Below are 123,187 nucleotides of genomic sequence, written 5' to 3' on the forward strand. Positions count from 1 at the left end.
AAGAATCCCATGAACCATTCAAAAGAATAATGCTCTACATAATTGCCTCAACCGAAAAAGGAACGAGTTCATAGCTTTGGGGTGATAATTTATATAAAATAAAGTCATTTCATGAGCCACATTATGAATTTTTGTGTTACTTTTTCCTAACTGTTGTGCTGGGGAAGCCATGATATATATTAGAACGCCATGATGTCGATCACAGTGGATTCTTTGCGCTTGTGAGAGCTCATGGGGTGCATGAATCTGCTAGCTCTTGAGTTGTTCAGTCGACGTTGGAGGCCAAGTTGCTGATTAATGTCCCACAGGCTTTTGAAAGTGATGCATGTGAAATCATCCCCATCCTCTGCCCCCCAACTTGCAAAAGTCAAGGCATCATGCACTTTCTAGGCACAATCAGATTGGACTGGGCATCCAATTGATGCATTATACTGAAGTTGTTCCATAAACAACATAACAAACTCTATTCTCAGAGAGAGAGAGAGAGAGAGAGAGAGATGCATGCATCCATCACTGTCACAGTTGCCTGAAAATTTCGGTTTCTCTTTATATATATAAACTGGCTCCTTCTCTTGAAGCATGGCTCCTTCAAAGCATCACGAGGTTCATGATGCTACCAACTTTTAAAACTCTCCAGCCAATTCAACATAATTCGGATAAGGGCGGGAGTTGAACCCAGGTCGATGATACGCAACTTGTGAAGACTTCATCCACTAAACTAGTTAGCACTCTCGGGAAGGATCCATTTGTTATATCCTTCAGTACATTTTATCTACATTTGAACTTTTAGAGGATTATTTACGCTTAAACTGCGCCAACTAGAACATGATGGAAACATTGTATCGAGAATAGAATTACTTCAATGCCCTATGCTATCTTAACCAAATGGATTAGAAGCTTCACTCTATACACATAAAAGTATTAACAAGAAAAAAAAAACTTCCTTATCTTTATCCTTCCACAAAGTAGGAAGTTTGCAGAAAGAAATTTTTTTTTTCATTAAGTTATCCTTGCTATTATTTATCCTTTCTACAGCACAAACAATATACCGTAAAGTGTTATGCAGCATTTGATAACCGCACCAAAAAGAACATTATTTTTTCAGCTTGTTACGACAGACCGTCCCTTTGTGTGGCACGAATGCTAGAAATTTGGTCGTAAACTTACACAATAGATTAGATATTTCTAACTAACAATTTAGCATAGAAAGTTAATCTTTCTAATGACTTCTAGATAGTCACTTACTTTGAATTGAGATATCGAGATCAATCGTAAGGCAAAGAGATGTCAAAATAAATAAATAAATAAATAAATAAATAAATAAATACATGGATGAGTGTCTCTTTTTTGAAGGAAAATAGAGGAAGCACGAAGCTTCCCCTTTCTTTATTGAGAAGGGCAAACCAGAAAAATATTTTTAAGTGGGGTTCAATGAGAAGAGAAGAAAATAATACTAGTCAAGTAGTAGTAAAACAAGGGAAGCTTCACATAGATATACATATTCCAATATCACCTGTTGAGTCTCTCCCAGGTTTCTTCGCAGTTCCATCGTTGACCAACAGTTTCTACTAATACGGCAAACTTTTCCAACGTTTTATTGTTGACCAAAACAAAGCAAAAAAATTTCTTGGTGGTCCTAAGAAATTTTCCAACGTCACCCGGCGTCACAATGCGCGTCTCTCTTTCCAATGCATCTAAAATTCCACACATTCTTCGCAAAAGCTTTGACCAGCAGCTAATGCCGGTCCGAAGAAGTCCAGTACACGTTTTCTGAACTGACCTTAAAAAAATAAAACATATCCCACTAAAAATAGCAGCCATGCCCTCCAGATCAGAGAAGAAGAGAACAAAATTTGGACGGTTTGAAGTGTCCCAACTCCCAAGTCCCCCACCAGGCCGGCAACAATCTGGGCACGGATACGAGAAGATGACACCACGGGATGGACGGCCGGCAGTGACGTGTGCCTTCGGGGACCATGCTTCCTTCGTTCCGGTCATGAGAGGTCCAAAAATTCGATGTATAAAACGAATCGCGCGTGTTGCATATATAATATTCTTGTGGGACACGTTTGAATCATAATCGGTGTTATGTGGATAAATTTTGGCCATTAATATTAAATACTATAAATATGCATTGTTGTCAGATTCTTTGCCTCCCATGTTTCCTAAGATTGATTTGCCAAAGAAGGAATTTCTTTATCCATTAGTCTGTGGCGAGGACAAGTGGCTGCCACCGTGGACTTGCATCATCGTGGTGGCCGGGAGCGCACGTGACTTCGAGGACGACCAATGCGCCAATGAGGTGCATCATTGAGGAGGCTTTGCAAAAGGTGTTCAAAGTATCAATGGTGGCCATTTGGCCTTCAGCAGTGGCATTGAATTGGTGGTCTAAATATTCGAGAAGCAGGCTGATTGCGCCAGCTGGTTCGACCTAGATGCTGGGTGGTTGGGCCCAACTTAACGGCTACACTTGGATCTAAGCAAGTATCTATCAACCATCAATTTCGTCAACCATGACTATTCCGCCCTGACAAGGATTTACGGGTTGGATTTGGATTCGAATATGGGACCAAAGAGCATGAGGTTCTAGTAGAACTAAAATCAAACCAGATATAGATTGGATATCGGTATATTCAAATTAATATTTATTTTATTTAATGAATACAGATATAGATATGGATGTTAGTCAGATATAAAAAATATTATTCATAAATATTTTAAATATATATAGATATAAATTGGATAGTTGAAGTATGGAGATAAATATGAATATAAGTTGGATAATTAAATATTATGACTACAGAACCAAAGGTATTACTAAGTAGAAGATTAATCAAAATAATAGTATATCTGTCACGCCCCTGATCCGAGATTATGAATCGAGAGTCATGGCAACCGTCGCATACTCATAGAAAACTCTTCCCATAAGCATGCAAAGCATCTTATCATGCTATCCTAAAACAACAGCAGAATAATTAGTCAATAATTTAAATCCAAAACATAACGATCTAATTTTTTTTTTTAATATCTCAATAAATTCAACAATGATTTATAGGTCTTACATCAAATTCAATAAGACTTTCAACCTAAAATAAAAGTATGGAGATTCTGCTTCTGATCACTCTTCCATTCATATCTTGTATCATCTTAATTTCTCAACATCTGTAAAAATAGTAAAATAGGAGGTAATGAGCTAGACAGTCCAGTAAACAATGATCACTTTCAACAGATTTCATCAGGCATTCAAGTAAATAATAATTTATAGAAAATAAGCATATCGAGTTTATCAATTTGAAATTAATTTCGATTATGCAATATAGTTCATGCCAAATTTATTTCTTTTTTAAAATTCGAGTTTCTTTTGAGATTTCAATTTCTTTCATTCTTAAATTTTTTTTGTCAACCATGAGCTATAACCATATTTTTTCTATAGCAGGGTCATAACACCGCGTATCTTCTTGCGGTGAGTTACGAATCATCTGGCAGCAAAGTCCTTCGGAACTGCTGGTCTCTCTGGCAGTTTGTCCTAGTCTCTCTAACGACATATCGCTGGTCTTGTTGGCGACATAAACCCTCAGGATAAATCAATTACCAACGTATATGCCCCTATTGGCGGAGTCCTTTACATAGTCAGGTTGTCAATTTATATTGTTCTTATATCAGAATTCTTCATAAATCATGTTTCATATTCTAATTTTAATAAGAAAACATATAATCATGTAGTATCGAAATCAATCAATATAATGCATCATGAAATCAATCAATATAATGCATCATGAAATCAATATGTTCAATCATGCTTCATCATAACATTTCAAATAAGATATTTTCATAACAAAATATCATTTTATCCAATTCATGCATCGTTTCTCAAATCATGTCAGAAAAATATATTATAATTTACTAATAAATCTAGAAAAAATAAAATATTACTTACCTCGAACGTATTTCAATAAATCTACATAATTCTATAAATTTTCTTTCAAAATTCTTCAGTTCATAAACCATATCATAATATCCAATTATCAGGTGTCAATGATATCTATACGAGATCAAATTTAATAATTAGAAAGAATACGAATATCATATTTCAATGGTTTAGATTGGGTCCGATCATCTAATTTTATCTAATCAAAATCTAATTAGGATATAAACGATCCAAAGTTTGACTATCGAATCAAATCGGATTCGAAGTGATAGGATCGAGATTTCTTCATTGGTTTCATAAAAATCAAGTGGAGAGAGAAAATCAGAGGAGAGAGAATTTATGAGGTACAATTCGAATTGATCAGGTGACAATCCAACATTACGATTGGTCCAATATCTCGATTGATGAAATCAACATGATCAAATCAAGTCATGGCTAGATCGGGATCATGGATGATCAAATCTAAAGATTTATGGTCTGATCAAGGTGAGTGCCAACACACTGCCCAATAATCATGGATCAAGATTCTTCATCAGATCAAAAATATTAAAAAAAATTTTCATTGATAAATCGATCAAGAAAGAAAAATTGATCGAGAGAGAAATGACTTTAGAGAGAGAAAATTCTAGAGAGAAAAATTTTAGAGAGAGAAAATTCATTTTGGACTCCTCAGATGATATGATTCAACAAATCTGATCGATCAGATCAAATTATGCTAAGATTATCATGTGGATAATTCAATAAAATTATGAAAAATAGAATCTTAAAAATATTTAATCTGATCAAAGTGGATGTCGGTATACCGTCCAACGATCGCAAATCAAAAATCCATCATTATGATCATTTAAATTCATCATCATTCTTCTCAAAATTCTAAAAAATCTTAGGAGAGAGAAATAACCTAGAGAGAAAAAGTAGAGAGAGAAAGTCCAACTCTAGAGAGAGAAAATACTAGTTCAGGCTGAAGGGAGAGAGGGAAGAGAGAAAAACTCTCTTTCTCATATTTTATTATTTATATCATTATTTATTTATTTATTTATTTAATTTTTTTTTCTTCTTTTTTTTTTCTTCACGAGAGAGAGAAAGGAGAGAGTCCTATTATTTTATATAAATTTTTTTATTTTTTTAATTTTCTATTTTTTACTTCTCTTTTCTTCTTCTTCTTTTTTTTCTTTTTCTTTTTCTTTTTTTTTTCTTTTTTTCTTTTTTTTCCTTTCTTCTTCTTCCCGTGGGTTGCCTTGGGCTGAAACAGGGGATCTCCAATCCCTTCGTTGGCTGGCCGACCGGTGGTGCAACCAGCATGGGGCGGTAGTCGGCATGAGGAGGGTGACCTGACGACAAGAGGAGGGCCCAGTCGGTGGCCGACGGCGACCATCGCACCTACACATTCAAAAGGGATCAAATCCCTTTCTCAAAGAAATCTGGCGACTCTGGTCCCCGGCGAGCATGCACACCGGCATGGGAAGAAAAGGGGAGAAGAGAGGAAGGAGGAAAAGGCTCACCTTTGATGCTGGCGAGGCTTTCCAACGAGAAAATTGGACGAGCACAGATCGATCTTTCGTGATGATTTTTCGACGATTGCCACTGATAGACTTCGGGATCTCCGGTGAGAGGGAGAGAGGAGGGTTCTCCTCCTTAAATAGAGCCGGAGGGGGCTCTTTCCGACTTCGGTTGGAAGACGGTGAGAGGAGGAAGAAGACTCCCTTCGAGAGTCTTCTCCTCCTCCCTTCGGGAGTCTTCTCCTCTATTTTTTCTTTCTCTTTTTTTTTTTGTTTGGGCTGGGCCATCACATTCTTCCCCTCTAAAAGAAATTTCATCCTCAAAATTTTTCTTGCTTGAGTCTTCATAGTTTCTTACTTGAATATCATCCACAAATATTTCAATATTCTAATTCTGGATATAAATTTATTCTTAAATTATTTCATAAGAAAAAAGTCGGTACATCAAATATCGGTCTGAAACGGACTCATTCATTTTTTTAGTTATCAAGACCAACATCTCAAAATTTTTTTAATATTTCAAGATTTCAAAATTATGCTCTCATTCCCTATAAAATAATGTTCAATACCTTATGACTAGATCAAAATCAAATCTATCTCTTGTGAATAGAAAAAAATTAATATCTTAATTTCTGAATAAAAATTTTATTTTTCATCATTATTTATTTATTTATTATTATTTTTTAAATATTAATCATTCTTAATTTCAACCCATCATAAGATAGGAAAACATACTTCTATGAATCATTTGATGACATCCTAATCAATCAAAATTCAAAAATATTTTCTCTTATTCGTACTTTCAAAGGTTGAAGATTTATCATTTCAATCTCATTCTCGAACTTTTGATATTTTGATTCTCGATGCAACTTCATCGTTAAGTCATTTCATAAAGGTCAATATCATCAATGTCGATTAAAATCAATATCACTATTTCTAGTCATCAAAATTTTCTTACTCAAGCCCTCAAACTCTTAAATATTCTAATTCTTGAAGCAAATTTTATCATTAAGTCATTCCATAATAAAAAATCAATAACTCAAAAATTGATCTAAATCAAAATTATTTTTTTTTATAATCAAAATCAATGTCTCTATTCTAAATAAGTATATCAATTTTTTTATTTAAATATTAACTACTCTTAATTAATCGATTCATTATTAAATTAAATTATAAATAACTCCAATCCATCTTTTGTAGAACAATCATTAATATCAATAGATAACCTTAATCTTTTCTATTCAGTCAGAAAAATAATAATGATTAAAAGAGTTCAAACTTCAAATTTTATTATACCCTGGAGATAAATATTTGAGTATAATAATTTAAAATTAAAATTATTATTCGATAAACAATCTCAAATTCTTCCTAATAAATAGAAAATTATAAAATTTAATTCTAGGATAGAGAAAATTTATCTCTAAATATTTTAAATCTAAAAAAAAATCAAGGGTCCACTCATCCTAGAATTAGAATGCTAAATATTTTTTTTTTAGCATAGTAGACGGAAGTGCTACTTTTGAAAATCACATTAGGGATATCCAAAAATTATTCTTTCCAATATCAATGAATTTTTTGTATCAAATAATATCATCTATCATAATTCTTTAACTCAAAGAGTCAACATTTCTGACTTACTCAAAGTAATCCAGATTACTATGCTTCCGTTGCGCACTCTGTTATAACAATCAAAATTTCTTTGGTTCACCAAAAAAAATTTTGATCAAATTATTTCTTTATCTTATCAATAGAAAGGATCTAAAATTTTAAATTTTAATTGAAGTCAAAGATTAACTTTCGATTCTCATTCATACTTTTACTGGTGTACAATAATCTTGATTAACCCTTGAGTCCAATATCATATTTAAAACCATCATATAGATTTACTATAATCAATATGAATGAAATCTTAATTCTCATATCAATTCAATTTAATAATTTTCAAATCAAAATTCTTATAAGTCAAATCAACGAAAAAAAATTTTCGATGCTCCACAAAATTTGGACATAATCCGAATATATAAAAATTTCAAATCATTATTTTTTCTAAAATTTCTATTATCAAGATCCTTAATATCTATCAAGTATCCTTTCACAACAATCATACAAGCCTCAAAAATCAAATCTCCATTTAATAGTAGATTCAATTAAGGACCTCGTTAACAAAAGCAAAGGAACTCCATATCAATTTCTAAATCCAAAATTTCTAAATTGTAAATTCACATGGATCCCATAATCTCAAATAAATATAAATCATATCTTTTATCTTAATCTAAAGATATCAATCTTTTATTAACAACCTCAACAATAATATCAGAAAATCTCTTGATCAACTTATATACGAAATCTTTAAATTGAAATTTCATACATATCATGTAGTCTCCAAAAGACATAATAGGATCCATTATTTAGATCTAAAGATGATGATTAAAGATTTCAGTACGATGAATATCCTACAATCTCAAAATTAATTTCATCAATAAGAAATAGACTTCTTTGCAATATCTTCAAATATTCATTCATCCTAATATGCCACCTCATATATATGATCCATATATCAAGTTCAATTTCGATAAATATTCCAATCAAGCATCATAAAAGACTTTCTTAATCCATCCTGGAATAATATTTTATCATCAAATTTTTATCCTGCCAATAATAGTCAACTTCTCAACTAAAAGTAATATCATAGTATTATTCTCACATCGAATTTGAGCTTACGATTCACTTGAATAATCAATGATCAAATTAATAACCACAATGCACAATAAAATTTCATGTCAATCCTTTTGCAATTACTTTCGATCAAAATCTAAGTAATCATATCATGATCAATAGATCATCCATCATATTTCAAATTCTATATGTCATAATCTCTTGTGATTCTTTCATACATAATCTCAATATTTAACCAAAAATTATAAAGATTTTTTTCCACTACAATCATCAAAGATCTACACCATAATGTCCCTAGTATCTATCCACTGACACCTATACTATACACATCTTAGTTCATCCACTAATGCTCTGATACCACTTTAATTGTCACGCTCCCGATCCGAGATTGTGAATCGAGGGTCATGGCAACTGCCGCATACTCATAGAAAACTCTTCCCATAAGCATGCAAGATATCTTATCATGCTATCTTAAAACAACAGCAGAATAATTAGTCAATAATTTAAATCCAAAATATAACGATCTAAATTTTTTTTAATATCTTAATAAATTCAACAATGATTTATAGATCTTATATCAAATTCAATAAAATTTTGAATCTAAAATAAAAATATGGAGATTCTGCTTTTGATCACTCTTCCATTCATATATTGTATCATCTTAATTCCTCAACATCTGTAAAAATAATAAAATAGGAAGTAATGGGCTAGACAGAGCAGTAAGCAATGATCACTTTCAATAGATTTTATCAGGCATTTAAGTAAATAATAATTTATAAAAAATAAGCATATCGAGTTCATCAATTTGAAATCAATTTCGATTATGCAATATAGTTCATGCCAAATTTATTTTTTTTTTTAAATTTGAGTTTCTTTTGAGATTTCAATTTCTTTCATTCTTAAATTTTTTTCGTCAACCATGAGCTATGACCATATTTTTTCTGTGGTAGGGTCATAACACCGTGTATCTTCTTATGGCGAGCTACGAATCATCTGACAGCAAAGTCCTTCGGAACCACTGGTCTCTCTGACAGTTTGTCGCTGGTCTCTCTGACGACATATCACTGATCTTGCTAGCGACATAAACCCTCAAGACAAATCAATTGCCAACGTATATGCCTCCATTGGCGGGATCCTTTACATAGTCAGGTTGTCAATCATATTGTTCTTATATCAGAACTCTTCATAAATCATGTTTCATATTCTAATTTCAATAAGAAAGTATATAATCATGTAGTATCGAAATCAATCAATATAATGCATCATGAAATCAATATGTTCAATCATGCTTCATCATAACATTTCAAATAAGATATTTTCATAACAAAATATCATTTCATCCAATTCATGCATCGTTTCTCAAATCATGTCAGAAAAATATATTATAATTTACTGATAAATCTAGAAAAAATGAAATATTATTTACCTTGAATGTATTTCAATAAATCCACATAACTCTATAAATTTTCTTCCAAAATTCTTCAGTTCATAAATCATATCACAATATTCGATTATCAGGTGTCAATGATACCTATACGAGATCAAATTCAATAATCAGAAAGAATACGAATATCATATTTCAACGGTTTAGATTGGGTCTGATCATATAATTTCATCTAATCAAAATCTAACTAGGACATAAACGATTCAAAGTTTGACAATCGAATCAAATCAGATTCGAAGTGATAGGATCGAGATTTCTTCATTGGTTTCATAAAAATCAAGTGGAGAGAAAAAATCAGAGGAGAGAGAATTCATGAGGTACAATTCGAATTGATCAGGTGACAATCCAATATTACGATTAGTCCAATATCTCAATTGGTGAAATCAACATGATCAAATCAAGTCATGGCTTGATCGAGATCATGGATGATCAAATCTAAGGATTCATGGTCTGATCAAGATGAGTGCCAACACACTGCCCAACAATCATGGATCAAGATTCTTCATTAGATCAAAAATATTAAAAAAAATTCTTCATTGATAAATCGATCAAGAGAGAAAAATCGATCGAGAGAGAAATGGCTTTAGAGAGAAAAAATTTTAGAGAGAGAAATTTTAGAGAGAGAAAATTCATCTTGGACTCCTCAGACGATATGATTCAATAAATTCGATCGATCAGATCAAATCATGCTAAGATTATCATGTGGATAATTCAATAAAATCATAAAAAATAGAATCTTAAAAATACCTAATCTGATCAAAGTGGGTGTCGGTGTACCGTCCGACGATCGCAGATCAAAAATCTATCACTAGGATCATTTAAATTCATCATCATTCTTCTCAAAATTTTAAAAAATCTTAGGAGAGAGAAATAATCAAGAGAGAGAAAGTAGAGAGAGAAAGTTCAACTCTAGAGAGAAAAAATACTAGTTCAGATTGAAAGGAGAGAGAGAAGAGAGAGAAATTCTCTTTCTCATATTTTATTATTTATATCATTATTTATTTATTTATTTATTTATTTATTTAATTTTTTTTTCTTCTTTTTTTTTTCACAAGAGAGAGAGGAGAGAGAGTCCTATTATTTTATATATATTTTTTTAATTTTTTTTATTTTCTATTTTTCTACTTCTCTTTTCTTCTTCTTCTTCTTCTTTTCTTTTTCTTTTCCTTCTTCTTTTCTTTTTTTCTTTTTTTTTCTTTCTTCTTCTTCCCGTGGGTTGCCTTGGGCCGAAACAGGAGATCTCCAATCTCTTTGTTGGTTGGCCGACCGGCGGCGCAACCGGCATGGGGTGGTAGTCGGCACGAGGAGGGTGACCTGACGGCAAGAGGAGGGTCCAGTCGGTGGCCGGCAGCGACCACCGCACCTACACATTCAAAAGGGACCGAATCCCTTTCTCAAAGAAATTCGACGACTCCGATCGCCAGCAAGCATGCACACCGGCATGGGAAGGAAAGGGGAGAAGAGAGGAAGGAGGAGAAGGCTCACCTTCGACGTCGGCGAGGCTTTCCGGCAAGAAAATTGGATGGGCACAAGTCGATCTTTCACGATGATTTTCCGGCGATTGCCACCAATGGACTTCGGAATCTTCGATGAGAGGGAGAGAAGAGGATTCTTCTCCTTAAATAGAGCCGGAGGGGACTCTTTTTGACTCCGGTTGGGAGACGGTGAGAGGAGGAAGAAGACTCTAGAAGGAAGTCTTCTCCTCTGTTTTTTCTTTCTTTTTTTTTTTTATTTGGGCTGGGTTTGTTACATGGGCTGGGCCATCATAATATTAATATAATCATTTATTTTTCATAAAAGTTCATAAGTACTATATAAAATTAAATAAAGTACAAATTAAATTAGATAGTCATATATGAACTGGATAGTTGTTTATTAATATTCATATTTATTTTTTTTAATAAATATGAATATAAATATAGATATTAATTAGATATTAAAATTTTTATTTATATTTAAATATATTTAAATATAAAAATTGATTTAAATAAATATTATCTAATTTAATTTTATCTTTGAGCTTGAATAGACGTTGGATATAGAAAAGGAAGTAGGGTAACAGAGAAGAAGAGGATAGGGGGATTGGTGATGGAGGGGAGGGGTCATATTTGTTGGAATCGCGATCGGTTGGGACTCACAAGCATGATGGATTTTTTCCTTACGAAGTGATCAGAATATGAAACATAAAATAATATAGATGAGTCAAAGCTCTAAAAAAAATATAGGATATTATTATTAACGTTGTTGTCAAATAGAATTTGAAAAGATTTTATCAAAAAAAAAAAAAAAAATTGTTGGACAAAAATCTCCAACAAAATTGAGAAATAATTTATTAAGGTATGATTTTTTTAAAAAAAATAAAAATATATTTTTAATTTTAGAAACGATAATTATTTTTAAACTTATTTAATAGGTTAGGGATAAGAGATAGAGATGGAAAGGCTTGGATTTCCATCGTAGATCACACGTCACTCACCATCTATGAAGTAAAATGATACGGCACCTCCCTTATAAAACAGCCTCGCTGCCGGTCCCCGTTCGCGTTGCTCAAAGTAGGAAGAAGGCCGGGCTTTCGACACCTCTCCTTCCTCTTCAGCGTTCTTTACGCGTTTGCGAATTTTCCACGTCGTCGCGTCAACACATCATCCCCACCCCACCCCCCACCTCCCCTCTCCTACTTCCTCCCGTTTCCCTCCCCGATATTTCCCCATCTTCCACTCTCCCACCCATCCCCTTGAAGAATTCAAGGTCGAGGCGAAAGAAGAAGACTCCAAAAACCCGAATTCCGGCTCTTGGCGTGGAGAAGACGAGCGAAGTTTCGGCTTTTGAGATCCCGAGATCGTCCGACGACGGTGGCAATGCTGCGTTCGTGCTTCCGGCCGCTGGAGCGGTGCTTTGGGAGGCTCGGCGGCGGGGATGGGCTCTTGTGGCACCTGGACCTCAAGCCCCACGCCACTGGCGACTTCTCCATCGCCGTCGTCCAGGCAAACAACTCCCTCGAGGACCAGGGCCAGGTGTTCACCTCCCCATCCGCTACCTATGTGGGCGTCTACGATGGCCATGGCGGCCCCGAGGCCTCCCGTTTCGTCAGCAGCCACCTCTTCCCCTACCTCCACAGTACCGTCTCCCTCCCTCTTTCTCTCTATCCCATCATCAAAATCCCTTTTTGATGCGTTAATCGACCCTTATCCACTCTTCCTCTCTCGATTCGATCGTCAAAATCGCTTCTTTATCTGATGTAATCTCGTATTTTGTTTCGAATTTGGAAACAGAGTTCGCGATGGAGCAAGGGGGAATGTCGGCGGACGTGATAAAGAAGGCGTTCCACGCGACGGAGGAGGAATTCTTGCATCTGGTGAAGCGGTCGTGGGTGTCGCGGCCCCAGATCGCGTCGGTGGGGTCGTGCTGCCTCGTGGGGGCGATCACGGACGACACGATCTACGTGGCGAACCTGGGAGACTCCCGCGCGGTGCTCGGCCGCCGGAGCACCGACAGGAGGGCCGTGGTGGCGGAGAGGCTGTCCACCGACCACAACGTCGCCGTGGAGGAGGTCAGGAAGGAGCTCGCTGCGCTCCACCCGGACGACTCCCACATCGTGGTACATAACCGAGGAGTCTGGCGGATTAAGGGGATCATTCAGGTGAGAAAACCTTAGTCCTCTTCTTTGCCGTTTCTAATCATTTTCTCTTAATTTCTTGTATTTTTGTAATTATCAGGTTCTGTTTTTTGACTGGAGCTTATCAACACAAGCTGCCAAATAGTGATTATTAGATTTGTTAACTGCATCTCAATTTTTTCTAGAAAAAAGGAACAATTTTCAGATTTTTCTAAATTTCGAGGTATGTTATGCATAGTGATTTTTTTTTTTTTTTTTTTGTATAATGAGTTTTTGTGCGTACATTTATTGTGTAATGTTAGTGGATGATGAATTAATGAAGAGCAGATGTTATCATCTTCTGACATGCTAGATGGATGGTTCTGGAAATGAACCAGCATATGATCCAAATAATGATTTTGATTAGTTTAGCTGTTTGTTGTTCTGCATCCCTTGCAGAGCACAGTGTAAGCAGCTGAAATTTTTCTTTTCTTTTTTCTCCAATTTATTTCTCATTTCTATTTGCATTTATTCGGGAGATGTTATGCTTGGATGGTCTGTGATTATATACAGTGAATTCTTGAGTCCGAGGTGTTCATTTCCATGTCTGATGGCTGTTCAACCGCTGCAGCATGAATTTTGACTGTCTCCATCACGATATGCCATGTTGGTATCGGTGCCATTTTGTTACTATGTCGGTATGGCCGGTATAAAAACCAATTCAGCGTAGCGAATGTCGATATACCTCCTATATCATATATCAGTATCGAACTAGTATAGTAAGCCGCATACCATCCGATACAGTATGGTATAGATCTCCAGCATATGTATTATTCTGGAGGTGCTTTTAATTTCATTATATCGGCAGCTTCTTTAATCTGTGTTTCTTGACCTATATGTCAGTTGAATGTAGTGGTTGAGCTTATTTAAGAATTCTTCATCATTATGTTTTCTAGCCCTGTTAGTATTTCATTTAATTTCTCTAGTCATCATTTAGTACGGTTGGTAAACTTCTGCCTGCCATGAAACTAGCTGAGCATCAGTTTTCCTTTGCTTAGATCATGTCGTATGATTATTAGGTCCAATAGATTGGGGTCTCAAACCATGTGATTCACCTTTTGAGGACAGACCTGCTTAAATTTATGGGTCTTGTAGAAGCTTACACTTTCTCATTGAATGAACGGCAGAATTTAAGATGGATACTCAAAGCAGATCAAGCTTTATGTTTAGAATCATCCTACTCGTGGATCGGATAATTGCAAATAGATCTGAGATGATCGAATAACATAGCTTATTCTGTAACTCTTTAATAATCTTTTTTTCCCCCTTTCCAGATCTTGTAATCTTGTCCTCCTTTCTGAGTTCCAATATCTATTTTCCTCACTTATGACCATATATTATTTTTGAAACATCATCTACTGCAATCAGTGCGTCTTATTTAATTGCTGGTTAGCTTCTATTGCAGTGATACTTCTCTAGTGCCTATTGTTGACATAAGGACAATCTTCTCAAACAGTATCTAATATTGTGTCAGGTCTGTGTGCTTTGTGTCAAGATGCTCTGGTTTGGGTCATTATAAAAAGCAATGTACCATTTCCAAGACAAAATTCCCATACCTCTGCGAATTCTATGTGCTGTACTTGGACACATCTACACTGTGATCTTTGTAATCATCACTCAGAATGAAATTCTCTTCCTTTTTTTTTTTTTTAAAGCAATTATGGTATGAGTAACTTACTTTGAAGATTATATTCTTCATAAAGTGAATAGGTTGAACAAGTCGAGACATACCATATTTTATGGTAGTATGTATCTTAAGCTGATTGTTGCAACAGACTCTAGTGTATAAACATCCAATCTTTGACATGGATATCCTTCTGGTGTCATGGATAAGACAATGACTTATTTGTTGGATCCTATGGACATTATTCTTTCAACTTCAAGCTTCCACTTTGCTATCTACATCTTCATGCAACACCATCATTGCATAGGCAAATGTAGTTATGTGCCTTGGGTCATTGTATATAACCTGCTATTTCGTTGTGATCTTTTTCCCCTTAGAAAAATTGTTAATAGAGATTTTGAATTCAATTGCATTAATTTTGTAAGCAAACTTTATCTTATTCACTCTTTCTAATTTATGGGCTTCATTGGTGGGTGGGGGTGAGATTGTTTCCAGTGCTGGCACCATGTAAGACTCTGATAGCTCAAAGTGCAAAGATGATTTTATTGATCTTTTAACTGGTACTGTTGGCATTTTCCATGGTTTCCAAGTTGTTTTGGTTTGACAAAATGCCCTATGTGCATGCATGTATGTGGACTATTGGTCCTTAATAAAATAAATTATTGGTCACTCACCCTGCTATTTGCTCTGCTTAGGTATCAAGGTCTATCGGAGACGTCTACCTGAAGAAGCCTGAGTTCAGTTGCGAGCCAGCATTCCAGCAGTCTTTTTTTCCTGTTCCATTGAAGCGAGCGGTTATCACTGCAGAGCCGTCGATCCGGACTCATAAGCTCAAACCAAATGACTTGTTTTTGATATTTGCATCAGATGGGCTGTGGGAGCAATTAAGTGATGAAGCTGCAGTTGAGATAGTCTTCAAGAACCCAAGAGCAGTAAGCTCTCTTTCTTCCTTTTCTTGATTCTGACATGCTTCAGTTACCAGCTTTTCATGTTTAACCATTCCTTCTCATAGAAATCTAAACATTCCACATTAATGTTGAACTTTCTGCAGGGAATAGCAAAGAGATTAGTGAGAGCTGCCCTTGATGAGGCCGCAAAAAAAAGGGAAATGAGATATAATGATATAAAACAGATCGAGAAGGGAATAAGGCGCCATTTTCATGATGACATCACTGTTATAGTGATCTATCTTGATCACCAGCGGCAAGGAGGTCAGTATAGATTTAATGGGAGCACTTACAACTGCACTAGTGCACCTGTTGACATATACTCTCTAAACTCGGATGAATCAGAAGACCCTCTTCGGCCTGTTCGTTCAGAGTTTGATGTCCATGATTCATACATACATAATTTTAGGAAATGAAATGAGTTGGCGTTGCGTGTCACTTGGCCTTATAGCTGACTTGACAAAAGTGGTGGATAGGAGTTTCGAATAAGAATTTGGGATATGGTGTACATAATGAAATTGAGTTTGTTGACATGGTCTTTTTTTTTTTTTTTTTTTTTTTTTTTTTTTTTTTTTTTGCCATCATTTTTCTGCTGAAGTTGTAGAAAGAGTTATGCCGTGGAACATGGTTGGTTATTGGAAGTTGTTAGTTGTCATCATCTGCCATGGAGCACTTTAGGACTTCTGATGCAGTTCAATATAAGCTCAACCAAGATATGCCATACCGTATTGAATTGGACAATACGGGACATATACCGTATTGATTCGGTACCGGCATATGATACAGGAGCGTACTCGGAATGCTAACCAGACTGTACTAAATATACCTTATTACAATGATAGGGTGGGATCTGGTACTGTGACAGTATACTTTGAGCTCAACCAACCCAGCTCTAGTATTTCTTTTGCTGTTAGCCTTAGTTTTCACCATCAATGTGGTATTGCCTCTGCAGGTGGTCCCTTGTACATCGATGCTCTTGTTGTCCATTGTTACCATGAATTACCATAATGATCAGAGATGGAGCCAAGCTTTTCAACTAGGGGAGCATTGTAGTACCTTGACAAATAATTACCGAGCTAATTACAAAATTTCCTTCTATAATATATAAAGATACAAATTTTAAAAGAGATGATATACGGTTACATGGGCATGTCCGGCAAAATTAGCTTTCTTTCTCTCTTTTTAAGTCAGATTTTTTATCTGAAAATTTTCATCATAAATAATTTCTTTACTGGTTACGAACTTAAAAAAAAAAAATCCTGACATTTTCAAAAGCAAGCTTATTTATCAAGGACATAACGTATTAAAGGATTTCTTGAACTTCTACCGCAACCGATGTTTACCTTCCCTCAGAAAAATGTGATCACTTAACCACGTTATAAAAATTTAAAAAAAAAAATAGAGACCAATATAAGAAATTTGCTGTGCAAGAAAAAGAATAATTGACCATCAGTACAAACATAATAGACTTGACAGCTCCCATACACAACCATCATGGACTCGCTCTCCGCAATTGAGAGCTTGAGAGAGACCCATATTTATCTGTGAAGCTGATGGCATTGTTAGAAAGTTTTCAAAGCCATATTTATGGGAAGAATGTAACCACAACTATCATCGATGAGAAAAACATACAAGTGCTATCGCAGATGAAGGTGACATAGTCAAAAACTTCCATTGCAAACGAATCGTGGGACATTTTTATTCACCAATGCAAAAAGCAATCTATGATTGCAAATTACTTTCTTGCAGTAGAAAACTAACAAATTCTATTGGTAGTAAAGGTAATTTTTCTCTGTTGTCATTTGCAAAGAGATGTATTATGTTGATGAATCGATTGTTGTTTGTTTAGAAGGGTTTATTTTTTATTTATTGCTCCCCGTCATAATTATTAAGAAACATAGCATTCGTTTTGCTATTTCAGGTAAGCTTTAAAAATTATTATTTTTTCTTTTTCTTTTTCTTTATCACTCAAAAATGATAAATGTTAACAAAGCACAGCAATGACATTTGTTTTTTTTTTTTTTTTTCCCTTCTTTTCCCAACCATTGATATACAATGCCATTGGCTGTATTAAATCCTAAGGGGACCATGCTGGCTTGTTGGTCTTGAAGGGGATATGGGAAAGAGCTGCGTTCTGCGAAGGATTTTTCATATATCCACTTTTACCGTTTGCTACCATGATTTCATACAGCTAGCCAGTTTGCTATTCCATGTGCCTACTTATCTTTCAAAATACGGATGAAAGCGAAAATCCTTTCCATTGGCGGTGACCATACTTTGGCTTGTGCCCCAGTTGTGCAGCCAAGGCTAGACCACTTGAGGGTGGTTACTTTTCGGACCAACACTAACTTGAAGATCAAATTGTTAAAATTTAATATTTCGAGATTCGATTCACATTAAGTCCACAATGAGATCCGTAACGACGAATGAAGTCCAATGAATCCAAGATCAGCCCAAACAAAATCCGAATGAAGAAGATACATTCGATAAAAGATAGTACGAAAATCAAAATAACGGACCGACGAAGACCTTGTATGGTTGTGGTCGTGAGCACACTGCATGAACATGCAGGTGCATGTGCGAGGACCGACGTAAACCGAACAGATATTTTTCCTTGATTTCTCACGATCCACGATGAACCGACGAACGTTTTCGTATGATTTCTCACAATTTATGATGATTTTTGTGGACCTATTGCACGATCGGACGGCTTAGAGCATTATCGATCTTGATCTGATGGGTCTAGAAGCTATTTGGTGCTGTTAAAAAGCCTGATTCATTTTGGATTCAAGATTGAGCTCATTTAGAAGCGTATAAAATCTCCTATTGACAGAATAGAGGAGCGCACCGTTGGTTGTTTGACAGAGAATCCAAAATAGCAGCAGAAGCGAGGCACCGACAGAAAACAGAAGTAAGATATTTCAGACAGACTTTAGACAACGAACAATGATGGCTTCAAGAGTATCTTCCTAAAAAGAGAACTCTTGTGAGGGAGAACTTTTTGTAAATGAGAGATTGGATATCCGAAGATTGAGAATGCAATATCTTTCTATAATTTTTCTCTTTTTTCATAGTAAAACTTGTATGCCTTGTGAAGATAAATCTTTTTTGACTAATCTACGTATTTGATTATTTTTATTTTATTTCTTCTTTCTTTCTGCTGCGATGTATGATATCGAAAAAATCTTCTAGAGGTGATGTCCCGACCAGACATCCCCAACACAAATAAGCTTTGGCTAGTATCAATATCATATAAATAAATTTACAGACTAAAGCTCTGCTATACTTTGCATTTTATTTAATAACAACACCTACAATCTACTAAAGTGCATTTGGTTCACCATCGAAATTAGAATCAAAATAAATTAGAATGAAAATCAAATGATCATATCTCCTAATATATTTGGTTCTGACTAGAATCAGAATTAAAATTTGAATTAAATTTAATTAAATTTTGAGAGATTAAAATATTTTTATTTTCCTCTAAAATCGAAATGAAAATAAGACTCTTCCAACTAATCAGCTGGGAGCCTCTCATTCATATTTCCATTCTACTCCTCCCCCCGAAACAACAAACCAAACATGCTCCAGGCCACTAGCTCCATCTCATTAAGTTTCATCAACCCTTGATGGACCACATCAAATATGGTAGTCATACAAGCTCCCTGCCAAACTTTCTTTATCATCAATATTGCTAATGACATCACACATAGACATCCAAACCATGAAAATAGAAATAAATCATCTCAAGAAAAAAGAATCTAAGTGAGCAAATGCACCTACAACGAGGCCCCATCAATGAGAAAAACAAGGCAAATAGATACCTACTAGGGGGACCAGATCAAAAATAAGAGGGAGATACAAAATATGACAAGGGCAGCTATCTCGAGAATTTATACTCCATTAATAATATAGTAGTTTAGATCACCAATATACCAGTGGCAAGGAGCAGCCCCGAGGTCAGTCCCATCATCTTCCTCACTCTCTCTGCTCCACTCTGCACAAAAATAAGCGAACCGCTAGTGAAAAATATATTCCAAGACCAGTATGCAATCAAAAAAATAGAATAAAATAAATCTGGAGTCCATGGCAATTCCGAAGGCTCCAATTATCTTAAATATTCCTAGGACCACACCATAGTTATAACAATTGTGACAAATCATGTGACAGAATCATAACCACATTAGTAAAATAAGTGCAACGCACATGAAGACATGGCAAAAGCTACACATGTGGCACTTTGTTATATGCCATTTCCTTGATTAATACTAACCCCATTAATATTAATATTTTGAAATTAATGCTTATGTGGTTTGTTTTTTTTTTTTTAAAAAAAAAAAAGCTACACAGCTGACTTTTACAGCTGGCACTGTACACGCTGCAGCATTACAGGAAAAAGACATAAATGGAATATGTTACTTTAGCCAAAGTTTTAAATAACACGATATCTCATTATAAAAGCACCCACCGAAACTGTTATCGACCATTATAAACAACCGCCAAAATAACGACAGTTATAACGACAGACGATGGGCCTGAACGGAGACATAACGACGTTCTGTATTTTTTTGTTTGAAAAATAAACCATATTTGTCCGTGAAACCACGGGGAAGTTCTCTAATTTACACCCCCCGCCCCCTCAAAAAAAAAAAAAAAATACAAGTAACTGCCATTATTTATGTTTTAACGGTCTACTATAACCAGAAATAACGAAAAATGACCACGTGATTCATCTCGTTAAGTAACAGACGGTGGCCGAAGACGTTATAACTGCCGTTGCAACTGCTTATTTAACCCGTAGGATAATCGTGTCACGAAAGCAATTAAAAAGTGTGTTACCAAAAAAAAAAAAAGCAATTAAAAAGTGACGCCGTTATGTTACAGATACCATCCATCACAACAACAAAAGCAACATCTGTTAGAGCCGTTATAACGGCAATGCTGAAACCTCTTTTCTAAGAGGTCACAGCGAGGATTAAAGTATCAGGTACGTTGGATGATCAGCGTGGACACGTTTTCAGTAACAGGACAAGTCCGCAGACTCGTGACAGACGTCCTCGGAGACCGGGAATCCCACTCGATCTCCAGATCCTTCGCTTTGCGTCCACCCTATCGGCTAAATACAAGATCTCGAAGTTTTGGACGGATCGCGCGGCCTTGAACGTACCAACGGTCACGATTTGGACACTCATGGCTCGAAGTACGCTTCATTGCGTGAAGACTCACGGAGACCCGAAAAAAACATCAGAGAGCTCGGTTCGAGCAACCGAGCGGAACTCAAAATTCACATTCTTCCGGATACTAGTGTGAAGTTTGAGTTCCGGCTGGAGGGAACAGTTGGTGTACGAACTCGTGCTCACCAGTGTAGGTTAGCCTTCGTCTGCCGGGTTACCGCTAAGATGCGCGTCCCCGCACCGAGTTCGGACGGTTACTAAAACGGGAATGGAAGACAGGGCACGCGACCGGATCCGAACCAACGGCTCAGATCTCCCGGCACGCTCAGCCTGTACCGCCCCGCTATCGTGAGCCGGTGAGGCGTGAGCTCTCCGAAGAGGGGGGGGGGGGAGATAAGGGCGTACCGTATCTTCGGAGGCTTCGCCGCTAGGTCCGGCAGCCTCGGGAGCCGCGGCCGGCGAGGGGGCGGAGGCGGCGCCCCTCTTCTTCTTCTTATTCTTGCTCGGAGCCGGCGCCAGGATCTCCGTGGGCTTCGGCGGGGCAGCTGCCAGCGTCGGAGGGGCCGCTACCGGGACAGGCGCTGGGGGAGACAATGCGGGTGGAAGCGTCGTCGGGGGGGAGCTCACTGGCACCGACGCCGGGGGAGAAGATACCGGGGCCGGAGTCGGCGGGGTCTTGGTGGGGGGCGCGGTGGCCGGCGCCTTAACTGGAGCAGTGGCGGGAGGGGTCATCACCGGGTTGGCCGGAGGGGCGGAGGTGGGCGCCGTGGAGGGGACAGGGCTGGTGGACTGGGCAGTGGGGGTGGCAGCAGGGGCGGGGGTGGTGGGAGCAGCGGCAGGGGACGGGGTGGTCGGCGTGGTGGTGGGAGCGGAGGCGGTGGGGGAGGAGGCGGCGGGAGTGGTGGAGGGGCCGCCCGCGGGGGCCTGGGCGCCGGCGGAGGCGAGGGCGAGGCAGCTTAGCGCGACGGCAAAGGCGGTGCGCCGATCCATGATCCCGAGAGAGAGAGTGGAGTCGCGAGGGGTGGGGTGGTGGGAGTGAGTAGAAATAGGCGGTATGATTGTGGAGAGGGAACAGAGGTGGGGCCCGCAGGGCATGTGAGGGTGGGGTAGGGCGCGGTAGAGAGCGAAGATTGATGGTTCCCGTGAGTCGGGGTTGGGCCGGGTATCTGGTACGTGGCTATCCGTGCCTTGTAAAGAATAACTCTTTCTTTTATAAGGCGTACTAGAGTTCTTTTTGGCCATTTCTTTATCTCTCGTCGACTTGGTTTCCTGTAGCTCGTTAGATTCGCGGAAAATTTTTTTTTTGTTTAAAAATTAATTTTTTAAAAAATTATTTTTTAAAAATAAATTTTTGATATATTTAATTAATCATAATTTATTATAAAATAATTTATATTTAAATAAATATTTAATTTTTTAAAAAAATTATATAAAATACCTATTATACCTTTGATAGATATAAAATCTTACATTTTTACTCATAAATTTTATATAAATATTAATATTATATTTATATTAATATAAATATAATATAAATATATTATAATATAACATTAAATTATAATAATTTATTATATTAATATAATAATATAATATTAATATTAATATAATATTAATATTTTAATATAATAAATTTATTAATATAGATATAAATATTATATTAATATTAATAAAAATATTATATTAATATAAATATTAAAATATAATAAATATTAATATTATATTATATAAATATTAAGATAGTATTAATATAATATTACATTGCTATTCAGTATTTCATTGTAATCATTCATTAATATTTTACTAAATTTTAGTAATGAATGTTAAAAAAATATTTAAAAAAAAAATATTATTACTATTTATATCGCGGGAAATATCAAAATCTATTCTTCTCATAAATTTTTTTTATTTTTTATAAAATATAAAAAATATTTTTTTATAAAAAATATTTTTTTATTTTTAAAAAAAATTAATTAAATAAAAGATCCTCTCTCTGCTTCCACAAAAATAAAAGCTATGAGACTGGAGACTATAATATATGCACCCACAAGACTTCCAACGTCAGATAAAATAGATTTATCGGATGTGTATTTTGGGGTTATCAGACTACGTATGTCGTATAGACAAATCAAGGTAATTCATAAATATATCTGGACGTTTATTACGCAATTTAGACTATGTACAGAATTTTCCTCCATAATCTAGTAAATCAAGGTAATCTCTGTATCAGTACCGAAGCTAATATACTTTCCAGAATGCTTAATCTAATGGATGTTCGACCATTCGGAATCATCAGCGATCGCTAAATGCCGTGTCCCTTAATGCTAATGAGTTTGTGAAATAATTTCTTCTAGTTAGTCAATATAATTGAATTTAGGTGGCTTTACAACAAAGAGTTGTAAAGGATGATTAGTCAAAAGATCTATATACTTGTGCAGCTGCATTTTTTGCTTGTTATATTATGAGATTGCTAGTAGCAACATAAATATCAACAAAATAAACTACACTATAACTAAGAAAATAGATATAAATTGTAAAATCTAGAAGCAAAAGATATCTCAATAAATTAAGGACTATTTAGGGATAAACTCTGGCAACTTGCCTAGCCATCAAGTGCGGTCGCCCTCATCCAAAATCCACCAAAGTGCCCTTACAACATATCATAGCTCACCAAACTCTACCATTAATATTCAATCGCCCATCTCGGAATCCTCGAGGATCTGCTCCCGAATCTGCCAAGAGAGCAACCACAAGTTTATGTATGTGTGCTCGAGAGAGAAGTTCTCATTGTGTGAAAAGAAAAAAAAAATTGTATGTACGGGGGAGTATTCATAGATTATACGTTATAGAGCTCCTTACATGGATAAAGATAAGTAGGTGCCTATAGAGTTCGATTATGATCCAAATAACTTGCAAGCTAAGAATTTTGAAATAAATTCATGGCCTTAGAGGTTTTTTGAACACTAAAAAAATTTGACAGTGGATTCAATTTGTGGCACATTGTCTCTGGACATCTTTGAACTTGACAAAGACTCGAATTGTGATGATTTCGAAGCTTTTAGATCTCTATTTAGATTTTAGGAATGTTACTGTCATTAGAAATAGGTTTGATAGTATAGATATTGCCGTCGAATATTTGATGGCACAGAACTCATAATCATATTTTGAGTATTGAATTCTGATATGGCATCTAAATCATCTTTCTATCATTAATTGTCACGTGGCAAGCAATTTTATAAAGATTTGAATTTTGAACAGTTACATTTTTGCCATTAATTAAGAAAAATTCAAAAACGAAAGGATTGTTATTGCAGATTTAATCCAAAATAAAGAAAGAAATTAGTTGCTCATAAAAAAAAAACTTATGTCTCAATCCTTGATTTCTACAATGGATCCTTCTTCAATACGCATATAAACAGGGCCTCGGGATTCTAAAAAGAAGAGACTTTGAGAGAGAAAGACTCCCACAATTCAAGTCTCTCACGGTGAGAGGCTCACAAGCCCTCATCCATCATACTCTCTTCTTCTCCTAGTGCAGGTCTACAGGTCATTAGAAATTTGAGGAGGCTGAAAAGGCTGAGAAAGAAAAAGCCGATAAAAACAAGACTGAGAAGAAAGACTAAGAAGAAAATTCGAGAAAGTTGACAAGGTCGAGAAAGAAGGTCGAGGAGAAAATCCAAAAAAACTGACAAGGCCGAGAAAGAAGGCCAAGGAGAAATTTTTAGAAGACTGACTAGGTCGAAAAAGTTGAAAAGACCGAGGAAGATAAGTCTGAGAAGACTGAGAAGGCCAAAAAGACTGACAAGACCAAATAAGAAAGTCAAATAAGTCAACCTCATCAGAAGATCGAATAAAGTTAATCTTATTAGAAAGCCGAGTAAGTCGACCTTGTTAGATTCTGAAAAGGCCAAATAAGCCGATCAGAATAGGATAATATTGTGTATTATAATGCTTTATTATATTTTCTTTATTCCTGTTCTTTTCAAGTCCGATCTAACTTAAGCATTGAAGGGCCTGGTCGGAGCCAATCCGACAACCTTTTTTATTCTTTTGGTGTGCAAATCTACAACTCTAAGGTAGATCGTATTTCACCATCGTGGATCAAATAACACCTTCCAGATGATACTAATTAGATCAGATTTTGACAACAACAGATTGGCGTGCAAGATAGAGGGGTTGAACTTTCAATCCTCCAACTTCAGATATATGTTCCATTCTCTTTCTGTCTTTCTATTATGGAAATGACATTCAATATAAAACAACAAAAAATCCATCTTGAACCACATCAAGTTACAACAACTAAAGTCAATCTCAACCAATTGAGAAAGACCTCTATGAATCACTATTCAACTTGATCAGACGAGAACCGACCTATGATACATATGAGCTCCAGCTCAAATGATTCGACTTGGTTGGCTGAACACCGACCTAATGAAAGATATAAGTTCCGGCTCAGAATGATCCAATTTGGTCAAATGAGACTCGATCTAATAAAAGGTGTGAGCTCTGGTTCTGGCTCTAGCCAACCAACTACAAAAAGGCTAATCTTTTGGAGATCCTACATGGCCGCATGGCGAGCCAAAAATAATGATAATATTGACTTGGCAAGATTTGTAGCTGAGGTTCAACTTATGATCGACTTTGGATATTTCGACTTCGGATACTTCGATTTTTGATCTACTTTGCATATTTCGATTTCGGATATATCGACTTCTAATCTACTTCGAATATTCTGGATACTTTGACTTCTAACCTACTTAGGATATTTTTCGGATACTTTGACTTTTGATCTACTCTTTATATATATTTTGGATATCTCGACTTCTTATTGACTACATCCTTCATCCAAAGTAGTGAAATTGCTACAGACTCGGAAGTAGGGGGCATATGATATGGCATATAAATCACCTCTTTATCATTGATTGACATGTGACAAGCCATTCTATAAAGATTAAAACTCTAGGCAGTTATATCTTTGCTATTAAGAGAAATCCAGAAGCAGAAGGATTGTTATGGTAGATTTAATCCAAAATAAAGAAAAAAATTGATTGCTCATAAGAGAAAAGTCATGTCTCAATCCTTGATTTTTACAATAGATCCTTCCTCCATATCTATATAAATAGGGCCAAGAAACTCTAAAAGGGAGAGACGTTGAAAGGGAAAGACTTCCATAACTCAAGGCTCTCCTGGTAAGAGGTTCACAAGCCCTCATCTATTATACTATCTTTTTCTCTTAGTGTAGGTCCACAGGTCAACAAAAATCCAAGGAGGTTGAAATGGCCAAGGAAGAAAAGGTCGAGGAAGACAAGATCGAGAAGGAAGGTCGAGGAGAAATTTCGAGAAGACTGACAAGACCGAGAAAGAAGGTCGAGGAGGAAATCCAAAAAGACAGACAATGTCAAGAAGGAAATTTGAGAAGGTTGACAAAGCTGAAGAGAAAATCTGAGAAGGATGACAAGACCGAGAAGGAAGACTGAGAAAAAAATTCGAGAAGGCTGACAAAGCCAATGAGAAAATCTGAGAAAGCTAACAAAATCGAGAAGAAAGATCGAGGAGGAAATCTAAGAAGACTGACAAGACCAAAAAGAAAGGCTGAGGAGGCTTAAAAGGTCGAGGAAGGCAAGTCCGAGAAGGCTGAGAATAGGACTGGCAATTCATGTTCACGGGTTGTAAACGGATCGTATCGATCTATGGGTATAACACAGGTTAGCTCAACCTGAACACAATCCGTTTAATTAAACGGATCGACTTGTAGAACACGAATACGATATGAATATATATGGATTGACATGGTACGATCCGTCTAACATGATTAATAACCGTGTTGGTGGGTCAAACGAGTACACGATCCGCCTAATGATTCGTTTAACTATTTGACTTATTTATAAATTTTTAACTAAAATAATAAAAATTTAGTTAAAAAATTAGAGTAATATAAAAATAATTTAGTTAGCTGCTATGCTAATTCACAGCTCCGAATTCCATCGTTGTTTATTTTAGGTTAGGATTATAATTTTTTGATTTTTCTCATTTGCCCTTAAGTAATCTTGAAATAAATATGTTAAATATGTTTAAACATATCGTGTAACCCATTTACCTGTTTTAACCTATTTAGTTAAATGAGTCAAAATGGGTTACACAGGTCAACCTGCTTGAGACATGAATTTAATGTGTCATAAATAGATCAATCCATTTATTATTCGAATCCATTTATTCCAAATCTGAACCCGCCTAAGTATGTGTCATGTCGTATCCGTGTCAATGGATCGTATCAAAAATTGTCAGTCCTAGTTGAGAAGGTCAAGAAGGCTGACAATGCCAAGTAAGAAGGCCGAGTAAGTCAACCTCATCAAAAGACTGAGTAAAGTTGACCTTATTAGAAAGTCGAGTAAGTCGACCTCATTAGACTCCGAAAAGGCTCAAATGAGCCAACTAAAATAAGATAATATTATATATTATAATATTTTATTATATTTTTTTTATTTTTTTTTCAAAGCTTGATCTGACTTAAACATCGGAAAGTCTGATCGGAGCCAATTTGACGAACTTTTTTATTCTTTTGGTGTGCAGATCCATGACTCTAAGACAGATCATGTTTCACCATCGTAGATCAAACAATGCCCTCTAGATGGTCCTAACCGGATCAGATTTTGGTAGCAACAAACTTACTTTGATATTTTTGTCCCCATCTTCTTCATTTGACTTCTAACCAAGATAATTTCATTGGCTGTAGATGGATTATGCAATGAATCAAACTTTCAATTGAATATGAATAGATAAAAATGAAGTTATTTTTTAAACTAATACATTGGAAGCAACTTGACTTAATTTTACATAATATTTAGTTTTTTGGATACATATTTGTCAAGATGCTTGATTCTCCCCTTAGTTGGCTTATGGATTATGGATGTTCCAGCGGTCTCTGGTGTCTTCAAATCATGAGAATTGTGATTTTTGACTTGCATCAATTGTATTTAGTTTATTAATATATTTTTTAATATATCAAATATTATTAGAGAGCATTACCACCTCGAAATGAAGTGGGGAGTCCCTAAAATGCTATCGGAGTTATATAAAAAATGAAACACTCTTAACAACAACCATCTTAGAGCGAAGGTTGCATCACTAACTAATTGCAATTAAAATGGAAAGTCAAGTTTTTAAGACCTAAGCTGCAAGCAATTCTACCTATATGTCAACTGCAACTAATTAAGCTTGATTAGTGGCTGGACCAAAATAACTTGAGGGAACTGCAATAAATCAAGAAGAGTTTTGCTACGGTAGTTCAAAGGATATTTTAGTTATTTTACTTTTAATATATTTTTGATTGTTAGATTAAACATGAATCACTCAGATTTTAAATAGCTGAAGTGCTAATATGTATGGTTGGTGCGGTAAATATTTCAAAAATTAGAATTATTTCAATATTGAAATTAATGGTAGTTCCATAAATAAATCAAACTCTTTTTTTTTCTCTCAAAAATAGCCTTCTCTGTCACGAAAGGTGGAGGAGCCGCTGCGCATGACGGGGGGGGGGTGGTATTGGCACGAAGAATCTGCAGGCATCGCAGGAGGGTGGAACAAGAGTAGAGCCACGGGTGCCGGGGGAAGAAGTATAGAACCGCCTGCAATCGAGGGCGAGAGGAGCTGTAGGTGCCAGGGTGAGGATGGCACAGAGAAACTGCCAGCAAAAGGAGGGAGATGGAGGAGCAGGCGGGGGGCCCGAAGGAGTGGCCACGAGGGGGCATGAAGAACCTGCTGGCAAAAAGATACAAAATAATAATAATAATAAAATATTATTTTTTAAAAAATAATAAAATATATAAAAAATAATAATATATAATATCTTAAATATCTTTCATAATATATATTATAAAGGAGTACTATAGCAACATCTTATCAAGAATTTTTTTTTCAAAAAAAGCTTTCTGTTAGGATCTCCTATAGTGCATCTTTTACATGGTTTAGGCCTTCTGTATTTTTTTTTTTTTTTAAAGGCCAAAGTGAAGGAAGAACGGGGTGAAAAGAAAACCGAAAGCAAAAGAAAAATAAAATAAAAATAAAAATGATAAAACAAAAACAAAAACATAAAAGTGTGAAAGACAAAATTAAGATCCATGTAGGTGGGGGAGACACATGGAATCCCACTGCAGTAATATGGCAAGCTCTGCTGGCATGGTGTCGTAGTTGTGAGAATCTATATTTGAGTGAGTTGACGCTAACCAATCCGAAGCAAAATTTACTTCTCCATGCACATGCACTGTCTTGAAGCACTGCATTCATAAAATAAATAGCTGAATGTCCCTGAGAAGTGGGATAACTGCCGAAGAGAATGAAAGGGCGCTTATCCACCAACCATCTTGCTCGAATCCCATTTTAAGATTACCTTCCTGCAATTTAAAAGAGACCTAGCTGTTGAAAGACCTTTCCTAGCAGCTTTAAGCTCAACCATAGGAACAAAGTTGGTATGAGACCTTCTGGCATCGGCTAAAGGAACCCATGCATGATGATCTCTGATTAAAAATTAAACCAGCTCTATCTTGACTCTCTGTGAAGGAGCCATCAAAATTAATTTTCAACAGTCCAAGAGGAGGAGGCACCTAGCACATCTGCAAATAGAGATTCAAGAAGAAAAACATCTAGATCTAAAGATATTCCAGTACCTCGAACCATTGTCTCAGCAAATTGTATAGCTCGATTAATTAATTGACCTGCAATTACTTTAGGTTTATTGAATATCTTGTTATTCTTGCTAGATCATCTTCCACAATCTAAACTGTTGGGTTGCATTTTGCATAATTTTCAAAGCATGATGGATCATTCTCTTCCATCGACAACATGAAGCTGAAGTTACACTTTGAAAATCATATAAAATACAATCTAATGATTAAGATCATGAAAGGAGATTGACTATTTTTTTCGTCCGAAAGATACATAAATAGAATATCTTGTTATTCTTACTAAATTTTTTTTTACTATCTTATTATCGAATTGCATTTTGCATAATTTTTAAAGTATGATAGACCATTTTTTTTTTTATCTACAGCATAAATTACAAATCTGATAGTATATTTTAAAATTTATATAAAATACGATCTAATGATTGGGATTATGAAAGAAAATCGATTATTCTCTCATGATCGTCATCATCGGAAGGATGCAATCCGAACCCGCATCCACCCACAATGAGCAGCAATAGACAGCTGTATCGGTCAGATGATGTGGCAGCAATCTGCGCAGCCTTTTGCGAGGATCCCGCTGCAGCCGGCGGTGGCTTCCAACCACGCCCTACGTTTGGACTACTTGCAGGGGAGGCCTTTCCATCGGCGCCGGGGACAGCTCACGGAAAATTCTACACCGCGCGCGGTGCACAAAGAATTCCTCGACAGCTCACACAAAGCGGGTGCGGAGTGTACCGCACGGGACGAGAAAGCCAGTGAGGAAATGTAGAAATCCGTGACACGCGCCGGAGTCCTCGCAAGTTGGTCCAACGGTCAACGTTCCGGAACGCGGTTGGGTTCATCGTACCATAGGCGCGTCCTCCCACCTCCTACCCGTAGGCCGTAGCCGTTAAACGAACCTTTTTTTGTCCATATCTCTTCTCTATCGCCTCGTTCCGTTGATGTTTTGGACGTCATAGCTTCTCTCTCTCCCAAACCATAGAAAAAAAAAATCATTTTGTTGAGATGCGTTTGGACAGTTTCAGCACAGGAATAGATTTTAAATCCTGCCATAAATTGAAAAAAAAAAACTACCACGCAAATTTCTAGCACTGTACAATTCAAATAAAAATCCAAACAATATTTTGTACCGATATTTGAATTGTGAATGAAATTAAACGAATGATTGTAATAAACATGACATTTTCATGACTGACTTGATGATTACCAGAGAGTTCCCCAATTGTTGCTCAGCTTTTTGACCTGCTGCCAATGAGGAGCAAGCTTGAGGAGTTAATAATGAAAGGCAGCACATATTGATGTGAACTCTTGTTCTAGATTGTGTTAGCCATCAAAAGTTTACATACTAATTTTGCGTGGGCATGGGCTGGATCCCAACCTTTGCCACTCCTTGGTGTTGCACCAAGAGCTCATCCATCATCAATTGTTTCAACGTGATTATATTAAATTTGTTTGTGTAGAAGCTGGAGGCCACATCTGTGTGTGGATGCAAAGCAACACAAAATGTATGCTTCCAAAGCACTAAATGGCCTTTTCACAAAGCATCCTTGGACAATAAATCATCCACGGGTTGGGATCCACTTCAAGTCTCAAGTATGGGTTGAATCAAAGAGGTTTAGTCCAACTTCCAAATTACTAGCTGTTTATGCATTGCAGAACAGCTCATGATTAACTGGATCTTTTTGTTTATGATGTGGGCTTTACTCAATCATAAGCCCTTCATAATAGGACCTATCTAGTTCGGACAAGGTGTTGTATCTTTCACGTAAAAGAAGGATTCAATCCACCATTGGATCACACAATGGCCACTCTGAGATCTGTGCAGACTGATGAATAAAAGAGTTTGGAGTGCTTTGAACTCTGTGCTAACATGAGATGATCTGATCTTCCAAAAAAGGATGTAGAAAGTCGAAAGTCTTTATATATGGATCTCAACCATACTTGTAATGTCAAAATAAAATGCCTTTATGCCTTGTGGTCTTGTAACGTATTTTTATTCTCCTATGCTTTCTTTCTTGTATCAAGAAAGAAGACAATTGACACTTTCCAAGAAAGTTGGTCCCTTTGTTTGCCTTTAACAAGCTGAAAGAACTAGTAGTTTGTCTTGGGAATGGACTCGCATAGATCTTGTGATTTGCCAACATATTACTCCTAAAACTAATCAGCTTGTCCTTTTGTTTTTTCTTTATACTAGAAGCCTACAGAAAAGATCTCACTTTTGTGAGGCTCCTTTTTTGCGCTTCTAACCACAATTGTGCTTATGCATTGGAATGAATAAATACAAAGGCATATCTGTATATCTGTTTCTTATTCATGGAAGATTGTTCATACAGTTTGCCATACAAAAGAAACCTGAAACTAGCTAGAGTTTTGTACTGGAAGTCAAGAATGAATTAGATATAATATCTGTTAGATGATTCCGAATTGTTCTACCTGCACCTGATCAAAGTGGAAATGATGCTAGATCAGATCTTGTTTCCCACCTGTGCATTTTAAACTTGTTTGGTTCGAGTTCATATTGCTTTTCAGTTCACCTACAATTAGATTAATATATCGCACTTTTCTTTGTTGTTTGTATCGGGATCAATTGAAATGGATCCTTTGTGCAATTTGGTTGAAGGCATTTTTTTTGAATATTCGTGTTAACTAAATCCAAATGGAGCATGAGTTTGATGTGAGTGTCATAGGCATATGTACTTGAAGGTTTTGGATAGTGTAAACACATTACATCATGTATATATTTTAACCTAAAAAACAAATAGACTAGCAACTTCAGTTTCTATTGGGTGATATCAAAAACAATTGTAAAATCCTAAATGTGTATCAAGAATTAACCCTAGTCAATTCCTAACTAGCCTAGAAACCTAATGACTTGAGGGCCATGGCTTAGGCATACATGTGTGAAACAATTCTTTCAGTCTGATATTTCACAAGTTCAATGGGTGGATGGCTGAGGAAATATTGATAGGATACAGATATCTCAGTACATTAGCTAACATGGTGTGTCTTGTATGTAGACAATAGATCGCTAAAAGGCCGGGCCTTCTTGCTCAGGCCCTTAGCTCTCACCCTCGTATTGGACTAAGCGCTGGATCAGAAAGGCCCAAACAATGCTATTGCCATGTCTCATGATTGGCCCATTTATTAGCCCAATTAGTGAGGTCCCCATACATGTACATCAAAGCATCATGTGATAGAGTACATATGAGATTGAATACGGTTCAATTAGTGATAAAAATATTTAATAATTTAATGATTACAAGAATTTAAAAAGATAGTAGAAAGAGATTGATACATCTTAAGCAAAGTTTACTGTATCGATTCATGTTGTGATGTACTAAGCAATATTGTGGTGCCCTGGTACCCAATTAATACTCAATACCCAAGATGCACCAAGTGCCATTATGCCCAAACAGTATCTCATACTGAGCACATCGACACCTTGCCAATATGGTACCAATATGGAGTCTGGTACCAAATTTGTGGACCTATATAAACATATCAATACAATTATGGTGATATATTCTATTGATTTTTTAATATTTTAAATAACAAAAATTTAAGAATATAGTAAGAACAAATTGAAGTGTATTAAATTTAAATCTTCTCCTGTTAATTAAGTAGTTCGCATCTAAGCAGAAGATCAAGTCTATTAAGATATATATTTTTCTACTGGATACGGAATTCAAATTTAGATCTGCAAAACTTCATATGTATCTGGATCCAATCAGACCCTTATTCAGGTGGTGTTGTATGGGCACAGCATTGGGGTGGCTCTGGTTTCCCCTAATTCAGGGGAAAAAAGGGAGAAAAAAACATTTTAGGATGTATTGGAGCAACTTGGGTTCTTGGTTAACTCAGGGTGGAGAAGAAATCCTCAAGCCCAAGATTTTAGTACTCGTAAATATCTGACTTCATCATCCATACAATGTCCTGAGCATCATTAGAAAACACTAAAGAAGTTTCAAAAATAAAATCTATCCTCTAAAGACTTTCAAGATTTATAATACCTGACTATATTATCATATGATGGTAACTGATTGGAGAAAATAAGAAGAAACCTCTCAATTTGGCTAAGAAAATGGAGTAGGAAGCATTAGAGATGCCATCAATAGTGCAATTTGAAGATCTTTTAAGTGAAACACAAATCGACTTTTAAATGGATTGTGGTTTAGCTGTTTTTCCTATCCAGATTTGGATATTCTTCAAATGTTATAGCTGGCATCCTCGTGTCTTGGGATAATAAACTTGTTGTTCTAATTAAACAGAGAAGAGCATGCTCTCATAGATGATAGATGTCAATAAACATGTCTCAACGAACACAGCAATCTACTTGAAGAAACCGCACAAAGGCCAAAAGCTAGTCTTAAATCCAAGCTCTTAGGATCCCAAAGGTTGGTGCCATTAGTTTATTCTCATGCTTACAATTTAGTAAGAGAAAATTAAGAGCATGCTGCATGCTATGATTGATTGCTACTAGTGTGGGACCTAGAACAGCTTTTTCTTGTACTGTTATCCTTCCATGGATAAAGTTGGAAGCTGGCTCCATTATCCTTTGGCAAAGACATTGACTCTGAAAGAAAGTGATATGTCACAATAACCAAGCATGTGGTTTGCTCAATTGTCATCATTCATGGGAGACAGAGAAGTGCAGTTGTTCTTGAACAATCATCAGCTAAATCCGGAACATCCTCCTGATCTTCCATCAGATTTTACTTTTCTCTTCATTTCATACTGAGGGCAATAGAGGCAATTACATGGAACCTATTAGGACTGGAGGACAACCAACAATGGGTTCTGGTTCCAGAAATTTAAGCCAGTCCGGTTTCGGCTGACTCGAAACTGAATCAGGATCAGGTTGAGACCAGGCTAATCCACCACATTGCTCATCCACGTCAGCCGGTGGTTGTGCAAGAGTTGGCATGTTGTTACAGGGATAAGCCCCAGGTAACTAAGCCCATTCTCATATCTTTGCAATACTTTGAAGCCGGAAGGCTCATTCTAGATATGTGGAGAATGAATTCAAATATGGGAGAAAGACAAACCAAGATATTGGTTTATCATGATATGTTGAATTTCTAATAGGACTAAGATGTTCAGATATCTTTGGCTGACATGGTACTAGGATATCGAAATTATCCACCAATATAGTAATTATAAGATTTATGATAGTCTCTCATATTTTTCCTATCATTCAGTGAATGCCAAGAGATTAAAGATGTAGAAATATATCAATATTGTCATACTGATATCTCAGAATAAATCATTTTATATCTACCAGATAGTAAAAGACCTTATTTGCTTCCCTGTAAGTGCTTGGCAGTGAACGTTGGGCAACCTAAAATGACCATTTACAGAGTGGGCTCTCCCTGCCACTCAAATCCAGCTGGACTCTTTTTTATCAGAAACATTGCGTCCACTTTCAAAGTTGACACCCTCCTTTCTTTAGGGGTGTTAAAAAGCCTTTTGGCAAGAGGAGGGGAAGCATAGGACTACTTTAAAATTCATGTTTGGGCCACTGGGTTCCCAAGGACAGAGACCCTACAAAAGGAGTGCACAATGTCTTTGGAGCAACATCATGATGTAGAAGCCTCTGAGAGCCATGAGCTTGCATTTAAGAGGCCTTCCGGCATGACAATGAAGGAATAAGCACTGTTTGCGAAAGCAGGTAGAAATATCAACTTCTCCCACACTACCTGAATTAAAGAGGGGAACAAGGCAATGAATGAGATGGGAGAACCCCATGGGGATCTTTGAGCTTCCCATGCATTTGCTGTAATGATACCACCACTGATCCTGCACCCAGTACAATGTCGGCCGGGTCCCATCCATCAAAAATCAGTAAAGGCAAATTAAAATGGTCCAACAAGAGACCACAGCTCGCTCCTAAACATAATTTCATCTGTCGATGGGCTGCGGACCCTATTTCACTGGCAAATTGTAAGTTGTCATTCAGCAACCACAAAAAAAAATGATGAAGAAACTTTGAAAGATGATATCAGCATCCATGAATTCATATAATGCCATATAGGATAAAAAAAGAACACATATTAACCATTCAACATCTGATTTAGGACACAGTTTGGTTGGTTTACATCAACTAGCTTAGCAAGACTAATAACAGGCTGTAGGAGGCAAGGAAGAATTAGATTCCAAGCCCCAAAAGTAATCCAATGTTATCACCTTTCACTTCCTACACCTCGAACAGTTTAGACACCAATCAACAAACAAAACACTAAAAAACACTCAATCTGAAAACCGATCTGAGCAATCGCATAACAGCAACAAAGTTCTTGTTGCCACCAGCATAATCTCGATCCTCTCCTTTGGGCATGAAAGGCAGCACCCTGCGGAAAAAAGAAACCCCCACTCCACCCACAAATAAACCAAATTAACCAAAAGGCTCCACCTACCAGCAACTCTGTATTCAGAGTATAAGAATTCAACAAGACCAGCAATATGTGAGGCCTGTGAACGATTATGATCTTATTTACAGAGGACATTGCAATCACCAATTTACAATCCCCTGGAATTTGTGTCCGCTACCTATATTTCATGGTCTGTTAGTCAACTAAAAGACGAGCTAAAAGTATGAACATTTTGATCAACTTCTGATACTAAGTAGTCCTAGCATTAGACTTCCATTTTCCACACAATATTATCATCATTGTCATGCGGCCTCTCCAGAGCTGCAACTTTAGCTCGATAATTCCCTGCCGAGCTGTTCTTCCCTCTCTCTCCTTGGGGAAGCTCACAGGCTTCACTAACTTGCCCACATTTTATATCAGCCGGAGGGATGAAACAGTCCAATGAAAGTCCAGGAACGTTGAAGGCCACCTCCTCAATGGTCCAAACCTCCTCCATCCTGGACTTGGTGTGGCTCATGGCAACCTCACCAAACCTAAAAAGCGTCACAACCGAGCGACCAGAATGGGCAATCATCAGACCATCAACTGGGCGGTAATCTTCAATGAAGGAATTAATGGTGGTCTCCCAGTACACAGCATCTCCACCAGAATTTGACTGGATCCGAGTTAGGTGGGAGTCCTCCATTTGGACGAGAAGTCCAGTTTTCTGGCTGAAATACCCAAATAAGACATGCCTAATTATCTCAGCAGGGCCTTCACTTCTAGCTTTCAGTGTTCCAGGATCGGCACAGAGCTTCAGTATGAAGCAATCCTCCCCATTGACCTTCTTCTCTCCAATGCACTGTGCCTCAGCAAACATACTAGCCGTGGTCAACGGATCAAGACCCTAATGAAAGTTAACCCAAATCAGTCAGTGCCAGTTTCTTTAGCAAGCAAATCAAGCAATAAGGGTTGATTCAAGTATCTAAATGGATTCTATCTTGTGTTGTTTGGACTGATCATAGACCTGGAGAGCCCGGCGGAGGGGTCGGACAGGGCCTTTGGCGGCATGGGCGCCCAGCCAGGGGGTGTGGCGCCAGACAAGCTTGCCATTGCAGCCAGCATGGACCTTGCTACTGCCGACGGCAAGTTCAATGTACCACATATCAGGGGCCATCTGCCAGAGGATGAAACCTCCAGCCTCGGTGGAACGGGAGGCATTCCGGTTCTTTATGACCCGGCTTGCCGTCTCGAACTCCACCGCCACCATTCGCACCTTCCCTGTGGCATACAAGTTACGAATGGAGCTCAGCAGCTTCAACCCTCCTGAAGCCGCTGTATACTGCTGCAGTATGTACTGCGCTGATGATGTCTCCTACCACAGGAAATCATAAAAATAACCAAAACGTTAACTAAAAATCCATCTTTCACTAAACCAAGATCCAAAATGAGGATTTGACGCAACTATAGTATCATTATTTAATGCACCAGGATGAACACAAGATGGATTTATCGAGAGGAAGAATACATTCCATCTTCCAATTAAACCTTGGAAACATGGAGGAAATCCTCTGGTTTGAGATGGATTACAATCAAAACTGCATATAATCACGAATTAAATGCATACATTTAATTAAGGTCATTCATGCATTTAATCAAATAGGGAAACTACAACCATAATAACTACTCAATATTCCTGAAAATAAATAAAAGCAATGATACTTCCGCCAACCAACCAAAAACAAGCAGGTTAAATTAATAAAAAGGTGAGGGGGTGAAAATATCAAGAACCAAGAACAATGAAGAGGGAGAGAGAACGCTTACAATAGGGGTGTCCTTGATGCTGAGATGAGGCAGGGGATCCATAGAGCAGACGTGGATAGGGGCGAGCGGGGTGCCCATGACGCCGAGGAGGAGGCGGAGGTCGGAATGGCGGCAGGAGGTGGAGGCGGCGGAAACGGACGGCACACGGGAGAGCTGGCCCTTCACCCACTGTCCCCACCCCCCGCCTTCCTTCCTTGGGTCCCCGCAGTCACCGGCACCCGGATCAGGGCCCTCCATGAGCGGCGCGAGCGCCTCCCCGACGGGCCTCAGGCTCCCCGATCTCGACACCGCCAGGTCCGCCACCGCCTGCTGTCGGTGCAGCCCCCTCCAACGCCGCGGCAGCAGTAGTTCCACCACCGCCGCCGACGCATTCCACCCGGGGCTCTCCGACCTCGTCCTCCCCGGCGGCAGCCCCCTCGATATCTCCTCCCGCAGCGCCGAGAAGAACCCTTGCTTCTTCTCCATTTGCTCCTCCAAACCCTCGCCGCAGCAAAAAAAAAAACACAAAAAAGAAAAAACCGAAACCCTAAGACAGAGAAGAAGGCGAAGTAGAAGAAGAGGACTTCATGGACGGATCTGGTAAGTATTTGTAGCGCCGGAGAAGGATGAAGGGGGTAGGTAGACAGGGACTGGAATGTGATTCTTACTCTTTCAAGGGGGTTAGAGAGAGAGAATGGCGGACGAAGAGAAGGAGAAGAGGAGCACTGACTACTGAGAGACCGACCAGTGACCACCGCTCGCTCCGCATGTGCTTCTTTTGGAGGGAGAGGAAGGAAAAGATACCGGGCCCAGAGGAATAAACAATGGAAGTTTTCGGACGTGGAACGAGGATGAGATGGGAATAAAAGGCAGTGCTGGGGGAACTTTAGTAAAAGGACCGAAGGATCGAAACGGAAAAGGAGCCCCACCGATTCGGTTAGAAGGCGCGAGGCGCGGTCGAGGTCCCGTCACCTCCCACTAACCTTACCTCTCAGGCGCTTTGCCATCTCTCATCCTTTCTAATCTGGGAACAGGAAAATATCAAGAATCAAGTTCGGAGGTGTAGCTACAAGAGAGGACTGTACCCACAACTGATGGCGCCGTTAGGGAACGGCCTTTTGCCGTTTCGGCTGTTACGTACTGAGGTGAGATTTTTGGTGTAATTAATTAATTTAATTACCATTAATTAATGCTCCAGGTTCCATTTGTCTCGGCGACGAATCTAACGGTCCTGCGGGCTCCGGCTCAAGCTTTAAGGAGAGCGCAAGGACGAGGAACTTTTAGGGTTTTTTTCGATAACGATGGTCCAATGTCGTCCCATCTCCATCATGGCGGTCCAATCGTGATTGAATGGCTAGTGATATTAATTCCACTGACCATATAATTGTGGGCCAATCCATGCACCCATGCACAGGTGCGCATGCCGCGATCCGTCTTAATCATGAAGTCAAAGTTCAATCAGAACCGTCCAAACGGTGTCTTTGTTGACATGTGAGGAGACAGTCGTACACCCGAGAGAGAAACATGGAAGGTTGATGGTTTTGTGAAGGCTGCGAGTCCCCCGGATGCTAAAACTCTGTGCACCAAAGTTTGCCAGCATTACTATTACTCTGATCCTAGAGCAGCATCCCTTTCTTCTCTCCTTTTAAATATTTTAGGACTATTTATTGTTTATTTGTTCACATCATGATATCATAAGCCAACAAAGATCATAAGCCCTGAAAGCAAAATGAGGTTTGCCATGAGCTATAGATGCCATGTGGTGATGGCAGCCCATGGATGAGCTAACTGTAAGTTGCAAGGCTTTGTGTTTGCTTTTATGACACTCATTTTATGAGACCTCCATGATTTAGTTAACAGGATATCTGAGTTTCTCAAATTATGAATTAGACCGAAGACAATGCATTTGTAATGTTACTTGTTAGACTTAAATTTTGAGTTAATGTTGACATGTACAATGCATTCAGAATATTTGATCTTTTTTCAATTATTACAGATATGTAAGGCATTGCAATATCCCGATAAGTATGAATTTTCTCAATTAGTCCTGCTTTGAAGTGCCACGCAAAACAATTTGCACATTGCACTAGACAAATTATTTATTAAAAATTTTATATCCATTAATGAGTTCGTTTGGTTGGGATACGTCGGATTAGGAATAATTGGATGAATCTTGAAAGATAAATGATTATGGAAGAAAATAAAATTCATGATATTTAGCCCATGGAAAGTGATATGGGAAAAAGATTGTAATATTTGATTTGAGATATTTTTATATGAAAATATTATCAAATTTTTAATAATATTTTTGAATAAACAAAATTCTTGAAACTCAACAAAATATAATTGTTTTTATTAATAGAAAAATGAGTTTTGTAATATAAATTTGCTATGAGAAATACTTCACGATCACTAGATCAATAATATTTTCTCCAAATTTGACTAAAATTCTCTCTTATGAGGGTAAAACCGAAAGGAGACATGTTGATTCACAATCTTAGATTAGCAAATATATATATATATATATATATATATATATATATATATATGCTGGTGAAAATTAGCTGAATCACATTCACCATAAATAGGTTTTGTGGGGACTCCAAATCTAGTGCTTTTGAAATCTCTCTTTTTTATGCGGGCATACACATGGTTTGTACAAGCACAACATTTAATATATATTTGTCCTACGACTTCTCAGATAACATTCGTTGAGAAGGTGCCATCAATAATCACAGAGAGCCAGCATACACGCTCGTGCAACACCATATAAGGAGGTAATAGCAGATGGTCCCAATTGATATCATCTCAGGAAAAGAAAAAAAAAAAAAGGGAAAAGAAAAGGAGCAGGAAAAGAAAGGGAAAAAGAGAGCTGTACCCTCTTTATTTTCTCACTGTTTAATTTCTATGGTGATAGCCAGCTCGCCACTATACCTAGAGGATTTGGCAGTGTCACACCATGGTTTCCGGAGTTTCTTCTGCCATTGTTCTCTTACCATATAGTTTCTATTTGAGCACTGCTAGATATATATAATGCGCACCCCAAATGAGGTGTGCGCAAGGCCATTATACCATTAACTGCTCATGAAAAAACTGGATCAGGAAAGATGCTGGATACGTACTTGGGTACACTAAGCATTATTTTTTCTGTCTTATTTAACCAAAATCGATGCAATAGCTGTACTTAAGGCCATCTCCTGAATAGGTGCCTATGGATTCCTTTGCTAAAGTAGACAAATGATATGCGTTTGATATAGGTAACAAATAAAATTTGAAGTTGGCACAGAAATTTCTGCGCACTCAAATATTTGGTAACCATTTTGAAGTTGTGATAAAGTTTCCACTTGCAAGGATGTCTTGGACTTCATTTTTAATCATCTTTAACATAGTCTTGGACTTCAGTATTCATCTATATTACCTACACTACTTCATATATCTGGGACTGGGTAACCTTTTTTTCTTCTTTTTGAGAACAGTTAAGGGACTGGATAATATTTGTTGGGATGTTCAACATATCCTGTTTGCTTACCTGATGTTGCATGGTTGGATAAAGGAGTAAGCGTATACAAGAGCATTTGAAGATTTGGCAAAAAAAAGTGATTAGAAAGATTGCCGGAACCCTAGTGTGTAAAGGATTTGGAAGGAATAAAATAAGCGAATACTTTGAGCCGGGGCATGGAGGCCAATATTTTGAACATTATCTATCAATGAATTAGTTAGGTGTAGAATAGCAAGCTACATGAAATAGATAGATCATACTAGCTCAAGATTCAAAACAAACATCAAATTAAAAAAAAAAATCATGAAAAAAAATAATTATGGAAGAAAAAAATGAAAAATAAAAATAAATTTATTGAAAAAAGAATAAAGACTAAAATCTCACAAAGACACGTCACGAAAAAATCTCCACATCCATAAATAATCTTTTCTCTTTTTTTGTTTCTTCATTTTTTCCACTGTCTTCTATATGGTTTTATATACGAAGGAGACACCAAAAGCCTCTTTAAATAGAGCACTATATGGATGAGAGTTTGATTCTTACCTTGACTCAAATAAACTAAAAATCCAGTGGAACACAAGTTTTAATAACCTTCAGAAGAAAATAATCAAATAAAGTAACATGAGGAATAGAATTCTAAAGTCATTAAAACTAATGACTAACTAAAAATGAAATCTTAATTGGATTAAGACTTAGTAATGAATTTCAATACTCTCTATCATTGCAAAATCATGCTGAAATTATCAATGTCGTAAAGCACCGTTATAGCTATCACCATCATTACCACACAGTGATAACAATATATAACAATTTGTCGAACCAATGATTAAATACTAGAACTTCTTTATTGGTTTAAACAATAATTTTTTCATTGGCTCATCCTCTTCAATGTATATGTCAAAATTGATGATGTCAATCAAAATCTCAAAAAGACGTCTCATGAAAGAGTCTCTACACGCACAAAGTCTTTCTTCTCTCTTCTTTCTTATATTTTTTCCACCATCTTATACATGGTTCCATATACAAAGGAGATACCAAAGGTCCTTTTAAAAAGAGTACAATATTGGTTGGAGTTTGAATCCTATCTTAACTCAAAAAATCAGAAATCCACTAAAACATAAATTTTAACAACCTTTATAAGAAAATAACCAAATAGAGTAATATTAAAAATAAAATTATAAAGTCATTAAAACTAATAACTAACTAAAAATAGAATCCTAATTAGATTGAAACTTGGCAATAAATCTCAACAATTAGATTCTTCTTATTATGTTGGGCTCTCTAAGTAGGAGCAAGATATTTGTCTTATTAAATGCTTTGTTTGATTGACTTATAGTTGGTGCATTCATTTCAGTTACTCTCAAAATGAATTGATAAGCGGCCCAATCATTAAAAAAAAAAAAATCATAGAAAAAGTCTTTTAAAAAGTAAAATTCATGGGTATGAGAGTCCACGTAGTTGGTTAGCTAACTCATGTGCATTGGGCGTGCTTATAACTAGTGTTGAAAATTATATGATTTCATGTTTTTGTTGAAATTTGAAACTCATAACACAGTTCTTATATTAACATTTTCTTCTTCATTTCAAAGCTAGCTAGTTCCTGCCTTTTTCTTGTTCTATTTAATACTAATGCTAAATTCATGTGTAGACACGACTACATACAAGAATGGAGGTTGTAACTGGCGCTGCCCTAAAGTGTTATTAAGTGATCAAACAAAATTATGCTTTGTAATAAATCTTCCTAGAGTAGTATTCAATACAAGTTTCATGGTCCAAAAGATGTTGCAAAAATTGCTTCCAATCAATCATGCCACATTAGTGACTACATGATAAATTTATAAACTTGCACAGACAACTCCATAACATTTCAACAAAAACTTATAGGTTTCTTCCTAGTTTGTTCAGCCCTTTCAAGCTCACTATATGTTGAAAGACCGAAAGTAACTGGCTATGCTACGCACTCGAGTGGGATTCATGTCCCACAGTTCTAGGATTCCCACCGCTTTGTATTAATAATGGGTTAGGATAGCAAAACACAAGGGTGGCCATTGGGCCCATGACATGACACATGACGATCAGCATGGGCATGCCCCTTTAAAGCACATGCATGGCATGTAAAAGGTTTGCAGCTGGGATCAGATACTAGCTGTTAGCTATCTCCTATAAGACTACCCTGTGCACCCCTCCTTTTCTCCTTTTTTTTTTTTTTTTTGGTTTTAACCCCTCCTGCTCCTCTTGGTCTAAATTCTATCCAAGGGCAGTGGCTTTAGGAAAGAAAGAGGAGGTAAAGCAAAAGGAGCATGGTGGTAAAACAGATGGGTTGCCGGGCATGTGCTTTTGTTTACACACGTACTGTTGGCGGTGCATGGAGTACTTGGAAGTCATGGAAAGATGAACAAGACTCGAGACTGTATTGAGTTTCACTTTCTTTTGGAGTGGAGCGTCAGTAAGATCACAGGAAGGCACCACTTCTGGTAAAACTTTAACATGGTGGGGTGAAAAAGAATGAAAGAAAGAGTACCATGCATGTGAGAGCGTGTGAGAACTGTGACTCTTTTTCTATTGATTAGATGGTCTAAAGTGGTACAGCTAGGGAAAATGCTTTGTGATGAATGGAATATGAGCAGCGGGCAAAGGCAAGGAAAGCGTTTGAATAATGGAAATGGAGTTCGGGTGAACTTGGGTCTTTTATAGAAGCACAGGTTTGTTTTTTTTTTTGTGGATGTTGGAGAAGCACAGGCTTGTGTACGTACTTGAAAGCTTATAAGGTATTGTGGGCCAGCTAATGAAGTTATTTATTGCACCAAACCAGAGTCCAATGAGTTTGGGCCAGCTACAAATGGCGCTAATCTAGTACTGACTGAGTAGCTTGCAGGCTAGCCTGAATTTTGTTTTATATAACTTTCAAGTCATGTGATGCACTCCCATAAAAAAGAGCTCCTCTTCACACATTTGCCAAAAAATATTATACCTACTGTAATTTAGCCCACTGGTTGGCACCTTTCCTCTCTCTGGAAGAGCTTCAAGTGCTGCTAGGTGTAGTCTGCAAATCATCCAAGACTCCCTGGAAGCAACTTTTCATCCTAGAGATTTGACTCCATTTCTGATAATCCCAAAAAGTCCTAAAATGTTAGGACTCTCCTTCTTTAACAACCTTCCAAAATATCTCACGCCGATAGCATGCATCCAACACTAGTGGGGAAAGAAACTAATGAAAACCTCTTACCATGCATCCTCCCTTTTGTTATATGTTTTCGTTTTACCTCAATAACTCTCGTTGTCAAACCCTACTCAAGTATACCCGTCCGCGTGCTACTCATGTAGTCTATTGATCTAATCTTAACCATAACTCTTATCATAGGTCAAATCCAAGCTTGAGCTATAAAATCAGAGTACAAAAAATCCCGCAGGATTGGCAGGCAATTCTCATCTTGATGCTCGGCCTAATCTCCGAAGTACTCTGCTATATATGATGCGATCCATTCTATGATGTTGTTTATCTCTCGATAAATATGCTAAACTGACATCACAATAAAAAGATGAAAAGTAGTCCAGATATCATAGAGGGGCGAATGAGCCTCCAGCTGCTTCACACTATCTTGGATCCATCCGATGACGGTGGTCGATCTCCCGTAATAAAAATCCTCTTTATCCTCAATTTTTGTTTGATAAAGATAACATCCGTCCAGATGGTATAAAGTTGAAAAAATTATCTATAAGTTCCTCGATTGATCTGAACTTATTTTTAAGTTCCTGAACCTCTCAAGTAGAATAAAATCTCTTTGAACTGTATAAGGAATTTGTAGGTTCCTACCATCCACTCAAATCACCTGCTATCATTTAAGTCTACAGAAATGACAAAAGTATCCTTGAATGATTTTGGAGAAAAAGGTTAACCCTTATAATCAAACTATGTATCCATGTAATCAAAAATTTATTATGTGTAACCAGAAATAAAAAATTGGATAATCGGACCAAACGATCGTATAACTAAGACATATATCTGTGTAACCTGAATATAAACCTGCGTAATCAATTATCAAAATCACGTAACTTGAACATAAACCTGCAGGATTAATCTTTTCCTTCAAAACCATCCAAGGGCACTTTTATTATTTCTATGGATTTAAACGGCAGCAGGTGATTTGAGTGGACGGCAGAAACCTACGAACAACTCTTTATGCAGTTTAGAGAGATTTTATTCCATCTGAAAGATCCAGAGATTTAAAAGTAAGTCCGGATCAACCGAGAGACCTATAGATAATTTTTTTTATGAAGTTTAATTTTTGAGATCAAAAATTTAATGAGATGGAAATCTGCCATCATCAATTTATCATCCAAATTTTGGATGACAAAGTCTACACTACCTCTATCAGAAAGGTCAGCCCCATCTCTTAACTTTGTGCCAAGTTTAAACTTTAAACCGCTGAGATATAAAACTGCATATGGACACGTTCACCAATTCTCGAATGCCTTGCTCAGAATCTTTGGCCATTTCAAGGACATTTTATCACCCCACTGCCTTTGGGAGAGGGGCTGCGTTGGGAATGTTTGAGCTGAGCTGTGTGGTCTTCGTTCTCTCGGTCCTGCAAGCGGCCACGTGCTACCGGACAGGGCTCGGACGCCGAGCTCAGCTCGGGGGCGCTGCTGCCTCCGATCACTTGGGTATCCCCCAACCGCGATCATTTCGCGTCCACGCCTTTGAGCCGGTCAGAGCCAGCCGTTTCCTGGTCTCCCAGGGATCTGCAATCGGGGCCCAAGAGAACACCCGGCCGTTGGCTGGTGGGTACTTGCTGCCTCCTCTGGCACCGGCCACCCGGAGTCAAAAGCACCGTATCGGACCCGAACACCATGGGACTCGGCTTTGAGGTCCGTGCCAAAACAAATGGTGCCAACATTCATGAACGAGTTCACTAGCTAGATGACAGGTCCTGCTGTTAGTTGTTACCGGCCATATGTGAGCAAGTCATAATTAAGGATGGTTGGTTGTCAGCAGGGAGTCCAGCTTCTCTCTACAGATGGTGCATGATTTGATTTAAGTGCCGAGTATTTGATGGAAAAATGAGCTTGGAAGGCAGTTATAAGGCTACGGTTTAGCATTGGTTTGCTTCTCAGGAAAGGCACTCTCTCAAAGTATAAATGGAAGTCCCATCGGTTCACTTTACGATCTTCTAGTTGGCCAGATCATTGGAGCATCTATGTTATCCAAGGTGTTATTATAGAAACCATGAATAGGAGATATATTTGCAAATCACACTATGCATGACCAGATGGACGTGGATGGACGTCCTAGGAGATTTTGCTGTCATGCTTAGATCAGTATGATATTGGGCACAGAGCACGTTAGCACAGGCCTCTTTGTTTCCATGAATCTTGTTTGCCTCCAGGCATTTTGACAGTAAGTAGTGATACACCCAAAGGCAACTTGTCCACCGTGGCGCTGGCGACTCAACAACAACCCAATACATGTTTTCGAGAGGAAGTGACTGTCTAGCCTCTGTTACCTAGATTTTTACGATCGTACTAAGAAGTTTCAGAGTCTTCTATATACTAAAAAATAAGTAGCAGACCATTCCACCACTCTGCATCTTTTACTTAGTAAGATTCGTAATCTCAAAAATCTTCGCAACATGCAAATCATTATCCTCAAACAACTAGAGCATGTTACGTCTCTACGATGCTCAAGGAAAAAAATGGCATACATTTTCTCGGACAATGGGTACCTTCTTAGTCTATAAAACCTAACTCCTCGGAATCCCCTAAGTAGGTGAAGAGAAAACAAGTGAATACTTGCTCCACCTACCTCCTCCCTAAGCTAGATTCCATACGAACTAGAACCTAGCTCCTCCACAAGACTGGGCAGTTTTGATTTCACCTCTGAACTCAATCTCCCACAAGATCTTTTCTAAACTATCACTTTCCTCTCTCTTATAACAGAATCTATTCCACCTCATACTCGACTCTAAAAATCTTTAAGAAAGCTCAAACATCTTCCGTTTACTTTTGTAAAAGACCGACTTAAGCATCGAAGGATCCATCATTATGAATCCCCACAGCATGATAATTTTTCTGTCTTTGATGGTGTTGCAAGATCTAATTTGAAGGATCGATTGCGAATTCAGAGCAAACATCCAATCCAAAGATCTCGATCAGCCGTCTTGCAACCATCTCTTCCCCTTTCTTGGCTCCATCTTGTCCACTTGAGCCAGATCGCTTTCGACGGCAACAAGTTAAATATGTGGACTGTCTGGAGCGAAATGACTGGAGTTGCTAGAACAAATTGCATTGCAATAACTGGAGTTGCTGTAGTAGTAACCATATAATTTCTCTAATTATTGGCACACGAGCACGGGCATCTCCTGATGCTAATCTTAGATGATTTTAGAGTGAGAAACTAATTCTAGTGGTACATCAAAGTAAGTGATTCTAGTGTTGCATAAGAGATGCATTGATCCTACTGCTCTATCAATATGCTTGCGATTCTCATTTACGTCTTTCCAAACAAAACAAGGTAAGATGCAGCAACTACACTAAATATGCCCAGGTTATCATAGTGCGTAATGGGCCGGGTTTAGATTGCGGAAATCGAAAATACAATCCTACCAGGTTATCTGTGTCGGTAAATTTGGCTCACACTGGCCCATCAGTAGGCCTACCCATGACGGCCCAGAATCACCTTGGACTCCACCCAGATGCTACCCATGACGGACGGGCATGATGTTCAAATGGATATATTTTGCATACAAATAATTTCCTGGTCGTGCAATATCCGTTGCAAAGATCCATTTCATTGTAAAGATCCATATTGCAAAATGCTAGTAAAAGTATGACCAGAATGAGAGAGAGAGAGAGAGAAGATATTTGCGCAGTCTCTTATATTCAATGTTACAACAATATATATACATTAATAATATAGTCTAACAATGTGGCTAATAAAGAAAGTGCATCAATAGTTATAAAAAAATATCAATTATATTTAGACTAATACAGTACCATGATGATAAATATATACTTAATAGTTTCAGAGCAAGGTGTTTGCACATCCATCATGCGTTTGTTGTGTAATCATTTACATGAGAATTATATGCCCCATTTTACATTTATGTTTTGAATTAGTTCCAAACCCCATAATTATTGTGATGGCATTCATTATGCCCTAAAACCTTCCTGACAAAATCATTCATTATTGTTCAGAAACAAAACTATCAAATTGATATAATATTGTTTTATATTTTTCTGTGATTGCTAAATTTTGTCCCAAACAAACTTTAGTTGCCAACAACTCTGGCATTGCAAGAAAAACTAGTTTGTGGGGCTCAAATATGTATTACTTGATGTGACTAACTTTTATTTTTTCATCAAGAAAGAGGTACCTAAATTTCTTGGAAAAGGATAATGATAGGAGTCTGTGGAAATAAGAGTTACGGAGATAAACCGAATGGTCGTTATGATTGAATAACCTCCTGATATATGCGACCCAATTTAAAAAAATTGTGTCTTTGTGCCTCGTGACATACGTGATGTATCGAGTGGGATAGGGTGCTGAAGCGTCTCAATAGCATCCTTCCTTGTTGCCGATATGAGCCACAAATAAAACAGAAGCTTACCTCCCATCCGGTACCAATAGTATTGTGGTTTTTTTTTTTTGGTAAGAAATAGTATTGTGGTTAAAACAAGACTATGTATAGGTAAATTGATTACCCACAAAAAATATATATATAGGTAAAATGAAATGTTATCAATACATTGTGATATGTTGTAACAAGCACTAGGACACTTCAAATCATCTAAATTATTCTCAAGATTCTTTTAACAATTTGGATGATTTTGTTCCTGATATTATGATGCAATGCTTTGTAAGCCACTCATACCCTTTTTCTTTTCTTTTTTTTTTTTTTGAAAAAAACACTCTTCTACACCATTCTTTAATGTCTACTTTATACTGTATCTTGATAAATTATGCATATGGGTTCACCAAAAAAGAGCATATGATCCGGTCTACATACTTCTAATTTATATAGTGTTTTATAACCACTGCCATCCGAGGATAAGGAAAAATGTACCATAGAAGGATGGAATGCAAATGATTTGCTTAAAATATGGATTTTACGGGTGGCTTTTAATTCACAATTGAAATTGAAGTTGGAATGGATCCAAATAAAAATCAAAATTATCATATTTTTAGATATATTTGATCAATGATGAAATAAAAATTATAATAGAATTTTAATATCGGAGAGAATAATAAAGATTGAATTTTAGAATATTAAAATATTTTTATTTTTTATAAAATTAAAATAAAAATAAAATTTTTTGAAATTAAATGGATGGAATGAAAGTGACTCTTTTTTTTTTTTTTTTTTTTTTTTATTGAAGGGATCAACTCTTCGTAATCAAATATGCCCAATATACATTTGTTTTGGGATGTTGAAAAAGTCAATCTAAAAAAAATTATCTATCAAATCCTTGGGAAAATCAGTCCTAATCGACGTACCACCGATAACTATTAAAAAATATAAATTGATGAGTCAAGATTTCACAAAAATATTAATATAATTAGCTTAATAAGCAAGTCTACTTTGAGCCTCATCGATAACCCGCGGACACCTCACATGCATCCTTCCACCCACATCAAAGTTCAAAAAAAAAGGAGAAAGCAAGATGCTGAGCGGGGGAGTTGGACCCCATGAATGCCCCGCGAACGAATGCCGGAATGCCACCACGTGCACGCACAGCCTTTCCTCCGTCCACGCCAGGCTCCGTCCGGTGGAGGTCCCTCAGTGGAGGTGCCATCCAGAACCTTCCAGGCTTCTCCCGCAATACGATCGAAAGCTGGCTGCAACGCAGCATTAATTCCAGTCTAGTAAGGATACCGGGTCCCACGCCACGCTGACCAAACCAAAAGGAAAAAGAGAGAGGGATAATTGAAAGGGTTGTTCGCTTAACTGAATCACATCTTTATTTTAAAAATTAAAATAATTTAATTTAATTTATAATTTTTGTATAAAATAATTTAACAATCTAATATAATTTTATAAAAATATTAAATAGATTAAAATATAAATCATAATATATGTATATATATTAATTTGTAAATTTTAAAATAAAATTTAATTTTTAATTGGCTATAGATGTAATCTTTATTTTAATAACTTCAAAAATTAAAATTATATATTAATTTATAAATTATTTTAATAATTTTAATTTTTATTTAATTAATTTTTTTTTAAACTTTTTTTATATTTTATGTTGTAATATATCAAATTGTTAATCCATTCAGATCAAACCGTTATTTGCTTATCTGATCTGATCTAATACGGTTTGGTTGATGAAATAATCTAATTTAATTTATAAAATTAATAAATTATAATTTATTTTTAATAATTAATTAAACTCGCATGGGGATAGAGAGTGGGAGAGGACCCCAGGCTACGCCTCCTCGCAGGGGCAATGAATGCTAGATTGGAGGCCAAGAAAAGACGCGTGACCCCACGCATGCTGTCGCGGGGCCCCCCTCGTCCGGTCCATCGTCTCATGATTAATGGTAATAGTCCCGTCCATGGTCCCATCCATACCATGGTTCCTTCCCTTGACGCTAGGGAATGGACCTTCTTTTAACCCGCTGCCTTCCACTAAAACAAAAGTACAAGTTGGTATCGGTTTAATTTAAGTCATTTTGAATTCTTCTAAAATTAAAATACGAAAATGTTATCTACTATTATAGTTATTATTAATGAACATTATAATTAAAAAATAATGAATAATAATGAGAATATAATTATATTTTTTGCTCATTGATGTTGGTCAATTAAAATTTATTTTTTAGGTTAGCATGGAATCATGATCATTGTAACATAGATGAGATAGTAAATATGGATTTTTTTTTAAAATTTTAGATAAAGATAAAGGATGGTATCCAAAAGGACATTATATACATAGGTAAAAATTCAGTGTTTGAAATTTGATAGACTTTCAGAAATTTATTAAAATATTTAAAAATTTTAATGATTAAAATTATAAATAATAAAAATAATAAAAGAATTTAAGATTATTGAAATATGTAATATCTGTATTTAAATCAATTGCGAAAAAAAAAATCTGCAAACAAAATATAATTCTATAAATTATCTTAAAAATCAATAATTTTTGATATTTGCATCATAGTTCATCAAGGGGAAGAGAAGAAAATAATTTATATTTTTATATTTTTAAGAGCGAGGGTACTATAATTATATATGTGATATCATGGACCTTCGAAAGTGCTGCAACCGCCACCAGTTTCATCAACGCGTCACTTTCCTCCCCTCGGATGCCAGCTTGCAGGTCATCACTATTGGCCAAAATCTCTCACCAAACCTCCCACCTCAAACCTTCTCTCTTTCTCTCTCCTTTATAAATACCCACCCAGGATGCCCACAGGCCCTATCACCTCAAGCTCCACTACCATACACCTAGGAGCTCCATAAACCAAGTGAAAAAAACGCCATGAAGGCCCTCTACACCACCCTGGCCCTTCTGGTCCTCCTCTTGGCCTCTTCCTATCTTCAAGCCACCATGGCCGGCTCACGTAAACACAAACTAAGCTCAGAGCTATTGTTTCTCTTTAAATTCTTTTTCTCAAGGGGTACTGATGAGGTCATTACTCTCTTGGTTTTTTTGTTTCTTTGGTGCTAGCTTTTTGCGATTCCAAGTGCAAAGTGAGGTGCTCCAAGGCAGGCGTTCAGGACCGGTGCCTCAAGTACTGCGGGATATGCTGCGAGGAGTGCCACTGCGTGCCTTCGGGGACCTATGGCCACAAGGATGAGTGCCCTTGTTACAGGGACAAGTACACTGGCTCTGGCAAGAGGAGAAGGCCTAAGTGCCCTTGAGACTCGTTCCGAGCCTAAGTACCTTCTATATAGCCTCTTTTATTCCCCACTGGGCAGTGGTAACTGGTGGGTAATCATGTTATTGTGTCTATATATAAGAGTTGATAAGCAGTGGGATAAATAAAGGAAGTTGTTTTTGGAGTGCCATATATATTGCTGTATTTCTTCGTATAGATGTGAGAGTAGTGATGGTGAGGGTTCGGAGAAAATAAGAGAGAGGTCTGTTGTTATTTTTGACGTTGTATTTTCCCATATATATGTATACCACCATGTTCTTATATTTGTTTTATTTATATGCTTGCACTGAACCTTTTGTTACCCTTTTCCTACTTGCCATTGAGATTTGCTACAAAACTGTGAAAGTAAATTATTTAGATGTATAATATCTATTCAAATGTGCGCATCATGATGGCGATTTTTCCTTTTTCTCTTTTTAAAGTTTCACGGAACCTCTCCGAAGGACAACCGGCACAACATGCATTGAGGGGTGGGTAGTGAACTTTCTTTTTTTGTTTTCTTATCCTGTCGATGTGCAACCGATATTTAATAAAATGGGTGGCTCTGACCTCTCTCTTTACATCAAGAGAAAAAAAAAACATGAGCACTACTATATAATTCACAAAATTCTGTCTTATAGACAGTGACACGCTGTCATGAAAAATGTTCATCAACCTGCTACGCTTAATTAGTAGCTAACCCGTTAGAATGCATGTAAACACTCATCTTGTCAGCTTTTGGCCAGGACTACTCAGCCAGTTTAATGTTCCCCAGGTTAGACATCTTAATTAGTAGATGGACCCTTCTCCTTTCATGAGTGAGCTGTTAGAATGGATCCTTCTTCTAGACGGCCTTCGCCCGTTAAATGCCAATCTTGGAGTAACTGGTTCTTAACATCAGGGTACAGTGTGGCTGACACGGTCATTGAAGTTTTGTTGACCACCTGGTTGGTTCAGCCTTTTTCGGTTTTCTCGTACAAGCGTGGGGCAACTGGGTAGCACTTGACATGGTTTTAGCATTGTTTTCTTAAAGCATATGACCTCTTGCAATTGCAATAATTTGAATAATTAAGTGCATGATGTTGAGTGCAAGTATTTGCTTGCAAGAGAACACATATTGACGTTGATCTAACCTTGTTATATTAGATGCGGATTATGTCGTCGTCGTCGTCGTCATCATTATTATTATTATTATTATTATTTTTGGTAAAGGATTATGTCATTATTTAAGCACTTGATTTGAAACTGATGCTGATGTGTGATTCATAGATACATGTAGCAGCCATTCAGTACATCCAAATCAGCAAATGTAGATAGATATAACTTTTTCAGCGATGGGGCGCATCACGTTGCTTCCGTTTGTGAAATGGAGTTATATCAACATTTAATCATCAAAGCTTCTGGATCTTGAGTTGAGTTTGTGGACCATGTCAACAATCAGAGGCCATGCAGGAGTAGATGGTAATGCTTTACGTGGTTGTATTTAAAACTCATTCTCAACACCTAATATAACTCAACATTGAAATACTCTCTTGACTTTACCTAAAAAAAAACTCTCTTGCTTTAATTCTTAATTATTTAGAGGCAAAAGAAAATCGAAGTGGCAATGTGAATAATCAAAGAAGAGAGAAATAATGTGTTGAAATATATTATTGTTGAAGTATAATATTAAATTATATATGCAATATTTTGTATACTAGTTAAAAATTAAAATTAGCATATCTAACGGAATCACATAATACCCAAAAGCAAATATTAGTAAACCATCTAAAGTGAACTAAGCTTTAGCTCAGTGGTAGCACTTTTTCACTAACGTTCAACTGATTACAAGGATCAACCTTAGTTCTTGATCTAAAAAAGACCTGAGTCATAAAATCCCCTTCAATAAGATGGGTGAGGCTTGGATCAAATGGGGCGGATCGAATCGGATTACGAGTGACCTCAATTCGATCTAGTTTCTTGATCGGATTTGAATATTAGATCCAAATCCAATCCAATAAAAAATTGGATTAGATAGGATCAGATCCAAGATTAAATTTCTTAATTCAATAGATCATTTGAATTGGGTCAGATCTATGTATAATCCAGTCCCGATCCATGAAATACAAGTTCGTTCGGATCCAGATCCAGATCGATTTAGGTCTGGATTATAAATAACAAGATCAATAAGTATCAAATAAGAGCCATCATGATACTATTTTGTGCAGCAACACTGCCTGAGGACTTATTTTTCTTTAGGGTGTGCTCTTTATTGTTGGTTTATGTACTAATTTTCAAATTGTTAAGCAAATGCTGAATCTATTGCTTGTTCTTAATTTATATCTAGTTCTATTAATGTTCTTATTCTTGTTGATGTTTCTAATAAAGTCTATGAATTGCTAAAATGAGTATCAAGATCCAATTAATTAGAGTATGTAAAAATGAGTACCAAAATATTTCATATAATTTAAAAAGTTAGTGATGACAGCCAACAACTTTTGATCAATAGAATCTTAATTTTTTTCCAACCTGTGTGTAAAGTTTGGATGAATGAATGTAGGCAGAAGTCAGGGAGTTCTATTTTTCATTTTTAAATTAGTATGCTTCTATCACTTCTGTAATATTATATGAATAGATATTCTAATTCTATTTCTATCATGCTTTTTTTTATATATACATTTAAAACCTTGAATGAGGTTGATGAAGCAGCAGAAATATGAGTTTAAAAGAACCATCTTCCAAAGAATCGAAGAATTGTAATTACAAAAACAAGTGAAGAAATAACAGAAACAAAAAGGAGTAGAGCTTTGAACTTCAACAAATAAAGAAGAGAACCAAAGAAGATAATCATAGCCTGATCATGTATTGGGTTAATTTGGGTCTTGTATTAGGTTACAATCGAGTCGAGGCAGATAATTTATCTCAAGATCCAAATCAACTCAAAAGTCTCCATGAATTGGATCGGATTGGGTCGGATCAAAATTCAGTAAATTCATATCCGATCCAAAAAATAAAACAGGTTTAATTTTAAAATCCGATCTAGATCTATGGGTCCTATAAAATGGTTCGAATCAGATCAAATTACAGATCAATCCAATCTATTTACAGCCTTAATAGCACTCTCCCATTAACATTCAACTGATTTCAAGATCCAACTGCTCAACCTTAGTTCTTGACCTGAAAATGGCCCGAGTCAGTAAAACCCCTTCAATGGGATGGGCAAAGCTTGGATCAGTCGCTTCCAAATGCAAATCGAAGACTGCCTAAGTGGTCGGATCACTAGGTCACTATTTCCAACCATCGGATCAATAGAATGGACTAGTTTTTTATATTAAAATTATATTTAAATTTCTAAAATATATAAAAAATAGAATCTATATATATATATATATATATATATATATATATATATATATATATATATATATATATATATATAAACTATTGATAAGTTTTCTATTTTTTACACTACTTTATCAGTTACATGGATCCACATTCTATGCTTCTTTAATTGTAGCATATATGAAAAATATTAATAAATCATTCATTTTTTAAAATTATATATAATATAAAAAAATATATACAGAAATTTATATATCTTTAATATTATAAAGAGCAAAAAATTTGGTAGATGCCCACAAAATAAAATGTGAAGTATTGCGGCCAACTCCCCGTCGCCTATCGTCGGAAACGAACACCTGCAAAACAGCATCCGCATAGACCAGATTTGTGTCCGACGGAGATCCTCCGATGCCTAAGTCAAAGAGGGAACTTGGTGAACAGGAGTTGAATGTAAGCAGTAGCAGAATTTCGGCCCAGAATTGGCTTACCAGCCTCATTTTTCTTATCTCCTTTTATAAATGAGATTTTCGTAACCGTCGGACGTGATCCCATATTTTATGATGCTAAATCGTTGGGTCATAATCACATAGTAGATCGTTAATTCCCACTGATTACATCGTAATATGTGATTGATAACTGTTCATGATGGTTATGGTATATCTGAGCTGACTGACCGACCATATATCGGTAGAACCGATCATATGTCGATAGAATCCATGAGCGACCATCGGCTAGTAGTTCTGTTATGCCGATGGTCTAAGTCATCCGCTGTCGATCGATAGTAGTCGGATCATTAGTCGATCAGTCGGTAATAGGTCGATGCGATTCGTTCAGTTGGTCGATGAAGAGTCGGAACTATATATTCAGCCGATGCAGAGTCAGAGTTGTATGTCCGATCGGTCGGCTATTATTGAGTCAGAGTCGATAGTCGGTTGACCTGAGTCGGGGGTCGATTGACTTACCCCAACAGTTTTTCCCCACTCCCAAGTCCAAGGTGAGCTGACGTGTAATATTATCATGTGGTTTGTCACGTTGGACGAAGGGAGTTATTTCTTGTCATATCGAGCTCCGATTCTGTAGCCACTTTCTCTGGAATACAGACGATCGGCTGCTTTGTCATTTTGGCAAGCACAGAGTCATCTTTAAACTGCCATATTGACAGGATGATTCGGTATCCGTCATCAGTATTAGACGTCATTTTGGAAAATCGATTCGGCGTTGGATAATATGATTTTGACAAGTAAATTTTTGTCACGTATCTAAATGTTGTTGGGTCATGGTCGTTCACGCGGTTGAGGGTGACGTGGCTTAATCTGGTGCATCGAACCGTCAGATCGATGGTTAGTTCAGATATTGCCACGTGTCTGCTTCTGACACGATCTCGATTTGGTTGCTTCAATCCTGGCTGTTGAACGATCATCTATATATAGGACCGCTCTCAATCAAACTTCTACTTTTCATTGTCTTTTCTGGTGCTGGGACTGTGCCAGGAGATTGCCCTAGTGTCTGAGGACTGTTCTTTCATCTTTTTCAGATGTTGCTGTCTTTTCTTGAGTTCTTCCTTTAGTTTTTATTTCCTTGATGGGTAGGACTTTTTCTTCTCAGGATGGTCGGTCGAAGAGTCCAGTGGACAAATTCTAGTCGGGTCTGAAGGTGGAGGCTTCTTCACTTTCGGAGCTAAATATCGAGCGACGATATTCGTCAGCATACTGCCAAGAAAAGGAGAGCATCCGAAACTGAACTTTTTCGACCGAAGAAGAATTGGGCAGCTGCTTCATCTGTGCCAAGGGAATCTGACTTATCATCAGCCTCGGTTCCTAAGCCAAGGATGCTAATGACAGTGGATGAAAATCTGAAGCCCCTCTGTTCTCGTACGAGTGGGTCAGGCTGTTGGCCAGATGAGATCCTCTCTATTCCTATACCAATGGGTCAGGCTGTTGATGTGGTTGGCCAGATAAGGAGGTTGGAAAGTCGTATCCAGATTTTGACTTTGAGTAGTATCGTCCCTTCAAGGTTGGTAGATAGGATCATTGAAGAAGAAGCTGCGTCGACTCAAGATGGAATATTGATCGTGCTTGATCGGTGTATTTTGCTTTTCTTGTTTTTTGTAATCAAATCTGTAATCCGACTTCGGTCCAACTTTGTAATTTTTTTTTGACAATGAATAGAAAAATTTTTCTTCCAAGTCCAAATATTTGTCTTGCTTGTGTGCAATGTCGAATTTGCCATGTAGAGCGGCTACCGAACATTGATCGATGGTTCAAGTGTTCAGTAGAACTTGTAGAATCATCCGTTAATTGTAGCATTGACGTACTTGATTAGAGTTAGGATAACGATGGTAAGTTGAATATCCCGTACCAGATGCTTGATCGGATTTGTACGTCTGATTATTTGATAATCGGTGGCAAGCCGAATATCCTTCGTCTGGCCATGGCCAAGTCGGTATAGTTCCAATCTGATCTTGGTCGTATTGGCATAACATTCCGATAAGTTAGGACTAAGTCAGCATAATCGACTTTTATAGTGGAAAGTCGAAATATATTTGGCATTGAGACATAGTCGATAGTTTGACTTTTTCAATGAAAATCGAAATATAGTCAGTGTTGAGATAAAGTCGATCCTCTGACTTTTATGGTGAAAGTCGAAATATGTTCTATACTAAGATGAAGTCGATCCTCTAGCTTTTATAGTGAAAGCCGAAATATGTTCTGTACTAAGATGAAGTCGATCCTCTGGCTTTTATAATGAAAGCAGTGATATGGTCTGTACACCGATTTTTATAGAAAAAATCGAGATATAGTCGATTGACCGTCCTTCTGTCGGTTCATTACGACTCCGTAATTGATTGAAATTTATGATTCTGGAATTCAATATTGCATAGTCGAGTAGAATAAAATATCCGCTGTACTTTTATTAGCTAATTATTGGAACAATAATAGCATTATCATAAGGAGTTCGAATTTTTCGAACATCTTCCGAAAAAGTTGTTACATTGTTTAGTCGTCGTCGTTTCGCTGACTCTTCTTCGGAAGTTGTCCCCCAGTTCGATCGTCCGAAGATCATATTGATCATCCCTGTAGTCAGCTGATTATTTATAGCTTCTCCAGTTTGTGGCTGAGGTTCTCGATCGGCAGGTGGTTAAGTCGACAGATCTCTCCGAAACTTCTCGAAGTAGCCTCATCGAATCAGGATCTCTATCTCATCCCTAAGTTGAATGTATTGTTCGGTATCGTGATCGTGATTATGATGGAACCAATAATACTTCTTCCGATTGTGGCTCCTCGATGGTGCTTTCATCAGCGGAGGGTATCGCAAATATTTTGCTCCTTCGATTTTCATTAGGATCTGCGCACGGAGAGCAGAAAGGAGAGTATAGGAGTCATACCTGTCATAAGTCGGTCTTGGACTCCATCGTCAGGTGAAGCTCGCTTGTTAGAAGGCAGCCAACTTGATTCGGCCGGAGCTCCGTTCTTCTTTTGTTTCTTTTTCTTCTGACTTTTGTCTTCTGTTTGGCGACGATTAGAAGCTCTTTTGTCTACACGCATATACTTGTATGCACGCTCCAAAAGTTCAACATAAGTCTGAGGGAGAGTTTTATGCAAAGAATATATGAATCGAGATCCCCTCAGACCTCTTTTCATGGTCGAGATAGTCATGTTTTTATTGAGGTCTTTGATCTCAAGCATGGCCGTATTAAAACGAGTTACGAAATCCCGAAGTATTTCAGTCTCTTCTTGCTTAATCGAGAAGAGATTATCAGAAGTTCGTGGCGGCCTTCGATTAGTGCTGAAGTGAGCCATGAAAGAATATTCTAGCTGTCAAAAAGAATATATGCTTCCTGATTGAAGCCCGGAGTACCAGGCTCGAGCAGTTCTTCGAAGAGTTGCTGGAAAATCGATGCATAAGAGGGTGTCGGTTGCCCCCTGAATCATCATGAGAGCTTTGTAGCTCTCAAGATAGTCGATCGGATCGGTGGATCCATCGTATGGCTCCACCTAAGGCATCTTGAACTGAGATGGGATTGGTTGGTCCAAGACGTACCGAGAAAGCGACTGGGCGGTGTGGAAGTCGTAGTCATTGGAGAACTTCCGACCTTCCACTTGAAGCTGAGTGAGTTGGTGATTGATTTTCTAGAATTTACGTTCATAATCATCAAATCGCTGTTAGAAAACTCTGGAGGGAGAACCACCCGACGAGTTAGAGGGAGAAGCAGACGGTATTCGCGGTCGCTTTCTTTCCCTTGCTCAATCCAACTGAGAAGGAGAGGGACACCGTGAACGATGGATGGTACATCGAGAGCACCGCGAGTGCCACTGCATCCCGATGAGAGAGCTGAGACGGCCACTCTGGTGAAGGAGACTGCCGTGGATGACGGCGGCTGTGCCGGGATGGCACCGAACACGCCTTCGGTTGCTCTGTCGGTGGCTGTGGTGGCTGGATCTGCTGCTGCTGGAGGCTTTTGACTGCCTCTGTAAGAATATTCATTTGCTGCATGATTGCAGTAATCTGGACGTCCGTGGTAACCATGAAACGTGAGGAACTAGGCTCTGCTACTGGAGGAGGGGGAGGAACCTCTTTTCGATGGGAAGAGTACCTCGCTGATCCGATTGCAGTCGAGCGTTGGACTCTGATTTTCGTCATTGTAAGTTGTCTTCCCCCTACCTAGCGCGCCAATCTGTTGTGGCTAACTCTCCGTCGCCTGTCGTCGGAAACGAACACTTGCAAAACAGCATCCGCACAGACCGAATTTGTGTCCGACGGAAACTCTTCGATGCCTAAGTCAGAGAGGAAAGTTGGTGAACAGGGATTAAATGTAAGCAGTAGCAGAGTTTCAGCCCAGAGTTAGCTTACCAGCCCCATTTTTCTTACCCCTTTTATAGATGAGATTTTCGTAACCGTCAGACGTGGTCCCGTGTTTTATGGCGCTAAATCATCGGGCCATAATTACGTAGTGGATCGTTAATTCTCACTGATTGTACTGTGATATGCGGCCGGTAATCGTTCATGACGGTTATCATATATCGGTAAAACCGACCATATATCGGTAAAACCGATCATATATTGGTAGAATCCATGAGCGACCGTCAGCTAGTAGTTCTGTTATGCCGATGGTCTAAGTCATTTGCTGCCGATCGATAGTAGTCGGATCATTAGTCGGTCAGCCGGCAATAGATCGGTGTAGTTCGTTCAGTTGATCGATGAAGAGTCAGAACCGCATATTCAGTCGATGTAGAGTCGGAGTTGTATGTCCGGTCAGTCGGCTGTTGTTAAGTCGGAGTCGGTAGTCGGTTGATCTGAGTCGGGAGTCGAATGATTTACCCCAACATGAAGTGTGTGCATCTCATAAAGAAATATATATATTTCCTTATCTACCTGATAAAAAATAAAAAAAAATGGCCGTATATTTGTAGAAACAATAGATTACCGCAAGCTTCCTCATCCAAGTTTGATCATGTGATTTGCTCCCTCGCGATCCGACCACTTGGAAAGCCACCGAACAAGTATAGCTTTACAAAGAAATTTTGGTAGGGACATGGAGGGAAACTTATGTGAGCTTCACAAGCTCTGTTCCCAACTTTAAGAGGCAATAGATTACTAGGATCATGTGGCTTCGCTTTGGTAGCAATATGTGGCGGAATGGAGGAGTTGTTCTCACGTTTGTATGCGCCACGGCTCGCATTTAGGACAAAATCTTGGAACCTTATCTGAAAAGAAAGGCATGCTGTGCCGTTTTGAGAAAGGCATGCTGTGCCGTGCAAAACGAAAGGCATCATTTGCTTTGGCTGGCTGTGAAGCAAGATTGCTAGTTTGGTATTAAAAGCCGAAACTAGATCCACATGCCTGCTGCCATCTCTCCTATATCATATCTGTTGTAGTATTGTCTGTTCTAATTCATAGATCTTATAATTTTGTCCTTCAAAAGATGTCTTATATGAGATAGATGATCTCTTCCTATATAAGACAGAGCCTCTTTTGACTCATAACTAATGTGTAACTAATGATGCCCTCTTTTCTACATCACAATAATCTTCATCTATAATTGATTATATCGAATCATTAATTATTGTAGATTATTCTAAATTATTTGACGTAGTTTGTTTTAGTAATTCTCTCTCTCTCTCTCATGCAAATCAATTGGAATTTTAATATTCATATCAACCATGGTATATTATCATGTATGGCATAGATGACGTAAAGAGGAACAAGGACTTCAACTTGCTTGTACAGCAATCAATACCCAAACCCTCACTTTTTAAAAGCACATCAATGCCCAATATCCTCTCGATACCAAAAAATAATGCCCACTATCCTCTCTCTATTTCTTTTGTAAGCCTTTGCATTCTTCTTCAATCGTTGCATGCACAATTTCATTTATATATCCATATACTTCAATGAATTGATGATCAAGTGATGACAAAGCTTATCTCTTGCTTCTCTCTAGTATGATATTTAGTGAAATAACTTGAATTGTTCTCCACTAATATTACGATCAGCTTAGATACATGAAACAACCTAAAGGATAAATTGAATATTGGCAAGAAAGCTAATTAAATATAAGAATGCACTTTTCAATGAAAAAGTAATTATGTTTTTCAATATAACTACATGAGATAAATACATATTACTTATTTGGAACATGCTATGTGTATCCCTTAGCTTACCTCTTAGCGACCTACCATGGGTTAAAAAGGAACCACCAATCTAGTATATGGTGCACAAGAAAACCCAAATTAGCTATCATTTTGATACCCCAAGAGGTAAAAAATGCCAAGCACTGCTCTGATTTGTTTGGTTAAAGAGGATGGAATGTTTGTTGAATAATTGCGGCTTCATATCATAAGTGAAAAAGGATGGATGATAGGGATGCCATCGAGATAGGTCTGCCCTAGGCCCAAACTTTAGCTCAGCATTGGAGATTCAAGTTTAAAACTAGCATGATGGTACCATGTCCGAGCTTGGATCAATCTCTGGGAGGTAGTTGGCACTTCTCTTCTAAGACCTTGCTTTTGGAGGAGGTTCAAAATCTAAAATGTATGTTCTGAACATCATAATAGATGAACAGAAGGACCTAATAAGATGATTGATATCCAAAAGACTTGGTAACATGGGTCCAAGATTTCAATTGAGTTGATTTAGAACTTAAAATGAGGTTGGAAATATTAGAGTAAATCCAAAGATCCTAAAGGTTTTGTCCAAATATGAGTAATTTGCAAAATAAAAGTTTTACATGCTGGAAATATTGAAACATTTACAGCGTTAGCGATGCAATTGATTGTAAGCGCCGCTCTATTCCAATAGAATACATACATCGTAGAGAATACCTGAAGAACGTTGATCACAAAAGCTTGAGGTTGCAGAAATTTTTTAAGGATTTTAGAGATGTGGGGGAGAAGAGTGAAGTGAAAGAAGAGAGACATGGATCGAATTCTCTTGACCGCTGCTCACCAACAGAGAAGGTGGTCTAACCGAATCATGTAAACTGGTTTAAACCAGTTTACTGAAAATGTTAGTCCAATCAAACTACAGGATGTTTGGGGTATTAGGTTTATCGTCAATTGAACATTCTATTTGTAAGAGTTTTAACTCATGGACGGCTCTCGATACTTTCTTGAAAATATAGTGACCATCATACACTAAAGATAAAGAAAGGGACTGACTTCCAACTTCAGAAAGGAATGGGAATGTCCTGCCAAAAAAAAGAAAACTGAAGGGAAAAGAAAGAGAAGAAGATTAACATTCTACTGCATTCATGACAGCATATGGAATTGGAAACCCGGCCATTCTTCCTTTTTAGAACATGTTTCAGGGTCAGACCTTCAGTAACTCTCCCTTCTGTGCAATCATTTCAATATATCTATTTCATCTAAGATATACCGGCTTAAGATCACCATGGCAGCCTAATTTTTTGGCATTGCATTGACGGTCCAGCATTACATAATTCAGTGGATTAATAGATCTTCACCGATTCATCCATCTGAAGCTGCTTCTCTTCTGAATTCCAATCACACACTTGCCTGCCCCAAGTTGCTACCAGCTAGTTCTCTGTATGTTCCTTTGCACTGACTATAATGATGCAGGGATCAGAGAAATAAGCCCCACCTTGGATAAGCCTCCTGACATGGTAAACCTGGGCAAAATCATATTTCTTCCACATTTAGCTAACGGTGCTGCTCGAGCCTGCAAGATATTGAGAAACAGACACAATGTCTGTCACAAGCAAACCCTGCTCGATTCATACAACTAAAAAATCTTAAGAAGTCTAGGAAGAGTCATCAAAGGCTAAAAGTGGGGAAAAAAGAGAGGGGAAAAAGGTAATACATTTGGGTTATCCTTTAATCTGCGTTTGTGGTTTGGACAAAACCATGGCTGATACAAGATTCAGTCTGCTTATTTCTAGTACTGAAATGGGCAAATACTTCAACATAACAATGAATTCACCTGTGAAGTTATTACTTGTCATCTCCTGCATTGTAACAGGGAGAAAATTTGCTAGAGATAACTATATCATAGAGGCTTTCATCAAAAAGCTATACTCAAGAGGCTTCTGCGAATAGCCCAGAATAGCCGACCTTGTGAAATCAACATACTCTATATCAGCACTGGCCTCTTCAACAGAGTACGGTAAACCTATTGCAAACACAACCATGCTGCAGAACACTTTACTGATTTGCATGAGCAGGAAAGACCAATTGAACAATATAACCCTGGAGCTCCTGCAGCTTCACTGTACAACATTATGTCCATTCTTCTCGTCCGAAAATGTGGGACTCGCTTTCTGTATCTTCCAAACATGTTAAAGCAAAATCAATTATCTTTTGAGTTCAAATCCTCATGAGAATCTCTTGCGGATTGCTGATGCAAGCCAAGTGGATAATTCACCACCGTGCAAGATCAGATAAATTATAAATGTCACATATACAGCTATGGCTACGCACACCATAGAACCAAGCAACAGACCATGTATTTCAGAGGAGAAGAATTCCAGCAAGAGGTAGCCATTGATTATTATTAGCAGAGCAGCGACAGTCCAGGTTACCATCTACAGCAAAACAATCCAAATAACATATAAGAAATTAATTGTTAATAATTTTGTTATGAATGCAAACAAACACAGTTTTATAAGGCATCAAAGCTATAGTGCAATAGCAGTAAATTACCTATTTAAGGATGAGAGCAATATCATGATCTAATTCAGTTATAAGAGAAAAGACCCATCTAACTCACTTTGACACCACTTGCATAGGGACCAACCTAGTCAATTCAATGTCCAAATAGTACACCCAGAGCAAGGATTGGGTTTCTAGACCGCAACCAAAATATAACCCGGCACATCACCATCTAATCTTTGTTTCACCTTGTTAGATATGTCGCATGAGTCACCTAGAAAAATTATGTCTCATGCACATCACCATTACTTTAATATATCCTAGTAGAGAAGTACTTTCTCTAATATTCGGTCAGTTACTTAAGATTCTAAGAAATGCCAAATATAATAGTTGGCCGAGCCAACTTGGTTTATTAACACAAATTTATAAGTCCTACCACCATGCACTTTTACATGGTTTTAGCATTCATTAATTTGCTTTGCAAGTCAAGACTTGTATATATTATTCCTGCATAAGCACTTCCTCATCTAGAGACAGCAAGCTTTAGCCATTTTATTGTAAAAAAGCCAGGAATGCTAAAATTTACTTCAGACTTCATCAGTACATAACACCTAATTGTACTAATTTACTAGAAACGAGTATATAGCATGCAATACAATTAGAAACAGAAACAAGGAATCAGCATAATGGCAAGTTGTCTTCCACTGATTAATGGGAATCACCCATATTTGTGCTCTCTTTCTCTCTCCCAAGGCAAACTGAGGAGTCCCCCAAGTACAAGCACTAAGAAGAAGGGTGCCAACCATCTGAGATAGGTCCAGTTGGAAATTTTTACATGTACCCATCATAAAGGCATTGGAAACATAGAGACCCCACAAACAGAAAAAACACATGCTGAATAAAAAACAATAAATCATCCTTCCCTTCACAGCCAATCATTTCCAAGATAGCAACAAAAATAGAAATACGCGAGAGAGAGAGAGAGCCAAAAGCAGTTGTCTAATCACCTTTAGATCAGACACTTTGTTGGAACATAAAATTGGAAATGAACTTTCGAATAAAATTAAGAATAGTACATGCAAATAAAAACTTTTTGACCCATTTGCCATGATTTTTTTGCTTCATCATGCAAAAGAATTGAAATAATATGTATTCTAAATATATGTCGACTTTCGTTGAACCAAGTGTATGTAATAGTTTGAAATATTAGGATATGATTTTTTTCAAGAAACATCAATTAGTCAGAGACTGATATCACCCCATCTCTCCATCTGGACTAAATGAGATTTGATGCTTAACAAATTTTTGAAATATTAGGAAATGAATTTTTTTCAAGAAACACCAATTAATCAAAGACTGATATCACCATATCTAGCCCTCTGAACTAAATGATGCTTAACAACTTGAAATTATTAACCATCACTTCCTGCTTCTAAGTGCAAACAAATCAAAATAACCAGTTCTTTAACTAGTTAGTGGTGAAATTCAGTATAAAAAAAAAAAAATCAGGGGAACAATTACGGTTTGTTGAAGGTGTAGATCATTATTTTTTTTATTTGAGATAGCGAAGAACTCTGTTATTTCTCTTTATTGTCCCACCATCACTGGATACCACTTGAAAAAACTGATCTTCAAACTAATAATGGTGAAATCTTATTAAAAGAATATAAAGGGCTGAAGGTCTACAGTGATTTCCTCTTTTGTGAGGCAGCAGAAAATTTCTTTCATCAGAGAACACACATGAGAGAATAGCTCTTCTATCATGTAACAAGAATTGAAGAGGTAGAATAAAGAGGCAATTTCTTTTATGCAATAAAACATACAACGGTGAGGGGAGAGGAGGAAGACAAAAGACACCCTGATAAACCAGTAGCAAGAAGAAAATGTAATGTTCCTTAAAACTCATGAGAAGTATGAAGAAGAATCCTGAATGGCACATCTTTGTCTTTCTTTCCTTACTTCCAACCATAATATATCCAATAATCCACCAGCTTCTAGAAAATGGTGACTTTGAACAGACAACTTATAATAGATTGAGAATTTAAAGTGTCAGAACGCGGAAGAAATGTTCTATATCTCATCCTCCATGGACATAATAACCATTTCGGAGATACCACCTTTGATAAGATCTTTAATTTAACTATAAGACACTTCCTAAATCACCTAGTGATAAAATAGCTTGAAATTATGTGGTACCACAAGTTTCATGCTATCTAAAATTATGAGTACAAAAAGGAGCATACACAATTATTGGTTCAGCTTATGTACTGCACAGCATAGCGCACAAAGATGCATGGATGCAGAGCATTATTAAAAGATAAGACATTTATATTTGATACTGAAACAGTCCATTCGAGATAAAAATTTGATTCCTGACTCTGTTGTACAAAACAACACTCACTAAATAGACTTGTGTCTAGAGCAGATATGCGCAAACATAGTTAACCTAGATGGAGTTTCCATGGTTTACAAAACATTCCATTACATAAGAGTTCTTCCAACACAGACCTATAAAATTAGCAATTTTTATGTGTTCATGTAGATCATATTTCAGCTGTACCCATATTCCAAAAACAAAGTTACAGGTGTACATAAACCTTCTTTAGATATAGAAATTCCTGTTACTTCTGTAACAGTTTTACAAGTCTCCGCATGTAGCAAGAAAAAGATGACAATCAGTCAGTATGGTATATCCAACATGGTTACAGACAATCTGGAAATTCAGCAAAGAAATAACTAATATATATATATATATATATATATATATATATATATATATATATATATATATATATATATAACATATCATGCCGGTTGTACTCAAGGGGTGACACGATAGACACACCACATTACAAATGCCAAAACTATGGACTCACTAGCATGGAAAGATAGGGGATACTGCTGAATGATATAACTAATGCAACGTAAGATCTGCATAAGAAATCACACATTATATATATATATATATATATATAACATATCATGCCGGTTGTACTCGAGGGGTGACACGATAGACACACCACATTACAAATGCCAAAACTATGGACTCACTAGCATGGAAAGATAGGGGATACTGCTGAATGATATAACTCATGCAACGTAAGATCTGCATAAGAAATCACACAGTTTTAATTCTAGATTTAATTTTATAAGCAAACATTTTTTTATAAAAAAAGAAATGTGAGCCTTTTAAACAAAACTAGGATAAAAAGTTCCATTTTACTTGCAACATTCTGGCTAATTAACAAGTTCTGAAAATATCTGCCACAACTTCCATAAAGATTTAACAACCAAGTTTATGTGAATCAACAAGACACGGGATTAAATAATACAAAAAAAAGGAAAAATGCATGAAAGGGGAGATTTTAGGAGAGGAAAAGATTAGCATGATTGATTTTGCTACTTTGAGAAAATCTGGAAATTAATGAAAATAGTCTGTGATAACTACCCTTACTTTTAGACCAGATAAATAGCTCTCTTTTAAGAGCTAAAACTGCATATTGTAAAGATGAAACTCTGTTCAAGAAGATTAAGTAAAACTTGAAATCAGTGGCTATCAACGAAATAAGAAGCAAGGAGCTAGCAAAAAACAAGTTATGGCATAAATGAACATGTACGTAGCAAAAACGCATACTTAGGTTACATTTGAATAAAAGTATTATGTTAATTACTTACTTGAACAGTAGAGCCAATTTTAAAAGCTCCCATAAGATGCTCCTTTGATACCAATGTTAGAAGTGGAATAAGGGCAAATGGGATTTGAACAGATTGCAGCACATTGAGCCACTCATTTAAAATATCCAAAGCAGAATCAGATGTGTTAAAAAACAAAGCAACAATTATAGTTGGCACAATTGCAAAGCTCCTAGTAATCAATGCTCTGATCCATTTCTTCAAGCGAAGATTCAGAAATCCACCCATGATAAATTGTCCAGCATAGGTGCCTGTAATCGTACTACTCTGCCCAGCTGCTAATAACCCGATTCCCCAGATGTAAAGAATGGGAAATAGCCCTCCCCCATACTTGTCTTGTAGAAACTGCCCAGCATTTTCAAGACCTATACCATTAGCTTCTTTAGTACCATAAAATCCTTTTGCAAAAACTGTTGTAACGAACAGATTTATTGTGAAGGAGACAATCAGGGCCAAAGTAGACTCTATGGAATAATAATTTAGTGCTTCTTGAACACAGATTTCTTTGCTAGGATCAATCTCTCTTGACTGTACAAGAGCAGAATGCAGGAATACATTGTGGGGCATAATGACACAGCCCACAACCCCAACAGCCTGCCTTATGGTTTTTGAACTTAGTTTTGGAACCAATAAACCTGCAAAGAGACAAGGAATAAACTGTAATTTGAAGAACCTGGATGAAGTAAAAAAGGGAACCAGAAAAGAAACAAAGAGTCCTTTTCATGAAATAAAGTATCTACCAGTCAGAAGCTCCTTCCCACTGGGCTTGGTTTCACCAAACATCCAAGCAAAGGAAAAGGCCATTGTTGCAATGAGAAATGCAAAAACAGCTTCTAATTTTCTCACACCGTAGTTCTCGAGGAATAGAAACATGAAGCTGCCAACAGAAAGATGGGTATAAAATCTCCATTCACAGTGTCATAATATACCTTAAATTCTGAAGACAGAGAAGTGGGGCTACCTACCAGACCAGAAAACAGAGATGGTTTCCATACTGACCATAAACCTATAGTTGACTTTATTTTGCAGGACAAATTATCAAAAGATAAAAAATCAATCCAAACCTTCTTTCAAAAAGCTCCTTTGCTTTGGCAGAGCCTATGGTTTAGCTAACAAAATAGTGGAGGGCTTTATCAAAAATATTCTTCAACTTAAAACTCCTTTCAGAAGCTGTCGACTCTTTGAATTATATCTCATTTACCCCTTTTTACAAATATGAAGATTAGAAGTGTCTCTAACAACATGGGCTGGGATTATAACTGGCACTGGCTTAGAGTTTTTGCACTTTTAATAGCTAATCTACATTGTGTCGTAAAGTTGGTTAATCCCAAAGAACATTAATTTAGCCCCGGGAAGCTATGAAAATGAAATCTATTAAATAGATATAAGTTTCTGTCCAGGGTATAGCTGGGATTGAACATAAAAGATGAAACTTCAGAACAGATAAAGCTTAAATAACAATGCATGATTTTGAGAAGCAAAGTCAACTCTATTAAACATAATAGATCGGACTATTTCATGTGTAATCTTAGTTCCAGAAGTGAAAATGGGCACGCACAGAGAGGGCATATCATGAAGCATACTTTGAAAAAAGTCTCTATCCTTTTAACAGGGGGAAATAGACGGAACAAATTCGTAATTGGGAGAGAAAGAGAAAAAAAAAAGGGACAAATGAAGATAGAAGGACATAAAACATGAACGTAGTTTCTTCAATCTCACTTAACAAACCAGAATTTCAAAAGAAAGCTAGAATTTTGTCACCCAATACAATAAGAACTGGCACGGATCTCAATCAGGATAGATAAAGTACCCAGATCCTCACCAATCCATGGCGGTGATAACAACTCCAGCCCAAAGCGGCAGCACCCCGCGACTAAGAATCTTGATAGCAATAGCGCTCCCGATCACCTCCTGGATATCCGCCCCAATCATCGCCACCTCCGCCATGAACCACAGCGCCAGCCGCGCCCAACCGGGATACTCCTCCCGGCAGAGCTCCGCCAGATGTTTTCCTGTAGCAACCCCAAGCCTGGCCGACAGCATCTGGATCAGAAGCCCCATGGCCGTGGCCCAGAACAGCAACCACAGCAGCGAGTACCCGGCGATGGCGCCGGCCTGGAGGTCCCCCTCCAGATTCCCGGGATCCAGGAAGGCAATACTCATCAGGAATCCGGGGCCGGTGAAGAGCCAGAGCTTGCGCCAAGAAAAGGGGGGGACACCAGCGGCGAAGTCAGCGTCGTCAGCGGAGATCCCGACAACGATCTTCTCGCGGGCGTCATAGGCGCGCTCCTCGGTATCGTCTTCTTCGCCATAATGGGAATCAGGGCCAGGGGAGGGGGAGGTGGAGGGAAGGAGGGAGCTCTCCTCCTCGTCGCCGGGTTGGGAGGAGTCCATGTGGGAGAGGACGCGGAGGGGGAAAAAGGAAGGCTTTTTATTGTTATTGGGATCGGGTTTGGGAGCGGAAGAGAGGGTGGACGCGACGGAGAGGACGGAATCGACCGGTCGGAGATCCATTTGCGCGTTTGGTCGGATGGTCGGAGCAGCAGCCCTAAACGTCCCATATTTCGTTCCGTCTATTTGAGACAAAAAGGAGGGGGTTGGGGGAGAAACCGGGAGCCGGCCAGGGGTTGAAAAATTAAGGTTGTACGTTCCACGTGTCGTTCTGTGGTTGCTAGTTTAGAGTCGCTGTGTGCTGTGCGGACCTAGATAGCCTAATGTTCCTCAATATGACAAAGGAGAGCTGTCTGCCGGCGTTCACGCTGCTCGCGCGAAACGTACAGATCCGATGTGGATGGTTGTTTCTTTAAGCCTGCTTGCAGGTTGCATGGGCTACTGCTGTACTGCTGGAGAGAGCTGTATTCCTATGAAATTTCTTGCTACCGAACTGAATACATGTATGATATACTGCTTGTGGACAAAAAACACAAGTGACTGTAGTTTTTATAAAATATTTTTTATTTTTATTTTTTCAGAGATAAAAAAAAAAAAATTATATATACCGAACTATATGTGCGGTGATTGTATTTAACTTTAAAAATTATTTGTAAGTTTTTAAAATTTTTAAAAGCAAAATTTATTTTTAAAAAAAATAAAAATAAAGAATAGCAAAAGTTTTATGAAAATGTTGCTTTCGATGTCCACCTTTATGCAATATTTAACTAATACAGAGAGAAACTAAAACACAAAAATAATAGTGGTGTCCAACAAATTTTTAAGTGTTTGAAATTTTGTATTAAAATCAATAATATTTTTACTTGCACTTCTCATGAGTGTCCAAATTTTTTAATAAAAAATTTGAAGCAATTATAACAAAGAGTCTTGGGCAAAGACGTCTTTAGTTAAGCTTCTTATATTTTAGTATTTACTTTATTTTATAGAGAATTTTTAATTTTTGTTGTTACAATATGAATTATAGTGTCCTTTTTTTTTTCTCCTTGAAAATAATGCTTAATCACATCCTTTCTTTCTAATCATAGAGGGCCATCATTTTCTTTTTAACTTCTTGAGTATATCATTCCCTTGCTATAATTATTGGTTGGATCTGAAACGAGACAATGTGGTTGGAAGTTCACCCGCTGCTCCATAATATCTAAGAGTCTCTCTGTTACTTCTCTACGATGGCTATTCAATATATCTATCGAGAGGTGAATAGTATCATGGATTGGATTACTTTATTGTCGATCATACTGGAGATAATCCTGATGCCAAGGAGATGACTGTCCAGGAGCACTGTATGATATTTGTGATCTAACTTTTTAGACTGTACTTGCATCAGAGTGGTATGATCATCAACTTGTAATAAAAAAAAAAAAGTATGTTCTTCTATTGTATGCAGGATCTCAAGTTCACGGCAATACTATAGATAAGTCAAATTAATGATTATCATATTTGAACTTTTTATTTCTTATACAACTCAATTAACCTGCAATGGAAGAGTGTGCACACGAGGGTGTTGAGAAATGAGAACAAAATATTTTGTGAATAACAAATAAAAAGAAAGGACATTAAAAAGGTTGCAAGGTGGAAGTAGGGAGTGGACATAGAGAAATTTAAGAGAGATTGGTTGATGGACAAATAGAGAAAGTGAGATTATATTTTTTATATGAAAGAATAATTGATCTTTTCTCGCAATGCAATCATTGGGCCATATCTTACATAGATTTCAAAATATTTCGAACTCTTCCGTTCATTTGTCTCATAAATCTCAATTCAACTATGGCATGGTCCAACAGTGGATACAGGCAAAAGGAGATTAATCATTTTTTGGTGGGAAGGATGTAACCCGAACTTTTGAAGAAGTGAAGGCTGATGGGATATCATTACATATCATACTCCCCCACAACCTTTATCATGGTTCCCTTGTGGTCCCAAAAGGAACCACATTCCCCATTAGAAATCTATAAAAAGTTCTCTCTTTTCTTCCGTCTTTCATAAAAAAGATTGCCATAGAAAGAAAGTTTTGCAATCTTTGCATGGTTGGACGGATAATATGGCACTTCAGCCACAACGGTGGGGCGACATTGAAACGAGATGCGACATGAGCCCATGGAAGGTAGTGCTTTGAGGGTCGCAGCAAACCGCTTGGTCGGAAGAACAGATCCTGTCCGGTGTAAAATACTAAACAGCAAATTTCTCAAATCTTTTCAGATTTGAGAACAGAAATTCTACTCTGGATTCCCACAAAATATTTTGCTGTTCTAAAGTGGTTTAAACTCTGATTTTAGTAATGTTTGGTGAGGCGAAGTAATGTGATGAGAAGCATGAATCACGTTTGGAAGAATATTTTGCAAGCATTGGTGGCTCCAAAGTGTTGGACAAATCCATTGGAATCCAATTCTCATGATGGAGAGAAGAAGCACCTAGCTTTATGGGTGTACGCTTGTTTCATGCTCATCTCCAGTTTATTAGGTTTTTAGGATATTGATGTCTAGCACATGTGTAATTTTGCAAGTACAATTGATTTAGATGATGCCAGGTTTGAGTCGGAAGTTGCCAGCCAAATCTAACTAGAAAACCAAATTGGTCAAATTATACGAGACTAATACTTGATTTATTTATACTATAATAAATATTTGACTCAATATCCACACATAATAACCCAGTAGTCCCCTCTCCTTTTCCTTCTTCTTCTCAAGTTAGCCTGCATGTTCATGTAGCATCAATGCTTTCTGGCTCATATCCATCTCCTGTTCCTGAATCTGTGTAGGCCAAATTGAATTCTGATCAAGAGTTAGGTAATGAATAGTCCATATCATTCTGTTCTATTGGAGTTGACATGTCAAATCCTACCATATCTTATCCTATGCATGCCCGAGGTTGAGGCATAGTAGGCTCAGGGCATAAGCAGTTTGGATCTAGATCATATGACCGAATTGCTGACATGTCTTTCTAGGTAAATGGGTGATGTTATTGAGTTGATCTAGATTGAATTGGTTGACTACCTAGTCCAAATGCTTGAGAAAATATCTCAAAACTTAAATAAGATTAAGATATAATTTGTTTATAGGAGAATCTAGACACTGCACTATGGCCATATACGCCCAAATTTGTCGATAATGCATATGCATTCCATCTCCATATGCATACAAACATACCTCCGTATACATACACACATAATATATATGTGTGTGCATGATCATTGTGGATGGATTACGTATGATCTTTTATTTCTTTTTTTTTGTCCATGATTAAAGAGTTAACAATATGATTGTGCATCGGCATGCTAAATCTAGTCAATTTATGAACTGAGAATTTGGTTTCGAAATTTGGTCTTTCGATGATGCTTAATTTTTTCTATTAGAAGTACGTCTATGGATTAGATGGTTTATGATTCTGTCTATTATTCTGCTCTATAGTATTTCTCATGTGATATGATAATGTATGTATGTGTGTGTACGTACTATGTATGTATCACTGTGGGTGGATAGGTGGTCGTTGGCCACTTGACTGATTATTAAAAGATAATCACCAGAAGAAGAAGAAGAAGAAGAAGAAGAAGCCCTGGATACATGATGTGGTCGGCATTAATTTTTTTTAAGTGCAAAGTAAAAGATGGATCTGAAGCATTTCTCCTCAACATAATATGTTCTATTTCGATAAATTAAGTGTTTAAAAATGAAGTGCAAATAACTTCTATTATCTTGGAAGTGGAGAATTTTTCCTTTCTTTCCTTTCTTCCATGGGAAAGATATGTAATTAACTTGGAGCCTGTCTAGGAGAATCCAGAGGATTCGTTGGAGAGAGAGCATTATGGAGGGGATGCGTGTGCGCGCGCGCGAGAGAGAGAGAGTGGAAGATGAAAATTGCGAGCTTGATCCCCATGGGTAAAGGGAAAAAACCTCTGTAGGTATAACCATCTAGCTGAATGATTGGAAAGTACTTCCAATAAGATTTAAAATGATGGATGCTACGATGAAGCCATTGTTTAGAAACTTGAGTGTGCAACCGTTGGGGGAACAAGTCATTTTCCTTATTAGAACAGCTTGGTTACTCGACGAGGATACAAGTAGAAATATGACTTCGGATGACTTCCAACCTTCAAATCGGATACCAGCCGACCTTAGAATTGGCTGATGAATAATCAACTGACTTCGGGCATGGTTGAAGCACCTCTTATGTGTACCAAGTCACCAAACCCTCCCCACCCTTTCGACGATGAGGTCCGGATCCTTAGGGACGGGTCACAAAGGGTGGCATTGCCAATAGCACCTCACTTCCTCTGCATGATGACCCAGGTTCATCTGGCACAATGCCGCATCAAAGAGCTGACTCAATCAATAGTACATCACTAACCCTCTTTGAAAGGTGATGGTAACTAATATGCTCGGTGATCAACCGAAGCCAATTGTCTATCCATAGGATTTAAAGAAGTTTCTACTAATCACACGCACAAGGGTTTAATAATGCGCGTAATTCTACCCATGGCTGACACGCAAAACAAACATCCCATTATTTTGAGTGGATGCGGATTTTGTCGGAACCATTATCGAGCTCAGTGATAACGGATAGATACTCTCCCTCTATATGTATAGGAGGCAAAAAGGCCTTCGAATAAGTAATTTTTTTCATAAAATAGAGCCAAAAACTCTATCATTCTCTCACTCTCTACTTGACTGTTTGCTGAAAGCTCCAGCTAACTAAAGCATCGCAGGTTCTCCTATCGAAAATCTCTAGTGAGTGGATTTCTTTATAGGTATCTTTGAAGAAGGAGCATGTCTACTCCAGTGAAAGCTAACTCCATCTCGATAGGTGACTGACCTCTACCTTAATAGGAGATCGAGCATGCCATAGATCGGAGATAGTCGACAACAACAACTATGGCGTTAATAATTTTCTTCACTTTCTCTCAATGCTAATACTTAAGGTTCATTCTTGAAATTAAACAATCTTCTTAATTTCTAAGGCGAGTGATTAAGATGACAAATCATTAGAGATTCTGTAGGAGATATGTAAACATTATTTGATTTGAAAAACTTTGGTCCATTGTATTTTGATACTTAGTGAAAGTAAGACAATATTTCACTGAATGACAAGTAATAGCTAACGAGGACAGTCATGCTAATAAAATTGGACATTTTTTTTCAGAGCAATAGTTTATCCCCATATGAAATACTATTAATTTTATAACTATTCTGATACACCTCAGAATCGATCATGGTCGATGTGAGAAATAGATGAATAAAAGCTCGCCTAGGCCCAAGCTAACCATTCAGAGCTTGTCGCTTGACCAATCCAAAAGGCATGAAGTTCATATTTCAAACTCTCCTCCTAGTTGGTAAGAGCTCATCATGGTCACAAATTATTTTCCAAACAAATGTGATATGCAAGCAATCCACACGATCGAGAAGTATTGGCATGATTCACAACCAAGATATATGGGTTGCTACCATATCAATTAGTGCATTCATCCAAACTACTCGGCGATGGGCTTTCACTATTGCTTATATATAGCATTCCCAAAAGCTCTCTAGGTAAGTTCTTTTTTGACTTTCTTAAGCTACTTCTCAGCCACTTTCAGACCTCTTATTCTCTAATAGTTGTTTCTGACTTAGGCTCAAAAAATCCCCTATTAGATATGCTTCAGCAGGTTGACTTCATTGTCTTTATTGTTTTAGGTCGGATTTAGCATAAAATAATGGTCCAAGCGAAACCTCTATGATCTAATTAAACTTGGAGATGCACAACATCACAGTCATCATCATTCGAGCATGGTAGCTATCGGATCATCACCGTGGAGGTGTGCATCGCTTCTAGCTGATATTTTCAGTTTGGATGGTAGACAAGCCGAATACTTTAATAGTCTCATCAACTCGGTGTCTAGAGTGACTAGCCTTCCAATGGCAACACACTAATGGAAAGGCAACTTCCCTTCAAAAAGATTTAAACACTGATCTAGTAATTAAAATACATAAATCATGATTTATAGAAGCTATAATAGTTCACATGTATCTTGACGCACTTCCTTTTAGATGCCACATTGAAAGTGGTGAATTATTGTTTATAAGTAGGTTATTTTTTTGATCAAAATTCATGATGCCAATTTCTAATTTGAATTATCTAATTTAAGGCTTTAACCCTTTTATTTCTCTCTCCATTTTATGCATAAAATCTTCTTATGAGGCTAACGTTGCCTCTGAGTCTACACTGCTAGATTTTAAACATGGTTAAAACTGACTTTGATCTTATGGTGATTTGTTCGGAAACCACTTCTCACAGTATCGATTGTCGAATCCAATGCTCGATTAACCAAATTTAAACCCTTCTGCATATTTGGAGCTCTTTTTGTGTCAGTATCTGACAACAAAAGATAGAGATCTCATATAAACCTCATCTTAGAGTGCACAACGCCCTTGTCCCCCTCTTTTTTCGATCACTACAACGTCTCTCTCTTCTTGTTCTCGTCCTAGCGGAGGATTAGGAGGAAGGAGGGGGAGTCATGGCGGGCAAGGTGAACATCGCCCCCCACCTCACCTGTGTGGTGGCCTCCGCTTATGCGGCCCAATCTCAACCCCAGAACCAGCCCCCGTGCAAGAAGAAGCGCGTCGCACTGAGCAAGCTCCCAACCCTATCCAATGCTATCATCCGCTCTTCCCCTGAACTCAATGCTGGCCCTTCCAAGCCCAAGCTTAGGTCCAAGAAGGAGGAGGCCGAAATCCCTGAGATCAATCTATCCACCGTCGCCGCCGCCGCCGCCGCCGCTGCCGACGTTGATCCGGAGGTGGAGGACCCGTAGATGTGCGGGCACTATGTTAAGGATATATATCGATACCTTCGATCCATGGAGGTTTGTTTCCTCGCTGGAGATTCTCAAAAGTTAGGATTTTTTTTGATCGAAAGGTATGGTTTTATCTAGGGTTGTGTTGATTTGTTGGATATAGATGGAGCAGAAGAGAAGTCCGTTGGCGAACTATATTGAGATGATCCAAACCGATGTCACAACGGATATGAGGGAGATTCTGATGGATTTGCTAGTCCAGATGGCGGAGGAGTACAAGCTTATTTTCGATACTCATTATCTCACTGTTTCTGTTAGGATTTGACGCCTCGAGATTCAGCCCACATTGAGCCCACAACGAGGTTCGCGGTGAAAAACGGAGTCCAACGAGATCAAGATCATCCGAAACGGAGCTCGGATGGAGGAGATACGAGCTTTTGAAGTCGGCACGAGAATCGAGATGGCGGAGGACCGCCGGCGACCGGCGGCGGGCGGCAGTGACGCGGCCGCAGGCGGCGGCGTGCGGGACGCGCGACCCAGGCCCGCGCGGGACGCGCGACCCAGGCCCGTGGCCCAGGCGGGCGCGCTGCCCAGCGGGGTGCGCGGCCCAGCCGAGCGCGCAGCCCAGGCGTGCGCAGGTGCGGCCCAGGCCCGCGCGCGCGGGCCGGCCCAGGCCAGCGGCCTGCTGGCCCCTTTGCCCCGGTGGACCGGAGCACGATCGGACGGTCCAGGGAGATTGCGGTGACGATCCGACGGTTGAGGAGGTTGATTTGGATTGTTTAGGAGATCTAAACCTAATCTTATTAGGTTTTAAACCATCTTTAAGGTCTATAAAAGGCCCTGATCCTGAAACAGAGGTGTGGGTGGTTCGGGTTTCTCGCCGTACAGAGCCGTACGAACCCGAGAAGAGAGAGAGAGGCGAGAGTGCTGAGAGAAAAGGAGCAGGAGGCTCCTGGACAGCGGTCGCCAGGCTCTTCAGGGGTTCAGGGGGATCTTCAAGAAAGAGAGCTTTTGTGAGGGGAACTTCAGGTGAGAGAGAATTGGGTGTACAAGGGTTGAGGGTGAGGTCTCCTCTTGTAAAATTTTCTTTTCATAGTGAAGTTTGCATGCCCCGTGGAAGCGAGCCCTTTTGTGGCTGATCCACGTATTTTGATTGTTTTTCCTTTTATTTTGTTTCTTCTTTCTTCCTGCTGCATCGCGTGGTATTGAAAAGATCTTGGGAGGTGGTGTTCTGGCCAGACATCCATCCAACAGTTTCGCATATCGATAGGTTTCTCTCAATCAATGTGCTCAGTAGGCAAAAGCTACAGCTTCTCAAGGTGTCATCGATGCTCATTGCCTGATATGCTTTGATGATTTTTATTCTTTTTCTTGGCTAAAGATTGGCTTTTCTCTTGCTCTATCTGATCGCTTTGGAAATTTAATAAAGCAGGAAGTATGAAGAGATCAGCCCTCCTCATGTGGATGACTAATAACACAAAGCAAGAGGTAATGTTGTGTGTGTTTTTTTTTTCTCGCTTACTCCATTACTTTTCCTTTGCTGGATCAAGGGAGTTGGTAAACTGTGTACTTGCCTTCTCTGCGAGTTCAGGTGGTGAAGATGGAGAGTGACATGCTAACATATCTCAAGTTGGAGATGAAAAATCCTACCATTAAAACTTTTCTCAGGTATGGGCTTTCTGACTTTTCTTGAGCAATTTGATTCAACTTTTTCTTCACCGATGAATTTTCTTCAGAATTTCTTATTTACAGATCCATGTTTCATAGAGGCTTGAATGCAATATTGTTAGGTTCATTGATTCATATAATTATCTTGTTCTTTAGCATTCCTTTAGGCTAATTGGGGTTATTATTTGGTCTTCTGTAGGCGATTCAAAGGGCTGGTCAAGAGGAATGCAAAATAAGTACTTTATGCCTTTATGGATTAGGATTATTTGACAACATGTCAGCCTTGGAGGTTGCATTTTTTTTTTTTGGTTCATTTATTCATGGTGACTTTTTACCTTCTATTACAGTATCCTCCTTTGCTGTTGGAGTTCTTAGGTAATTACCTTATAGAGTTGAGCTTACTAGACTATGGCTGTGTTTGGTTCTTACCATCACTAGTTGTTGCTTCAATTGTTTTTATTGCAAGATTGACCATTAATCCAAAATCTCACCCTTGGTTAAGAGCATGTTACTGCAAATGTTTATGGTTTTAGTTACAGGACTTCTTGGCATATATATTGCTTGTCTTTCTTGGATGTGCTAAATTTTGATGCATTCTTCTAGAACAAAATACTTCAACACTACACTAATTATAGGCCATCTAAGCTTAAGGAGTGCATTCACGCCATACATGATTTGCAATTGAACAAGAAAGGATCCTCTTTGGTCGCTATTAGAGAGAAGTAGAAGCAGCATGGAGTGGGTTCTTGTTTTCTACCTAGCCATTAGTTTTATTTAGTAGCTAGAAGATTCAGAATCTTAAGTTCAATTCATTAGGCTAACCAGCACTTCTTTTTGTTGAACAGTTTAAGTGTGTATTTGCATTGCTTCCTCCTTTAGAGATCCCTGCATCCTATTTTGAAGACCTCAAAGAATAATGTTCATGAGGAGAATCGTGATGTATGACTGCAAGAATTGATGCTCCAAGATTAGATAGCCTGGATCTGGGAAATGGATGATTCATGTGAGATATCTGAAGCTTCTACAATATCTTTGAAACTTTTTAATTTATCTTATTTTTGTTTATGCTAATGTCCAGGGTTGACTAATGATTGTTTCTCCCAATGCTATAATCCAGTAATGCAACCTGAAGTTCCTAGAATGCATTCTCCTTTTCCAATGCCCAACAAATAATTCTCCTCTCATGGCTGTAAGTACCATTAGGAAGAAAAGGGTCTCTGGGATAGATTGTGTTAAATGCCAAAGCCAATGGTGGCCACAGTTATTATCTTTATTCTTGTTTAGCGATGGACTTGAAGAATAAGTTTTCAGCTGGATTATCTTGGCAGTCTTTATATCCTTAAAGTCAATGATGAATCAATAGTCAATGGTGGATATCTAGCCTAATTAAATAGTTAGAGAATAACATATTTTCAGTTCTGAACTGAAGCTTGAGACCTGAAAGGGCAAGTCGGCACACTACTGACATGGGGAAACTATAGTTTTTGACTGTTGATGGTGAACATGGTTAACTTATGAGAAATATAGTGGCAATGAACTGTTTGATGAAATTAAGTCCAGCCTATGGCAAATTCTAGATATTTCATCATAGCTTCTGACGTGGTTTTGCTGAAAATTTCAGGATTGTGCAGAACAGACTGATGCTTAGGGATTGTATTGCAACTGCTGTAAGTAGCTATGGTATGAATATTGAAGCCAAGGATCATTTAAATGAAAGCAATGGTAAAGCCTTTATTTCAGTTAGCATGGAGCACTCTTACAAGCAATGTATAGGTAACAGGAATACTGATGGACTTCTCTAGAGCCTCCTTGGGCTGATTAAATGGTGTTTGGGTTGGACGTTCAAGTCAGCCCTGTTTTTTTGATTAAGCCCTATACCAGTTCATTCATATCTTACTAGATGGATTAGCTTGTAATGTTACACCACTTGCATTAAGAAATGAAAAAATATGTATTTTCATTTGACTTTATGGATGGTATATGAACCTGAATAATTTATATTAATGTAAATTTACTTAGTAATGAAGGTTGGAACTCTCTTTCAGATCTCTTAGACTTAAGCCATCCATAATATATAACTTTCATATGTGCCTTCCTAAATCTGCACCCATCATAGTATCAATTAAAATAAGCTAGGATTTATCGGGTCTTCTTTATTTTTGATAAAGAAATAACTACAATATTAGAAGGAACCAATGTACATTGCAACATATTGTAGTCATAATTAATAGTTGATGAGATAGATGAGGCAAGAGTTAGATTTATGATTGTAATAGATCAAAGATTGCTCGAATTAAGCTTAGGTCCAAAAATAGGATTTGAATACATTTTAGGCTGGCTTGGCCCTAGCTTGAAGTCCGATCTCAACAATATGTCTAGTCACTCCAAAAAATTAGCTCTCCTCATCTTCTTCTCTCCCTCTCAATCTCTCTCTTCCCTCTCTCCTCTCTCATACATGATCTCTCTTCCCTCTCTACACTATCTCTCTTTCAATCTTTATACGCTCTCCTCTTGCCTACTCAATCTATCTCTCTCTCCCATCTGCTCTCTCTCTTCCCTCCCGTCCCTCTCATATCTCACCCTCCTCTCTGTTGTCTCATCTATTTGTGCTCCCCTTTCCAATCTCTCTTCCTACCCTTCTCTCTCTCTCTCCCCCTATCTCAATCTCTCCTCTTCTCCTCTCTTCTTAGCTTCCCCCCTCTCTCCCCCTCCCACCCACTCCCTTTTTTGATCTCCTCTCTCCCTTCTAGTCTCTCTCTCTCTCCCTCTCTCTCTTGATCTATCTCTCCTTTCTCTTCTTCTTGCATGTTTTTTCTTCTCCTCTCTCTTATTTTTCTTTGGAGCTTAAAGAAGATGCTTGAGCATATAACTAGCCAACACAATCAAACTTTAAATCAAGCTCGATTTTAACCTTGAGCTGAATTTTAAAAGAAATTTCTAACTTGGTTTAAAGCTTGAGATTTTTTTGAGCTAAGATCGAGCTGCATAGAAACCCACTCAACTTAGCCCGAACCAAATCTTAATGAGATTTGATGCAACCTCCAATTTTCATTATTTCTTATATGTGACTTGAAAAATGATGCAATATATAGATTTTATTGGATCTTATTCTATACCCTCCATCCACATTAATTTCTCTAACAATTGTAATGTGTGCTAAACCAAAGCAATGCCCTCCCTCTAGTTGCTAAAACTTGTCTCATGACAACATCATTTATCAAACAAGATGCAATAATTATATAATGATGACATTTGATATAATAAGGCAAGTATTTTTAGGAGCCAATATAGTAAACCAAATGCTACATGTCAAGCTCCACCAGCCAATTAACATATGCAAGTATAGAACTGAATAATTATATTTTATTTATGTATATTAGATTGATATGAGATAGAGAGCATTCCACTTTCTAAGTTAGCAGAATTATAAAAAAAATCAAGGAAAAATAGGCTGACACTATCCATTGTTTTAATATGTTCTTCGATGTAGTAGCCCTAGTTGATATTTAGTTAGAGAAACTAGTTACAAAAAAGCTTACTACATTATCAAATATAATTTTAGGTGATGCTTATCTTATAGAGAGATATCTCAGTTTAGCTTTGTTGGGGTAATTCAATCTGCTTCCCTGATTCACAGTCGGCCAACCGACTATCTATCGGTTAGGACAATGGACCATCAAAGCTACATTGTAGGATGAGTTCTGGCTCAATTACAACACATCATCCGACTTTCAATCAGTCTAATAAGTACAGATCATCGACTATCAATCAGTAAGCCAACCGACAGTCGATAATTCTCAATCAACTTTTTTGACGAATATCATTCAACTATAGCGACTCAACCGACTTCATAACCGATGGTCAGTTGGTATATCAGAATCATCAATTGATGGTCATTCAAATTTTTACAATCACCAACATATAGCCGACACATTCAAACTATTGACATAAAGTCGGCATATCAGAAATCGTCAGTACAGAAAGTGCATAACGGTCACATAACATGATCATCAGAGAGCTTTAACCATTCATTCCACGATCACATAATGCCGGAATAATCGGGATCTACGTGTCTAACCATTACAAATGGTTACTAGTAGACTATTTATAAAAGGGAGGTAAACGAACAGTGTGGATAAGATACTTTTGGATCGATACTCTATCACTTTTTATTTTTTACTTTCTGTTCGATCACTCTTCATTGACTTAAGCATCGAAGGATCTCCGTCGGACACAACTCTGATCAGTGTGGATGTTATTTTGTAGGTGCTCTTCACCGATGAAAGATACAACAGGAGATTGACCACAACAAATTGGTATGTCAGGTAGGGGGTGAGATTAACAAAATAAAATTATGGTAAAAACAAGAGCTCAAAATAACTCTATCGGCTCCGTCAGGCAATCTTTTCGTCGAGGAGATCTTCCTCCATCTCAAATGGCAGAGTCCAGTTCTTCGCATCTCGTTATCACTACGGACATCCAACTCATTACTTTAATGCAATAAATAAAAGTACTGATGGAAGCAGTGCATAGCCTCCAACAGTAGCAGCAGTAAATACAGCCAACAATCAAACGGTGATGCAGCCTCGATGATAGCTTTATCGACGGGATGGGCCATACCATTCAATCTTTCACTCTCAACGCACTGATCGTCACCTATTTCCTCCCATAAAGCTGATGAGGGGAAATGATGATGTGCTTTTTCTCCTCATCCAATGAAAGTTTTACTCCTGGGTGCTCTTTTGGAGAGGATTTTCAGCACGTGGACAACTACGAGTAAAAGTTTCAGGAACTAGATCACCAATTAAAAGATTACTAAATGACTAAACGATGAGACTTTGGGGGTAGACAATCGTAATCTACAATCTGAAAAGTTTTTTCAAATAATAAATCGATCGTGATCTACGATTCGAAAAGCTCTCCCCAAACGACGATAGTTTCTCTATAACGAAATGACCTACGATAATGTTTCGATTGAATGCGCAATATAGGACAATATTCCTCTATAACGGAATGACTGTCCTTCAGATATAGAATGCCGATAATCTACAAATATCTTCAATTATTCAGCCGACTCTTATTTGATTAAGGGATCCACATTCGACCACTATGTACTTCGACGATAAATACGAGCTCTGGTTCAAGCCTCGAAAGGCCAAGATAGAAAAATATCAATCTCTGAATTGAGATAAGTCTCAAGAGGATCTATACATCGACTTTGATCGATCGAATCTACACACCAACTCCGATCAGATAATTATATATGCCGACTTCGCTATAGCTGAGCGAAACAATATGCCAACTCAACCATGATTGAGTGGAAGAATAAGTCGATTTGACCCCAGCTAAATCAAAAAATATATCGACTCGACTTCGCTCGATCGAAGGATATTCGGCTTGCCACCGTCTATTCAATATTTAAAAAAAATTATGCCTAAAAGTTAAGTCGGCTGATATCCAGCTAGCAGATAAATTATACTGCTACGACTATTGATCAACATTCGACACATCGATTGATAATCGACAATCTGATTAACATTCGATTGCATTGACAGCAAGTCATCTACAATGAAAAGCAACATACAAGGAGTTTGACACTTAAAAAATTTTTAACATTTGAAAAACTATTCTTTTCATTCATGAGCAAAAGATTACAAAATTGGATCCAAAGTCCGATTATAAAAAATAAGTTCGATTATTGTCCAACTATGAAGAAAGAAAAAAAATTTTATACTGATCACCAGTTGGTCTCTTCGTCGACTATGTCGACAGTCGTCGCAGCATCAATCTTATAGCCTTCGATAGCAACCGATTTTGGTATGGCTTCTTCAACAATGAGAGCAGACTCTGGTACAGTCGGTGTAACTTCTTCGATCGGCACTATCTCCTCGACAGTTTCTTCTTCTAAATCAAGGGCGGCGATGTTGCTTAGGTCCAAATCCAGATACAACTTTCCGACCACATCCCTACCGCCTTCATAGTTGACATAATAAGAAGCGTAGCTATCCTCAAAGATTTCATTTTTGAAGTCTTGCGATTCTTTGTAATCCTCGACGGCCTGCTCCCATGCCTGACTCAGAGCATCTTTAGCTGACTGTGCTTCCTCCTTAGTGGAGACCGACTCTACATCGGCCAGTGCCAATCTTGATTCGGTGGCCCGATATTTTTTTCTTTTTTCCTCCAACTCTTTAGCGCAACTATCACGATCTTTCCAGAGCTGATTGATTTCATACTTCTTCTATATTTAGGACTCTTGAGATTTGACAGTCTGCTGTGTAGTTTCAGCTCGGTACAAGCCGACTACAATTTATCTCTCATCGATTCCAACTTGGCTCTTGCCGACTCCAGTTCGGCCTTCATGTGAGAGTTCTCCTCTTGATAATTTACCTCTCGCTCGGTCGTCAACCGAAGTTGTTCGGTGGCCATAGCTTTCTTAGCGTTCGCAGCCGCGACTTTCTCCATCCACATTCGATGAAAGTTGGCAATTTTTTGATACCAATCTCCAATGTCCACATATCATGTGCTAGCTGAAAAGAAAAGAAAATAAGTCAGATAAAAAAAAAAGAGAAAGAAGAAGAGCATCATCAACTTACGCTAAGCATCATTGGGTAGAAGGATGAAAATATTTCGAACACAGTTCGATTTTTTCTGTTCTCCCTATCAGTCGGAAGAAGTACAGCTTCGATGAGTTGGTCAATTTTGGATTCACCAAAGCTGACTCACCTGCAGAAATCCAGACATCGAAAAATACAGTGAAGCCTGTCGACGATCCATCTTTAGCAAAAATGGCAGGTGCTTTTTTCGCTCTTCGATTAATGATTGCTCACTCGAAGCCACCATCTAGCCGGGTGTTGATGGTGCTCAAGACAGTATTGGCCCAGTTGAAGGTGCCTGAGGCATCGTTGCAAAATAGTGGATGGTTTTGGTTCAGGTGCAGCAGCAGACTCTGCCAGATCCCCCAATGACGAAACCATGGTTGGTGTTGTCTTGGCCGGTACCGATATGATGGCCACGACCTCACCATCTCTGGTCGATTCCCCTCCAACAGGCGACATATCGACCAATGGAAGCACTATCGGAGTAGACAGTGCAATGACGGGCTCGACTTCGGGAATGACTATCGACAGAATGTCGATCTCTCTCATTGATGCTGACTCTGAGTCGATCCGATTCTTCTTCGCTGCTCGGGATGGTCCGGCATCGGTCGCTGCTCTTTTTTTAGCGGCATGTTGTCGAATATCAGCCGCTGAGACTCGCACCGCTAGTCGCATAGTTGCAATCAAAAGGCAAAATGACTCTGTTACATAGTTCAAAGATAAATGAAAAGTAAAGTGAAGGATCGATTAAACTATACTTAAGAAAGTCACCAGACTAAGTCCGACATCATAGAGAGCTTGCACCATCAGTAGCTTTCGTAGTGCGGAGACTTTCATATCCTTCAGTCGGAAAAAATTCTCCCAATCAATAACTTCGACCCGACTATGTTCATTAGGACTTGTTCTTGAATATCTCTAGGATGAAAAAAAGTCCTAGGATGAAGAAGAAGAAATAAAAAAAAAAATTAGTTCTTCCACCTATTGATGGACGAAGGAAGATAAGAAATAAAAGACAAACCTTTCCTCGGATCGAAGTACCATCGGCCCTTAGCTTTTGGGTGGGGATGAAGAATGAAAAAAGTATGAAAAAGAAAAGGTCGAGGGTTGGTCGGGATCATATGACACAACAGAGCAAAACTGATGATCAACCGAATGAAATTCGGAACTAATTGAGCAGGACAAAGACACTAATAATAAAAAAGATTTCGGACAAACTTCAAAATCGAAAAATGAAGATCAGTCCGAAGATCCTCCACATAAATTGCCACCTGATTCAGAGGAGGAGAACTTATCCGACCATCCGAATCAAGTGCAAAGAGCTAAAATTGCTTCAGGATATGATATTGTTCTCAGAGCTAATCGACATTGAATCCAGATAAGGAAGAAACTTCTATGTCCGGATTCAAAAGAGAATCGTCAATTGGGTCACACGATCGACTATCCCGAGAGGCCTCATCTACTCTAACCTTCTCTCTATCCTTTCTACTCCTGCTAGCTATTGAAAATGATAGAAAAAAAAATCAAAGAAGATTAGAAGCGAAAGAAAAGAAGGAGAAACCTAACTTGAAATTAAAGGATGATCTGGAGACCACGAAAATACAAAGAGGAAGACTCCTAGAACCTTGAAGCTCTTAACATCCAAAACAAAGTCCTCAGTTGCAGGAGAGAATAACAAGTAAAGAAACGAAAAATTCAAATGAAAGTGGCATTATATATAGGGCCCGTCAATGGTCGAGATGAATTTGTTTAAATCAAGATTATCCCAGACTTTGACACATGGCTACATCAAAATCAACCATTGATCGGATAGTTCGATGCACCAACTATCAGATCATGCCATGTCATCTCTATCCGCATGAATGATTAAAAGTCAATAATATCATGACACATGACGGTAATCGACTAGTCAGAATCAAATCAATCGGATCATTTGGCTGCCTAACCATCTTCTCGAATCGACATCCCAATGATGGTCTCATGATTATCGAAGCGACAAAACGGCTGAAAACTCTTCATTTTTCGAAGGAATCATTAATGTCTGCAGCTAAATCGGGGCTTGAGATAATAAGTGAGAACTCCCTTTGTCCAACGTGTCAAACCACATATCAATCCACATATCAGGTCACTTTGGACTTGGGAGTGGGAGGCAACTATTGGGATAATTCAGTCTGCTTCTTCGATTCACAGTCGGCCAACTAACTATCTATCGGTTAGGGCGATGGACCGTCAAAGCTACATTGCAGGATGAGTTTCAGTTCAATTACAACATATCATCCGATTTTCAATCGGCCTAATAGGCATAGACCATCGACTATCAATCAGTAAGGCAATCGACAATCAGCAATTTTCAACTAATTTTTTTGATAAACATCATTCAACTATAGTGACTCAACCGACTTCATAACTGATAGTCGGTCGGCATATCAGAGTCACCGACTGATGGTCATTCAGATGTCTACAATCACCAATATATAGTCGACGCATTCAAACTATTGACATAAAGTCGGTATATTAGAAATTGCCAGCGCAAAAAACACATAACGATCACATACCACGATCATCAGAGGACCTTAACTATCCATCTCATGATTACATAATATGGGAATAAACGGGATCCATGTGTCTAACTATTACAATTGGTTACTAGCGGATTATTTATAAAAGGAAAATAAACGAACTGCGTGGATAAGATATTTTTGGACTGATATTCTGCTACTTCTTATTTTCTACTTTTTGTTCGACCACTTTCCACTAACTTAAACATCAGAGGATCTTCGTCAGATACAACTAGGATCAGTATGGACTTTATTTTGTAGATACTTTTCACCGATGACGGATGCAACAGAAGATTGGCCGCAACAAGCTTTATTAAATATTTAATATAGGAGATTTTTGAAATCTAAAAGATCAATTGCCAAACATGTTCAATCTATCTTGGCAATTCAACGGTGCTAATGGAATAGTTGACTTGTAAGATTTTTTTTTTTTTTAAAGAGAAGTGTAATGATCTAGATCGGGCTTTCTACGTACACTCAAGTTAATATTTAGGTTCCTTAACTAAAATTCTCAAAGATGAAAAAAAACTATAATTAACATTATCAAGAGTAAAAAAGAATTCCAATAGGCCTCTTTTGTGCTGATTTGTCTTCCTTAGTTGGAAAACTCAAAAAGTAAAAAAAGAGAAATCCATCATTTATATAAATCTATTAGCAACACCATGCTAGACCCTTAAAATTTGAAAAAAATCTGTTAAGTGGATTATATTTGGGCCTCCTCATTACCCAGGGACCAGATTGGTGTAGACCTCACCCATGTTGCTGTTTATCCCTCTTAACCGGTTATATTTGGAGGAGAGAGAGGGAAAGAGGTCCATGGACTCCTCTCAAATCATGACTTAATTTTCTTAATTAGAATTTTAAAATAACAAATAAAAGAGAACTTTGATGGACTCTTAGAATTTTGTTATCAATATAACAATGGAATCTTATAAATGTGAGAAATCTATTACCAAATATATTCATCTGATATAGAAATAGGTGCGAGCATTAATCTACAATAGGATTAACATAGCTCTAAAATTAAAAAATTACAAAAAAAAAATGCACTCATGCAAGGCCCCTATGTGTACCATCCTTCTTGCATGACCCTATGGATCTTTGTAATGCATTTGGTTTTCAAATTTTTCATAGTAATTATATTACACTAATTAAATATTTTTTAACCATATCATGACTTGTTATATGGTATTGATTTTTCTAGGACTGATAAATAAAAAATTGATATATTTATATATATCTTTTATTTATTTTAAAATTTTATTTTTTAAAAACTAAATAATCAATACTAAAATATTTCATGGTGTTAAAATATTTATTTTAATATCCACTTAAAATGGAGATTAGAGATCATCAAGATACGTAGTTTTAAATTGGTTTTACATTACAAATAATCTTTAATAATTTGGATTCTCAGATTCAGTGATCCGTTATTTATTTTAAAATATCAATATTTTTAAAAAATCAATATAAAATATGCAGTTGAAATTTCTACTCGAGGTTGTCCTCATCACAGTTGCATGTTAACTCTGGCATTGCGCAAAACATGTAGGACTCCGACTCCGCGCATCAAGTGGCATGGGGCACGTGTCTCATCAAAACGGGGTTTCAGCTGATTAACGGAACTAAACGGAGGCCATTCCTAGTATTTCCTACCTTCTCTCCCGCGTTTCTCACCCCCTCTATCTGCCTCTCCTTCCTGCAAACCCCGAAATCCGACGACAACTCGGTCTTGCTATTCTCGATTCCAGCGAAGTAGAGGCAGGTGCAGACGATGGTTGATGTCGTGGACATCGCAGCCGACGGCGGCGGAGGCCTCGGCGAGGGAAAGGGAACGGCGGTGGCAGCGGATGACGAGGCAAGCGCGGGGCGGCGAGGACGAGGAACCACTGGCCATCGCGGAGGATGCCGTTGGTGACGTCAGAGGCGAGGGCGGTGGCCTCGGCGGCGCGAGCAGGGGGAGAGGCCCAGGTGGGCGGCGAGGTCGGTGAGGAGGCAATGGGCGCGGAGGAGGTGGTTGTCGCGGTGGGAGAAGTCGCCATCGGAGAGGAGGAGGGAGCTGTCGTCGGAGTTCAAGAGCTGGTGAACCTTTACTCTCTCTCTCTCTCTCTCTTCCGGCAAATACTGCAGCTAGAAGAGGAGGAGGGGTGTCGGTGGAAAAGGTTCGGTGGAGCCTCTTTCTTTCTCTCTCTCTCTTATTATTTTTTAAGGCCTCCGTTAGATCTGTTAAAGAGTTGGAACCTCCGTGACAAGTATGAAGCGGCGGGACGGCACTTGTTAATCCTCGTATTAACACGGGTTTTACAATATTTCCAGTTCCACGAAAACCTAACAGATCGGACGGAGAGCAGAGAGGAACACTCTCCGGGTATTTACGGAGCACTCGTGGATCGCTCCCTGCGCTACGGTTGAACGAGATGGCAGAGTGGGGCGGCGCGGCGGAGAGCGATCTCCAGGCGGCGGGGGCGGAAGCGCTCCTGGACGGGCGGAGCGGCGTTCGGCTCAGAGGCTGGCACATCGAGTCCTCCAGGCGGCCCATTCTTAGCTCCCTCGCCCTCCAAGAGTATGCGGTTCTTTATCTCCAATCTCTCGCGGATTGCCCATCGATATCTCCAGACGTTCTTGATGTGCAAGAAATCATGACTTTTTAATCTAAAAATAACTTATTTTTGGGTGTTGATATGGTTATTGTGTTTGCCCTAGTTCCTGGGTTGGATGGAGGCGGCTTTGAAATTTTCCGCAAATTCTTCTATTGGAGTAGTTAGAGGGATCTCATACGTGGAATAGCACAGCTGAAACTCGTGGCTGTACGCACGCAAAGTGATCGATAAAATGCCTGGAAATGGTCGCACTTTCATCGAAAGATGTTGTGCTTCAAGAAGTGGCAAAAAACTTTACGGATTTTTTTTTGAGGTCTGAAACTTCCATATACCCTCAGAATCAGTAGGATGCTTCTCCTTTTTCTTTTCTTCTTCTTCTTCTTCTTCTCTGTATGTGTGTCGTGGGTACAGAAGGGGTGAACCCCAAGTTTACAAACAAACAAGATAACAGCCAAATGTATCAGCTAGAGCTAACATAAGAACCATCTGTGGAAACTTCTTTGTCGAGTACTGTTTCTAGGAGTGCTTAGCAGTAATATTAGCAGCCTTATTTGTTGTTTGATTTCCTCCTATATATGTGAGAACAACTGAATTGTTGGAGCATATCAGCAATCACAGAAATGCTGGAAAGGCATGGAAATTGTATTTCTGGATATAATACCGATCCATTTATGACCATTAAGGAGTCCCCATCAATCCAAAGAGCCTGTGCCCTTAGCATAAGGATCATGTATCGCAGACCTTACCATACACCCCTTAATTCTAGCAGTGGGACAGTTTGTCTAAGTGTCGGTTAGCTAACAGTCTGCCTTGGAGATTTCCTAGGACAAAGAAGGCACGTGCTCTACCATTATGTTTAAGAGTTCCATCAAAATTCACCTTGAGCACTCCCTCTCATGAGGGTACCTAGTGTCTCAATTGTAGGAATGAGAAAATGGTAGGTGAGGAGGAGTACTCTAGATAGGATAGGTGGAACGGGAGGAATTATAAAAGCCACCACTCTTCAGATAACACTTTTGTAGATAAGACTAACTAACCTGGGTTTCTAGAAGTCTGTGGGAATTTCATAGGATTCTTCATGTCCTGATCCTTGTAGAAGTGTTCACCCCCCTTCTTCTTTGAAGCTCTAATAATACCATTGAAATCACCAGCCATGAGCATAGGGATCCTAAGACTAAGAACACGGCCAGCCTCTGCTGATAATATCATGCTAAGACCTGGAATAGAGGCATGCACAACAATTAATTAAGAGCCATGATGGATTATCTCCTACTATAACCAACCCATAGATTGCATGTGAGGGCTGATGTATAAGGGAATCATGACCAAGATTCAGCCGCCATATAGCTGTAATCCCTCTTGAAAATCCTTGTAGAGTGGATGCCATAGCCCACGAAGGGATACTAATTGAAATATGGAAAGTAATGAAAAAAGCACAATTAATGGTTCTATCGGTAAATATCCAAGGATACACAAATGTGAAAGGGATTGAAAAAATAAATATAGCCGTGGTAGTTTATAATGTTAAAAGAGATCTGTTTAATTTGACAAATAAATTTGGAATCATTTTTTTGCGTATTTAAAGTTCTGGAAGAGGGCAACATGGTTGATCAATGTTATATTTAAACATTTCACTAACTCAACTAATGAATAAATTTCAAAATCAGGAGGCATATGCAATCTCCCCCTTATGATATAGTACCAAGAATGTTTACATTGTGTGATATAGTACTAAGGATTCAAATCCCATGGGATAGGGACATCTTGGCTTTTTCTAGGAATAGGATGCTCCATGTCCTGACACTCATGACAGTGGATGTCCCATCCCATGCTAGTCCATGTCTTGTCTCGACACTTGGGTTGGTGCCTTGTTTGGACACTCTAGATGGTTGCAACCCCACGAAGACTTAATCCTTGTACAGTACCAAATGTATTTGCATTATGTGATACCAAGAGTGCATATATTGCGTGATAGATGTGCTCATTATGCATGCTTGCATGTGTGTTAACTTTTTTGGCTAAAGGAGGGACAAGACCTCACCAAAATTTTCACAATAATTGGCGTTTTGGTGGTTAAATTATATTGTTAGGGGTCCTCAAACTAAAAGTTTGTGTTTAACTAAGAGTCATGGAATTGAGATTGGTAGTTGGTACTAGGTTGGTCATGTTTAAGTTTGAGTAGGATTCATAATTTTGAATTTTAGTGGAAAAAAGAAAACGTCTTAGTGGTGGTAAACTCACTACACTTGCTAGGGAAGGAAAGTGGGTAGTTTGTACTTTTAGGGGGTGTTTGGTTCGCAACCGAAATTGGAATCGGAATGGAAATCCGAATCTGAATGGCGAAATCCTCCGAAGCGTTTGGTTCGTGATCAGAATTGAAATCAAAATGAAAATTTGAATCTTTAGGGGAGAGTGGGATTGAGTTTTAGATAGATTATTGCAGTCTTATGAGTTTATTATGCTTGAGTCCTTTGAACATGCTATTTATGTGCCAAATCTTCAGTTATTCCTCCTTTAAAAAAAAAGAAAAAAGAAATTTGAATCTTTGAAATTTAAACACTTAAAAAATCAGTATCTTTAATACTTGGGACATTTTTTTCTATACCAAACACTATTACATCATGTCAATCCAAAGTTATGTGATTGAGATGCTAAAATTTTGAGCTGTTTGAGATTTATGCAGTCATGCTTTAATTTAATTCTTTTTTATTTCCTGCAGGTGGGAAGAAAAGCTTGGGACATCACATTTGCCTGAGATGGTTTTTGGGGAGAGTTCTTTATATCTCTTACATGAGGATAGTGGTATTAAGTTGCACTTCAATGCATTTGATGCTCTAAAGGGTTGGAAACAGGAACCATTGCCGCCAGTTGAAGTTCCTGCAGCAGACAAATGGAAATTTAGAAGGTCCAGTAAAGTTTCTCTCTTTATAATTATTCATCAGAAGTTTCTCATATGCGTGGAAAGTTTGAGGATGTTCGAGATACGATGGGCTTTTGGGATGATTTTAATACTGGATGGTACCATTCTGTTACTCTGCCAAAGTCTTGATGCTTTACTCATGGATTTCAAAGATTCACTAACTGTCTAGAATCTAGATGTCATTTTGAATTCAAAGGGTGATCTTTGTCTAAAACTAGATATCTTGCTATTCATTTTTAAGGATGCATATCAGATTTGTCAGTCTCAGTAACTGTTGCGAACAGGATACTATTTTCGATCTTCCTGGCTCCTTTTTTTAATGTAACCCTTGTATGATTGAGATGAAAAATTTGGACAATTTCCTTACCTCTTGTTGTTGTGTTGCAGCAAACCTTTTCAGCAAGTAACACTTGATTACGACTATACATTTACGACACCATATTGCGGCAGTGAGACAATAGAACCAAATACAGAAAAGGTCTGATTTTGTTGCAGTATTGCCTAAAATACATTCAAATTTTATTCTATAATTTTGAATATGTACTTTTCCCCCTTCAATTGTTGATTTTGCTTTGTTAGGATTACCCATGTTGTTTCTGAAAATAGCTGCTACTATTATCAAGCAGAGTTAATGTTGCTTCTATTGTTGAACCTCAAATTTCTTTCGAGTTGCACGTCTTAAAGTGAAAATAAGAATGCCATCTTGTGTGTGAAGATTGAGTACTTTTGCTAGGAGATGGGTGCTACAAATTTCATGTCTTGGATAGAGAGGATTCAGATTAGATACTTTGGATTTTCTTTTGGGGTTGGTAGAATGAAGAAAATGATTAGGATCCAGTGGTTGCTACGTGGGAGGCTCGTACGGTCAAGTTGTTTGAGAGGAATGCCATTGAATGTTGTTGAATTCGTTCGTATTAAACATCATCAGTAATTACCAAATTTTCTTCAGAAATCCTATGAGTGTGGCAAATAATTTGAAAGATGTTAGAGAAGCTTTTTGTAGAGAGGGGGTTAGGGTAGAGGAGGCTATAATTTTTCAGGTGGGAGGTCTTAGTTTCTGACAGGAAGAACTAAAGTAGTAAGAGAACTGTAGTTTGCCCTAGATAATTAAGTGAACTAGGAGGGTGGGATAATTTCCTCTTTCTTTTTTTGTTGCTTTTGATTTAGGAGTAGTTAGTGCCATATCTTTGTGGCTTATGATTGTAGTAGTCACATCATGATGGTTAGGGATGATTTCTTTGGCTAGGATCTCCCTTTGGAAGGAGATATTGAAAAATGGGAGGTCGTTTGGTGTCTAAGATATTTCCAAGGTAGTCAAAGGCGTAAGGCGCCCTTAAGGTGCTTGGGGGGTCAAGCGCCTTGAGGTGAGAGGCATTAAAAAAGCGCTCACCCGAGTGAAGTAAGGTGCTAAAATTGGAGAAAAAAAATAGAAAATATGATATATAGATAAATAACAACTAGAGATAACTATTGTAATATGAATTATCATATAATTAATAATTTAAACATAAAACATATATAAAACAGTAAAATTCTCAACTAGTTCAAAATAAAGTATATGATAACAAGTCATAGACAGCTCTAAATTCATGAATGAAATAAAAAACATAACAATCCTAAAGTTCATCAATGGAGTCTCATAAATAAAATGAAAAATATAAATAGTCCTAAAATAGAATCATATAAATGAAATAAAAAACATAAATAGCCTAAAGCTTAAAGTTCATCAATTGAATCATTAGATTTAGTTCCACTTTCATAGTTGTCATCACTTTCATCTTTTCCATACTAATTGACCACTTTATCTCCTGTTAGTAATAGAGCTAAGAAGTTAAATGGGTGGCCTTTAAGGTTTTTAATACTTTTCAGCCATTAAAAAAAATAATTGTAGAGTTCACTGAGACGCCAAAGACAAGCACCTCGTCTCACTGAGAAAGACCCTAAAAGGCTCCAAAGGCGTGCGCCTAAGTAAAGGGGCATCGCCTGAAGCATCAAGGGGTGATGACCCCTTCTGGCGCCTCGCTTGAGCGCCTGAGGCGTGCCTTTTGGCGCCTTTGACATCACTGGATATTTCACTTCTATTGTAATGTTCGTTCACTTTAAACTTTTATCCCTTGCATTTGAGGGAATTTGCGAGGACTTCTGCTCTTTGAATAATTACACTTCTATCCTAGAGGTAGACTACCCTAAAATCTGTGCCATTTTGTCTACGAGATCCCCTCTATTCTGGAGGTTGACCTTTTCAATTTGTACACCTTATTCTCCTCCTTCAAGCAACAAATTCAAGGTTGCTTAGTTTGGACTTCTAAGTTTCCATGAAGTGATGCATTTGTCATGTCTGGTTGATACAACATGTAATTTAGATCAGTGGCTACATTTGGGTGATGATGCAAATTTAGTTGCTGGCAAATAGTGTAAGTGCTTTAGACAATCCACATTATAAGTCTATCTATATCTTTGGGCACAAAATGCTGATTTTATATTTTTTATAGAAAGGTTCACCGAACCGACCTAAATTGGGTGGTTCTGAGCATGCCGAATCATACTAGCGGCTTACTGGTACAGTTTTATCATGGAATCTGGAACATCGAAAGAAAGAGAGGAAGAGAGAGAGAGAGTGTGTGTGTGTGTGAGGGAAGGAGAGGGAAAAGTTGGGGAAGTCGTCGGAGGTCATCGGAGGTGGTTGGAGGGCCGCAAACGACCGTGGTGCATGGGATAGGGTGAATCGGAGAGAGAAAAAGAGAGAGGGGGAGGGAGAGGGAGAGCTGGCCGTAGCTAGCGATGGCTGCTAGAGGACTGAGGAGGCCCCCGAAGAGTCCTCTCCCTCCATTCGATTGAAATAAGGGCGAGAAGCCCCTGCTTCACTTGCTATTTGCCGATCCTTTGTAAGTAAAGCCGGTAAATCAGTTGCCGACTTTACTATGAAACGGCAAAAAAAAAAAAAATCACAAATCATGATTGAAATAGGGGCTTCTTGCTCCTGGTTCAACCGGACTAAGGGGGTGGGCTCTCCAGGGCCTCCTCGACCCTCCGGTGGCCATTGTCGGCTTTCCCTCTCCTTCCCTTCCTTCCTTTGCTCTCTCTCTCTCTAATTCATCCCATCCTGCACACCACGATCGTTCGTGACCCTCCGACAACCATCGCGATGGCCAGCCAGCCTCTCGCACTCCTTCCCTCCCATTCTCTCTCTCTCTCTCACTCTCCCTCTCTTTAGTTCTCCCTCTTTATTTTCTTTGCCGTATCAGTTTGGATCTAGTACGAGGGCATATGAAACCGGACTGGCGGCTGACCAACCCAGGATCTAGTTCCGGTTCGACGAACCTTGCTCTATAGCATCACGAGGTTTGTGCTAAATGGTGTAGAAACAAATACCATACTATACTAAATTTACAAAAATAAGCTAATCTTCTTGTTCAGCATTCTACTAGGGGAGTGAGAAGCATCCTCCACTAAATACTTGGCAATAGATATGGCCACCAAGCAGCTGGTCACTTGATGATACTTGGAAGATGATGCATAAAATAAAATTAAACTGGATATAGTTGAGATTTTTGTGCGCTTTTTCTTGAGTAGATGCACAACAGAATCTTCTGACTCACTAGAATCTTCAAGTTTTTTGGAGGTTAAGGGCGTGATGCAGGTCACTTTCCATAATTGCTATATATCTAGGTATAAGCTTGATAGTGTTGGAGCACGATCCCGGCTCCTCCCACGGACCTTGGGTGCAACGGAACCAGCAACGAACAAATCTGGAGACTTCTGGATTCGATCGAAGGCCCTTGACGAAATCAGTCTGGTTGCTGTCTTCTTCGTCAGCCTTTCGTTCCAGATGAAGAACATCTCTAAGATCACCTCTAAAAAATTCAAGATCTGGTACCCAACCAGATCCTGGACCGAGGTCTTTCAATTCGTAGATCTCGAATCGGGGCATTCTAGATAGGGAAGAAGGTAGATAGAACCAGACCTTGCAGATCTGTCCTGCTGCAGCCTTTCCTGTAGATCTGTTGATGGAGATCTTACCCGCGTCTCAAACGACCTCAGATCAACTCCAGATCTGAGAGAAACTTGTACCAACCTCGTAGCAAGAGATTCCAAGTCCTGGACCTGATGTTTGGGCGGCTGCAAGAGAGGGAGAGGCAATATGGTTGGCGGCACAAAGGGGGAGGGGCTCAAAATCCTAGCGCCTCCCCTGCTTTTCCTGCCTTCTATGGACTTGGCGGCAAGAAACCCTAGGGTTTCTTGCTCCTAGGGCATGGAGAATAGCTGAAGAGAGAGGGAGAAGAGAGAGAGAGACTTGGGAGAAAGGATTTTCGTATTCCTTGACTTAATCAAACCTATACGGTGCATGTATATATAGACACAGGGTCAAGTGACCCAAACCCAAAACTCTCTTGACCAACTCTATGGGAGATTAGGTTAACCCAAGCCCATGTACACCCATGACTCGACCTAATCTCACCTATCCTGGGCCCAGACCTGGCCCATAAAGAGTTGATCCCTTGAGGCCCACATAACCTAGACCTCAAGAACCCGAAAGGCCCACAGCCTTTCAACCTAGGGCCCAACTAGCCCTAGAGCCTCCATGAAGCCCTCATGAATGATGGACCTTGGCCTTAGCCTTGGTCCCCTGGGCCTTGGACACACCACCTGGATCACAACAATCTCCACCTTGGTGTCCCAAGGCCTCAACCAGCTCCACTCTGTCCATCAGCCGAATCAGCTCAACACATCTCTGAAAGCTGTCCCGTGGAAGTACCTTCGTAAGTGCATCAGCTGGGTTCTCCTTGGTGTGTACCTTTACCAGCTCCACCTCGCCATCCTCCACAAGCTTCCTGATCCGATGATACCGAATGTCGATGTGCTTTGTCCTTGCATGATAGACTGAGTTCTGTGCTAATAGAAGTGCACTCTGGCTGTCACAGTGCACTCTAATGGTCTCCTGAGTAAGGCCCATCTCCGTCAACAAATCCTTCAGCCAAATTGCCTCCTTAGCTGCTTCTGTCAGCCCGATGTACTCCGCCTCTGTAGTGGATAGGGCCGTGATAGGCTGCAGACTCGATCTCCAAGAAATAGGACCTCCATACAGGCTAAAGATGAAGCCTGTCGTAGACCTCCGGGTATCCACATCTCCACCGAAGTCTGCATTTACATAACCGCCAATCAGCCCCTGAGCCTCCCTGGACATATCAGAGTATCCCACTGTACCTTCTCGCTATTCGTAGCAGATGCCAACTCTAACTGAACCTGCCAGGTATCTGAATATCCACTTCAGAGCTCTCCAGTGCTCCCTGCCAGGCTGTGCCATGAACCTGCTAATCTGACTCACTGCATGAGCGATGTCTGGCCTACAACAGACCATCGCATACATCAAGCTCCCAACTCCTGAAGCATAAGGAACCGTCTCCATCTCCTGAGCCTCCACCTCAGTCTGTGGCGCCATGGTTTTTGAGAGTCTGAAGTGACCGGCAAGTGGCAGCTCCGCCAGCTTTGCTTCCTTCATCCCGAACCTCTCTAAGACCTTCTGTATGTAGCCCCCCTGAGATAGATGCATCACCCTCCGGGCTCGGTCTCTGAAAATCTCCATGCCTAGGATTTTTCTTGCAGGGCCCAAATCCTTCATCTCAAACCCCGAGATAAGGATGCCTTCAGATCCTGCACAACCTTCCTACTCTTGGATGCTATAAGCATGTCATCCACATACAAGAGTAGGAACACCCTAGAACCATCCTCAAGAGACTGAACATAAACACAGGGATCAAACTCGCACCTGGAAAGTCCAATGCTGCACACATAGGAGTCGAACCGCTGGTACCATTGCCTCGGCGACTGCTTTAGCCCGTACAGCGACTTCTGCAACAAACAAACCTTTTCCTCTAATCCTGGATCCCTGAAATCGGGTGGCTGCTTCATGTAAATTCTCTCCTCCAAATGCCCATGGAGGAACGCCGTCTTGACATCCATCTGCTCTAGCTCTAAATCCTGAGCTGCTACAATGCTCAGCAACACTCTGATGGAAGTATGTCTGACGACGGGAGAGAAGACCTTGCTGAAGTCGATGCCTTCCTTCTGGGAGTATCCCTTGGCCACTAACCTCGCCTTGAATCTGATACCTCCCTGCTCTGAAGGTCCTTCCTTGCGACTGTAGACCCATTTGCAGCAATGGGCCTTTTCTCCTGTGACAACTGCACTAATCGCCACGTCTGGTTCTGATGGAGAGACTGCATCTCCTCGGACATCGCCTGGACCCACCGCTCTCTGTCCTGACTCTCAATAGCCTCCTGATACGTATATGGGTCTCCATTCGCTGTCACCAGGGCATATGACAGCGTCTCCTCGAAGCCATATCGGTCCGGTTGCCTGATGGTCCTCTTGGGCTTGTGTAGGGCAACACCGATACCAGTCCTCGGTCCAGCTCGCTCCTGCTGGACTTCTCCGCCTCGATCATCCGTCCGAGTCCTCTCCACCTGTGGAGACACCTTAGGTAGGTTCTCCACCTGAATGTCATGTCCTCCAGTAGTACCTGCAAGAGGCAAAATCAAAGAGGTAAGCTATCCAGCAGCGCCCTGCTGGACCTCCTCCTGCTCCTGCTGCTCCTCCATGCCTGCTCGCCTTCGTAGGACTGACTCCTCATCAAAAGTCACATCCCGACTAATGATGACCTTCTTTTCCAAGGGATCCCACAGCCTGTATCCCTTAACTCCTCGCGGATAGCCTAGAAACACCGTCTTGCGTGATCTGACGTCTAGCTTGCTCCGCTCACCAGATCCAATGTGCACATAGGCCGTGCACCCAAATACCCGTAGATGGCCCAGCCCAACTGTCCTCCCAGACCACACCTCCTCTGGAAGCCTGCCATCCAACCTGGTGTGAGGTGACCGATTGACCAAGTAACCCGCTGCGTCAACTGTGTCAACCCAGAACGCCTTTGGAAGTCCTGCCTGCAGCCTCATGCATCGTGCCTTTTTCAGAAGTGTTCTGTTCATCCTCTCGGCCACCCCATTCTGCTGTGGAGCCCCTTAACTAAAAAGTGTCTCCTGATCCCACACTCCTCACAGTAGTCCTGGAACTCTCTGCTGGTGTACTTCCCGCCATTGTCTGACCTCAAACACTTCACGCTCCTCCCCTGCTCCTTCTCCACCTCAGCTCTCCAGATCTTGAACTTGGTGAAGACCTCTGATTTCTCTCTCATGAAGTAAATCCAGAGTTTTCTTGAGAAATCATCAATCAGGGTCATGAAGTATCTGACCCCATTCCTAGTTGAAACTGGGGCTGGTCCCCACACATCCGTGTGTACTAACTCCAGAGGGGCTGCACTGCGGGTTGTACTGATGTTGAACTGAACTCTCCTCTGCTTTCCCATCTAGCAAGACTCACAGATCTCCCCTGTAGCACCATCCTCCAGATCAGAGATGAGTTCTCTCCTGCTCAACTCCCTCAGCCCCTTGTCACCCATGTGGCCTAGGTGGTAGTGCCACATCCTGTAAGCCCCCTGCTGGTCCTGTACTGCAGCTGCTACATCAGACTCTCCGATCACCACAGATCCCTCCATGCGATAGAGGTTATTGTCCAACCTCCTGCCTCTCATCACCACCATAGCTCCATTGGAGATGTTTAATACTCCGCTTCTAGCCCTACTGCTGAAGCTGTATCCACTGCGCTCCAAGTAGCCTAGTGACACCAGATTCTTTTCCAGCTCCGGGACGTGCTTTACATTTGTCAATGCCCTCACAATCCCATCAAACATCCTCACCCTGTCCCTATCCCAGCCACCTTGCAAGGATGATTGTCGTCTAGAGTCACTGATCCCTCATCTGTCTTGGTGTATGTCGCAAACCAAGATCTGTGTGGTGTGTAGTGATGTGAACACGCAGAGTCTAGTGTCCACTCCTCTATGTAATGCCTGTGACCATCTGATACCACAAGTAGATCATCCTCCACCTACTGCCCAGCAACTGCACTCACTGATTCTGAGCCACTTCTTTCTTCCTTCTTGCTCTTCCATAGTGGACATTCTCGCTTGAAGTGTCCGAACTCGTTGCACTTGAAGCATTTCATCTCTTTCTTTTCCTTCCTGGACTTGGACCGCCCCCTGGACTTGCTTCTGCCTCTGCCTCTACCTGTCCTCTCTCCTACTGCCAAACCCTCCTGGAGAGCCTGATCTTTGGTCAACTTTTCCCTTTGCTCATTAGACCTCAGCACCAAGACCATGTCCTCATACTCCAGAGTCTCCTTGCCGCAGAGCAGTGTAGTCACCAAAGAGTCATATGATCCTGGCAGCGAACACAAAAGCAACAGGGACTTGTCCTCCTCATCCAGCTTCACCCCGATATTCATCAACTCCGTGCACAACTGGTCGAACCTCTGAATGTGGCCAATCACATCAGATCCCTCCTGTATCCGAAGACTGTACAACTTCTTCTTCAGCATTAGCTTATTGCACATATTCTTCCCCATATACATGGTGTGCAACTTCGACCAAAGGCCCTTCGAGGTCTTTTCTTCCAGCACCGAATACAATGCCGCATCCGCCAAACATCTTCTGATCACCGAGCATGCTTTCTTCTCCAACGATGCCCACTGTCTATCTGTCATTCCCTCAGGCTTCTCATCCAAAGCCTGATCCAGATCTGCTTGCACCAGAAGATCCTCCACCCGGATTTTCCATATGAAAAAATTTTTCTTGCCATCAAACTTCTCGAAATCGACCTTCATATTGCTGCCTATGACCGGATCCAAGCCAAACAAGCAATATAAGATCAAGAAGTGTAGAATATACCTTGATGGTACCTTGCTGAAAATTTTCAGCACTTGGGATCTTCAACTTCTCGCACTTGGAACCGCTTCCTCACCACTGTGGCTCTGATACCAACTGTTGGAGCACGATTCCGGCTCCTCCCACGGACCTTGGGTGCAGCGGAACCAGCAATGAACAAATCTGGAGACTTCTGGACTCGATCGAAGGCCCTTGACGAAATCAGCCTGGTTGCTGTCTTCTTCGTCAGCCTTTCGTTCCAGATGAAGAATGCCTCTAAGATCACCTCTAAAAAATTCAAGATCTGGTACCCAACCAGATCAGGTCTGGACCGAGGTCTTCCAATTCGTAGATCTCGAATCGGGGCATTCTAGATAGGGAAGAAGGTAGATAGAACCAGACCTTGCAGATCTGTCCTGCTGCAGTCTTTCCTCTAGATCTGTTGATGGAGATCTCACCCGCGCCTCAAACGATCTCAGATCAACTCCAGATTTGAGAGGAACTTGTACCAACCTCGTAGCAAGAGATTTCAAGTCCTGGATCTGATGTTTGGGTGGCTGCAAGAGAGGGAGAGGCAATATGGTTGGCGGCACAAAGGGGGAGGGGCTCAAAACCCTAGCGCCTCCCCTGCTTTTCCTGCCTTCTATGGACCTGGCGGCAAGAAATCCTAGGGTTTCTTGCTCCTAGGGCGTGGAGAATAGCTGAAGAGAGAGAGAGACTTGGGAGAAATGGTTTTCATATTCCTTGGTTTAATCAAACCTATACAGTGCATGTATATATAGACACAGGGTCAAGTGACCCAAACCCAAAACTCCCTTGACCAATTCTATGGGAGATTAGGTTAACCCAAGCCCATGTACACCCATGACTCGACCTAATCTCACTTATCCTGGGCCCAGACCTGGCCCATAAAGAGTTGGTCCCTTGAGGCCCACATTAGACTTCAAGAACCCGAAAGGCCCACAGCCTTTCAACCTAGGGCCCAACTAGCCCTAGAGCCTCCATGAAGCCCTAATGAATGATGGACCTTGGCCTTAGCCTTGGTCCCCTGGGCCTTGGGCACACCACCTGGATCACAACAGATAGTACCTAGGGGTTTTTTTGAGAAGGCACCAGAACAGGAAATAGAGCAAAATGGCCTTGCTTAGGGATAGTCTTGAGTAGATTTACCTATATTAGTTTGACATAGGAAGAGCTAAGTGAAACACAATTAAGAAAGGTCATGTCACATTGGCAGAGTTGGGGAAGATAACGTCTCATCTTATTTTGTATTTGACCGAACAAGGACTATGTTCCCAATCAGTCATGAACTAAATGATTTCCCTCATGGACCAAATGCATGCATCCAAACTCTTTGGAAGAACTTAGGGAATGGAGTGTTTAAGAATAAATTATTTTGAGAGTAAAGAACCATGAAATGGTTTCCAGGTCTCCTGTAAGGGTCGTGCTTTGTTCCTATTTTTTCTTAAAGAGATGACAAATTCCAGGTGATGGTGTGTCTAGCAGAAATCCAGCAATATAATCCAGTTTTATAAAGGGATCAATAGCAATGTAAGATGACCGAGGGCTTGGTTGTGATGTAATGAAAAGACTGATGGGTAGGTAATTCTTGAAGAAGCACATATTTATGTGTCTCTGTTTCAATTTAAGATAAACAATGTATGGGAACATGCGAGAGGGAAGGAAGAGAAAATAGAGGAAGAAGCAGAGAAGGGAAGACATGACACTTGGGCTGAGATACCAGAGAACCGTCTTTCTTAAGTTGACCATATGACCAAGGTTGGTTCTTGGTATGGCTGCTAAACAACTGTTAAATGCTACTAAAGGACTGTTAAATGCAGTCTTGGATTGTAGACGAAAACTCAAAAGCTCAGATTAAGGCCTGATAACATGAAAGGACCATGGACCTCCTAGGACAGAAATTACATTAGTTTGACCTACTAACTAGCAATTAGAATACCTTCTAGTGTAGCAAACTTTTGCTAGTTTTGCTCTCAGTGAGAAAATTTGACCTTGAAATCTGGGGAAGGTAATATAAAACTGACACACCTTTTTATTTGGGACAGCTACTTTGCAGAATATATCATTGATTCTAATTATAAAAGTTTGAGAATTTGATGTATACTTCATTTGGGTTTTTACCCTAAATCTTAACCTGAAGGCACTTGACCCTAGATCTGAAGGATAAAACTACTGTTTGATTAAAGCCTGCCTTGTATATATTTTTCTCGTATCTCTCCAAATGTTGTGGCAACCCAGAATTGGGATTATGCGGCAGGGATGCTTTTCATCTTAGATGTAGCCTGATAATCATAAAATTGCCAAATAAAGTGAAAAAGGATCTGAGAACTCAGTAATTTGAGTAGTTGCTTTGTTCAGAACTTGTGATACAGATCAGATAGGCATTTTTCAGAGTTAGGATAGTTAAATGTCAATAAATGCTGCCACGACAAGAACAGGTGGATATCGGGCGACTCTAGAAGTTGTCAAAACTGTGATGCTCTTAAATAATCACCTGTTCCATGGATAGATCTTGATCTAGTCCTAAGTGCTATTTACTTTAGAAAAGGATGAAGCACTCCATTCTGGCTTCTAGTAATATCAAATGACTTTCAGGATGCTTCCTCTCAAACAGTCATGACTGTTTAGTTCCATCAGTCTAACTTTAGCTTGTATCATAATTCATAGCCGTAGATGCATTTATCTCGGCGAAAGGTCTCTTTATTACATAGAAGAGATTCTTTGGTTTGAAAAATTAAAAAATTGTAAAATAAAACAAATTCAACCATCTTCTGTGCTAATAGCAGCTTGATTGGTTTATTTTGAGTACATATATTGGAGTGAGAGAGCATATTGGTTCTATTTTACATGAATATCTTGGAACACAGGCAATTTTGGAAGATGGGTGCTGTAGCCTGTGCTGGGAGGACTGCGATGAACAAATTGATCTGGCTGCGCTGTCCTCAAAAGAACCAATTCTCTTCTTTGATGAGGTTGCTACTTTTAATACAGAAAAGTTGCGTGTGCTTTTTCTTTCTTATGATGATCTGGTCCTATTTTTAACAAGTATGTGACTATAGGTAGTTCTATATGAAGATGAGCTGGCTGATAATGGAGTATCACTCTTAACTGTAAAAGTGGTAAACTCTGTGCTTATTTATGTTGTTAAAGTCTATACAAATTTACAGTTGATATCACTGTGTGTCTTAATCTTGTAGAGAGTGATGCCGAGTTATTGGTTTCTTCTACTTCGTTTCTGGGTAAGAGCATCTAGCTTGCTTCATAATGTACTTGCCATGCAATAAATTTTACTATCAGAGATCTGCAAGGTGCTATCATGTAGTTCATGAAATGTGGTCTAGTGAGGAGAAATTCATGGCAAGAGAAAAAGGATAAAACTTCTTTGGTATAAATCAAGGTTTTAAATCTCGTGGGACGGAGCTATTCCGGTTTTTTCATGAAATGGGACGCGTCGCTGTCCCACCCCATCCCGACATTTGGGACAGAGAATGTCTCAAAACGTCCCGATCAAGACATTGGGACATTAGTCAGACGGCCTTGTCCCAACACATGGGATAGTACCCCATCCTGATGTGTCATGGGACGTCCCGCTAGGACTTGAATCCCTGGTATAAATATTAAATTATCATGTTGATCTAATTTTCAAATTACTGTTCTCATCTCTAGTTTTCTGATATCTGTATAGTTTTTCTTACGATAGAGATGTGATATTGAAAGATTTTTTTTCACTTAGTTGCTCTTTCTAGCCACTTAGTAAGTTCGCATTGCAGCTCAGAGTTGATGGTGTACTAATGAGGTTGAGGGACACTCGAGTTTATTGTGCTTTTGTAAGCGATCACAAAGCTATACCTGTCATTCTTCGTGAGAGCTGCTGGAGAGAAGCACCAATCCAGAGTTTATCTGCTGTATGTTTGTGCAGTCTTTATCTACATGAACCGTCACCTACATTCATATAGATTTCCTGAATCTGGCATGTAGTTGAGCTGGTATTCATAAATATCTAGCCAGTTATAATATAACTGTTACTTTTCTTTACACTTGCTGTTGCTGTACACGTAATTACATTATGTTGACTAGCTTATCTTGTATTTTCTAGTCACATGAAGTCTTGAAGCTTCTTATTTGCTCTCTAAGTCTCATGTTTAGTACCTGCATATTTTGTTGCAATTTTAAGTTTATAATGCATGCTCTCTATGTTTTCGGATTCGTGGACTGATATCAAGATGAATAATTCTGCTGTATATCTTTCTCTGTCTTTAGATTTCTTCTCTTTTCTGTTCCTTTAAATTATTTTAAACTGCAGATTATGTTTTGACCAATTGTCATGACCTTTCTTCTTGATTATGCAGAAAGGCTTTCCTTCTGATTCTGCAGCATATGGAGACCCGAATCTTGTCTGTCAGAGGCTTCCTGTCATCACACGTAAGACCCAATGGCTGAAAGTTTCCAGGTATTCCTAAATTGCTACCATGGCCGGTCAAGCCTTACATTGAATACAAACTAATTGAGTAGTAGTGAACTGCACATCAAGATGATCATATCATTTTAAGAGTTTGATGCTGTGATTATGGACTAGTTGCAACAACTGGACTAGCAACTGCAGATGTGCTTGATTACTGGGCTTATCAGGATTTAAATTTACTAATCAACCTTATGATGCACTTTGGACTCTGTCATTGGTTTTTTTATTCTTTTTCTGCAATCTATATAGTTAAGATTGCCTGCAGAGAATGTGCTTGAGTCCTGGTTATGCCCCTGTAAGTTTATCGAATTTGTTTTTGCGACACCCCAACCATCTTATGCTCTTGTGGATCTTTGTTTGTCTTGTTATACAGAGCATTTGGTTGCGCCATTGATTATTGCACCAAGCTTGACTAGAGGAAGCTTTGCCGATAATTTTTTACCATTGCAATTGTTTTCATTCCTATCTTCTATAAGACGCCCTGTTTTTACCACCAGATGACTTTTTTTGATTGTGAACCTAAGCTTCTACTACCTCCACAATGCTTGCCTTTTCAATTATACCATATTATGGCTGGATATTAGGTTTTGGAGCTCTCATCATATGAAACCTGAGTTCCCCATGTGGACTCATTTAACATGTTTCCACTTACAAATAGTAATGTTGACATACTTTGGTATGAATTTTTATTCTCCTCTTAGATAGCATTTTCTCTCTCTCTCTCTTTTTTTTAATGAAATTTTAGATGGCATATCAATCAGCATTGCTTTCTTATCATTTCACTCTTGCTTTATCCAGGTCTATCACAGAAGGAAGCTGATGAGACGAGTCACAGAGTTTGATGGCTTTTCTACATGTGCTACCCGTCTCTCTTATTTCCACAACATCTGTCGAAGTGTTCTCAGCATCATTATTTCTAATTCCTGGCACTATGCAAGCCATTTGTCAAGTCAGAGATTAGTCATTGTGGTTGAATGAAATATTTCATTATCTATCATTTTATGTTCATTTTATATCTGCATTGACTTTCATAAGCAGCGATAAACTTGCTATGACTAGCTGACTCTTTTTATGATGTAAATACCTCTTCTTCTTGATTTTATGCAACGCTTAATTTGATTCATTCTGATGTTTGGATATTTCTAGTTCTTCAGAAGTTTTGTTTGGCTGTCACTGTGTTCCCATGTTTGTTATCTCTTATTCATTACAAATCTTTAGTGCGTTAACTTTGTCAATTTTTGCTACAATGATTCCTAATTCTCCAAATCCGATCCCTAAACAACCTCCTCTTACTTTGTTTTTAGAGGTTGTTATGGCAGTTTAATAAATATTAAAAAGGATAATACTTATCCTGTTTTTTAAGTCAAAGTGCTTCCAAGTTCCAACATCACTGTGACTTGCAGGACCTTGAATTCACTATTTTTTTATTGTCCTAGGGTGACCTGTTCTTTTTAGGACGCATGCTTTCTATGTGACAGGATTGCTACAAATTCTTCTCTAGCCAGATCAGTTAAGATATGTATGACGATATTTTTCCATGCAAAGCTTCATTTGGAACTCTTGCTAAACAATGATGAGCATTATATTAATACTACTGGCTACCATTTCTTGTTGAGTTTTAATGTGCCTTACCTATACATCAGCTTGAACTTTTGTTGTCTGTGTGAACTGGGGCTTACACCAAGGGTCGCACCCCCTCTGTTTAAAAACAAAATGTTCCAAGTTTGAATCTTGGATGGTGTATCTCCAAGGGACTTGGTTAATGATAATATTGGTAGGTCTCCCTTCCTTTTTCTCAAGCCCATCCCCTCTGCCAACTTCATCTTTTTAGCATTACCAATTTGTTCTGGGGATGCTCTGGTTAATCTTAGGGGATCAAAACTAAAAGAAACCAAATTTACTATGCTAGTAGGAGTCAATCTGGATGCACATTTCTTTCATACCTTATCCATTTCTAGGCTTGGATTCTAGTGTTTTGGACATGTTGCGAGTACCAGCGGTGGCAATCCTCAAAGATGCCTGATATTACCAATTTCAAAATTCCTGATCCATATAAATTGACATTTTTCACAATTAAAAGATGACATGGAAGGGTATTTTTTTGTAAATATCATTTTATATGATATGAGAAAATAAAATTCCTGTTCAGAATAATTAGTACGTTCTATGCAGGTGATAGTTAAAAGCCATGTACATGAAATAATGATCCTTGTTGGTGGCATGTTGAAGAGATTGGTCATGGTTCTTTTCCCAAACATGCTTCTGCCTCTAAAACAATGTTGCTTTTCTTATAAAATGGGGAATACTTCTCATGTAGCACTTGGGAAAAGTGAACTGCTAAACAATGGATGTTAAAAAGTCCGCAACTCTTCCATGACTGGAGTGTACTTGCATCATTAAAAAAAATGGAATGATAATATTTGCATGTAGTTACCATTATCCGAATGCTCTTTACATGTTTATTGAATAATGCGTTAGTTAATTTTGACTGGAATGCATTCAAGGTGTCCTATGGAAAGAGTATTATAGATTCTTGTTTAACTGAGACTGTATGAGTCCCAAGCTTGACTCTCACTGCAATAGCGGAATCTTCCTCATAGAGTTGGCCAGCTTTAAAAATCAGTGAACTCTAATCCTCAAGAATTCTGCTATAGTTATTGGTGCTGATAGAAGGTTATATTTCCATGGACTGGCATGGATGCGAGTGAATATCCTTCTTTTGTATTGGAGTGTTTTAATTTCATCAAGAAATATCAATCTTGGTAGATAACTGTCTAGCATCAATATTGGAGAAAATAAGGAAGATACTCATTGGAAAGTTGGAGGCATAAATTTTGGTGTCAGCCAAGGGAAGATGAACCTTCGTGTATTGTTCAAGCTAGCCTCTACTCAGCATTAATGGGAAGAAATATGCCAAACAGAGCCAATTGCTGTATTGATTGAACTGATTACATGAACAAACCATTCACACCATCACCATTTGAAACCTGGTTACTCTATGAAGGTCATTGTCATGATAATGTTGATCAAAATGATAACTGAGACAGACTGATCTTCCTTTCTCTTCATTGGTTGACCAGGACAAACCATGTCCCATTGTTGCGGTAGCATTGAGCACCACCTTTTCTGGCAATCTTGTAGATTATGGTTGCTGTTTATGGACTATATTCAGATCCCAAGTTGTTGAGAAATACCTGGGTGCGCATAGCTTATTAATAACATGATGGCCATGCTAACCATTCATTTGCTGCCTGTTCAAACATGTGGATATCTGATACTTAAATAATATTTTATGAAATCAATGGATCTCCTGAACCGTGTTGTGATATCTTTCCTTAGGTCAGTTTTGGTAATGCATCAGTTGTCTTTTCAATTTATCATTTATTAATTTATCTTTTTGTGTTAAGGAAATTAGAGTGAATATAATTCTCCATATTTGTCTTCCACCTGCACGATCACCATGTGTCTTAGAACTATCACTCTTAAGTGTCTCAGGAAAAACATAACAGTGGATGTCAACAGGAAAAACATTGAGGAATTGCTAGTAGAATAGTCAGATTTGCTAGAGTCATCTGTATGAACGCTATAAAAGCCAGCTAGCATTTAATGATGGATGGAAGCTTATTGCAGTTACTTTCTTCAACTGATTGATGCAAAAAATGGAGTTGAACACTAGATTGGCAGCATGCAAACATTACCAAATTGATTGAAACATCAAAGTCGGAGACTCAAATCAAGCTTATTTAGTTCTGCTGGTTGCTTGGGGAGCTGCAAATTTATTTGATAGCTTCCAGGCCACCTTAAATTTGTTGCTTCCTCCAGTGCATAGGGTAGCCGACTCATACTGAGATCATCAAACCTGGCCACTATCCCCATCTCTCCCTCTCTGTTTGGCTTGTGAGCCATTGAATGAGGTTGAACTCGTAGGGAGCGTAGGAAAGGAGTGTTGAGGGGCAAGCTCATCATCATCCGTTGGGAGTGATAAGACCGTCTAGCTGCACCTCTCTCTCTTTTATGAGCATTTTGATGTCCCCCCAATGCCTGTGAGCTAAAAAACTTCCTCATGCAGAAGTTGCATGAGAACACCTTGAGAGGGGCATGTTTGGACTGGGAACCTGACGTGGCTGCTGAGGAGATGCTCCGGCCCAGGGTCAGGTTCAACCATGTTCGGGAGTTGTCACCAACTTTCCTGTCATCGTAGTTGCTGGTATGTGGCTCTGATCTCTGGTATGCTGATGTTTCTCTCACTTCTTCCTGTTCCATTTGGAAGCTTGCAATCTCTGCTGAGGAGTAAGCAGAGCAACCGTCTCTGAAAAGAGTTCTTAGAAGTTAGAATAGGAAGTGTTGGATTTTGTAGAGGCTTCGTGGGATGTTGCTGGCCTCATTTAAAAAGAACAAGGTAGGAGTTGGACTAAATGTAAGGAGAGGGAATCAGGACAGGAAGGAGGTGTCATTGGATATATTTAGCTGTTTATCTCTTTCCTATTGTGGCCCACATCGTGGTGCTTGTTGTTCCAGGGGTGATGCTTCTGTCATGTTTACTGTTTCCCATATTAATCTTTAGATTCCCACTATCTTTTTCCTTATCAAGTCACTCCACTTTACATGGTTCTCTTCTTTGAACCATAATACAAGGTTGACGATCTAGCAGCAATTCCATCAATTTTCTTATCTTTAACTACTACTTTTTCTTCTATGTTCAGAAAGCTATTTTATCAGGTGCTGTCACTATAGCTAAGAATACGTGGTCAGAAGTCTCATCACCAGAAGCATGTAGAGGTTTGTTATATGTAATGGTGTTCTCCACCAATCTAAGTGGGGGAAAATAGAACCATTCTTTAGATTAAAAATGTAGATGTATATTGTTTCTCTGCACTGCACTTCCATTAAGATCATCCGATCAGATGGTCACTTCTTATAACCATCCATCTGATTTTTTTTATCTGTTCTTGCTTTCCCACGGGGGACCATCTGATGCTTAGAAGTGCTTCTGCTTGTCGCACTCATCCTGCTAGAGAATAAGATTTGGAAAATTGATTTTTTTCCACCCCTGTATAATGCCATTTAACTGTGAGAGACTGCATCAAAGGCTTGTGCCAAGACATGGAACTGAGTAGAAATGCTATAGCATTATTGACGTTATCTTTTCCATGTTAGGGTCCCCACATAAGGACCAATAATGTTGATAAAGATTTTCTAGAAGCGAGTGCTGCTTTAACTCACTATTCAAGTGTAGTATTTGAGTGGAATATCTTGCTGGGAATGACACAATGTGCTGGTTCAGGCACTTGTCAGTAGTGGGTGGTTGTTTGGAAAGTGCTTTAAGAGCCACTTGCGCTATGATAGTAGAATCTTGTTGCTATAGAAATAAGACAAGATAATGGGGAGCTCAATTCCCAGCACTAGTTTCTTTATGCTAAATAATGATGAAAACTTTGATGCTTTGATCTGGAAGCTTCATAGAGCAAAATTCTTGTAGTGATGGCGTCATGAGTTGGACACCGATCAAGATAGAGAAGGAGAGGGGGGAAGGGATTTCCAGCTTCCCCCCTACAGATCATATCTACCTTATTTGCTGACAGCATCAACCTGGCATGTCACTTTTTTTAAGATATCGGATCTTTCAAATTGTTAGTGTATTGTGGTCCTACGATGACCTGGTTGCCTTGTCCCACCACGTGTGTTATCCATCTGATGACATTGGAAGATGGAACATTGAGCTACAAGCTTTGTCAGTTTCCACTATGTCTCACTGCTTCATGCTGTCTTTTTCTTCTTGTTCCCAAACTTCTCTTTTAGAATTTGTTTTGAAGCATATAAATCTTTTACTGGGATGGGCTTTTACACTGTCCCTCTCTAACGCGATGTGTAAATTTCATTTCAGGCCATGATCATGAAGGACAGTTCCCCAATAGAAAGCCATTGGTTCCATATGGACATGCAAATGGAGGAAGATATGCCTGCCTCTCTGCCGAAAGATAGACATAAGCAACCAACGTTATTCCCAATAGCTTTAGGGTGAAGCTCTTTCTTAGCAGGGGGAGCCAGGAATCCGAAGTAAACAATGATATTTGTTTGGCTCCCTTCTGGAGTACTATTCTTAGGTTTTGTGGTGTGGATCACTGCTACATGAGAGAATATATGGAAGAGCTATGCAATTGTTTGCAAGCGACATGAGAGGACGTCCAGCTCCCAACCTCAGGTCTGGTGGGATCCTGTCCTCATCAATCAAACTGCATTGGTCCAAAGTCTTTCTGTCAATTGGACTACTGCTGATGTGTATCCGTCCGAGTTCCAAGCCCAAATTCAAGTCTATGATGACTGCGATGGTGAAAGGATGAAGAAAAGCCTACCACCTTAAGATCAAATGAATCTAATACGTAGGACGGTTCCCCACGCAAAAGCATTTCTTTTGTCGGGTCAATTTCATGTGCAATGCTGCCGGTGTTAGCGTTGGATCTTTACCCAAGGGGCACACAGCGAGAGTGTGCCCTCTTGTACTGCCAGAAGCCATTAGTGAGGAGAGGGGCATCTCATCCATGGGCATTGACGGTGACCTCATACGTCCTCCTGATGGTTGTGGGTCCTTTTTTCCCGTCTTTTATTCTCCCAGTCGATCAGGGAAATAGGTGTAGACAAAAGCAAGTGGCCGGTAACGGTCGCTAGTGCTTTTTTTGCTTTTTGCCAGGGGTCTACGCCATCAGTGAGGTAATCAAATTGGATACAAGTGTCATGCAACGGATCATACGTGCCCTTAACTGTTGGTCAAGTATACCGTACGTCACTGAGTCTGGATTTTTGCTTTCCCGGAGGGGACCAGATCCAGATTCCCCAGGCCTGAAGTTACAGTGTTGTGAATAATTTTCCCATGGGATAGCGCAAGCAGAACGGATCATACGTGAATTGCTTTTAGCATGGTCGTTCCCCCAGCCAGAGTGCCTGCAACACGAATGCCCAGATTACAATAACGCCAGATGCTGTGTCACCCAAGAATTGAGAATATTCTGCCCAACATATGGTAAATTAATCGTGTTGGGATATACCGACCGACCTGTTCCATCCGATCGACTGATTCCATCCGACCGACCGACCGACCGACCGACCTGTTCCATCCGACCGACTGACTCCATCCGACCGACCGACCGACCGACCGACCGACCGAGAGTATATCGGTCGGACAGACCCTTTCTGCCCTCCCGACCGACTACACCGGGGGGTCCGATGTCCGACTCCCGCGACGGACCCGGCTGACCATAGGTGGGGTCCGAAGCTCTACCCGGCGCCCTTCAGCTGGCCACCGACCCAAGGTCGGACGACTCCTCCAGGCACCGTACTACCGTCAGGGACTGTCAGCCCTGACAACGGCATGCGGCGCTACCGCCTAGCGGCATTATCCCGCCTATAGCTTTGTCAACCCTAGTGATTTGACGGCCCCATGGCGATTTGACACCTTTACGGCGACTCTGACATTCTACAGTGAATTGACAATTCTTCAATTGTCCGCGCCATTAATGACGGCACCATACCATGCTCCACTATATATATCGGGGAAGGCAACAGTGCTCGAGGGTCCTTCCGAAAACTCTCAGGCTTGCTCCCTTTCTTTCTCTCTTTCGATTGAGCTCTCTGTCTTCATTTCACTGTTGCCCAGTCTCCTCTCTGACTTGACCGTCGGAGGGTCCCCGCCGGAGCCGCCTCCGGTCAGTGTGGACTTTCTTTTGCAGGCGCTTGTTCCCGGCGACTAGGCGACGAGGGGATTGGCCGCAACAGATTGGCGCGCCAGGTAGGGGGTGACACGTACAGGACGTTACGGTACGCTATCCCTACGAAATTCGAGATGACAAAGACGAGAGCTCAGCGATCGAGGGTCACCAGGTCGGCGAGGCGCTCTTCCCGTCGGGAAGAAGCCTCTCCTCCACCCTCCGCGGCGGAACCCAGCTCACCGCACCCCATGGTGACCACGGAGGTGCAGATCGCGGCGATCGTGCGGCAGATGACTGTGCTGACGGACGCGGTCAAGAGCCTTCAGCAACAGCCGGTCCAGCTGCCGCCATCACCGATCGAGCAATCGGCGGCACGTCCGATGCCCTCCAGGAGCAGCCGCCGACGTCCGCATCGATCTCCGTCGCCTCCGCAGGAGCACCTGCCACAGTGCTCCCACGGAGAGGAGGGGCGGCCGCGGTGCGACACCCATCGGCCCCGACGGCATTCTCCCTCCCAGCTAGAACGAGCGAGGAAGGAGAAGCGGCCGTGAACGCCGTCCGCCTCTCTCTCGGACTCTTCCGGAGACTCTACTCCTGGGGTCTCCCAGCATCGACGGATCGACGACTACGAACGCAGGTTCGACGAGATCGACCGTCGGCTTGCCCAGTTGCAGGTGGACGGGCAAAAGTCCTCGAACGACGTTGACTTTCAGACCGCCCAACCTCTCTCCCGACTTGTCCTTGACGAACCGATCCCCAGTCGGTTCAAGATGCCGCACGTGGAGCCTTACGACGGCTCCACCGACCCCATCGACCACCTGGAGAGCTACAAAGCTCTCATGACGATCCAAGGGGCAACCGACGCTCTCCTTTGCGTCGGCTTCCCCGCCACGCTACGCAAAGCTGCCAGAGCCTGGTACTCTGGTCTTCGATCGAGGAGTATCCACTCCTTCGGGTAGCTTGAGCACTCCTTCGCGGCCCACTTCAGCACCAGCCGAAAGCCGCCCCGAACATCGGACAGCCTTTTCTCTTTTAAACAAGGGAAAAATGAGATGCTCTGACACTTCGTGGCGCGATTCAATGCGGCCACACTTGAGGTCCGGGACCTCAACGAAGACATGGCCATCTCGGCCATGAAACGGGGGCTGAGGGCATCCCGATTTACCTACTCCCTGGACAAAACCCTCCCCCGGACGTACGCTGAGTTGCTGGAGCGCGCGTACAAGTACATGCGCACGGACGAGGGAGCTTCCGACCGACGCCTGGCCGAGCCTAAAGGCCCGAAGGAGAAACGGAGAAAGGGTCGGGACCTTGCTGTGCCTGGCAGGCCCCCGACCGATGGTCGGGTGTCGCCCCCACGACGGGACAAGAGGTCTCCCCGACGTCGGAGCCCGAGGCCGACACGCCCCAAGTACAATTTCTACACTCCCCTCTCTGCTCCTCGTGCGCAGATTTTGATGGAGATCGAAGGGGAAGAGTACCTGCGACGGCCTCCGCCTTTGAAGGCAAAGGGCCTCGACCGACGGAAATACTGCTGATTCCACCGGGGCCACGGCCACAACACCGAGCAATGTATCCAGCTTAAGGATGAGATCGAAGCCCTCATCCGTCGGGGGTATCTCGGTAAATTTTGGAGGAACCCGCCGGCTCGACCAGTTGCCGACCGGCGACCCCAGCCGACTGAAGAGGCGACTGATAACCGACCAACGGCCGGGGTCATCAATATGATTTTCAAACGGTTGGGCCCGGGGACGTCTGCTGGGGGGGAGCCAATGAAGAAGCCAATGAAGAAGCCACGCTCGGATGATGTAATTGCTTTTACGGAAGATGTTCGGGGCATCCAAATCCTCCATGATGACGCTGTTGTTGTCTCGGCAACAATAGCCAATTATGATGTAAAGAGAAATTTTGTAGATAATGGAAGTTCAACGAACGTTCTGTTTTACTCGACCTTCTCACGGATGCGACTGTCGGCCGACCGACTCAAGAGAGTCTCTACGCCCCTGATAGGCTCGCTGGGGACGCAGTCACAACGGAAGGAGAAGTCACTCTGCCCGTGACGGTCGGTACCGAACCACGACAAAGCACGGTCCTCCTGACTTTCGCGGTCGTCCAGGTGCCCTCGGCCTATAACGCCGTACTCGGAAGATCCGGACTAAACGCCCTCAAGGCGATTGTCTCGACGTACCATCTCTTGGTTCGGTTTTCGATCAAAAACAGAGTCGGAGAGATGCGCGGAGACCAACAGCTCGCTCGCCGATGCTTCCAGATCTCCGCTCAAAGCGACGAGTTGAGGGGCTCCCTGACGATCGACAAACTAGACCAACGGGAGGAGGAAGAATGGGGCTCGCCGGCCGAACAGCTCGTGTCGATCCCGATAGCGGAAAACCCCGACCGGAAGGTATGGGTCGGGTCTCAACTACTCGACTCAGAACGGCAACGGTTGACGGAGCTGCTGATGGCAAACGCTGACATATTTGCTTGGTTGGCAGCAGATATGTCGGGCATCCCCCCGGAGATAATAACCCACCGACTCAACATCGACCCGACGATGAGGCCGGTGAGGCAGAAGAAAAGGTCTTTTGCTCCCGAAAGACAGAAGGCCATCGACGAAGAAGTGGACAAGCTGCTCGAGATGGGCTTCATCAGAGAAGCCACATATCCCGATTGGCTCGCCAATGTTGTCATGGTCAAGAAAGCCAACGGGAAGTGGAGGATTTGTATTGACTACACCGACCTGAATCGGGCCTGTCCAAAAGATAGCTTTTCACTTTCAAAGATCGACCAGCTGGTGGATGCGACGTCCGGATTTCGACTGCTCAGCTTCATGGACGTCTTTGTCGGGTACAACCAGATCCGGATGGCGCACGAAGATAAGGAGCACACTGCCTTCGTGACCCCCAAGGGCCTCTACTGCTATCGAGTAATGCCCTTTGGGCTGAAGAATGCCGGCGCCACCTACCAACGGCTGGTCAACAAGGTCTTTAAAGATCAGATCGGGCGCAACATGGAAGTGTACGTCGACGACATGCTGGTAAAGAGTGCGCAAATCTCGGATCATGTCCGGGATCTCGAAGAAATCTTCCACAGTCTACGACGACACCGGATGAAGCTGAACCCGATTAAGTGCGCCTTCGGAGTGACCTCGGGGAAGTTCCTAGGATTCCTCGTCTCACAGCGGGGAATCGAGGCTAACCCCGAGAAGATCAGGGCCATCATCGACATGCGACATCCGGACACCAAGAAGGAGGTGCAGCAGCTCAACGGAAGGATCATCGCGCTCAGCCGATTCATTTCTCGGTCGGCTGAGAGATGCCTCCCATTCTTCAAAATCTTGCGACAAGCCAAGCAGTTCTCTTGGCCGGACGAGTGCAGGCAAGCCTTCGAGGAACTGAAGAGGTACCTGGCCTCTCCGCCACTTCTAGTGAGACCGGAGGTCGGGGAGGTCCTGTACCTTTACCTGGCCACGTCCCCGGAGGTGGTTAGTTCGGTGCTCGTTCGAGAGAACGAGAACCGGGTTCACCAACCGATATATTACGTCAGCAAGGTGCTCCACGAAGCTGAGACTCGGTACTCAAAAGCAGAGAAAATGATTTTCGCTCTAGTCATTTCGGCACAGCGACTCCGTCCGTACTTTCAGGCACACGCAATCGCGGTCCTCACCGACCAGCCCCTGAGAGCCATCTTGCACTGCCCTGACACATCAGGACGGCTGGCGAAATGGGTTGTAAGACTGAGCGAGTTCGACATCCAATACCGGCCACGACCTGCCCTCAAAGCTCAGGTTCTGGCCGACTTCATCGCCGAATGCCCGACGACCGACCTACCATCGGGGGAGGAAAACCCCGCGGAGGTCGGGACCTCCGGCTGTGACCCCGATTCGGCCTGGGTGTTACACATCGACGGAGCTTCCAATGCTCAAGGGAGCAGGCCGGTTTCCTACTCGCCAACTCGGAGGGGGTGGTTACTGAGCACGCCCTCCGATTCGACTTCAAGGCCTCCAACAATCAGGCCGAGTATGAGATGCTCGTCGTGGGTTTGAAATTAGCATTGGAGCTCGGGGTTGACCGACTCAAAGTCTTCTCCGACTCCCGACTGGTCGTTGGGCAGATCAAAGGTGAGTTCGAAGCACGAGATCCGACCCTGGTCAAATACCGCCAAAAAGTAAAAGATCTCGTGGCGCCCTTCGAATATTTCGAGATCTCCCACATCCCCAGAGCGGAAAATGCTCGGGCCGATGCGCTCTCCAGGCTCGCTACGTCCGACTACTGCGCCTTGGGCCGGACATTCGTGGAAAGTCTTGAACGGTCGAGCGTCGATCGGGTCGAAGAGGTGCTGCAATTGGCGGCGGAGCCGAGCTGGATGGACCCGATCGCTCACTATCTGACCGACGGATCTACCCCCGAAGACCCTGCGGAGGCCAAACAACTCCGGTGGGCGGCTTTCCAGTACGTAATGATCGACGGCCGACTGTATAAAAGGTCATTTTCTCTTCCCTTGCTGAAGTGCCTGGGGCCGACCGACGCGGACTATGCCCTCAGAGAGGTACATGAAGGAATCTGTGGCGATCACTTGGGGGGCAAGTCCTTGGCTTACAAAGTCCTGCGACAGGGCTACTACTAGCCCACTATAAAGAAGGACGCTGCTGAATTGGTTCGGAGGTGCGAGCCATGCCATAAGTATGCCAACATACAACACCGACCCACCAGCCAGCTCGCTCCGGTCATCGCCCCATGGCCCTTCGCCCAGTGGAGAATCGACATACTCGAACCTTTTTCCCCCGGCATCCAGACAACGAAAATTCATCGTTGTCGCGATCGACTATTTCACTAAATGGGTGGAAGCCGAACCCTTAGCACAAATCACTGAGCGGAAGATGGAAGACTTCGTACAGAAGTCTATCATCTTTCGGTTCGGACTGCCAAGCACCATCATTACCGACAATGGGCAACAATTCGACAACCAAAACTTCAGAGACTTCTGCACGAGATTTCACATCACGCACCGACTAACCTCGGTCGGGCATCCACAGTCCAACGGCGAGGTCGAAGTGACCAACCGGACCATATTGCACGGGCTCAAAACCCGACTGAATGAAGCCAAGGGCCTTTGGATCGAAGAGCTGAACTCCGTCCTGTGGGCGTACCGGACGACACCCCGTATCCCGACCGGAGAATCACCTTTCCGCTTGGCCTATGGAACAGAAGCCATGATCCCGCTGGAGATCGGATTGCCATCAACTAGGGTCGAGCAATACCGAGAGCCGGAGAACTCTGAGTGTCGGAGGGCCGACTTGGACCTCTTGCCCGAGCTCCGACGCGAGGCACAACTTCGTATGGCTTCTTACCGACAAAAGGTGGCCCGATATTACAACGCCAGGGTAAAGCCAAAGCTCTTTCGACCTGGAGACCTGGTCTTGAGAAAGGCGAAGGTCTCGAAACCCTCGGATCAGAAAAAATTATCCCCGAACTGGGAGGGACCCTACAAGGTGGCCGACGCCTACGGACCGAGAGCTTACCGACTGAAAATCTTGGAAGGAAAACCCATCCCCCGAACCTGGAACGCCGACAATCTGAGGTTGTACCATCAGTGAACTCTGTGCCTCCCACCATTTGGAATACGAACTCAGTTTAAACTTCGGAGTTTGGAATTTCGACCCTTCGACTGGGGTTCGGCGCTCGCCGAGGAATGCGGGCCACGACGTCCCAACATGGACTTCACGTTCTACTTCGGGCCGTCGGACTGGCTGCCGGTGTTTCGTCGAACATTTAAAGGACCGACGCACTTGCGAAAACGGGAGTTACACTCCTTCTACAACTTTCGGCTAGAACGTTCGGGCAGAACGATCAGCCGACTCGCCGACCCCGCTCCGGCCGGGAAAGGCAAAAGCGCCAATGCAACCAACACCGCGTTCGTGACTTACCGACCGGGTCGAAGCCGGTCGAAGGGTATTCGGCTTACCACCGTTTATCACACGGTGCTACACAAGCGCCCGACCAAAGTTTGGGTAAGGGAAACTCGACTTACCATCGCCTTCCCGACCAGACACGTCGGCTGCGTGCGACAATGTAGCAGACGCAGTCTGACCGATCACATCGGACGACATTCGGGTCATCGGGGTCCGCCCGAAAGTCGGTCGACTTTCTTCCCCACGAACGACCTTCTACTCCGCCAGTACGACCGACTCAGCGCGCTCGTGCCTGGAAGTCGGTCGACCCCCGACTCACGCCAGGACGACGTGCGTTCGACTCTGGCATTCGGTTTGCGGCCTAACGACGGATGTTCGGTCTAGGTCCTGAGACGGGCGATCAGTGGTCGGGGTTCATCTTGCTTACCTCACACTGAACCGCCGACTATCTCAACTAACGACTCGGGGTGACGATTGGGTGTCCTAATGCGGCACGCCAAGGCTGCAGCCCTCCGACCTTATGTCCCCGTGATTACAAGCACATCCCAGCAGGCAAGAAAAGGAAGTCGAAAAGGAAACTGGAAATTCCTTAAGTTCATTTGATTACAAAATCGGGCCGAAGCCCGGTTACAAGTGTGCTAAGGAAAACAAAAATGATAAAGGAAGATAAGGCCGCGATCATCCTTCGGAGTCAATCTCCTCGATTGACGGAAGCTCGGCGATGACCGGTGTATCCACCAGGATCGGCACTGGGTCGACGGCCGAGGCAGGATCGTCGGTCGGTGCTGGATCGGCGGTCGACACTGGACCATGGGTCTGAGCCTGGTCAGGAGTCAAGGCCGTCCCTCCTTCGGCAATCTGTTCCGGGACGGCCTCTCCCGCCGCAACGACGCGCCCCGACGATGGGTCGGCCATCTCTTCCGTGGCTTGGTCCTCAGCCCCCGGTGGAATGATGCCGCTGAGGTCTAACTTCGGGTACAGGGCTTGGACTGCGTCCCGACCATCCTCGTACCCCACTCGATACGACGCGAAGCCAGACTCCAGTAGCTCCTCTCGATACCGGTCGGAGCCACGAAAGTCGTCCACCGCCCGACTCGCCGACTCCTTCGCCGACCTTGCCTCCGCTTTCGCCCGATCGAGAGAGTCCTTCGTCGACTCCGCCTCTGCCTTCGCTATGTCGCCATCGGCCTGGGCAATCGACAAGTCCTCCTCAGCCTTGGCGAGATTCTCCAGGCTGACCCGGAGCTGCTCGCGTTCGGCCTCGAGCTCAGCGGCGACGTCGTCCCGCTCGCGCCGCAGACGGTGCGCAGTCCGACCCTTGCGGTTGGCTTCTTTTCTGGCCGACTTGAGCTCAGACCCGAGACGAGAGACCTCGTCCACCAACTTCGCCTCCCGGTCGGTCAACTGCTTCAGGTGTTCGACCAGCATCACCCTGTCGGCTTCGACAGCCGCCGCCCTGTCCTTCCAAGCCGCCCGGACGTTCTCGAACCTCCGATACCCGGCTTCAAGTTCGGACATGGTATAGATCAGCTGCGGACGCGGGCACTACGTCAGGAAAGCGAAGTAATGAAAACACTAAGGAAAAAGGAGGCGAAGTGAACTTACCCCAACCATGGTTGGGTAGAACAAAGATAGCATCTCGGTCACTTGCCGAGACCTCAGCACCTCCACATCGGCTGGGAGGAGGATCCCCTGGCACAGTCTCCTGGCCAAGTTGTGGTCGGCCAGCGCCGACGCCCCTTCGGGGATCTGAGCGTCAGGTGGCACGGTGTGACTCCCCGACCTCGTGCCGTCAGCAGGGTCCATCGGGGCTTTCCTCCGATCGGCCGCCCCAGCCAGTGGATCCGGTAAGGAGGGGATGCTCGAGTTTGATGCAGCACCCCCCGTTGCAGCTGCAGACGCCGTCGGATAGCGTTCGGATTCCCGAACGGCGTCCGACGCCACTCCCGTCGGCGAAGCCGCCAACGTTCCTTCAGCCGCTTCCTCCGTCGGTCGCTCCTCCGGTTGCACCGTCGGAGCCGAGAGTGCGATCACCGGCTCCGACTGATCGATCGCCGACGCTGCGACGGTCGGCGCCGTTGTGGAGGGTTTCTTCGGCGGTCGTGAAGGTTCGGCCCCCGACGTCGGTCTCTTCCTCGCCGCATATTGTCAGATTTCAGCGTCGGTCGGCCTCATCCTCGGCGGTGTCCCTGCGATACCGACAGAAGGATTAGTATATGCACGAGAACAAATGCCAAATAAAAAGACAACCGATGGATCGAGCGATACCTAGACGGGGGACCAAGCTCAGGCCAGCGTCATAGAGGGCTTGTTCGGTAACAAGCTCCCTCTGCTTCGGGACCGACATGTTCTTGAGTCGGTGGAAGTCCTCCCGGTCGTCCGCATCCACCCGACTGTTCTCGTTCGCCTCGGTTCGGGGCGTGCCCCAATGAGAAGGGAAGCCCCAGGGAGAAGAAGAAGAAACAAAGAAAAACTGGTTTTTTCCACCCGTGAATGGACGATGGAAGGCCAGTGATGAAGGAAAGA

At 40.2% G+C, this 123,187-nt stretch overlaps 7 protein-coding genes across 13 annotated transcripts; 3 read left to right on the top strand and 4 right to left on the bottom strand.

Annotated features, from left to right (window-relative positions):
* Window positions 1–12,136: 12,136 nt before the first annotated feature.
* Window positions 12,137–16,304, top strand: LOC105033244 (probable protein phosphatase 2C 78). Its single transcript, XM_010907959.4, has 4 exons — window positions 12,137–12,664; window positions 12,820–13,187; window positions 15,522–15,758; window positions 15,878–16,304. The coding sequence occupies exons 1-4, from the start codon at window positions 12,406–12,408 to the stop codon at window positions 16,187–16,189; spliced, it is 1,176 nt and encodes a 391-aa protein (XP_010906261.1). The 5' UTR covers window positions 12,137–12,405; the 3' UTR covers window positions 16,190–16,304.
* A 3,124-nt stretch (window positions 16,305–19,428) lies between these two features.
* LOC105033242 (uncharacterized) lies at window positions 19,429–22,057 on the bottom strand. The gene is made up of 2 exons (XM_010907957.4): window positions 21,353–22,057; window positions 19,429–19,770 (listed from the first exon to the last, which is right to left on the bottom strand). Exons 1-2 carry the CDS (start codon window positions 22,040–22,042, stop codon window positions 19,693–19,695), a joined length of 768 nt encoding a protein of 255 aa, XP_010906259.2. The 5' UTR covers window positions 22,043–22,057; the 3' UTR covers window positions 19,429–19,692.
* A 13,599-nt stretch (window positions 22,058–35,656) lies between these two features.
* LOC105033241 (uncharacterized) lies at window positions 35,657–38,620 on the bottom strand. 2 transcript variants are annotated; one of them, XM_010907955.4, is made up of 4 exons: window positions 38,447–38,617; window positions 37,800–38,279; window positions 37,003–37,350; window positions 35,657–36,882 (listed from the first exon to the last, which is right to left on the bottom strand). In XM_010907955.4, exons 2-4 carry the CDS (start codon window positions 38,262–38,264, stop codon window positions 36,262–36,264), a joined length of 1,434 nt encoding a protein of 477 aa, XP_010906257.3. In that variant the 5' UTR covers window positions 38,265–38,279; window positions 38,447–38,617; the 3' UTR covers window positions 35,657–36,261. The 2 variants fall into 2 exon arrangements, with proteins under 2 accessions (XP_010906257.3, XP_029117102.1); XM_029261269.2 differs by having other exon boundaries at window positions 37,003–37,347; window positions 37,800–38,620.
* Window positions 38,621–51,695: 13,075 nt separating this feature from the next.
* LOC105033240 (peamaclein) lies at window positions 51,696–52,434 on the top strand. The gene is made up of 2 exons (XM_010907954.3): window positions 51,696–51,844; window positions 51,952–52,434. Exons 1-2 carry the CDS (start codon window positions 51,763–51,765, stop codon window positions 52,143–52,145), a joined length of 276 nt encoding a protein of 91 aa, XP_010906256.1. The 5' UTR covers window positions 51,696–51,762; the 3' UTR covers window positions 52,146–52,434.
* A 10,754-nt stretch (window positions 52,435–63,188) lies between these two features.
* Window positions 63,189–70,860, bottom strand: LOC105033239 (metal transporter Nramp6). 3 transcript variants are annotated; one of them, XR_003798867.2, is made up of 5 exons: window positions 70,085–70,860; window positions 69,003–69,139; window positions 68,245–68,897; window positions 63,902–64,502; window positions 63,189–63,640 (listed from the first exon to the last, which is right to left on the bottom strand). XR_003798867.2 is itself a non-coding variant. In XM_010907952.3 (4 exons), the coding sequence occupies exons 1-4, from the start codon at window positions 70,774–70,776 to the stop codon at window positions 64,293–64,295; spliced, it is 1,692 nt and encodes a 563-aa protein (XP_010906254.1). In that variant the 5' UTR covers window positions 70,777–70,860; the 3' UTR covers window positions 63,765–64,292. The 3 variants fall into 3 exon arrangements, 1 of the variants encoding a protein (XP_010906254.1); XR_012142197.1 differs by having other exon boundaries at window positions 63,782–64,502; XM_010907952.3 differs by lacking the exon at window positions 63,189–63,640 and having other exon boundaries at window positions 63,765–64,502.
* A 19,368-nt stretch (window positions 70,861–90,228) lies between these two features.
* LOC105033238 (TIP41-like protein) lies at window positions 90,229–108,063 on the top strand. 4 transcript variants are annotated; one of them, XM_010907947.4, is made up of 10 exons: window positions 90,229–90,457; window positions 90,612–90,858; window positions 93,615–93,800; window positions 94,203–94,293; window positions 105,456–105,560; window positions 105,648–105,707; window positions 105,786–105,827; window positions 106,359–106,493; window positions 106,938–107,038; window positions 107,849–108,063. In XM_010907947.4, exons 2-10 carry the CDS (start codon window positions 90,713–90,715, stop codon window positions 107,868–107,870), a joined length of 888 nt encoding a protein of 295 aa, XP_010906249.1. In that variant the 5' UTR covers window positions 90,229–90,457; window positions 90,612–90,712; the 3' UTR covers window positions 107,871–108,063. The 4 variants fall into 4 exon arrangements, with proteins under 4 accessions (XP_010906249.1, XP_029117099.1, XP_029117100.1 ...); XM_029261266.2 differs by having other exon boundaries at window positions 105,648–105,698; XM_029261267.2 differs by lacking the exon at window positions 106,359–106,493.
* A 2,560-nt stretch (window positions 108,064–110,623) lies between these two features.
* On the bottom strand, window positions 110,624–111,465 carry LOC105033237 (zinc finger protein 7). Its single transcript, XM_010907946.4, has one exon. It carries the CDS (start codon window positions 111,311–111,313, stop codon window positions 110,765–110,767), a length of 549 nt encoding a protein of 182 aa, XP_010906248.1. The 5' UTR covers window positions 111,314–111,465; the 3' UTR covers window positions 110,624–110,764.
* Window positions 111,466–123,187: the final 11,722 nt, after the last annotated feature.

This window comes from Elaeis guineensis, chromosome 6 (assembly GCF_000442705.2).
Source record: "Elaeis guineensis isolate ETL-2024a chromosome 6, EG11, whole genome shotgun sequence".
Taxonomy (NCBI): Eukaryota; Viridiplantae; Streptophyta; class Magnoliopsida; order Arecales; family Arecaceae; genus Elaeis; species Elaeis guineensis.

What these genes read in the sequence shown, in the direction of transcription:
- LOC105033244 (XM_010907959.4), top strand. Translation starts at nt 12,406, where the DNA reads ATGCTGCGTTCGTGCTTCCGGCCGCTGGAGCGGTGCTTTGGGAGGCTC. An exon ending in CCTCTTCCCCTACCTCCACA is followed by an intron (nt 12,665 to 12,819) that starts GTACCGTCTCCC and finishes ATTTGGAAACAG; the next exon opens with AGTTCGCGATGGAGCAAGGG. An exon ending in GGATTAAGGGGATCATTCAG is followed by an intron (nt 13,188 to 15,521) that starts GTGAGAAAACCT and finishes TGCTCTGCTTAG; the next exon opens with GTATCAAGGTCTATCGGAGA.
- LOC105033242 (XM_010907957.4), bottom strand. Translation starts at nt 22,042, where the DNA reads ATGCCCTGCGGGCCCCACCTCTGTTCCCTCTCCACAATCATACCGCCT. An exon ending in GCGAAGCCTCCGAAGATACG is followed by an intron (nt 19,771 to 21,352) that starts GTACGCCCTTAT and finishes ATTTTTGTGCAG; the next exon opens with AGTGGAGCAGAGAGAGTGAG.
- LOC105033241 (XM_010907955.4), bottom strand. Translation starts at nt 38,264, where the DNA reads ATGGAGAAGAAGCAAGGGTTCTTCTCGGCGCTGCGGGAGGAGATATCG. An exon ending in GCATCAAGGACACCCCTATT is followed by an intron (nt 37,351 to 37,799) that starts GTAAGCGTTCTC and finishes TTCCTGTGGTAG; the next exon opens with GAGACATCATCAGCGCAGTA. An exon ending in CCCTCCGCCGGGCTCTCCAG is followed by an intron (nt 36,883 to 37,002) that starts GTCTATGATCAG and finishes AACTTTCATTAG; the next exon opens with GGTCTTGATCCGTTGACCAC.
- LOC105033240 (XM_010907954.3), top strand. Translation starts at nt 51,763, where the DNA reads ATGAAGGCCCTCTACACCACCCTGGCCCTTCTGGTCCTCCTCTTGGCC. An exon ending in AGCCACCATGGCCGGCTCAC is followed by an intron (nt 51,845 to 51,951) that starts GTAAACACAAAC and finishes CTTTGGTGCTAG; the next exon opens with CTTTTTGCGATTCCAAGTGC.
- LOC105033239 (XM_010907952.3), bottom strand. Translation starts at nt 70,776, where the DNA reads ATGGATCTCCGACCGGTCGATTCCGTCCTCTCCGTCGCGTCCACCCTC. An exon ending in GTTATCACCGCCATGGATTG is followed by an intron (nt 69,140 to 70,084) that starts GTGAGGATCTGG and finishes TTCTGTTGGCAG; the next exon opens with CTTCATGTTTCTATTCCTCG. An exon ending in AAATTGGCTCTACTGTTCAA is followed by an intron (nt 64,503 to 68,244) that starts GTAAGTAATTAA and finishes GTTTTGCTGTAG; the next exon opens with ATGGTAACCTGGACTGTCGC.
- LOC105033238 (XM_010907947.4), top strand. Translation starts at nt 90,713, where the DNA reads ATGGCAGAGTGGGGCGGCGCGGCGGAGAGCGATCTCCAGGCGGCGGGG. An exon ending in CACTCTTAACTGTAAAAGTG is followed by an intron (nt 105,708 to 105,785) that starts GTAAACTCTGTG and finishes TTAATCTTGTAG; the next exon opens with AGAGTGATGCCGAGTTATTG. An exon ending in CAATCCAGAGTTTATCTGCT is followed by an intron (nt 106,494 to 106,937) that starts GTATGTTTGTGC and finishes TTGATTATGCAG; the next exon opens with AAAGGCTTTCCTTCTGATTC.
- LOC105033237 (XM_010907946.4), bottom strand. Translation starts at nt 111,313, where the DNA reads ATGGAACAGGAAGAAGTGAGAGAAACATCAGCATACCAGAGATCAGAG.